We start from the raw sequence: 121,896 nt of genomic DNA on the forward strand, positions 1-121,896 counted from the left end.
CTCACCCAGCAACAACTCGGAGATTTTGTAGATAAAGGTCCAGAACCATGTCACTGTATCCGTCACTGCTGCTGCCTCCCTGGTTTAGTCTCCAACCTCCCCTGACCTTGGGTGACCTGTGACTGCTCTTTAAACTTTTTAAATTGTCACCTTCTTGCTGAACAAGGTGCTATCGGTAGGTCAGGAGCAGAAACCCATAGGAGAAGCCTGCTGGTAGAGCCAGTACCTACCACCACAATTGTTACTCAAGGCTCTGTCCTGGTGATGTAAGTCTGTGGGGCCTTGTCAGGACCTGGGCAGCTTCAGTCTTCGGTGGCCAGTCCCAGGAGGTCTGGGAGCTCCAAACTGCATCCAGATTGTGGCCTTGCTGGACTGGCTGAGGTCCGGCCTGGAGAGGCCAGACTATAGTCTGATTTCCAGTGGCTTTTCCTTCCACACCTTGGACAGGGACCAGGCAGGGGTCTGAGTTTGGGCAGGACTTGGCCCAGTGTCCTTCTGTTGTAGGCAGCAGGAATGGCACCAGGTGTCTGACCGGTGGGGTCAGACCAAACCTGGGTTCAGCAACCTTGGTACTTGGATTCTGGCTAAGAAAATAATTCAGAGCTAAGACTCAAACTCGCTAAAGAAAATTTATTTGAGCAAGCAAAGAGAAAGTACACGTGGAGAGAAATTTTGAGTGGACAGCTCAAAGAGCTGCTGTTTTCCACTTTTAAATTTATATATATTAATTGATTTTTTACAGAGAGGCGGGGAGAGGGATAGAGAGTTAGAAACATCGATGAGAGAGAAACATCAATCAGCTGCCTCCTGCACACTCCCTACTGGGGATGTGCCCACAATCAAGGTACATGCCCTTGACCGGAATCGAACCTGGGACCCTTCAGTCTGCAGGCTGACGCTCTATCCACTGAGCCAAACCAGTTCGGGCACTGTTTTCCACTTTTAAAGACTGTGATTAGATTGGACCCACTTGATTAACCCAGGATAATCTCATCTCAAGGTTCTTAACCTTGATCCCATCTGAAAGTCCCGCTTTGCTATGGAAATAGTTACAACTTCCGAGGATTGGGACATGGATATCTTTTAGGGACCATTGTTCTGCCTACCACACATGGTTTCTCCAAAGGCTTTCACATATATTGGCTTATTTAATATCAACAATATGGTGGAATAGAAAGTACACATATTAAACTGAATTTTCCAAAGAGAGACCAGCAGAAATATTGTATTTTGCCCCAAGGTCATACAGCTCGTATTAGGGCCCTTTACGAAAGGATCTTACCCTCCCTCTCCAGCTTCATTTTATACATTACCCTCCATCTAACCTCTAGCGAAAGTGATACCATTGTAATTAACCTAGTTTATATATATAAAAGTCTAGGCGACAGATCTACTGGCTGACCAGCTGACCGGCTGGTAGCTGTGATGTGCAATGACCAATGTACAGGCATGCAAACATAGAACAGACTGAATCTCAGAGGAAAAGGGGCAGGGGGAGGGGGCTGGAAGAGATTAACCAAAGATTTTATATGCATACTAGAGGCTCGGTGCACGTATTTGTGCACTGGTGGGGTCCCTTGACCTGGCCTGTGCCCTCTTGCAATCCGGGACCCCTTGGGGGATGTTGGAGAGCCAGTTGTGGCCCAATTTTCGTGCACCAGGCCTCTAGTTATTAATAACAGGAAAGGAGCACAGGGAAAGCCAAATAGTATAGACATATCATTTGTTCAACTTTGCCAAGAAACTGCAGTTTAACACTTCCCAGGGAACAACTAGTCTATACCCTACAGATAACTGGGGGAAGGGACTGAACAAGGGGGTGTATAGACACATGGTGGTAAAGTCTGGGTGACATGGGGAAGGTACTTGCTTGTTAGTCACACCTGGGACCAAGTCATTGGCCAGAGTAGGCGTGGCCACTGCAAGCCTGGGAAGATTTGAGATACTTAATCCCCTCAACATGAAGTTCTCTCTCTCGTGTTTTCGGGACTCTGGGGACTCTTGTTGCAGGGGGCACGCTCTCTTGGCTCCCCTGCATTCGCCCACATGGCTCACAGCTATGCGGACCCCACACACAATGGACTAATGGACTGCAACTAGCCTGACGCTAAGTCGGACCCAACTCCAACATGGAACAGACACTCTAGACACTGGCTTTGCTTCTGACTCTGCTGAAGCCCCAGCTGCACATGTTCCAGGACTGGATTAAGGGAAATTGGGTTTTGGAAACTCAGGGATGTAATTTCATGCAAATAAAAATCACTCATCCTTCCATGTGAGTCTCAGAACATTCTTTATCTCGAGATATCAGAAGGACTCGACCCCCGGCACTCAGTGCAGAAAAGGATACCCCAGGTCCACTGATAACAAAAGTGAACTTTTTTCTCCCTCAAAAATGTTATTCCTGCCTGTCTAGTGTGGCTCAGTGGTTGAGTGTCAACCTATGGAACCAGGAGGTCACGGTTCAATTCCTGGTCAGGGCATATGCCTGGGTTTCGGGCTTGACCCCAAGTAGGGTGTATGCAGGAGGCAGCTGATCAATGATTCTCTCTCATCATTGATGTTTCTCTCTCTCCCTCTCCCTCTCCCTTCCTCTCTGAAATTATATTCTCCCCCCCCCCGTCTGAAATTATATATATATATATATATATAATATATATATATATATATATATATATATATATATATATATATATGTCATGCCCTTTCACAACTCAGTCTTTTTTTTAAATTTTTTATTTCTTTATTGATTTCAGAGAGGAAGGGAGAAGGAGAGAGAGAGAAAACATCAATGATGAGAGAGAATCATTGATCGGCTGCCTCCTGCACACCCTCTACTGGGGATCAAGCCCTGCAACCCAGGCATGTGCCCTTGGCCAGAATTGAACCTGGGACCCTTCAGTCCGCAGGCTGATGCTCTATCCACTGAGCCAAGCCGGCTAGGCCTACAACTCAGTCTTTTGATGTGTTGTTGTATGGTAAATTGGAACCTGGGCCCCTTCCCATGCTCCAACTTCCTCTCCCACCCCGTGGGAATAATAGTGAAGGCCATCTGAATGTGAGATCTTGGGAATCTGGCCAGTAACTTGGTTTAAGAAAGGTCAAAGAGAAACTGCTTGTAAAGTGAGCCTGGATTGTAAACAGGTAGTGTTTTGATCTTACACCCCTTATACACAGATCCCCTCCCCCTGCATGCCCTGTGTTCCTCTGTTTTCTGTACTCTATAAAACCTTGTGTTGGGAAAGTCTGGGTGATGACAAAACAATAGTGCTGGCTGGCTGGCTGCCCACAGTGGGGGCCTGTCCGCAGGCCAGATGGGACTTAGGGAGACTTTACCAGTGGCAGCCAGTGCAGCAGTAAACTTCACCCTTCGGCCACCACTGGTACACCGAAGTCCTAATAAACCTGTGTCTTTCACAGCCAGTCTTCTATGTTATTTATTTGGAATCCGCAAATAATACATTGAGGATTTTTGGGACCTCAACACTTTGCATAACAGTTGTCATACCCTCTGGGAGGGAGTCCCCACCATCTTGACTTGGCAAACATTTACTCATCTTTTAATGTTCCACTTAATGTTGTCTGCCAGCTCTTCCCAGATCACCCAGGCAGCTAGTGGCTCACTGCGCTTCGTCATATCCTTGCCACACATCCTAATACATGTGCACACAGGGTGTTAGGATGGGGGTGACTCTAATTGCCTAGTTTTGATGGAGATGCTAATATGAGAAACATCAGGAGACTAAAGTCAGAATAACACACACCCCTCTAGAGAGAACTTGAAACCTGTTGCATAACTCCTGGACTCTTCAGCCAGGCCAGAGTTACAAAATAGGGCCAGAGAGAAGAAAACTTTTGCGAGGAGAATAGTGAAGAGTTTCTTTAGAAGTGGTAGCCAGGCCATGAGTCTCCACTCTGGAAAGGGGACTTGAAGTGTTTACCTTAGGAGGGAGGGAGAGAGAGAGAGAGAGAGAGAGAGAGAGAGAGAGAGAGAGAGAGAGATTATTAGTGCCTAAATCATGCCTAAGTAAGTTAAAGCTGGCTTTCATCCTGGGGCTGTCTCCTGCCCAGGGACTCCAGAGGGCAAGAAAATGCCTGACTCTTTCTTTGATGGTAAAACCAGAGAGGTGCTGCTGCACTGAGATCAGCTAGCACTTTCAGGGGTTGTCAAGGCAAAGGAATTTCCCACAGAGCATATGTAGATCACCTGGTGAAACTCTATTAAGAGGTTGTCTTGACAATAGGGCTGCCTGGGAGGTAAGAGTATCTCAGCAGAAAGAGGTGAGATGCCCAGGAGTTGAGGAAACAAGAGTGACAGATTGTTGGAATGAGGCTCCCTCTCCTCCAGAGCCTCACACCTGTCGCCTTTCTCCTTTACAATGTAATGCTACCCCTTCCATGAAGAGGCGGACTACGTTGCCTTACCCTTGGAATCTGAGTGGCCTTCTCACTTTATTGACCAATAATTGTCACAAAATGACATCATGAGACTTCTGAGCCTAAGCCTTAAGAGAGCTTGCAGCTTCTCCTTTTGCTTTCTTGGAACACTTGTGTCCTCAGGCCGTCAGGTGAAAAAGCCTACTGGAGGATGACAGACAGGTCATGCGAGAAGCCCAGCCAAGAATCAGCATCAAGTGCCACACACACAAATGAGGCATCACGACTATCCCCCAGCTTACCTGTTGACTGACTGCAAATATGAATGAGCCCAGATGGCAGGATGTAGAATAGCATTGCCCAAATGAGCCTAACAAAAGTGGTCAGCCACAAATCCTGAACAAATAAATGGTTTTGGCTTAAGTCACTAAGCTTGGTGTTATTTGCATTTATGGATAACTGATATAAGCCACTATCTGAACTAGAGATGAATATGCTGGTGTAAGAACTATAAAAGAGGGGCACACAGGAAACCTCCAAATAGCCCACAAAAGCATCCTACAAGCTGATACTAGTGTTAACCTTCTACCTACCAGACTCACCCAATAACACCAACTTTGGCCATGCCTATACAACCAAACCTATGTTTACATACCTCTCTTCCTCCTGCTTCTATCTCCACTCCTACACCTGTGTGCTGGTGTGTTCAGGCTGCTATAACAAAGTACCACAGACTGGGTGGGTGACTTACACACAACAGAAGTGTATTTCTCACAGTTCCAGAAGCTGGAAGTCCAAGATCAGGGTGCCAACAAGGTTGGGTTTTATGAGGGCCCTTCTCTGGGGTGCAGATAGCCATTTTCTAATTTCCTCGCATGGCGGAGAGGCTAAGAGCTCTTTGGAGTCTCATTTATAAGGGCACTAATCCCATTCATGAGGGTTCTACTCTCATGACCTAATCACCTCCCAAAGGCCCCATCTCCTAACACCATCACTTAGGGGTTTAGAATTTCCACATATAAATTTGGGGGGCATACAAACATTCAGTCCATAACAACTAGCATCAGCAAAACTTCAGTTTATTAACAGAGTTGCAATGCAGCATCTAGATTGGCCAAACCTGGATTAAAAAACCATCAAAGTAAGTAACATCTAAACCTGTAAAAAATTTTGTGACTTTATTTGAGCCAAACTGACAACAATTGCTGGGAAGCAAACTCTCAACAGATTAAGAAGACGCTCTAGAAAATGGCAGTTTTACCACTTATTTTATTTTATATTTTATTTATTTTTTTATTGATTTCAGAGAGGAAGGGAGAGAGAGAAAGAGATAGAAACATCAATGATGAGAGAGAATCATTGATTGGCTGTCTCCTGCACGCCCCCTACTGGAGATAGAGCCCGCAACCTGGGCATGTACCCTTGACCAGAATCGAACCAGGGACCCTTTAGTCCGCAGGCCGACGCTCTATCCACTGAGCCAAACCAGCCAGGGCTACCACTTAGTTTATACATCAGAATCAAAGGGGAAGAGGGAAGGAGGTTACATGAAATTCCCTGGATACAGATTAGAAAGGCAGGAGAAAGCAAAGCAGGGGAAATCTTTGGGATTGAATAAAAAGTGAATAGAAATACTTCTTTTACTTTTGTGGGTATAACAGTCAACAATTAACACGATAACAATAACAATGAGGGGATTTGTGGTCTCTGCCCTGGCACTGTGCTTTGAGGTGTCAGGAAAAAAGGAAGTTACCCTTGTTACCAGAGGGGAGCTTGCCTGGTCTCCCCTGGCTGCTGCTGGGGGTGGGGCCCTTACGATATCCTGAGAAAAGGAATTTTCTGAGACTCCCATGGAAGGATGCCATATGGTAAAAGGCTTTATTTCCGTGGAATGACACCCCTGGGTTTCCAAAGTCCCATTCGCCTTGAGCAGCCATAGAAGAAGTGCAGCTGGGGTTTCAGTGGAGCTAAAATCAGAGACAGCGTCCAGGAGTTTCCTTTCCACTGAAAGGGTTAGCTGGCTCGCTCAATTAGGAAGGTTTAGGGAGTTTTAGGAATGAGGAGGGTCCATGGGGGAGGAATACGTAGATGGAGACTTGAAGACTCCAGGGTGCTTATCTTACCTGTACAGAGGATGGGGAAACGCCACAGGCAGATGGAAACATTTCTGGCCTCAGCAATTAGAACAGCCATAAACCAAGGACAGAGGTATCTCTGGCCTGAGCAATTAAAGGGACCATAAGTTAGACCAAAAGTAGCCCTGACCTGAGCAGCTGGGAGAGCTATAAGATAAGACATCTCTGCCAGCACAACTGGGAGAAAACCGTAAGATAAATCAAAAGTGACTCCAACCTAAACAGATAAGGTGACCAAACGAGGAAAAGTGCAGACGTGGGGGTCCTGGGAGCTGATTACAGGGCTAAGGTCCCCCGGTAGAGAAGGAGGGTCTCCAGGCTATTTAATGCCTCAAGACAAAGAAGGCGGCGGTCACCCTTCCTAGGGGCCCTCTGTCCACCCAGGAGGGACAGAATCTTAGGCGAAGGAACTTAGAGAGTTCACCCCGAGCAAGAAGAGTCCCAGGAGTCCTGAATGTACAAGAGAATGAACTCCTGGTTAGTGGATTAAGTATTCCAAATTTTACAGTGGCCACAGCCATTCTGGCCAACCATCTCTGACCCAGGTGTGACTGACATGCAGATATCTTCCTTATGTCACCTCAACTTTACTGGGCATGCATCTATCTTCCCTATGTGGTTCCCTCCCCCAGTGATTTGCAGGGAACATGCCTATAATGTCTGGCCTTCCCTTGTTGTATCCCAAACCAGCGAGCTGGACAAGACGCCTTAATGAGCCAATTAGTTAGGACTCATCTTTATTGCACACAGGTTCAGAGCAGATTACCTCTGTCAAATTCTGAACACCCAAAGGAGGAAGCATTCTCTTTTTATATCTTTTTTAGGTCCTTGTGTAAGTTATTTTTACCGACAATTTGTAACCTTGAGTACATATCATATCTAACAAACACCTGTAACCTTGAGTACATATCATATCTAACAAACACCTGTAACCTTGAGTACATATCATATCTAACAAACACCTGTAACCTTGAGTATCATATCTATACAGGCACCTGGCATCAATATCAGCGTATCAGTTAGATGGCTAGCTTGCAAGGTCAGACAATTAAGTTTAGCTTTTCTATTCAAGCAAAAAAACAAAGTTATTTTACAGTCTAAAAATAACAGAGATGACCTACAGAATAAGAGACTAAGAGTAACAGAGTAGTTCAAACAGCAGTTTCAAACAGCAGTTTTCCAAAAGAGGGATTACTATGCTTCACTCTTTGCTCCTTTCTTGTTATTTATAACTAGTTAATTACAATGGTATCACCTAACATTCCAAAGGTATGTTATTTTAGATGCAAAAAGACAACAGAAAGGCTCAGTTAAGGTAAAGATTAACCTGTCAGGGAAAATAACAGCCCAGGACATGACTACCTGGCATGACCTGCCTTTAGTAAGAAAATTTTAATTTCAGACCAGATTGAGATTTTGCTCCAGAGGATGGCAGTTATGTGCCTTATTTTATACATTACAATCAAAGGAGGAAGTTTAATGGGGTTACATGAAATTCACTGGTGATAGATTAGGGAGGTGGGATAAAGCAAAACTGTGAAATTTCTGGGATTGGATAAAGAGTAAAATGAATAGACAAATACTTTTTTTACATTTGTGGATATAGGATAGTTAACAGTCAACAATTAATGTAATAATAATAACAATGAGGGGAATTGTGGTCTCTGCTCTAGTGCAGGTTGTGTTTTGAGGGGTGGAGATGGGGAGGGGAAAGGAAATGACTTTGCTATTCCAAAGGTTTTAGATGCAAAAAAAGAGGACAGGCTCAGTTAAGGTGAAGATTGACCTTTGTTAGGGAAAAATATCCTAGGACATGACTACCAACCAAGAGCTGCTTTTAGGTAGGACATTTTGTTTTGATTTGTTTTTTAAAAATATGTTTTTATTGATTTTAGAGAGAGAGACACAAATGGAGAAGAAAAAACATTGGCTGTATCCTACACACCCCCTACTGGGGATCGGGCCTGTGCCTCTACCGGGAATCAAACCAGTGACCTCTTGATGCTCAGAACAATGCTCAACCAACTATCCAGACCATCCTATATGTACTTTAGGTCTCTGAGTTTGTAAGTCCACCATGAAGGCCTCCCCTGAGCTTGTCAGGTTAGTAGGTGGCCCCTTTTTGTCCACACCTGGGAAGATTCTCCACCCCACAACCATCATGGTTTCCTCTGCACAAAGATAAACTTTGTAGGGGTTCAGAATGAGTCACCCTAAGATGTGCCTCTTGTGGATTATTTTGAGTTAAAGGCAACTGAGACCCTGCAGGCTCATGAGAAACTTTTACCTCTCTTCCTTAAAGAATTTAAATTAGGGGCTTTGTCCATAAGAGTTATTACCAGAAACAACTTTTTATGACCTATCTATAGGGCAGAGCAAACCTCTAATTATTGAACATCTGATCTTACTGTCCTTCAAATAATCGACCTCCCTTCTGAAGCCCCAAGTCTCCCTTTCTCATCCTTAGTTAGAATTATATATATATGTGTATATATATATATATATATATACATATATATATATATACCCTGTCTCTGAATTTCATGTATGTGTATGTGTGTGTGTGTCCGACTCATGCATATGGGGTTCCCATATGTATGTAGGTAATAAATTTGGTTATGTATTTTCTCTTGTTAATCTGCCTCATGTAGATTTAATTATTAAACCACCTAAAAGAACAGAGAAAAAAAGTTTCCCACAACTTACAAGAGAATTTAGATGCTTCCTTTTCTTCTTTTTAAAGCAGTAATAATCAAATAGAACATTCCATTTACTATACTAATCATTTCACTTTTAATTTTTTATTGAAATAATAAATGCATATAAATGTTCAGTCCAAAACATTTTCACCACTGGATACACCTGTGTAACCAGCATCCAGATCAAAAAATATTTCCAGCACCTCAGAAGTTCCTCTCGTGAAACTTCCATTCATTATTCTCAACCCTAAGGGTTACTGCTGTCCTTGAGTTTTAATAGAATAGATGACTTCTACACATTTTTGTTCTTTATATAAATGAAAACACAGTATGCACTCTTTTGTGTCTGACTTCTTTTGCTCAACATTATGTTCTGAGCCTCATCCCATAGTGAATGCTGGTGTAGGATGCTCATTCTCATTATTATATAGTATATCCATTGTGTGAATATTCTACAATGTATTTATCCAGCATATTGCTGGGTAGTTTCCAGTTTGGGGCCATTATGAAGAGAACTGGTATGAACATTTATTTCAAGTATATATCCAGGCATGGAATTAATGGGTCAAAGTATGTATATTCAACCTTAGTAGATACTGCAAAACACTTTTACAAAGTGGTTGTACCAATTTATGTTCCCTCCAACAATATAAGAGTTCTAGCTGTACATTTCCTTCAACATTTGGTATTTTGCAGCGTATTTTTTTTTCTTTAATATATTTATTTTTATTGATTTCAGAGAGGAAGGAAGAAGGAGAGATAGAAACATCAATGATGAGAATCATTGATCAGCTGCCTCCTGCACACCCCCTACTGGGGATCGAGCCCGCAACCTGGGCATATGCCCTGACCGGGAATTGAACCATGACCTCCTGATTCATAGGTTGATGCTCAACCACCCTAGGACATGACTACCTTGGCCAGGCTTGCAATGTAGTTTTAATTTGCATTTCTCTAATGACTAAAGAAGCACATTTTCGATGTTTACTGGCTATGTGCATATTCTCTTTTATAAAGTGTCAATTCAGATCTTTTACCCATTTTTCCACTAGGTTGAAGGTCTTTTTAAAATTTGATTTGCAAGTTTTTGTTTTATATTCTAAATAGGAATACTTTGTTGAATACACATGCTGCAAATCTTCTACCTACTCTGTGGGTTGCTTTTCATTCTTTTTTTTTTAAAATATATTTTATTGATTTTTTACAGAGAGGAAGAGAGAGGGATAGAGTTAGAAACATCGATGAGAGAGAAACATCGATCAGCTGCCTCCTGCACACCCCCCACTGGGGATGTGCCCGCAACCAAGGTACATGCCCTTGACCGGAATCGAGCCCGGGACCCTTGAGTCCACAGGCCGACACTCTATCCACTGAGCCAAACCAGTTTCGGCTGCTTTTCATTCTTAATAGTGTCTTTTGATAAACAGAAATTAACTTGAATATAGTCCAACTTTTTTCTTTCCGATTAACATTTTGTGTACCATTTAAGAAATCATTATCCCTACTCTAAGTACACAAAGTTGTTGTTTTCTCAAAAACGTATTGTTTAATCTTTCACATTTATATCTGTAACTAGAGGCCCGGTGCACGAAATTCGTGCACGGAGGGGGGTTGTCCCTCAGCCCAGCCTGTATCCTCTCCAATCTCGGACCCCTCAAAGGATGTCCGACTGCCCGTTTAGGCCCGATCCCTGGGATCGGGCCTAAACGGGCAGTCGGACATCCCTCTCATAATCCAGGACTGCTGGCTCCCAACTGCTTGCCTGCCTGACTTCCTGATTGCCCCTTACTGCTTCTGCCTGCCAGCCTGATCACCCCCTAATCACTCCCATGCCAGCCTGTTTGCCCCCAACTTCCCTCCTCTGCTGGCCTGGTCACCCCTAACTGCCCTCTCCTGCAAGGTTGATCACCTCCAACTGCCCTTCCTTGCAGGCCTGATCCCTCTCAACTGCCCTCCCTTGCAAGCCTGGTCCCTCTCAACTGCCCTCCCTTGCAGGCCGGGTGCCTCCCAACTGCCCTCTCCTGCTGGCCATCTTGTGGTGGCCATCTTGTGTCCACATGGGGGCAGGATCTTTGACCATATGGGGGCAGCTATATTGTGTGTTGCAGTGATGATCAATCTGCATAGTTCTCTTTTATTAGATAGGATAGAGGCCTGGTACAGGGGTGGGGGCCAGCTGGTTTGCCCTGAAGGGTGTCCCTGATCAGGGTGGGGTTTCCCTTGGGGCGTGGGGCGGCCTGAGCGAGGGGCCTGTGGTGGTTTGCAGGACGGCCATGCCCCCTGGCGACGCAAGCGGAGGCTCTGGTATCTGGAATTTATTTTCCTTCTACAATTGAAACTTTGTAGCCTGGAGCGGAGCCAAGCCTGGGGCTCTGGCAGCCATTTGTGTTGGGGTTATAATTGAAACTTTGTTGCCTTAAGCGGGTGGGCCCGGCCAGGGTGTGCGGAAAGCTTTGCTACCCCTGTTGCTGGCGGCAACCCTGGCCTGCTCTCTCAAGCTCCATTCTGCCGCCATTTGTTTGAATTTGTTTACCTTCTATAATTGAAACTTTGTAGCTTGAGTGGAGGCTTAGGCCTGCAACGGCTGGCAGAAAGCTTAGCTTCCTCTGTTACCTAGGGAACCTTGCTCTCTGTGGCTGTAGCCATCTTGGTTTGGGTTAATTTGCATACTCGCTCTGATTGGATGGTGGGCGGGGCTTGTGGGCGTGGCTTCTGGGTGTGTCGGAGGTATGGTCAATTTGCATATTTGTCTATTATTAGATTAGATTGATTTTTTTATTATTTTAATTTTAATTTTTAATGTATTTTTATTGATTTCAGAGAGGAAGGGATATATATCTTATCTAATAATAGACAAATATGCAAATTGACCATACCTCTGACACACCCACAAGCCATGCCCACCATCCAATCAGAGCAAGTATGCAAATTAACCCAAACCAAGATGGCTACAGCCACAGAGAGCAGGAGGGAGGCTTGGGTTTCCCAGGCAACAGAGGAAGCCAAGCTTTCGGGCCCTTGCCGGCCTAAGCCTCCACTCAAGGCTACAAAGTTTCAATTATAGAAGGTAAACAAATCCAAACAGAAATGGCGGCAGCCACAGGGCTGGAGAAAGCAGGCTAGGGTTGCCCCCGGCAATGGAGGAAGCCAAGCTTTCTACCTGCCCTGGCCAGCCTAGGCCTCCACTCCAGGATACAAAGTTTCAATTATAGAAGGTGAATTAACCCCAACAGAAATGGCTGCCGCCACACCACGGAGCGAGCAGAAGGCTTGGCTTCGCTCCAGGCTACAAAGTTTCAATTGTAGAAGGTAAATAAATTCCAGATACCAGGGCCTCCGCTTGGGTCGCCAGGGGGCATGGCTGGCCTGCAAACCACCACAGGCCCCTCGCTCAGGCCGCCCCATGCCCCAAGGAAACCCCCACCCTGATCCGGGACACCCTTCAGGGCAAACCAGCTGGCCCCCACCCGTGCACCAGGCCTCTATCCTATCTAATAAAAGACTAATATGCAGATTGACCATCACTCCAACACACAATATGGCTGCCCCCATGTGGTCAAAGATCCTGCCCCCATGTAGACACAAGATGGCCAGCAGGGGAGGGCAGTTGGGAGGCACCAGGCCTGCAAGGGAGGGCAGTTGAGAGGGACCAGGCCTGCAATGGAGGGCAGTTGGAGGTTATCAACCCTGCAGGGGAGGGCAGTTAGGGGTGACCAGGCCGGCAGAGGAGGGAAGTTGGGGGCAAACAGGCTGGCAGGGGAGCAGTTAGGCATCAATCAGGCTGGCAGCGGAGTGGTTAGGGGGTGATCAGGCTGGCAGACAGAAGCGGTTAGGGGCAATCTGGAAGGCAGGCAGGTGAGCAGTTGGGAGCCAGCAGTCCTGGATTGTTGAGAGGGTAGTCGAACATCCCTCGAGGGGTCCCAGATTGGAGAGGGTGCAAGCTGGGCTGAGGGACACCCTCCCCACCCCGTGCATGAATTTCATGCACCGGGCCTCTAGTATATATTTAATGAGAATCATTGATTGGCTGCCTACTGTATGCCCCCCATCGCAATCTGGGCATGTACCCTTGACCAGAATTGAGCCTGGGACCTTTCAGTTCACAGGCCGATGCTCTATCCATTGAGCCAAAGCAGCCAGGGCTGGAATTGATTTTCTAAATGATGTGCAAAAGGGGTCAAGATAGATTTTTTTCCACATATGGGTATCAAATGACCCAGTTCCATTTATTGAAAAGATAGCATGTCCCCTCTGTACTGTATAGTGATAAATCAGGTGACCACTTTCCTTCCCAGGCTCCCTTTTAACAAAAATCACTGCATTACTTAATTACAAAAACAAGAATATTAATTGTAGAATATATTAAAAATATAACTAAAGAAAATGTTAAAACTCTAATAATTCCACCTTCCAGCCTAATTAACATTAAGTGTATATTCATCCTGACCTTTTTAAAAAAATATATATTTTTATTGATTTTTGAAGAGAAAGGAAGAGAGAGGGACAGAGAGATAGAAACTCTGATGAGAGAGAAACATCATCAGTTGGATGCTTCCTGCATGCCCCCTACTGGGAATTGAGCCCAAAACCTGGGCATGTGCCCTGAATAGGAATCAAACTGGTGCAATCACTGAGCAACACCATTAGGGCCTGACCTTTTTTTAATGGCTAAATAGCTATAAATATTTTTAAAACAAAATGAAAGCATACCTGTCAATTCTGATTTTTAAACAATTTTTACTTTACCTTTGATGTCAACAAATATGCATCTATAATAATAAAAGCCTAAGTGACCATCGCAGCTGAATAGGCGACTGAACAGGCTGCCTGGGGCAACTAGGCCGGCAGGGGGGTTAGTGAGGGGCGACCAAACAACCAAACAGCAGGCTGCGTGGAGTGACCAGGCCCACTGGGGGGGGGGGGGGGGGGGGGGGAGGGAAGTTAGGGGTGACCAGGCCGGCAGTGGGGTTAGTGAGGGACAACCAAACAACTGAGCAGCAGGCTGCGTGGGGCGACCAGGGCAGCAGGGGGGCAGTGAGGGGCGACCAGGCTGGCAAGGGGGGCAGTTGGGGGTGACCGGGCTGGCAGGGGGTCTGTAAAGGGTGACCAGGCCAGCAGCGGGGCAATTAGGGGCAACCAGGCCAGCGGGGAGGGGGGGCAGTTGGGGGTAACCAGGCCAGCGGGTGGGGCAGTTAGGGGCGATCAGGCAGGCAGGCAGGTGAGCAGTTAGGAGCCAGTGGTCCCGGGTTGTGAGAGGGATGTCCGACATCCCCCGAGGGGTCCTGGATTGGAGAGGGTGCAGGCTGGGCTGAGGGGACCCCCCCTGCCCTGTGCACAAATTTTGTGCACTGGGCCTCTAGTCTAAAATACTTCTAGCCGAAACCGGTTTGGCTCAGTGTGGATAGAGCGTCGGCCTGCGGACTGAAGGGTCCCAGGTTCGATTCTGGTCAAGGGAATGTACCTTGGTTGCGGGCACATCCCCAGTAGGGGGTGTGCAAGAGGCAGCTGATCGATGTTTCTAACTCTCTGTCCCTCTCTCTTCCTCTCTGTAAAAAATCAATAAAATATATTAAAAAATTAAAAAAATAATAAAAAAACACTTCTAATAGCTAAACAGTATTCCTTCTTAAATTGTACTCGCCAAGATATAACTATTTTGACATTGCCTGGTTTTCTCATAGCCTTTCTCATTCGTAAGAGGAGAAAAACTTGCCCTGGCTGGTGTGGCTCAGGTGGTTGAGCATTGTCCCGTGCACCGAAAGGTTGCCAGTTCGATTCCTGTTCAGGGCACATACCCAGATTGTGGGTTATCTGGGAAGGGTTGGGTGTCTATGGGAGGCAACTGATTGATGTTTCTCTCTCCCTCCATCCCTCTAAAATAAAAAAAAGTAAAACAAAAAATAAAAAACATACAAAAGCAAACCTATTTTAAAAAAGAAAGAGAAAAACTTTAAATTCACAATTTTTTTTCTTTTAATCCTCACCTGAGGATAATTTTCCATTGATTTTGAGAGAGAGGGAGGGGAGGAGATAGAAACATTGATGTGAGAGAGAGATATTGATTGGTTGCCTCCCATACAGGCCCGGACCAGGACCGGGGATCAAGCCTGCAACTGAGGTTCTTGCCCTTGATCGGAATTGAACCCGGGACTCTTCAGTCACGGGCTGATGCTCTATTCACTGAGCCAAACAATCCCGGGCTCTATTCTTTTAAAAAATTTTTTTTCTTGGACGTAAGCATCCAAATTGAAACTGCAAAATGACAGTAATAAAATTTCATTGATTAAAAAGAAAATATACCCCAAACAATTACTATGTAGAAACGATTCAAAGTTCTTTGAGAAGGTGGGAGAGGGAGCGAGGTTTGTTGAGGGGAAAGTGGAGGCAAAAGATATTTTAACTTTATCTTTAATATTCTAATTATTTAAAAAGTAAATTCAGTATATTACTTAAGTAATAAATTTTATTTGTAAAAATCCAAACATAAAAAAGAGTTGTCATCACATGTAGAAAATAAATTTTGAAAGGGCAAGTTATGATAAATGAAAGAGAACATAGCTAGCTAGTCTTGGCAGGTAGAATTATTTCAGGAGACTTGCCCTGCCAAGATGGCCTAACAATAATTTTCTGACTCATTAGTTCCAAAACCATTAATATTGCATCACATGTATTAAGAAATGTTGGAATCATCACAGTCCTCAAATATTCAGGTAGCCAAACTAGTTTTTTATTTTCCTCCAGAAATATGTTCTGATTATCAACTTTCAATGACTTAAAGAAACATGTTTAGAGTCAAACAACTTAACTTAATAAACATATATTAAAGACCCATATGTTTTTAAAATGTTCAGGACCTTCTGGAGTTACTCCATTAGGAAACTGAATAGTTAAGCTGCATAATTGTGTTTACATCTTTAAAGTACGTACAATTCACCAGGGATTTGGTGGCTAAGTGCAGTTTTTTCTCAATGAGATAGCCTATTGAGAAAACAGTCTTTTCTCCTCAGGGAAAGAAAGGTATGGAAATCACATGAGAAATATTTTAAAGTACTTTTGGCAAAATAATCCACACCATATCAAAATCCTTTAGAACACAGTTAATCATAGTAAGGAACAAAATTGAAAAGTAGAATTCTCTTTTGTTGAGACTATAATGTAAAGGTGAGCACAACTTAAAAGGTATATCACAGGAAATCATAGCATCCATCTTCCAGTAAATTCTAGATTACCTAATAATTTTCCAGTGACTCTTAATTGTTTGGTATGCAAATGTAAAGCAGATTCCTATACACATTTGAAAGACAGCTAGAAAATACATTAAAAATATTAAATTTAAGATGTATAGTAAGGTGCATATTTTTTAGATACAGGGCAGCTTTCTCTTGCTTTTATTTAAAAATATTTTTTTCATGCATTTTAATGGTCATATGAAAAAGACATTTATTTTATTGTCATTACTAACCCCGAGGAAGGAAGAACAAATGTGGAATAGGCCTCACAGCCTAGGAATCAAACTACACACCTTTCACAATTGTAAATGGCAAGTAATGGAAGAAGTCCAGGATACTACACTTATTCAGACTTCCACGCACATCAGTTTAAACCACATAAAATGGATATAAAATTTGGGCAATTGGCACAGTGGCATTTCTCTGGCACAGCTGAGAACCATTTTTAAATTGTATGACTTTTAGCCCCCACACTAGTTTAATCAAACAAAACAAAATTTATACCTACCATGTAGAAACTTTCAGTTCAACAGATCAATATATGCCCGTATACAGGGGCATTGTGGTTTCATTGCTCAAGAAGCTCCATTCAGCAGAAGAAAAAAATGGTAAGTTCTATGTACTCTTGTCTTTCACTGGAACATGTTAACTGATGAGAGGAAAAATGTAGAATTGCATCACAATGGGATACGAGAGGTGCTGGCATTTCCCCTTTGCCATTACAATTATTCTTCTTAGGATGAAACTTGGGATTGCAAATTTAGCTGAATTTACCACAGTTTCAACCTTCGTAAATGAGATAAAGTTCACAACCTGGGCCAGAAACCCCAAGCAGCTGTTGGGAGCAGGAGCGCAATAAGGACAGAAGAAAACAGATTCACCGCATTGTTATCAAGAATTGGTTTCCCTGCTATGTGCTTCGCCTCATTCGTTGGGCTGTTGACCACCATGCCAGTGTTTTCATCCAAACCTAGAGTGGAAAAGAGGCCACGTGAGGTCCAAAATCCAAATGACTTGATAAAAAACACCCTTTTTCCTCCAAAGGAAATAATCTTTGAGAGATTAGCAGTCACTTATAAAATGACTTTAGTGGATAATCTATACGGTGAGAAGAGATGGAACCCTTCATTACAAAAGGCCTCTTTGAATAAATGGGTTTCAGTACCCCTCAATACTGTTTTCTCAACATTGCTGGAGTTCATTCAGAAGTAGAAAAGAGAACATGAAAAGCAGAAATAACATGAAACTGGCAGACTGGGCCTGCCTTCCCAGTGGTTCCCCTCCAAGACCAGCCTATAAGACCCCCGAGAGTAGAGATCATGTCAGCAGCCTCTGCAATGGATGCCCAGGACCCAGCATGGTGCCAGCACAAAGGAAGCACACCAAGACTTAATGAATGGATTAACCTGTCCACAGCCCACAATTGTTTTTCAACCCACTCAATACGATCAGAAACTTGTCTAGTTAGAGCCCAGTTTAGAATAAAACTCTTTAAAAAAGTTGTGTGTGTGCATGTGTGAGTACAATTATTGAGCCCTCGATGTGAATTAAAATCAGACTGATTCTTCCTTAGCATTGAGATGAGACTAAAAAAACTGAGAGCACAAACATTTTGATTGGTTGTGAGGGGAGCGCAAGGGCAAGCAGATTATATTGGAGCATGAGAATTGGGAGGACAGTACTCAGGGAAACTTTCTCTAGACTCCCAGCCTCTTAATTATATGAATCAAAGGAGAAAATGTAGTTGACTAGTATGTAGAGTAAATATACTCCTAACAAAATATGTCAGTACACTGACATGACGGAAGAGCGTCAGGACAAAGCACAGAAACCTTTTGGGAAAACTGCCTCTCCCTTGTATCTTTAGTGGGGCTAAAAACTCAGTAGGGAGGAAAGCAAGCATGATGTCACAGTAGAAAAAGTCACATGTGTATAGTTAGATTAATACAATGATTGTCTCTCAAATGGACTTGGAAAACAAGTGGAAGGACAGGGCATTAACATGATTTGATCCCCAAACCCGTTCTGCTTTCCTGGGATGAAGTGAAATCCCATTAGCAAAACCATCTGTTTCCTGCACTGTCATATCCTCCCCACACAGCTTCTACTCCTTGTTCTGCAGGACTAATTCTCTTTCAATGAGCTTAACAAAAAAGAGTAAGAAAATCAAAATCATAGAATAGACTTTGCCTTATCACTCATGGTCTCTCAACTCCTGGTGTCTTTAGGGTTGTTTTTATTGTCATATCCTTTTATTTTCCATATTTCTTTCCCATTTCTTTAACACACCAGTAAGTTGCAATAGTAAGTAATGTTCTTACCTGTAAATTGCATTGTAGCTCCTAAGTATGAGTCCATAATTGATCCTAGTAATCCAGCCAGACCCCCAAATGCAATAATTGGCCATTGGGGAGCAGAAATGTCCAAATCATTAACAAAAACCAATTGTGTGAGGAAGTAGGCAATGCCCACAAAGGTACCACCAAGGAGACTGGAAACAAGGCCCACTATCGTAACCCCTCCATTGGTTCCTGAAGAAGAAACATGGATAAAATCATCTTGTTAACAATCAGCAAACAATAGAGGCAAGGAAAGCAGAACATTTTGGTGCCTATCCCCTCAAGACTAATTTAAAGAAAGGGTTCTCTGATTTAATCCAAAGATCATGAGACCATAGCCTACTTAGGAAGCAGTCTTTTCTCCTCAATAACTGTTGACACTCGAAGCAGTGAAGTAGAATGGTTCAGTGGAGCTAGACTGCCTGGTTTCAGTCTTAGTTCAGCTGTGACTGTGACTGCAGTGAAGGTACCTGACTTCTCTATTCCTTAATTTCCTTGTTTGTAAGATAGAAATCATCAAAGAACCAACTCGTATGTTATTAAGAGTAGTTAATGGTAATTCATGTAGATCAATGCCTTGCATATAGTAGTTACTCAAATATGTTAGCTGTTCATGATGATAATGATGAAGGAAAAGAAGAAAAGGAGGCGAGAAGGAGCAGGAAAAAGAAAAGGAGGAGTTAGAAAAGGAGGAAAATAAGACAAGGGACGAAGAAGAAGGGGAGGATGAGGCAATGACAAAGATGACAAAGAAGTTGTAGTAGTTGGCAATAGTAATGGGAAACGGAGATACATGTGAAAGCACTAACCACATACTAGACGCTCAAGAAATACTTTATTGTCCTCCCCCTTTTCCTTTCTCACTGGTATGTCTGTGAATCAATCTCTGTGTTTCTGTACTGTTTTATCTAGGGCTCGCTAACTTTTTCTACATTTTAAGACTACAGCAATTTTCCAATCAAGGAGACTAACAATTACTCAAAGACTCTTAACTAAGAAACACAATAAATCAAAGTTTTTCTTTTGTTCATTTTTTTTAAGAAACTGAAATACTCACCAACTGGAACCCTCTCCCACGTTGTTATCAGCCTTGGTGGGCTTTTACTCAGAACAGGGCCAATTTCTGAAGCCCAAGTGTCACCAGCCGAGCAGGCCAGTGCTGCCAAGAGAGACAAACACATCCAGGAAGCAGTGTGCTGCTTGGAAAAGTCTATTGGGATTTCCCCGGGGCCATTTTCTATCATGTACAGCAGGGCCAGCTCTGTGGGTACAGCTCCGTTACAGAACACCTGAATCCAATTCCTCTGCCCGCCTAGCAGCAAAAAAGGAGGAAAAAGGACAAGAAATGTTTTCTTCTCAGGAGGAAAATTACGCTGATTTAGGAACTTAAATATTTTAACATTTAAGAAAAGAAAAATGACTAAAATTTTTTAAGTGGCTAAAAGTGGGATGGTACCTTTGCCCACATTCTATATTGTTTCAGAATAATGAAAGACTTTAGTGCTTCTAAAATTTTGCTCTTTGATGAACAACATAGACTGATGAACAAGAACAGACCCAGAAACAAGGAGGCATCGATCCGACTGTCGGGCCTCAGAGGGAGGGTAGGGGAGGGTGGGGTAGGGGGGAGAGATCAATCAAAGGACTTGTGTGCATGCATACGAGTCTAACCAATGGTTAAGGACAACAGGGGGGTGGGGGCATCCGTGGGGAGGGGTGGGGGATGGGAATGGGGGGATGAAGACAAATATGTGACACCTTAATCAATAAAGAAATTTAAAAAAAAATAAAAAAATAAAATTTTGCTCTTACTTGTTATTGTGGTGAAGTAATGATAAATTAAATCAGGCTACTACTTTAATTCTCATATAACATTTATCTATTTCAACAGTCTAAACATGTTTTGATTAAAAGCTTGTATGTTAGGATGAAACAAAGTTACTCTTTGAAATAACATCAAACGTTGTCCGACTGGTGTAGCTCAGAGGTTGAGCATCAACCCATGAACGAGGAGGTCACGGTTAGATTCCCGGGTCAGGGCCCATGCCCAAGTTTCATGCTCAATCCCCAGTGGGAGGCATGCAAGAGGCACCCGATTGATGATTCCTATCACTGATGTATCTCATTCCTCTCTCCCTCTCCCTTTCTCTCTCTGAAATCAATTAAAAATAAAAACATATTAAATAATGTCAAATATAACTCATATTACCTTCTTTATATTCTGAATCTAGACGCTTCTTTAATTCTCCCTTCCATTTAGTGAGTTTTGAAGAAGAAAGGAAAAACATCAGCAAAGAGGTAAAAAAGCTGAAATTGGCAATAGTTAGGATAAATCCGACTATCAGACCTGAAAGAAACACATATACACACAGAATTATACTTAATCCAAACATTAATACTGTGAAAAAAAGAATGGATTTTTCCCTGGTTATTTTCACATTATAACCTGAAATATACATATCCATTTTTACCAATTAAGATATTACCAAACAGTAAACTAAATGTCAGTTTGGTTAAATTGAGATGTATTTCTTACTATATTCTGACCTCCTTTCACACAAACTATGCTATGCAAATGTAAAATGTTATTTTAGAAACACTTTATAATGGAATTGCAGAACACAATATGATTTTATTATTAAACAATATGCATTATATATATTACCCTCCTATATAATAAAAGCCTAATATGCAAATTGTTCCCTCAGGTGGTCGTTCAACCACTCGCTATGACATACGCTGACTACCAGGGGGTAGTAACCAACTTCCCGCGGTGCCCAGGTGGGCGGCTGCGACCTCTCGCTGGCTACCTGGAGGCAGGGAGTGCGGTAGAGAATGTGGGGTGTCTGCCGAGCTCGCTCTCATTCCCCCTGCTACCCTCCCCCTACCCAGGATGCCAGGGCTCTTGTGCAGGGGAAGCCCCCACACTCAGGTGCCAGGAGCCCCCGAGGATCTCGCCCCGTACCCGCACGGCCTCTTCCGGGTGAGCCAGGCTGCAGCCATTGGGACCGCGGGGGCTGGTGGGGCTCCCTGTGGGTTCGCGCAGGAGCTGATCTGCGAGGCCGGCTGGGAGAGAGTACACTGCCCTCCGGTTTCTGTGCAGTGCTGCTGGGTGGCCCAGAGGCCCATGCTGCGCCCTTGCCCGCGGCATCCAGCCGTGCTCACCGCATCTCCATGTGGGGATGTGGGCGCCATGACTCAGATGGAGGGGGGTGCGTGGGGGTCTGGGGGCCCAGGTGCTGCCCAGGGCCCAGAGGTCAGCTGGGACCTGCCCTTCCACACCAGTGCTCACGTTTCGATTGCTGGCTAGGCCTAGGGACCGCACCCATGCATGAATTTCGTGCACCGGGCCTCTAGTATATAATATTTGGATGGCTAGTCCAAAGAATTTTCAAATTAACTGTGGTTTTCTCAGGGAGGTAAGACTATCAAGTCTTCCAGGTTTCTATTTTTTACATTTTCCTCCCATAGCCTGAGATTTGTTTTCCAATTTATAAAGAAAAAAATTTAAAATATAAGCTTTTTATTCTTTTCCAAGAAGTTTCACATGCTCTCATGTTGAGCCTCACAAAGTGAGAAGATAGAGCATTTCTTGAATAAGTTTTCCTACTTAAATCTATGAAAATAATTCTGGAATGCCTGTAGAACCAAAAATAGAATATATACTGTAAATGTGATTTTAGATTTAGATTTTGAGACCTTTCTCTTTTTTTTTTTTTTCTTTCTTTCTTTTTTCTTTTTTTTGCTTGTTTGGGCAAACAAAGAAGAAAGAGGATATTCTTCATTTTTCCATGAGTGTCCAATTTCAAGAAAAGCTTCTAAAACCTATAGTTCAATCAGGAAAACAAGCAAAAAGGAAGCTTACATTTCATGACACGGAGGAGGAAAAAAAGGAAAGAGGTGCTCTCGTCACAGCAATATGGAAGGAGGCCCTGACATCAACTGCTAAATCAATGAAACGTGCTCGAGACTTGCTGTGGGTTAAGTAAACAATTATAAAGTCTCTCCATAGGTATTTCTATAAGGAAAGTACAAGCATATATTAAAATTGGCTTTTTAAATCACATCAAAATTCCTTAAAGGCCCTTAGTTACAAAATTTGCAAGTGTTCTAGTGAGTAAAGTTTGGTGTCAAGGTAGCTAAGCACCCTCATTTCTATTATCACAATGGCTATTTAACCCTATAAAAATGAATTAGTGAGGATTCTGGGAAGATGGAGGAGTAGGAAGCACCAGGAATCTGTTCTCCCACTCAGACAAGAACTGAACTGGAAAAATCTGTCTGATAGAACTATTTTAGAACTCTAGTCTATTGAAGACTTGTAACTTCTAGTGGAAGGTCTGGGGGAAGCTGCTGTTAATTTCTGTTAATTTCAGCTCTTAGCTAGGTAGCAGCTTCCCTTCAACCACCGTCAGCAGGCAGTGCAGGAGTTGCAGGAGCAACTTGTACACAGCTTGTGGAAACCAGGTGGGCAATAAAGATCTTGTTTCCTAAATATCAGGATTTGTATTCTGATCACTGAGAGCTACTTCTGATCACAGAGCTTCAGGCACAGAGGCTGGCAGCTACCCTACACTGTTTCAAGCCCCTCCCTGTTTCACCGAGGCAACTTCCAGGGGATTTAAATGGCTGGCCCCCAACTCTCCTTCATTTTTCTGTTTTTCCTCCTTTTGGGAGCCAGACATTTTAAAGACTAGGCCATTCAAAAGCAATTGCATGTATGTGGGAAAGGCGTAGGCTCAAAAAGGACTGAGAAGACCTTAGGTTTTACACCTCAGGCTGATCCTTGACACAGAGACAACCTACAATAATCAAAAACAAAACAAAAACAAAAAAATAGCAAACCATGGGGACAAAGGAGATTCTGATTTCCAGAGTTACCACATTATTTAATTTCAACAAAAATATCACACAGCCTACAAAGAAAGAGGAAAATATGACCTATTCAAATGGGGGGAAAATAAATGAACAGAGTTCACTAAGGAAAGCCAGATGGTGGGCCTACTAAACAAAGATTTCAAAACAACTCACTTAAAGATGCTCAAAAGAATATAGATAGATGTGGTGAAAGTCAAGAAAACAATGTATGAACAATATGGAAATATAAACAAAGAGATAGAAAACCTAAAAAGAACCCAAAAAGAAATACTGGAACTCAAAAGTACAATAATAGAAATAAAAAATGCACTAGAGATTCAAGGGCACATTTGATCAGGCAGAAAAAAGAATCAGTATGCCCTGGCTAGGTAGCTAATTTGGTTTGGGTGCTGTTCTGTACACCAAAAAGGTTGCAGGTTCAATTGCTAGTCAGGGTTCAATCTCCAGGCAGGGTGCCTATAGGAGGCAACTGATCAATGTTTCTCTCTCCCCCCTCCTTCCTCTCTCTCTAAAAATCAATAAGCCCTAGCTGGTTTTGCCAAGGAGATAGAGCATTGGCCCGCAGACTGAAGGGTCCCAGGTTCGATTCCGGTCAAGGGCACATACCTTGGTTGCAGGCTCGATCCCCTGGCCCTGGGGAAGGGGGAGGCAACTAATTGATGTGTTTCTCTCTTTCTCTCCCCCTTCCTTCCACTCTCTCTAAAAGTCAATGGAAGCGTATCCTGGGGTGAGGATTAACAAAGCAAACAAACAAACAAATAAAAATAAATATAAAAACATACCCTCAGCCGAAACCGGTTTAGGGTCCCAGGTTCGATTCCGGTCAAGGGCATGTACCTTGGTTGCGGGCACATCCCCGGTGGGGGGTATGCAGGAGGCAGCTGGTCGATGTTTCTCTCTCATCGATGTTTCTAGCTCTCTGTCCCTCTCCCTTCCTCTCTGTAAAAAATCAATAAATATATTTTAAAAAAACCAAACAAACAACAAAAAAAACATACCCTCAGGTGAGGATTTAAAAAAAGAATTAGTGAACTCAAATACAGGGTAATGGAAATTAATGAATCTTAAGAACAGAAACATAATAGACTGAAGAAAACTGAAGGGAGCCTGAGGGATTTGTGGGACACCATTAAGTAGACCAACATCCAAATGTGGAAATCCCAGAAGGAGAAGAGAAAGGGAGAAGGGGGCAGAGAAATTATTTGAAGAACTATTGGCTTAAAACTTCCCAGGTTTGATGAAAGAGATGAATATAAACATGCAAAAATCTCAACAAACTCCAAATAGATGAATTCAAAGAGACCCACACTGAGACACACTATAATCAAACTTTCCAAAGACAATGAGAGAAGCTTGAAAACAATAAGAGGTAAGCAACTGGTCACAAACAAGGGATCAGAAACTTTGGAGGCCAGAAGGCCAGAAGGCACTGGGCTACTATAGTCAGTACTAAGAGAAAAGAAAAATAAACTAAGAATACTATATCTAGCCAAACATGAGGGAGAAATTAAGACAGAGCCTTAAAATGAGGTTATGCTGGCAAAAAATTCAAAGTACAATGTTATAACTTTAGGATGTTAAATGTAATTCTCTTGGTAACCAGAAAGAAAATAGTTATAAAATATACTCAAAAGGAAATAAGAATGAAAACATTACACTACAAAAAAATAATTAGCCCTCGCCAGTGTGGCTTAGTTGGATGACAGCCATCCCATGCACCCAGAGGCCACTGGTTCGCATAGGCCCGGGTTGCAGGCTTGATCCCCAGTAAGGGACGTGCAGGATGCAGCTGATTGATGTTTCTCTCATCAATATTTCACTCTCTCTCGCTCTCCCTCCCTCTTTCTCTAAAAAATCAATAAAGACATATTAAAAAACAATTAAACACAAAAAAGACCATAATGCAGGAAAAGAGGAACAAAGTCATATAGAAAACAAATGGCAAAATGACAGAAGTCTCTCCTTATGGATAATTACTTTAAATGTAAATTAAACACTCCAATCTTTTGATTGGCAAAATGAATAAGAATACATGATAAATCTATATAGTCTACTAGAGACTCACTTTAAATCCAATGACACAAATAGGTGGAAAATAAAAGGGGTTACAAAGATTTTCTATGCAAATAGTAACCCAAAGAGGGCAGGGCTGGTTATACTTACAGACAAAATCAGACTACTGTGCCCATGTGACATGACCCCATCATATATTTTTTAAAGGATTTCCTTTTTTTTTTTTTTCTGACATAACAAGATACTATAGGCTCACCCCAAATCTACTTTGCCCTAGCCCTGGAAGGAGCCATTTCTCATAAACTGCTCTGGGTCAGTTTAGTGGGGAATGGATATTACAGGTCAAGGTCTAGGCTCACACTGTGCTTGTTGCTACTGGGGTATATTTGCTTTTTGTGGGCAGGGCATACACATATATACACAAATATACACACATGCACATACATATATGCATGCATATATATGCGCACATATATATGTAAATATTCATACACATAAATATTTTAGAAATCACAAGATTACACCAATAACTCTATTTCTAATCCATCTCTACAGGCTCTCTATTGCTTTCCCCATTCCATATTTGTATGCCTCTTTCTCCTTAGTAAAAAACCTGGCTTCAAACAATGACAATGTCACTCGTTTGCACAATCCTTTATTACAAGTAAAACTGTTTTAGAATTGCTTCACCCCTACTATGACAAAAACAAACCTACCAAAAATAATTTTGGACTGGTTTGCAATTTTCCCCTCCCCCTAACCAAGACATAGTTAAAAACTGTGTTAGTAAGTTATTCATTTTCTTTTTTTTTCTCTTCAGTGTGCTTATAATATTATTTTAAAATATAACTGTGTTCACCTGTTTTAGTTTGCTTTCAGTTTTAGATTCCCCCCTCCATCTTTACTGATTTAATTTCATAAATCTGTAAAACACCGGCACGCTTTCAAAAGTCAAACTTATACAAAAAAGTATACTCAGAAAAGCCACTTCCTCCCAAATCCCTTCTGCTCCTCCCTCTATATTTTGCTCTCTCTCCATTTTCTGTAGGTAACCAACTTCACTTTTTTTCCAGTTTATTATTAAGTGTTTCTTTTGATAAAAATAAGCAGATATATGCATGTTTTGTTATTTTTTCTTATTCCTTACACAAAAGGGAGCATTCTCTATATGCTCTTTTGAATTCTCAGGCACACTTTCATACTAATTTCACAAACCTTCTTTTAGGGAGAGAATGTGCTAATCTACCATTAAGCATATCTGTGGCACCCAAGAAATTTACATTCTGCTTTATAAATTGGTCTCTCACGAGTTTGGCTGCTTCAAGTCTAAACTTGTGGGTCTGACAAAAATCCAAGTTTTAGCCTAGGGATTGATACCAGCTTCCCAGAATGTGATAACCACACCAAGGCACTATTACATTGTGTAGCTCTGTCCTGGCTCCCTGCTTGTATTTTTTTTTTCCTTTCTACTCAGTTTATTGGGGTGGTCTGCATGTTTTTTAACTACAAACTTTTCCATTTCTGACTAACTCTACGACTGACAATTCTGTTCTCTGTAACTCTTACGATAAATATAACCAATTTTGCTATATGAAGATTTTTATTAAATAACACATTAAACAAAATTATAATAAGTAATGGAATAAAAGATTAAATAAGTGTCAAATAAGTTAATATTTATTTAATAAATAAGTATTAAACTATATTTTATTAAATAATAGAATAGGAGACCAGGGTCCTATTTTTGTAGTAACTCTTTTCATTGGTTAGCTCAAGGTTCAAGTACTGCAACTGAGACATTTATTGATTGATTTACCCAGATATACTCAATTATTGGCATTTTACTTAAATTTAGTACATTTTAATTGAGAGTGCAAGAAATAGGCTAATGCTGTATGAAATACATACTAATAAAGTGCTGTAGTTCTGCAGTTGAATAGTGTGGAGTACAAATCTCAGCTCTTCCATTTGCCTCTACATGACTAGGAGAAGTTACCTAACCTAAAGCTTGGATTTCTCATCCTATATAATAAAAGGGTAATATGCAAATTGACCCTAACAGTGGACCAACTGGGAACAATCAGTTGTTATGACGTGCACTGAACACCAGGGGGGAGACGCTCAACACAGGAGCTCCGCTCAGCCACAAGCTGGGCTGATGGCTGCGAGCACAGCAGTGGTGTCAGGAGCCTCTCCCGCCTCCTTGGCAGCGCTAACGATGTCTGACTGCCGGTTTAGGCCTGTTCCTGGACTGCAAGAGGGCACAGGCCGGGCTGAGGGACCCCTCCCGAGTGCACAAATTTTTTGCACCGGGCCTCTAGTCTCTCTATATAAAAGCCTAAGCAACCATTACGACTGAACGACTGGAACAACCGGTCGACCAGTTGTTATGATGCGCACTGACTACCAGGGGGCAGATGCTCAATGTAGGAGCTGCCCCTGGTGGTCAGTCCCTCCCACAGCCAACCTCCTGCAGCCAGCCAACCTCCCATGGTCCCTGCCCCTGGCCAGTCCCTCCCCCCAGCCAGCCAGCCAACCTCCTGCGGTCCCTTCCCCTCAACTGATCCTTCCCCCTGGCCAGCTGGCCAACCTCCTGCGGTCCCTCCCCTGGCCAGCCAACCTCCTGCGGTCCCTCCCCATCCCTTCCCCTGGCCAGCAGGCCCCGATCGGCCCAGCCCCAATCGGCCCGATCTGCCCTGGGTCCTGGGTTTGATTCTGGTCGAGGGCACATGTACCTAATAGATGCCATCTGGGTAAGTAAGAACTGTCTACAAACTGTCTACAAATTAGGGTGGGAGTGAAGTTACACCCAAAATTCTAACCAAGGTGATTTAGGTATAATCTTTGGCATTATCAAAATTTTATAATTTAATAAACTCAAATATAATCAATTGTATCACATGTAATTTACCTAGAGAAAGATTATGGGAATCAAAAGAAGGCTGGTTAGCCCAAAATAAGAACATCAACAATCGAAAAATTATGAGATGCTCTAAATTAAATTACAGCGGGCTACAGAGTGGGAGAAAAAGATAAGGGTAATTATCCAGTTAATAGCTGTGGTCCAACTAACAAAAGACTGCACACATTCCTGAATGTATGTTAGAGCTTTGAATGCACTACAAGAAGCTATCTAAAAAGACATTGCCAACCTCCAGAGGCCACTGCATCCTGCTTATGAATGAACTTTCCTGACTGTTGCCCACAACCAATCAAAAGTACAAATATTTCTTCCTTAAGGACTGTGCACCTATCCTAGAATTGCCCCTGCTTCATCCCCTCCTTCTGTAGAGCCAGTGTAAATTCTTTCAAAACATCATACATCTTTAAAAGAGCCCCATCAGTTCTCCTCAACAGTAAGTCCATAATGCCTTATTTCATAAGATAAGATAAAGACATTCTTGTCTCTCCATCTGGCTTTGCTGCTGGTGTTTTGGATTGTATGTCCCAGGACCTGATCTTTTTTTCTGGCTAGCATATGACTCAATAACCCCTTCCTTTCACAAAAGCTTTCGGCCTCGCAGGCTTTTTGTTTAACAACATGAAGGCCTAAAGAACCAGAGGTTGGCAGACTGGTTGAGCACTGTACAAGGAAGGCGACCCTTTGATTTGTGGACTTGCATTACTGTTTCTCAGACTCTGTTCTTACCCAAGCAACCTTCTAATTATCTTTTGACTTCTCAAATGACCTGACTACAACAACAGGGCTTGCCTGAACAGTGATGTTTACATTCCAGTTGGTCTGGTAGTTCCATATTTTATCAGATGAATGAAGTAGCATTCTGGCTCATGTATCAGTCCCTTGCAATAATGAGCAGCATAAACCAGATTCCTAGGCTCTGATCAACTCTGGGTACCTGATAGAATGAGGTTTCCATTTCAGAAAGACTGAACACCAGACCTGAACTATCTTAAAGAAAGCTGTTAAGGCCCTAGCTGGTTTGGCTCAGTAGATAGAGTGTCAGCCTGCGGACTGAAGGGTTCCAGGCTTGATTCCGGTCAAGGGCACATGCCTGTGTTGCGGGTTTGATCTCCAGTAGGGGGTGTGCAGGAAACAGCCGATCAATGATTCTCTCATAACTGATGTTTCTCTCTCCCTCTCCCTTCCTCTCTGAAATCAATAAAAATATACAAATATATATATATATATAAATAAAAATAAAAAAGCGGTTAAGATCATCCTTGTGAGACAATCACCAGCCTTTCCTGACAACACCCCCATTTTCTGAGCACTTCCAGTACACTTACAGCATCTCCTTCAGGGGATTAAATGCCCAAAACCCATCATATTTATCATCTGTCTATCCTGACTACAAATGTAAGCTCCCCGACAGTGGATTTTTTACCCATTTTGTTCACTACTAAATCCTAAGTGCCCAGAACAGTGCCTGGCATATAGGGAACCCTCACTAAATATTTGTTGAACAATTGAATGAAAAAAATGGTAAACCATTAAGACTACTAGTCTTGGCAAGTGAAATTAAATTCAAACTTTCTAGTCAAAAGCCTGATGACATATTGTCCACACTGACATGTTCAAAGGAATACAGTGAATAACTAGACTAGACAATATTTCTTTGGAGCAAATACCTGCATAGTACTTTGCAGTTTACAAGCATTTTCCCACATATCCTCTCATGTGATTTACTCCACATTCTAGAAATACTCCTCAAGGAGACTAGAGCCCTCCACTTTTGTGTTTACTGTAAGCATTGCCTCAATCCCCCTCTCATTCTTCTATCAACATTGAGCTATATGTTCCTATGTCAATAAGGATCCTAAACACCCAGATCCTGTGGAAGTTCTGAACTCTTCTCAGTCCTAAGTACAGTAACGGCATAATATGATAAACTTTAGTAAAATTCCTTTGACTATGAATAGTAGTAGTGGAATAAAAACAATAATAGCTTACATTTGTAAAACATTATTATGCATGCCAGGTATTATGCCAAAGATTTTACATGGATAACTCCTCATGGTAAGTCAGTGCCCAAGGTACTATTATCCCCTCCTATTTTGCAGATGTGAAAATTACAACACTGAAAGTTTAAGTGACTTGTAGTCATACTCCACAACACTATTCCCAAGTACTGTGATATACTTTAAATCAGCATTACAATTTTTTTGTCCTTAAGGGGGAAAAAAGATACAAGCAAAAAAGATATCAACATGCCATAGAATGAAATGACTAGGAAAAGAGCAGAGGTTTTAAAATCAATCTACATGTTTCCTAAGCACCTATTACGTGTGTAACACTATTTAAAGAAGCATGGGACACAGAAGCATCAGATCACTCTGTCTTCAGGGACTTTATAATATGGTTGAAATAGACAATAAATCACTAAAGGTGAATGTTTGTATAGTTTTGAAAGATGTGTTGTTCCACACATTATCTTGCTTGAGCCTTACCAATAAGTCCATAGGACCTAGTTCACAAAAGATAAAGAAAAGTGAGGCTCTGTGGAGTTAGGCAAGGTGGCAAAGATCATAGAGATAGCAGTGCTAAGATTCAAATACTCATCTTCTAATTCTAAATTACCGTATTTTCCGGTGTATAAGACGACTGGGCGTATAAGATTTTCCTGGGTTAAAAATCGTCTTATATGCCGGAAAATACGGTAGTCCAATATATCTAATCCATTATATCTAATCCCATCAATATAGTCCAATATACCGTATTTTCCGGCGTATAAAACGACTTTTTAACCCAGGAAAATCTTATACGCCCAGTCGTCTTATACGCCGGAAAGTACGGTAAGCTAGGTAGAGATGAATGGAGGCCCAAGGGTGAGAAGGCAGAGAAGAAAATGGTAGCAGAAAACAAAAAACAAAAGTAGAGATCAGAAAAATAAGAGAAAGTCAATATACAACAGGGAAATCAAAGGCAGACAACTTCAAGAAGTACTTAACCCTTCTTGCTATAATCAAGAAAAATAAAAATCAAGGCAAAGATACCCGAGAAAGGATATTTTTAGCAAAACATAACTCTATTATTATATTTAAGGAGATAGTGTTCAAATTATTTGCTATAAACAGGGTACTACTTCCAAAGTGCTCACAAGAGTGCTTGATACATGGTATGTATAACATTACATTTACAAAATAAATATAACAACCATTCCAAATACATATTGATTATATGGTAAGACAAAAATCATATAAAAATATCAACATGACCCTAGTTGGTTTGGCTCAGTAGATAGAGTGTCGGCCTGCAGACTGAAGGGTCTTGGGTTCTATTCCGGTCAAGGGCACATGCCTGGGTTGCGGGCTCGATCCTCAGTAGGGGGCATGCAGGAGGCAGCCAATCGATGATTCTCTGTCATCATTGATGTTTCTCTCTTTCTCTCTCCCTTCTTCTCTGAGATCAATAAAAATATATTTAAAAAATTCTTTAGCCCTGGCTGGTTTGGCTCAATGGATAGAGTGTCGGCCTGGGGACTGAAGGGTCCCGGGTTCGATTCTGGTCGAGGGCACATGCCTGGGTTACAGGCTCGGTCTCCAGTGGGGGGTGTGCAGGAGGCAGGTGATCAATGATTCTCTCTCATCATTGATGTTTCTATCTTTCTCTCTCCCTTCCTCTCTGAAATCAATAAAAATATATTTTAAAAATTTTTTAAAAAAATCAATGTCTGTTAGCTATTTTTTCCAATGGCTCCTTTATTTTATACCTGAGGAGCATGCTCCAATGTTTCTGCTAGCAGATACTAATAGTTTAATCCAACTAAAGGAGCAGAGTAACCAAGGTCCTCCAAAGTCTATTAATTTACTTGCTATAAATTACCAAGTTAAATTTGTACATTACACTAAAAGGGTATGTTATTATCTGAAAACTTGACAGAATAGGAATGCTGAGCAATGTATAACTGTAACATTATGATTTATAGTCTTGTATATTCAGAATTTAGAAAACATGAGTTTAAATTACATAAGCATGCACTTACTATATGGTTAAACATTCAATAGCAAAACATACCTCCTAAAGCTCCACTGTGATCTAGACTTTTCTTTTTAAAGCCATTTGATGCGATCAAAACAGGAACAAAAACAGAAAACAGCCAACGCCAAGGAGAAATAGGTTGTAAGTTACCTGAAAAATTATAAAGGTAGAGTGTAAATTGTGTGAAGCTTGCATAGGTTAGTCTTGGCTGTAAACATTGATAACTACATTCTAGATTAAAATACTGTCCAATTGTTCCTCTCTCTGCCTTTCAGAGATTTTTATTTTTTAAGTAACATTCTCACATGCTGCATATCTCAGGATTTAATGATTAGCAACTGATTTTTCCAAAGATTGCAGCTCATAGACGTTTTGCTTGGCTAGCATAACATTTTTAAACAATATGAGGTACCAAAAACAAACAAACTAAAAAACAAAGAATAAACAATTTGAGTCAATATTTAAAGATTAGATTTCATATACCAATCCAGAGTCTTGGCTTCTGCCTTGTAAACTAGAAACTGAGCCATGTGGCAGAATTGACTATAGTTGAGAGGCTGCCTCTCTTATTTTTTTTAAAAAAATGTTTTTTATTGATTTGAGAGAGAGAGGAAGGGAAGGAGATAGAGAAATAGAATAATCATAGATCGTCTGCCTCCTGCACGCCTGCTACTGGGGATTGAGCTTGCTACCGAGCATGTGCCCTAACTGGGAATCGAACCGGGGACATCTTGGTTCATGGGTGGTTGTTCAGCCACTGAGCACACCAGCCCCTCTTTTAGATGAATCACTGTTTTCCCGTTGGAAGTGCCCACCATTCCTGACAGACTCCCTAACACCAAGGCTGAGTGACCACAGTAAAGGAACATGTGAACTACTGCTTGTGCCCATGTTTCTGTCAAAAATAGGAAAATGAAAGACAAAGAAGGTCAAATGTTCAACAACAACAACAACAAAGCCCCGTGAAAATCCTATTTCTGAGAGAGAAAACTATCCCCTTGTGTTTAATATACAAAGACCTGGGACAGCTTCACTCATTGACATCAAGTGCCTGGCTCCAGGGGACCTTCAATTTACAAATCCTGTTTTATTCTATTGAGTTCGTCATAGTTAATACTAGTTACTAAGGAGAATCTCCTCTCTTATCTCTCCTCCCCAACCCCTCATCCCCTACTGTGACTCATTCTGATTGTCAATCTATGAAATATTCAAACCTGTGAAGAATTTTAGTGAGTTTATTTGAGCCACAATTGTCGACAATTTCCGGGAAACAAAATCTCAACGGATTGAGATTATGCTCCAGAGAATGGCAGTTTATACATTACAATCGAAAGAGGAGACGTTAAGTGGGTTACAAGAAATCCATTGGTGATAGATTAGGGAGGCAGGAGAAAGCAAAGTGGGGAAACGTCTGGGATTGGATAAAAAGTAAAATGATAGACACATAGTTTTTTTACTTAGGTGGGTGCAGGATAGTTTAGCCAACAATTAACTAAATAACAATAAGGGATTTGTGGTCTCTGCAGAGTGGTGCCTGTGCTTTGAGGGTTCTGGAAAAAGGAAAATTACTTTGACATCCCAACAAATGTTATTGTAGATGGAAAAAGACAATAGACAGGCTCAGTTAAGGTAAAGATTGACCTTTATCAGGGAAGATGCTGGCCAAGGGCATGACTACCCACCACAAACTGCATTTAGTATAAAAAGTTTTAATTTCAGCCCGGCAGGCGTGGCTCAGTGGCTGAGCATTCACAGTGCAATTCCCGGGTCAGGGCACATGTCTGGGTTTTGGGCTCCATTCCTGGTGGGGGGTGTGCAGGAGGCAGCCAATCGATGATTCTCTCTCATCAATGATGTTTCTGTCTCTCTCTCCTTTCTGAAATCAATTATATATATATAATATTTATATATATTTATAATATATATATATAAAATTTTTTTTTTAAGTTTTAATTTCAGACCATCCTGTGTTGTTACTTTAAGGCCACCATGCAGGTCTTCCCTGAGCTAGTCAGGTAGCATGTGGCCCCTTTTCGTCCCTATGATGACCAGCCCAGAGTGTTTCTGTACCCTGGAGAACACCATTCGATTATTAACATGTCTCTGAAAGAGGATTAAGTTCTGAACTGGTAATCACAATATAATCATTATGAGTTTCTCACTCTATTTCTCACTTTTCTCCTTGAACTGAACAGTATTTTGTTTTTATTTTTTAAGTTTATTTTATTGATTTTTTACAGAGAGGAAGGGAGAGGGATAGAGAGTTAGAAACATCGATGAGAGAGAAACATCAATCAGCACACCCCTTACTGGGGATGTGCCCACAACGAAGGTACATGCCCTTGACAGGAATCGAACCTGGGACCTTTAAGTCCGCATGCCTACGCTCTATCCACCGAGCCAAACCGGCCAGGGCAGTATTTTGTTTTTATAGAAGTACCAAAGAAGTTTGTGTAAATACAAACTTATGCTCTAATGCAGATGCAAAACCTTAAAGACTTGAGTCCCGAGTACCTCCTATTTGTGCAAAGTGGCCCCAGATTTTAAAAGGACTGTTCTTTTGAAATGACCAAACAGCAAACAAATCCTCTAAATCTCCAAATATAAACACTATATATATTTTTATTTTTACAGGACAAATAAAACTGATAAACTACATTATGAATATTCTTATTAAAAGCATTACTTTATGTGCTTTACAAAAACTATGCTTTAGTTATTTCTCACCAAGATAGATGTAATAATTACATATTCTGAAATAGATGTAATGTTATCACAAGCAGCATTTATTAAAGGGTTCAGAACGTTAAAGGCACTGTTTATACTTTCTGGGAAATTAAATCCAGGCTGTGGAAGTTAAGTAAACACAATTCATAACCAACTTATATTTGGAGGATAGAAGTTTTGGGTTTCACAATGGTACAATTTTAAATTCCACCGATTAGTTTATTTAAAAAAAGAACTTGGGACATTCATACTTACCATAATAGGTGCTTGCAGTCATAGACAAAATCCAGAAAGCTAAAGAAATGCAAATGATCAGACTCAATATAACTATATTAGTTATCATCTTTATATATTTTCTGCATATACTGTCCTCAAGATCTGTCATGAAAAATAGAGATATGAGCAACTGGGGAAGAAAATATATAGCATTTCTGAGAAAAATAATCATTTAAGATGCTAGCAAAACCCTTGTGTGGAGGCGAACATAAATGCCAACATCTTCCAACGATCAAAACAGCAATACAAAGGCCAACTCTTCCTGGAAACTTGCTGGTGGAGGGGTTAACGATCCACTGACAACACCAAACGCATGCTCTCAGGGGGCCGGCTCCCGGACGGCGGTCACTCCGCACCCTCAGTCCCTGCACCTCCGAACGCCCCGGGCAGGAAGATGGAAGAACAGCGGAAGCAGCCAATCAGCGGTCGCGAGGATGGCGAGCTCCGCTCCCACCGCCCGCCCACGCGCCGACGCAGTGGGTCCGGTGCCACCAAGTGGCGGAAGTGGAGTTGGAACCCGGACAGGTCCCGGCAGCCAGCCCGACGAGACGGAGAGCGGCCACGGTCCGGCGGCCGCCCGCGCCGCCCGGGAGCCCAGATCCAGCCCGCCAGCGCCTGGGGCCTGGAGCTCAGCCCGCGGCCGCCGCGTCTCCACCTCCGGCGGCTCCCCTTCCGCGCGCAGGCGCCGTGGGCGCCCGAGGACGTCGCCGCGTTCACTTGAGCCTTTAAAAGGCGGCTCCCAGGTCGGGGGGGGCTCGGGCAGACCCACCGAGAGGGGGCTGGGGCGGCTCGGGCCTGCGGGGTGTGTCCTGCCCCTAGCTTCTGGGTGAGGACACATGGAAACGCCAAAAAGTGAAACCACCACCTGGGTAGTGACAGAATAAAGGAATGCAGGTGAATTTAGACCCCGTAAGTCCATTTCAAGCATAACATTCAAATACTTTTTCATCCATGAGGAGTTAATGGCACATTATGGACTGGGGATGGCATATAAATGTGCTGTAAAACGGAATTTTATGACGCGCAAAATAGTTTAAAACAACATTTAGTACCTATTATGTGCTGGGCACTGCTGGCTGCTGCAGATGTCAAGATAAAGCTAGACATCGTATCTGTTACTGAGCTCTCAAATTATTGTCACGTTATCCCTTTCGATGTGGAAAGCTGTCCCCACACCTCTCCTTTGAGGTGTGTGCATTCAGTCATTTCATTCTGAAAGCAGAACGTCTTGTTACCAGTAACAATCCAAACCTCGTGGCTGATTTTACGTTTTACTTGAAATAAATTTTGTTTGCCTGGGTTAACAGTAACTGATACGTTACATTTATGAACTTTTTCAGTTAATAGCTGACGATGTAAGAAGAGCAGGCAAGTCAGCTTCAGACATGGAAACCCAAATGTATTTGAACCCACTAAGTATTTTTTAAAAACACACTATTTTAAATCTAAAAATACATGCCAAGACAACTTAACACCCTGTCCTTTGTTTAGGGACCTAATGAACTAGTTAACTGAGAACCAAATCTGTGAAGCAGGACTAAACGGTAATGGCCTTCCCTTACTGTAGACTACATGCATATGCGCCCACTCTTTTTTCAGTCTGTTCTGCACAAATAATTGGATAACCTCAGAAAGCGGACTGGCCAATATCAGTGATACCAAACAATTACTATTATTAATAGTAAAAGCTAGTATCTTTTTGGTTTAGCATATTGACTTTGTTTTTGTACCTTCTTAGACAAAATTATAAGCCAGTCTTGCTTCCCCCTTCTGCCCCACACTTAATCACAAACACAGGGTAACAGTGTGTGAATTTGGTGTTCTGAGATTTTTATGTCAAACAGAAAATCATGGGCTACCTGTGCCAGGCCTCTCCTAACAACACTGCCAGCCTAGTTCCTGGGCGTCAGGGATGATTTTCTCTTTCTCATGACTCTCTGGCTAAAATTTCATATTAAATCATAAATAATAGTGCCAATGGATGACCCTTCAAATGAATATTTCACTTCATTTTTTTTTTCTCAGTGTCCAATAATTGCTGTTCTCCATAAATTAGTTATTTTAGCTTAAGGCTGAAATAGTTTGGGGGGATTAGTATAGTTAAGATATACTATTTATAACACACACACACACACACACACACAACACAAAAAAAAAACACAACCCACAATTGCTTATTATGCACAAGGCACTAAAAAAAATAAATAAATAAATAAAAAACACACACAAAAACCACCATGATTTTGTAGTGATGGCCAGAGGGAGGGAAGGGGGCTGGGTGGAGGTGAGTAAAGGAGGGAAAATGGGGGACATTTGTAATAGTGTCAACAATAAAATTTTTTAAAAACCTATTACTTTACAGTCTGATAATTTTTATAGACTTTAACAATCTTAAAAATTTCAACAGTCTTTTATTATTTACTTTAAAAAGCCATTTTCTAGCAACAGAGAATTTGTTAAGCATTTCTTAAACTATATTCCTGGAGATATTAGTAGGTATGCTACCCTCTACCTGCACTCCCCACCCAATACCTGTGATCAAATTTAAAGTGGAGATATTTTGTATACTCCTAGGACTGTGAGATGCATGGTTAAAGGCTCTGAGAAGTTAAGAAACTTGAACATCTTTGTTTAAATCTTTCCAACAGAGTTAATTCCTTTTTTACCAGATTCATTCTTTTCCCTCAGAAAACATGAGTTTAAGAATTTCTAATTAGAGCAACAGACTTTAAATTCATTATTGCATTAATAACCTTTAAATGTTACAATATAAATATTTGTTTATTCTTTTTTTAAAAATATATTTTATTGATTTTTTACAGAGAGGAAGGGAGAGGGACAGAGAGCTAGAAACATGGAGAGAGAAACACGGATCAGCTGCCCCCCGCACACCCCCCCACTGGGGACGTGCCCGCAACCAAGGTACATGCCCCTGACCGGAATCGAACCCGGGACCCTTCAGTCCGCAGGCGGACGCTCCATCCACGGAGCCAAACTAGCCAGGGCTGTTTATTCTTTGACATAAACAAGTTTGGATTTTTCTGGGAAAAACATTTGGTACTTAACACCAATTATAACAATTATCCCGATGGCAAAAAAAACACCTACCATTGCCAGGAGAGTATCAATGGATTCTATGTGCAATTCCTTTGAATCTAAGCCAAAGGAGTGGTTTAGATTTTCTGAAATCTAATATTTGAGTGCCTAATATATATGTTAGACCCAAAAAGAAAAAAACAAAACATCTACATACACTGCCTTGAAGGAACATCTATATCTGTATCTATAAATATAAAAGCCTAAGCGACCGTCTGGCCGAAACCGGTTTGGCTCAGTGGATAGAGCGTCGGCCTGCGGACGCAAGGGTCCCAGGTTCGATTCCGGTCAAGGGCATGTACCTTGGTTGCGGGCACATCCCCAGTAGGGGGTGTCCAAGAGGCAGCTGATTGATGTTTCTCTCTCATCGATGTTTCTAGCTCTCTATCCCTCTCTCTTCCTCTCTGTAAAAATATATTTAAAAAAAAAAAAAGCCTAAGCGACCATCTGACTGGTCGACCATCTGGTAGCTATGACGTGAACTGACCACCAGGGGGCAAACACTCAACACAGGAGCTGCAGAGCTCTGGTGACTTGGCAGCTGCGGAACCACAGAGGAGGGAGCCTGATTCTGGGGTGCGTCACCAGAGAACTGCCCTCTCGCAATCTGGGACCCCTCGGGGGATGCCAGAGCTGGTTTTGGCCTGATTCCCACAGGCCAGGCAGAGGGACCCCACTGGTGCACAAATCCGTGCACCGGGCCTCTAGTACCGTGGTCAGCAAACTGTGATTCACGAGCCACATGTGGCTCTTTGGCCCCTTGAGTGGGGCTCTTCCACAAAATACCACGGCCTGGGCGAGTCTATTTTGAAGAAGTGGCGTTAGAAGAAGTTTAAGTTTAAAAAATTTGGCTCTCAAAAGAAATTTCAATCGTTGTACTGTTGATATTTGGCTCTGATGACTAATGAGTTTGCCGACCACTGCTCTAGTAGAAGATAAAAATAGATATGCAATTACATTATCCAACTTATGTATAAAACAGGATTCAAGGAATAAATCACTTAGGTCACTTTGGAATGTTAAAGCAGTGATTTTCAACTGGTGTGCAGCAAGAATTTTTAAAACATACAATACCTGACCATTTTCCCGTTAGATTGTCAAATTAAAAAAAAAAATGATTATAGCCAACACAACAGCCATCTGCTGTGAATGAGTAAAAACTATACTTATTTTTTGGTGTCAGATTGACCAAAAATACATATATTTGGTGTGCTGCAGAATTTAAGTAATGAAAGTGTGCCATGAGATGAAAAAAGTTAAAAATCTATGTCAGAGAGCGAGTGTTAGAGCTAAGGCTTGAAGGATGATAAGGAGTTTGTTGTTACCAAACTAAGTGAAAGGCAATCTGTAAAGGTTTGGTGGTTAAGAAGAACATGAAAATAGGAAGTGGAAGAGTTAAAGTTTGAAATATTATCTAAATAATTACACTGACAATCTGAGAGATAGGCATATACTATCTGCTTTCTTGACATTAAACACAAAGATTTTTAAAAAGTTATTGAGCACAATTGAGGCCTAGGCAGTAAATTGAGGACTGATGTTGAATTAGAGTCAACTCATTCTAAAAGGGCATTAGGAGAAGAGGGTATGGAACAGTGAGGGCAGGAATAAACAAATGGAGTATTTTTTTCCCAGTAGCCTTGTGAACAGGGATCATGTCCGTTTAGTTCATTCTAGTTTGCTCAATGTCTCTTAGTGAATGTTAAGATAGTATGTTTTGAATTAAAGTATTAAGTAATATTTTAATCAGACAAAAATTAAGAAAAATCACATCTTATATCCCTTTTTATTAGAATAATGCTTTGATAATAGTAACTACAAAGCAAACTTTTTGTTAGCCTCAAATTATTGTCAGGATAGACAGAATTTTTAGTATATCTGGTTTAGATTGCATAACCAGTATTTAAAACAGTGCAAATAAACTATAGTGGATGCTTAGATATAAGTTAAGTAACAAAAATGATAATGATCATTCGTCTTCCAGGCTTTACATATTTTTATTTTATTTACAGTTTGCTTTAATTTAGGGAGAAGAACATCTACAGAAGTATCTCAAGGGGTCAACTTGGAGGAAGGACTTCCACTGAAATGTTCATGTACATTTTTTAGAAATAATAGGCATGATACTAATGTCCTTGGAAAAAAGGTTTTAATATCAATATACTCAGAATACAATTTCTGTGTGAATACAATATATAATTTTAAAATATAAATTATAAAATCATTAATTTTAGAAAGTTTCCAAACTACCTAAATACCAAAAGAAACCCATATTCTGGCATAAAATTGAACCATTTTCTCTATATTATACCCAAATTAAAGTTTACCCGTATTCTAACATTGAGAAATGAGATAACCAACATTAAAAAGTCTACCCAGAAAAGATCAATGATGACTTCATAGACTATTTTTAATATATATATATATATATATATATATATATATATTATAATATTTTATATTAGGTTTTTTTGGACACATGACTTGTTCTCTTTTAATAACATGATTTACATATTTAACAGAGGGTTATGTGGTGGGCGAATGGAAGACTTGAAGGCTGAAGACCAATGTTTAATCTCTAGAACTTCCTACATTCTATCCCTTGTGCCAGTTGGCACACTGTAAATGTCTGAATGAATAAATAAGTTACATCAACACTGATTTCTTCAGCTGTAAATTGGAGGTGATAACACGTATCACACAGAATATTTGTAAAGAACAACCAAGAGAACTAATGGGTGCCATAGTGCTTTGTTAACTTTAAGACTCTGAGCTAAAATATTTTAAAGATCTGAATTAGTAGGGTTTGTTGTTTTGTAAAAGCATCAAATAAACTCCTTGGCTTTGATGTAGTATTTTATTTAGTTATATTTCCTATTAACAAATATACCATTAACAACAAATTTGTACAGTGTTCATTTTAAAGGGAAAAATATCTTACAACTCATTAAAAAAACACGCCGAAAGCGGTTTGGCTCAGTGGCTAGAGCATCGGCCTGTGGACTGAAAGGTCCCAGGTTCAATTCCGGTCAAGGGCATGTACCTTGGTTGCGGGCACATCCCCAGTAGGGGGTGTGCAGGAGGCAGCTGATCGATGTTTCTCTCTCATCAATGTTTCTATCTCTCTATCCCTCTCCCTTCCTCTCAGTAAAAATCAATAAAAAATATTTAAAAACAAACAAAAAAACACCATGTAATTCAGGTCAACATTAGTGTCCTTTTACTTCCTTTGGTTAAGTCATAAGAAATCTCTTTGTTTCAAAAGAAAAGTATTTCATTATAAGAAGGTCTGAAGTTTATATTCTCATTAAATTCCAATTTACCAAAGCACTTCACACATATGTTCTTTATAGCATTTATCATATTGTATAATAAATTTTTTTTTTCTTTCAGGAGACTTTGAGCAACTTAAGGGTAAAAAATCGAGTCAGATTAATCTCATTTTTTAAAAAGCATTTTACTTATTTTTAAAATGTTTTTATTTATTTATTTTTTTAGAGGGAGAAGAAGAGGGAGAGTTAGAAACATCAATGAGATTGACTGATTCCTGCATACCACCACTGGGGACCAAGCCTGCAACCTGGGCGTGTGCCCTAACTGGGAATCAAATTGGTGACTTCTTGGTGCAAGGAATGACACTCAACCAGCTGAGCCACACCGGCCAGGCCAGATTCATCTTTATATCAAGTTACTATATAGCCTTTGGCTCGTTCTTTTTTTTTTTTTTTAACATATTTTTATTTTTATTGATTTCAGAAAGGGAGGGAGAGGGAGAGGGAGAGGTAGAAACATCAATGATGAGAGAGAATAATTGATCAGATGCCTCCTGCCTGCCCCACAGTGGGGATCAAAACCACAACCCAGGCATGTGCCCTGACCAGAAATCGAACCTTGATCTCCTGGTTCATAGACTGAGGTTCAATTTCTGAGCCATACCTGCCAGGCTTGGCTGGTTCTTTCTAAAGGTTAGTGCCTAAGTAGACATAGAATGAACAAACAGAGGATATGTGTTGTGTCCGGCAGAGGAAAAAGAGCTATTATAATTCTGATTAGTTTTATAGTATACGGTCAAAGTGATAAGAAGTTTATCAATAAGCTAAAAACAGGATTTTAAGTTTCTTTTTAGATTTTATTCTATGAATAAGGCTATTTTTAAGGTAAACAGATGTATGTTAATGAAGGAATCTGATGCAGAGTGTTTGGAACATGTTATCAGGACAGTGACATGAAAATTACATAGGGAAAACACCAAAAATTTTTTCACTTTAAAATTACTCAGTGGTAGTTTATTTAGTGGTCTCAAATAATAATGAATAGAAATTGCTGAAAGCTTATTGTATTTCATAATGTTCTATTTTTGTGATTTTTAAAATGTTATATTAAGATTCCAAGATATTATTGTAAATAGGAATCAGCCTACATTAGTGTTTTGTATTGGGGAGGGGTGGTGAATCTGTATTTGGAAAGCATAGTTTATGTTTAAATGATTATTTATCTAACTTATTTTGAGGTGTAAAGTAGATATGGTCAATAAGTGTTTGCTGATGATTCTGACTAGGTATTGTTAAAAAGATTATTTGAAACCATATTAGAAAAAAGAACATGGAGCTAAATCTAATATTTAAGATAAAATGATGAACAAGGTTTATAATATAAGGTGGAGCAAAAGTAGGTTTACAGTTGTTCATATGGAAAATAATACAATAATTAATAAATAAGAACAAATTCTGCTTCATGTACTCACAACTGTGAACCTACTTTTGCCCCACCCTGTATACACAAAAGGATTTTCATAAATATTTAAGTGCCTTACAATTAAAACAGACTTTCCTACCCTTGCCTTTGTGAAATCTAGTTGCTTGGGAGGCATTCCTTATTAAAAGAGGGTGCCAATAATATAAAAAGACTGTTGCTAGGATCCAAGCAAAACAGCAATCTGAGCCCTGGCTGGGTCGCTCAGTTGGTTCAAGTGTTGTCCCAATACACCAAGGTTGCGGGTTCAATCCCTGGTCAGGGCACATATAAGAATCAACCAATGAATGCATAAGTAAGTGGAACAACAAATCAATGGCCCTCTCTCTCACACACACATCAACAAAATAAAAAGAACCACCACCCAACAATCTAAACAGCTGGGGGAAAAGTATTTTTTTTTTTTTTAAATCATCAAGTAGCATTTACTTTATAGGAAAGATTTACAGTAATTTATGATTAGGTGTATGTTACTTTCATATGGTGGTGTCAGAAAGCTTGAATCAGGATTAAATAACTTCATGATACATTAATAATTTTTGCTGGATTTGATCAAAACTATTAGAAGTGTTCTTAATAAACATTTATCTTGTGAAGTAAGGCAAACTCTTTAATTGTTCAAGTGGCGACTATAAGAATAGTTCTGATATTCTATTTTGTAAGATAATTAGCACTTGCATAGTTTTATTCACAGACATGTGTTTTTGTAGGGAAGTACATTTTATTTCCCTTATATGGTATGGTTGTTCTATTCTACTCTTACTAAGAAAGGAGATAAAAAGCAAGCTGATGTGTAAAAAAGACTGATTCCATTTTAAGTTATAAGTTGTAAAGATATAGTAAGTACTGTTTATGATTAAATTCTGCTGTAGGTTTATGGGGGGAGGGAAAGCTTAAAAGTTTTGGTATCAACATACATGAAGGCAGAGGGAGTTTTCTAACAGGGAACTGGTAGCATATTTGCTTATTAATACATCAATTTTGAAATTAAAAAAATTTTTTTTAAGTAAAAAAGTAGTATACAGTTATCTTTTTGTTAAAGGTAAAAGTTAGATCCTGATCTCTGCATTATTTCACAACATATTTTCTTAGAAAGTTAATATAACCAGCTACCAGTTTTTATGGTACTAGTCTGAGGTACTTGAGTCCTTACTAGCTTGGATGACTCAAGGGTAATTCATATTTAAAAATATTTTCAAAATATTTTACAATCCATTTTAAAAGATAATATTCTTATGAGGGAGATTATGATTAGCTCACTTTTACTGTTAAAAAGATATAGAAAGTTTAAATAAGAACTTGCCCTGCACCTCAGGCTTTGTTCTGTAAAGTTTCCAAATCACAGTGTCAGTAATAATTTAATTAATACAAACCCCAGCAGTTTTAAAGTCATATTTAATATTGGTTAACTCCTACTTACCTTACTTAGAATGTAATGTCTCAACTTTGGTACACAAAAACATTTTTTTCTAATATAAATTAAACACACTACTTGTTATAGAGTGTTCTTTAAAAGTTGTTTAAAAAGGCAAAAACACATCTTGCAAAACTTCCTAGCAAATTTTTAATGTATGTAATTCTCATGTAAGGCACTTCCATGCTTTTTCAAATAGGTTTCATAAAGTTCTCTATTTTTGTAATCAAGTCTTCATAAGTTATACAGTAAGAATGTTACTTCAAGTAAAACTTTAATAAATACCCAATTTTGGCATTATTTCCTTAAATATCTTTACCATTGAATAGAATAAATGATGGGCATCAAGACCGATGCAAGCTAATCTTCCTTTTTTTCTTTTTGTGTGCAGGCTAATCTTAAATAAAAGCACTCTTGATCTGGTTTATATTTAGAGAACTGGTAATGTTTTATCTTGTTGGTCTTGTTCAAGAATCTTGAAATCCTCCAAAGGAAGACTGCTTAAGGCAGTTGGTAAAATGTGTTCGGATGTGCCTTTAGGTAATATGTTATTTGCTTCTAGATTCTTCACAAAGCAAGTGGCTTTGATCCATCTTCGAGTTGCTCTGCGTTCTTTTTGTAGGCAAGTTTTCATTTTCCTTCTTAAACTTGCTATTTCTTTTTCCAGTTTAATTATCCTCTTTTTTGCCTCCATAGGATTCCTAAAGGCATAACTGTGTTCAAGTAGCACTTGTTGACTATTAATGTTTGATTTTAAATTAGATGGTCCAGTTGGAGTACAACTGTTACTTTTCTTCAGAAGATTCCGTGACTTGAGTTTCTGCACCAAATAAAATTAGAGGGTTGTACATAAGTTATGCACTATCACAAATAAATTTTGTCCAATTTAAATAACAGTATTTAAATTTCTCTTTTAAAAACTGATTTTAAAAGATAGCAAACATCACCAACCCATCTCATGTAATCATAGATTCAAGTTTTTCAAGTGGTTGAATTAACTCAAGTCACCTATTTCTGTTTGTTTTCCCTCTGCAAAGAGATACTAACATTGGTTTGGAAATAGACAATGGACTTCCAAGGTCCTTCCAAATTGTTACGATTTTATGGAGACTATAAATATCTTTTGTAATTGTCTAAGGCCAATATAATGTATTTAGATATTTATGTGATACTGATTTGATCTCTTTTGTAGGTAAATATTATTTGCTCAATTAATATTTCAGACCTTGGATCCTACTTAATAAAAATATATTCCCAAGTATCAAGCCCCTGAATAGATTTAGTACTTATTGTTTAGTTATAGCTCCCATTCAAGGATTTAAAATGTGGACAGAAATTTTTGCTCAAATCAGAAACCTGAGGACCCTTTTTTCCTTTATTACTTTCATTCAATTAGTCATCAAGTCCTATTAATTCTACATCCTATATATCTCTATCATGAATCATCTCCTCTAGCATTCTTTTTAAAAATTATTAAATCTATTGGGGTGACATTGGTTAATATGATCATATAGGTTTCAGGTGTGGGATTCTATGTTACAAGATCTGTATATTGCACTGTGTGCTCACCACCCAAAGTCAAATCTTGTCCCTTCACCATATATTCGGTCCCCTTCACCCCACCCACCTCTTTAGCTTTCTTAATGCTACTCCCATCAGGCCTATATTATATCTAGCTTAAATATGTCATTACCTACCATAGACTTTATATGGGTACAAAAATCAAAAATGGTTGGAACAGCATCCATTTTAAGTCGTCGAGTTTGTCCTGTTAGGTCAAAACAGGAGGCTTCAAAGTGCTTTGAACAAAGAAAAGTGTGTTTTCCTGGCACAAAATTTTTGCGCCTAACCAGGCGAACCCATTCTTTTCTTCTTTTAGGATCCAAAGGAAACCTTAAAAAAAAAAAGGCAACTCAAATTCCAACTATCACAGTTCTGGTTGCACCTAAATGGTTAAAACAAATTTTAAGTGGTGATGATTTAAAGTGTTTTTAGCCTGGCTGGTGTGGCTCAGTGATTGAGTGTTGACCCATGAACTAAGAGGTCCCCGGTTTGATTCTCCGATCAGGGCACATGCCCATGTTGAGGGCTCAATCCCCAGTAGGGGGTGAGCAGGAGGCAACTGATCAATGTTTCTCTCTCATTGATGTTTCCATCTCTATATCCCTCTCCCTAAAATCAATAAAAACATATTTTAAAGTGTCTTCAATTTACATAAAAAATGTTATATTTCCAATATCCAGACACTGTCACAGAAACCAATTCATGCTAATTTTTATAAGTTGTAAAAAATTAATAAAAAACTGACTTGAGTGGTTTTATTTTTCAGGGTTTTAAAAAGAGATCTTTCATCCTACTCCAGTCCTTAAAACTTGGGCAGTAAAAATAAACAAGACTACAGTGATCTAGGCCCTGGCTGGGTAGCTCTCCGTTGGTTAGAGCATCGTCCCAATACACCAAGGTTGCTGGTTCCATCTCCAGTCAGGGCACAAGAATCAACCAATGAATGCATAAATAAGTGGAACAACAAATCAATTTCTCCCCCCCCTTTCCTCTCTCTGTAAAAAACAAACAAACAAACAAAAAACCCTAAACTAGATCAAGCTTATGTAGAGCCGTAGAAGCAGGAGTAATTTTACATTGTACAGATCTGCTGCTGATATTCTAGTACATGGTCAAGATAAATCAAATTAATGCTCGGGTTGTAGGCTCGATCCCCAGTAGGGGGTGTGCAGGAGGCAGCTGATCAATGATTCTCTCTCATCACTAATGCTTCTATCCCTCTCTCTCTGAAATCAATAAAAATATATTAAAAAAAGATAAATTATCTACAGATTAAATTTTATCAAGGAAAGCCTAAATAGATTCTGGTATTCCTCTGTGTTCCTTCATTATGACACTGTTTTGTTTGAAATAAAAGTAGATTATAAGTTTCCTGAGGACAGGAATCACTATCTTTTTCTATCTTTTTTGTTTTGTTAACCCTCACCCAAGGAAATTTTTTCCATTGATTTTTAAAATGTTTTTATTGACTTTAGAAACAGGGAAAGGGAGAGTTAGAAACATCAATGATGAGAATCATCGATTGCCTGCCTCCTGCATGCCCCCTACTGGGAATAGAGCCCACACCTGGGCATGTGCCCTGACCAGGATTCCAATCCTGACCTCGGGTTTATGGATTGTTGCTCAACCACTGAGCCACACCAGCTGGGCCCATTGAGAGAGAGTGGAAGGGAGGGAGGAAAGAGAATGGGGGAGAGAAAGAGAGAAACATCCATGTGAGACACATTGATTGGTTGTCTCCAGAATGCACTCTGACCCGGGCAAGGGATCAAACCTGCAACCCAGGTATGTGCTCTTGACTGAGAATCTAACCAGAGACCCTTTGGTGCTCAGGGCCTGGGCCGATGCTCTAATCCAGGCGTCCTCAAACTACGGCCCGCGGGCCACATGCGGGTGTCTTTGCCGTTTTGTTTTTTTACTTCAAAATAAGATATGTGCAGTGTGCATAGGAATTTGTTCATAGTTTTTTTTAAACTATAGTCCGCCCCTCCAACGGTCTGAGGGACAGTGAACTGGACCCCTGTTTAAAAAGTTTGAGGACCCCTGCAAGGCAGGCTAGGGCTTATCTCTTTAACACTTAGTACAGTTGCCTTGAGTAAGGACTCAACAAAAATTTGCTAAATTAAAATGAGACAGAATATGCAAATTAATAACTCACTGTATTACTTCCATGTAAACAGCATATATTTTTAAAAAAATGAAAGCTACGTAATACAGTAGAAATCTATTACAAAAAGTAAAATGCTGCTGACAAGCCCAGCAGGAATGTTTTTCCTTTCATATTTATTTCAAGTATACTAATGTGTACCCAGTTAAGGAAGAGAAAAATATAAGGGACTGTCAAAATCAGTGTTAACTGTGTTGACTGATTTGGAAACAAAACAATCAACATTCACATGTAACAACTTTGAGTTCAACTCTTCTTTAGTTTGATTACCTAATGAACTGAGTAGTGTTTAAAAAGAATCATTCATGTTAGAAGATCATGTGGCTCCCCAACTGAAGCTTCACTAGGTAACAACTTTGGCTATTATCAGATATCCAGTTTGCTTAAATGACCAGCAGTGAGGACACAGAGATGAAAGCCCAGATTTACTGATAAATACCTTTCAGTCTCCTGTCCCTGTCCCCTCAACTCCAAACATACCTTGATCTGAAGATATTAGCATTTGTCACTCTACAGTTCATGTTTTCAGAAATGTAAGTTTTTTTTTCTATTTCATTAGAACCCCCCGATTAATTTATCTACTCTGTGTACCCCTCATCTTTTAGTAAAATGTATTCTCATTTCAAAGATCTCTGTTCCAATATTTAATGGTTTGGAAATATTTCCTGTGCCCTAAGCTTGAAAATCAAGCTTTAGTTTATAAACACTAAACTTATGAACTTCTTCTTGTTGGGGGCCTCAATAAAGACTCAGAACGCATAAAATAAGTACTATCATTGGATTATCATTTGTATAAGACTCTTCAGAAATATGAAGGCTGTCTTTCAGATATTTAACCCCTTTTTCTTTAGCTTTTTAAAATGAGCTCCCTAATTATACAATCAGTACTTCCAACTGAACCTTAACCAAATTTTATTTCCATCTTTTAAGACTCAATTAAGGAATAGCATCTTCCTAAAGAAGTTTTTCATGATCAGAAGACGAGGTTAATGTTCCTATATGATAAAGAATTAATACCACTGTATTTTAATTGCTTCCTTTTCTATCTCCACCACTATATCATGTTTTTCCTGGTTAGAACTGTTTTTCACTACTTTATCATGTTAAGTAAGCACTCAGTGAGCTTTTCTGAGTGAATCAGTGAATAAATGAACTAATGGGGCTAGCCGAAACCGGTTTGGCTCAGGGGATAGAGCGTCGGCCTTCGGACTCAAGGGTCCCAGGTTCGATTCCGGTCAAGGGCATGTACCTTGGTTGCGGGCACATCCCCAGTAGGGGGTGTGCAAGAGGCAGCTGATCGATGTTTCTAACTCTCTATCCCTCTCTGTAAAAAATCAATAAAATATATTTTAAAAAAAATAATAATAATGGGGCTAGCTTAGCATTACTAAATAATCTTTAGTTATGTGTTTAAATAGAATAATAACCAACAAATTTACATATATATATATATATTTTTATTATTGATTTCAGAGAGGAAGGGAGAGGGAAAGATAGAAACATCAATGATGAGAGAGAATCATTGCTTCCTGCACACCTCACACTGGGGTTGAGCCTGCAACCTGGGCATGTGCCCTGACTGGGAATCGAATCGTGACCTCCTGTTTCATAGGTCAACACTCAACCACTGAGCCATGCTGGCTGGGTTAATCAACAATTTTATATTTGATTTTTCAATAATCATATTTTGCATGTGTTGGATTTTTCTTAGTATGTTCAAAGGGGGTAGATATAGCCCATAGTTGAATTTAAATAATAAATCATCCTGTATTTAAAAAATAACATAGTAGTAACAGATGGATATATGTTTGTCTACACCATAATAAAACTAGGCTTTCAGAAACATTAGATGTTTGGAAAAAATCAGTATTTTAAGCAATGCTATTTGACTTGTGTCTTTAATAAGTGGCTGAATTCCCTTATATTCCAAAAAATGCCCTAGGAACTGTCCTAAGTGGTAAATAAAACTGACCTACTTTTATGGTATCTACCTTCTATTAAGGGCATACTGTAATGGGGAGGGTAGAGGACTGAACAGCTTGATGCAATAGAAAAGAATGGCTAAGAACTGTTGTCTCTCAAGTCAAATCAGGGTGTCAATCCTGGTTACTTTACATAACAGCTAGGTAACTTGAGGCAAGTTATGCAACCTTTTTAGTCTTTGGTTTTATTGTCTATAAGGTACCATTTTCATGATATCTAGTGTGGTTTTAGGGATTAAATGAGACAGTTTATGGTAAATACTAGATAAATGTTATTTGTTATTATAAAAGTAATTACAAGTGTCATGGGTATTCTAAAAAAGGTTAAGTACAAGGTTGAATGGAACCATAAAGCAGGAAGAGCTAATCTAGTCAGGAGGCTTTAGGATAGTGGGAATTAGCTAGAGGAATTAGGGTGGGAATAGTGAAGAGTGTTATGACATGAAATGATGCCAGAGAACTTTCTAAGTTAAAGAGTAATTTTGAACTTTATCCAAAATGGCATCGGCAAGCCATTATAAGTCACAATTTAGAGCTGATTAAAAAAAAAAAAGTTTTTTACTGATTTCAGGAGAGAGGAGGAGAAACATCAATGAGAGAAAACCATCAATTGGCTACCTCCTGCACGGCCCCTACTGGGAATGGAGGCACGTGCTCCGACCAGGAATTGAACCAGCGGACCTCCCAGTGCATGGGATGATGCTCAACCGAGCCACACCGGCTGGGGGCATTATCTTATTCTTAAAACTATATATGTCTGTTACATCTATATGGTATAAATGCTATATAGAGTAGTGTGGTACTGCACATTTCTTCCCAACTTTATGATTAGTGATGTCAGGTTGGTAGTTTGAAACCAGATAATGTAGGGAGTATTTATATTATAGAATTAGGGCAAATACTTCGAATCAGGGCTTTCCCCCTTCCTTGGAGATTCTGTTGTTAAACATTTAGGAACAAACACTGATTACAGAAGTTAGGAGTACGTGAATGGAAGCAGTGAACCAGTTAAGAGGCTGCTGTAATTGAGTCAAAAGGGAATGGTAGGAAGGATAACCTTCTGATTTCTGGGTAGATGATGTTTTCATTTACTGAGAAAAGGCATGTGGGAAATGGAGTAGGTTTGAGGAAAGCGCAAATTCTTTAGTAGAGTTTTGATATAAATCTGAAGAACTGGAGAGGCCAGGGGAATACTGAGACACTTGGCCTATATATGTCTAGAACTCAATGAGATTTGGACTGGGGATAATTTGGGAAGCATCACCAAGTAAATGTTAACTGAGACCACAGCAACAGTTGATTTTTTTTTTTTTTTTTACAAAGAGAGGGGCTGGCAGGGGAGATAGGCTACAGAAGTAACTGAAAACCACAAAATTATAGTGTCAAATAATTCAAAAGTAGGGAGTATTTCAAGGAGGAAATGATCACATGCCATGAGAAAGGAATACAGGAGTGACAACTCATGTTAGCAAGAGCAGTATCAGAAAATTATTCGTGAGACCTAGTCCAGAGTGGGCTAAGAGATAAGAAAAATGAAGTCTACCAATGTCTTAGTAGAGGAGTTAGTTCATATTGTTTGTTTATAAAATACAAATGTATTTTTATTATTTTATGACCTACATTTTTGGGTTACACATGAAAATGTTTATTTCTAAAGAAGCAAATAGTCAAACATGGAAAGGAAGTATGCATGCTACTGTATCACTGTGTATCTCTTAAACATTCAATATTATTGGTCCTAGACTCTTTCCTATCTCTCATCTTCCAAATCAAATACAGTAGTTTCTCCTCAAATATTTCTCAACTCTGTCCACTTCTTTCCATCCTTACTGTGAGTATTACTCTAGGCCACTGGGTGGACTCTCCCTTATTTTAAGGCAGGCTCCTGTTTTTTCCTATCAACTCTCACCTCTCCTATTCTAGTGTTGGTTGTGCCAGCAAAGAAGTACATTGTGTAGTTCAGTTGACACTGTAGTGTAGATTTCCTTGTGAAACAGTGGGTAGGTGAACATTCTTTAAACAAGCTTCTTATTGAATTTCTCTTTCGATGATGCTCAACCAGCACTTTCAATAACACTATTCTCCATATTTCAGCCAGAGGACTTTTTAATATGCACATTTAATCATGCCATTTTTAAAAAACCTTCCATGGCTTCTCAAGAACTAATGGATAAAATAGAAAATCCTTAAAGGGGCATACAAGACTATGTCACCATTTGGTCCCATTTGAAATTTCACATCCTTTGAGAAGTGTTCTTTGACTTTACAAGGCTAAGTTAGTTCTCCCTGAATGTCTTTTCTGTGGCACTTAACTGCAATTATATTTGTCTTTTTATTATTATTATTATACTCTAAACTTCATGAATATAAGAATTTTCTGGATCTCTAGCACAATGTCAGGCAAATAAGAACTTGGTACACATCTGATAGATGAATAAAACACTACATTTGATGAAGTAGTTGAAAACAGAAACATCACAAAGATTTTTTTAAAGTGGCAACTTTTAATAAGGGGGTACATTTAGTCATCATGAGGAAGGGAAAAGGTCAAGGATATAATTTTCTACATCCTATGATTGTATTAAGTTGTGAGGTATATAAAATCAGAACTGTTTACACTTACTGCTTTTTAATGCTTCTTTTCTTCAGTCACATGGCAGGCACTTGCAGAGAAGGTAAACATTTATTTACGGTATTTCATGTAGTGTTCAAAGTGCTTTCAAGAGTTCTGATTTGAGAAAACTAAAGAATTTTCATTGGCCCTACCTGGTTTGGCTCAGTGGACAGAGCCTCAGCCTGTGGACTGAAGGGTCCTGGGTTCAATTCCAGTCAAGGGCACATGCCTGGGTTGCAGGCTTGATCCACAGTAGGGGGCGTGCAGGAGGCAGCCTGATCAATGATTCTCTCTCATCATTGATGTTTCTCTCTCACACTCCCTTCTTCTCTGAAATCAATAAAAATACATTAAAAAAAAAAAAGAACTTTCATTGCTCTTCCAGCAAAGGAAGGAAGAACCTAGGTTCTTTTTATTACTCTTAGTAAGAATGGAAAGCTTATCTTTTGCACTTTCATTAATATTGCTTAATTCCATAATTATCATTGATGACTCAATTCCTTTGCAGAGTTACTGTATGGGACTATTAGAGAAATCTAAATGCTTCCCATGTCAATTTAGCTAGGAAGAATTTCCTGATTTTAACGGGAACACAGTAGGCTTTAAGGTGACTGCCGACTTGAACAGGAAGATTTCTTATGGAGTCATTAATGTCAAGATCAGTCTAATACATGGGAGTAAAAGAATAGAAAATTAAGGTATCCGGCTGTCACTTTTATAAGGAGTAATCCCCATACAGAACTTGGATTTCTTTTATAAAGCAAGTACATCTTCCCCAAGGGGAGAAATATTGGACAGATTTGAGAAACACACAAAGGGAAAATACAGTGCTTCCCTGCTACCCCCTCGGTAGTGAAGTTATTAGAATGAGCAGAATCCTCGTGTTCCTTCTACACAAGCAATAGTCAATCTAACAGCTCGCGTTTCGTCTCGCCCCCACTCCCCGCCCAGGTTACCTGTGGAAGCTGATGTTAATGTGCTTGTTGTAGGTGGTAGCACAGCCCGCCGCGGCGCAATTGGTCGGCATTTCCCTTTCCCCCTCATTCGGCGCCGTCGTGAGCCAGTCCTGAGGCGCTGACTGCTACGCTGGGCAAGCGAGGCAGGGGGAAGGCCCACCGAGCAGAGTCGTGAGGCGGGGTGGGCACAAGGGGTGTGTATGTGTGTGCGTCGGGGGGTAGGGATCAACCTTCCCTCTTTATGAATATGGCCGACTTGAGCCCGCAGAGCCGTCAGTCCCGCAGCGCCAGTCGCCTTCCTTTGCCTTCACCAACATGGCGGACACACCCCGGTCCCCTCCGTGGCCCCCAAAAGGGAGAGGGACTACTGCGTCTCTTTAGGAGCTGTCCTTGGAGCAAAAAAAAAAAAAAAAGAAGAAGAAGAAGAAGAAGAAGAAGTAGAGGTACTATCCACCTCCCCGCCCCCCACTTCTACGATACACTCTCGAGGACGAGATTAAGAACAGACCCGCCCATTCCAACACGCATCCAGATATCCCAATCCAGTCCGTGGTGGGTGTGAGTTGCAGACTGGAAGGACAACCCTTAAAACAGGACAGGAAAAACTACAAGTCCCACTGAGACTCCCGTGGTCTTAATCGTTATCGCGGGAACTGAGAGCCTTGTTTCCGGCCTTGCGTAGGAAGTGACGTCGTGGGCTGAGCCACTTTCCGACCCCCTTTCTCGCGAGGCGGAAGAGCTCCATTCGCGGAGGAGCAAGGGGGCGCTAGGGTAGGGAACTGGGTTGCGACGGTCCGGCGAGAGAGAGCTCGGGTGCCGGGAAGTTGGGGAGCGCAGCCCGCTAGGTGTCCGAGTAGGGTAAGGCCGCACCGACCGGGTCCGTTAGGAAAGAAAGGGCCGAGGAGGAAGGTTGTCGGGCGGTTCCCCGGACGCAGGACTCCGGTTGTGTGGCAGGCGCTGCTCGCTCTCGGGATGGCGACCGCAGATCCTCCGGCCCCAGCCTCCAGTGGCCTCTCGCCCAAGGAAGAAGGGGAGCTAGAAGATGGGGAGATCAGCGATGACGATAATAGCCAGGTACGGAGCCGGAGCAGCAGCAGCAGCAGCGGCTGCGGGCTGTTACCGTATCCGCGGCGGAGGCCTCCTCACCCGGCCCGGGGCGGTGGATCCGGCGGAGGTGGTGGCTCCTCGTCGTCATCGTCCTCTTCGCAGCAGCAGCTGAGGAATTTCTCACGCTCGCGGCACGCGTCGGAGCGGGGCCACCTCAGGGGACACAGCAGCTACCGACCCAAAGAGTCGTTCCGTTCTCACCAGCCTTCCGTGCGGATGCCTTCGAGCTCGCTGTCCGAGAGCAGCCCCCGGCCGTCCTTCTGGGAACGCAGCCACATCGCTTTGGACCGTTTCCGCTTTCGAGGCCGGCCTTATCGGGGTGGGAGTCGCTGGAGTCGGGGTCGTGGAGGGGGTGACCGAGGAGGCAAGCCGGGGGGCAGACCACTTCTGGGTGGAGGACCGGGATCCGGATTCAACGGCAGTCAGAGCTGGCGGGAGCCCTCTCCGCCTCGGAAGAGTTGTATCCTTAACGTGGCGGTCGGCCCTGGGTGTGTCACTAAAGTTTCCCTTTAGCGTCGTTACTAGGTCTGTGAGATGAGTAACTCCACTGAACCGTCAGAGCCGCTTATTTGTTACTTCAAGTAAGTTGTTCTTTGGTAATCCCCATGTGTCATGCTATAGTGTTTTTAAAGATTGCTTTATTGGGTGTATTGCTTTTTAACATTACCGAGTCATTGTTTGGGGCCAAGCTAGTGGAATCTAACAGTCTAAAATCAGATTTGTAACAGTACCTCAGAAGCCCACGTTTTATTCGCATTTGTCTTTGCTGGTGCAGAAACTTTATACGTGAGGTTAACTTGGATTGTTAGAGGGAGAGAAAAATATATAGACAAACAATTTGGGGAATAGTGTTTTGTTTTTTTAAATCGTATTACACTTTGATATTGTAAATTATGAAGTTTTATTTTGCATAATCTTACCGTTTTTGTTTGTGATTTTGTTTTTACCTTTCTTGATTTATTCTTATATATTGGTGTCTTTTAAAGTGGGGACAAAAGACCATGTATTTTCACCAACTATGTTAATTCAGAGGATTTAAATTCCTATATCTTCTTGGAAAACTTTACCTACTTATCTATTTCTTACGTTTACTTCTTGACATTTTATAATTCCTAGTGCTGACAGATTTGGGTCAGAAAGAGAAGGATAAACTTAACAGCATTTTAATTTTAACATATGGGAAGCCATAGGGATTTATGGATGTATGGGAGGGTGGAGATGTGGAGAGGTTGAGAAGCAAAATACCTGATTTTTGTTTCCTCTAACCTTATTCTTCGTTATCTTTAACATTCCTGAGTCTACACAATATTTATACTGAGTCACCTGAAGTTTTGCTATTTTGTGATGGGTTGGTAGAACTATGTCTTGCTTATTCCATGATAACTACATAAAAGTAGTTTACTTGGCACCTTTATTATTGGTTGCAATTCCCATGGTATAATGATTTTGTTAGTATAGTTATTATATATGAAACTTACATATAATGACATTTGTTTGGAAGGCACTCAACATTATTTTTATATTAGAGCCATATGGTCTTTTTTGGATTTCAAGATACAAAGGGGACAAGAAATGTAGGTTTAGGTAAGTAGCTAGCTTCTGGTGCTAGTGCCTTGTAAAAACTTATTTTGGCAACCAAAATTTGAGTTAGGAACATTCCAGGATTATTTCAGAGAAAATCATGTAGGTATTTAACTTTTAAAGCGACAGAGGATGTTTTTCAAAAAAGTTAAAATCCCTGCCTGAGATATTTATTAACTAAGGATATGTTCATTGTCAATTCTGAATCTAAAAACAGAAAGGTATTTAAGCACATATCTGGTATGTATTTTTTAAGAATAGAAAAAATAAAATGTGTAATTTGTGTTGGAGAGACAGAGTTAAATAATTAGTTTTATATAAAAAGTTCAAATTGAGGTACATAAAAAGGGTTATGGGAACTCAAAAGTTTATTCTTAAATTATTCTGTAGAAAAGGGGGTGATGAGTGGGGTTTCCCTACCTCCTTCCTTTGCCTTTCTTCTGTCCACTCATTTAATATCAATTCGGCCTCTGCCATATACCTTTATTAATTAAGTTCATATGTTTTTATTAATAAACAGGCATATGAAGTTGTAAAAAAAAGTAGAGGAAGATAACCAGTCTGATTTCTCTATTAACTTTCTAGAAATGAGCTGTCTTGATGTTTATCTTTTCACAGATGCTGCATTTAAGAAAAGGATGCTTGTTTTGATCCTCTGCTAATTGCTTTTCTCGTGAAGTATCATTACTCTATCCTAGAGGTGATATTCTTTTAAGGATTTGTGAAGAAAAACATAGTTCCCAGCCACTTTTGTATAACATGAGCAAACAAAATTTGTAATGTGAAATTTTATTTATTCAAATTTCTTTATTTTTAAAAGAATTATCTTTATTGTTGAAAGTATTAGATGTCCCCTTTCCCCCCCAGTCATCTCCCCTTAACCCCTTCACCTCCCCCCCCCCCCATTTAGATTTCTTTAAGACCAAGATTGTACTGAGTTTAATTCATATTTCCATTGTTGGTTATAATAATGACATTTTTATTTTACAAATTTTGCATTCAGAAAGAATAAGTGTTTTTCTGTGGCTCATTTCCATAATCCAGAAGTGAAGCAGCATGAGTACAGGTGGTTGGTGGTGTTTTTTTTTTTTTTAACTTCTTTCTTTGTAATGATTAAGGTATGCTAGATGTAGCTTAAAAGAAGTAGAATAAACCAAATCCTACTGCAGTACTTACTGTCTTTTTAAAAATATTTCAAAATTGATTCTAGAGAGAGAGAGGGAGAGGGAGAGGGAGAGGGAGAGGGAGAGGAAGGGAGTGGGGACAGAGAGAAACATCAATGTGAGAAACATCATTCAGCTGCTTCCTGAACTCCTCCTACTGGGGATGGAGCTGGAAACTCAGGCATGTGCCCTGATTGGGAATGGAGCCCCACCCTTCTTGGTGCATGGGATGATGCCCAACCAACTAAGCCACACCAGCCAGGGCCAGTACTTATTTTCATTCTTAATTGATTTGAGAGATGGGGAGAGGGAGAGAGGAACATCGATGTGACGGGGAATCAAACTCGCCACCTTCCAGACTACGGGATGATGCTCCAATCAACTGAGCATCACCGGCCAGGACATTGTCATTCATTTTAAATTTTTCTTAGTGATAGACACTTAGTCAGTCTTAGCATATGTCTCCTTTGGATGACTACTGTTTAAAACCTTCAAATCTGAAGAGAGCTAAAATATTAGGCCAGTGTCTCTCATCAGTAGAAAGTCACTCTGTTTTCACATGTAGTTGTAAAGGTTGACAGGTAGCTTGTTTTTAAAACCAGGTTTCAGCTAGAAATTGCATCCTGGCCAGCTTAAAATTAAATCCTTTAAGTGTTTGTTTTTAGCTGTCCTGCATAGACAAGTAGATTTCAGCCCTGCTGGGTAGTTCAGTTGGTTAGAGCATTCTCATCAACTCCAGGGTTATGGGTTAGATCCCCAGTTAGTGCACATAAAAGAAGCAACCAATGAATGCCTACATAAGTGGAACAACAAATTAATGTTTCTTCCTCTCCCCTGACCCCCTTCCATTCTCTAAAATAAATAAAAATAAAAAAATAAGATTTCATTTAGCCTTGAGGATTAGTCAGTTAAAATCATAACTCACGTTTCCTCATTTTTCTGTCCTTTAGTTATTTTATTTCTTATTAAGTGTATTGAATCTTCCTTTTACAAATGTTTCCAACATTATGTCATTACTATTTTTTTAATTACTGGAGTTGTGCCTTTAGATAGCTCCATTGAAAAGTGAGATGTAAATGCAGTTAATTACAGAATTTATGTACAAAGAATACGTAACACATAACGGTGGGGTAGCAAATAATTTTCTGGCTTCAAATAGGTGACATTTGAATTGGGGTCAATTTGAAGAACAGAAAACCTAGACACAAAGCTATGCATAAATTGTGATGAACAGGGGAAAGATGAGATTGGAAAAGGAAGTACAGGTCAAATGAAGGCATTATATGCCATTATAAGGATTTTGGAGTCTGTTTTTGGTGAGATACAAAAAGGGAGAGATCTGACCAGATTTATATTCTAGATTAGTCTAGCAGCAGTATGGGGGATGGCTTGTGGAAGAACTACAAATATCCAGGCCAAGCTTCTCATAGTATGTTAAACTATGGGAGTGCATTAGAGTGCTCAAAATAAAAAGAGAGGCTATATAATTGAGAGCACTATTACTGGAGTTAAGAAAACAAAGGGGAAAAAATGTAGGGAAACAAGTGGAGAATGAAGTTATGGAAGCCAAGAGAGAAGTGGTTTACAGAACCACTACAGAGCGGTCAGGTAAAAAGTGTTTGAAAACATGGTGGATAAACTCAGCCAGCAGAAGCCAGATGCCATTGGGTTGAAGAGTGTATAAGACAGGTAATGAGACACTAGTGTTCTTTCAAGAAACGTGGCTCTGAAGAGGAGAGATCAGAGAACAAATATTTACCAAAACAGTTTTGCTAGAACCATTAAGATTTTCAGTTGTAATTCTTGTTTAGTTTCTAAAATATTTGGTGTTGATTCCCAGTCTTGAAGTGGTCATTAGGGAAGTTTAAAGTCTTTGCAAGTTGCTTGTCGTATAAGTTATTAAACAGAGAAGAAACATTTGGTAACTGTAATGCTATATTCTAGCCCAGGCGTCCTCAAACTACGGCCCGCGGGCCACATGCGGGTGTTTTTGCCGTTTTGTTTTTTTACTTGAAAATAAGATATGTGCAGTGTGCATAGGAATTCGTTCATAGTTTTTTTTAAACTATAGTCCGGCCCTCCAACCGTCTGAGGGACAGTGAACTGGCCCCCTCTTTAAAAAGTTTGAGGACCCCTGTTCTAGCCAATTCAAATGATCTGTAAATGACATTGTATTAAAATCACATTAAATACTTTTCTCGTTAATTTGTAGGCTAGAAAAGGGAGGTGTAACAATTCTCATGTGTATGAATTACTTTGAATAAAAATTATAGTTTGGAATTTTGTAGCCATTTCCAAGAAGTTATACTGTGTTTATCACTATGTTAGAGAAGAAAATAACTAAAATAATTGGTTTAGTTATCCTTATGTTTAGGGGAAAATGTTTAGAAGATACTTTTTGAATACTATTTAAGAGTTTTATTTTTTATCATAGAACTGCCTTCATTGTCTTAGTTTATGCATGTATTAGATGTTAGTATAGTTGATGAGCTCTAAGATTGTTATGTATTATTAGGTTTTTAAGCAAATGTTTCTTATTCATAAATCAGTCTTGTCAGTGTTCATTTTTTATCTATATTTTTTAAAAATTGAGACATGGGAAGAAACTAATTAAAAAGAAGAAACTATCCTCCTGATTATCTGAAGTGTAAATTGTCCACATCTGTGACAAACCATTCAGTTTCTCCCCTCTTGCTTCAGAAAGGAATCTTGCCGAAACCGGTTTGGCTCAGTGGATAGAGCGTCGGCCTTCGGACTGAAAGGTCCCAGGTTCGATTCCGGTCAAGGGCATGTACCTTGGTTGCGGGCACATCCCCAGTAGGGGGTGTGTAAGAGGCAGCTGATCGATGTTTCTCTCTCATCGATGTTTCTAACTCTCTATCCCTCTCTCTTCCTCTCTGTAAAGAATCAATAAAATATATCTTTAAAAAAAAAAAAAAAAAAAGAAAGGAATCTTAACATCAGCTCATTATGGGCTTTCCTGATACCTACAGAAAGGAGGATGTTATAACCCAACCAGATGGAATACCTGTGGATACTATGGGTAATAATTGACACTAGTGATTTTGTAAGTGGACTATTTATATGGATATTTGTTACATTTGAAATATGGGCACAGAATGAAGGTGGGCATTAGCAGCGTATATATTAAAGTGGAATTTAGTAATTTAAAAATATCACTTCATCTTGAAAAAGGGAGACAACTCATCTATAACTTAATGTGTTTTTGTTAAATTAACTGGAAAATTTTTGGAAACTGGTTTCCTTAATATGCTGTTCAGCCAAATGTTTTGGAAGATCTCCATCAAGAAAAAATTATTCATCAAAAAGTGAAAACTGTGGGGAAGAAACTTTTGAAGATTTACTTTTGAAGTATAAGCAAATACAGTTGGAACTAGAATGCATCAATAAGGATGAAAAACTAGCGTTGAGTAGCAAAGAAGAGAATGTGCAGGAAGATCCAAAAACATTGAACTCTGAGGACCAAACAAGCACTGAAAATGTCAGTATTATAAAGGACTCAAGTAAAGAATTAGCTCCTGAGGAGAAAACACAGGTCAAAACTTTCCAGGCATTTGAATTAAAACCACTCAGGCAAAAATTGACTTTACCAGGAGATAAGAACCGGTTGAAAAAAGTTAAAGATGGAACAAAACAACTTTCCCTGAAATCTGACGCTACTGAATCCAGTCAAGGTAATGGAATTAAACACTTATTTAAGTATAAGATTCTTCTATTTCTAAAGGGGTACCTAACTACCTATTTTGGTGCCATGCTTCATTGATATGATTCTAATAATTTATCTGTGAATTATTTTTGCACTTTCTACATAGACAGTCATATCATTGAATGATGTCGTTTATTTCATTCTAACTTTTTAAAAACTTAATTTTTAGTATAAGTAATAGTGGGCACCTTTGTTCCCAAACTTAAAGGGAATGCTTTTGACATTTGCCATTAAACATGTTTAAATTTTTGTAGGTACTATCCTTGTGGGGTAAAGGAAGTTGTTTTTTTCCCTTTCCCCTATTGCTTGTTTGAGATTTTCAGCATGAAATGGATGTTGAAGCTTATCAAATCTTTTTTCTTAATTATTGAGAAGAGCATGTATCTAATATTTCTTTAATTTATTAATGTAGTGGATTATGTTAATTGATTTTGTAGTGTTAAACTACCCTTGTGTAGTTGAGATAATCCAGCTAGTTCATTGATATATCATTTTTATACATCATGGATTTGGTTTGTTAATTTTTCTTTTTATAAATGTGTAATTTATATACAGTAAAATTTATCTTTTTTTTACGTATGTAGTTTTTTGAATGCAGGCAGTTGGGTAACCACCACCACCACCACCCTCCAGTTAGATATGGAACAGTTCCATTAACCCCTACCAATTTCTCCAAGCCACTTTGTAGTCAGTCCCTAAATTCCCAAATCCTTAGCCCACCTAGTAACTGCTGATCTCTTTACTGTCCTTATAAATGACATTCTTGTGCTTTTTCAAGAATGTCATGTAGCTCTGGTTGGGTGGCTCAGTTGGTTGAAGCGTTGTCTCATATACCAAAGGTTGAGGATTCAATTTCTGGCCAGAGTACACACCTAGGTTGCTTCTAGCTACTTTCACTCGGCATAGTGTATTTGAGATTCATCCATGTGGTTGTATATAATAGCAGTTTATTATTTTTTATTGCTGAGTGTTCTATTGTATGGCTATGCTACAGTTTGTTTATCCATTTACTAGTGAGGGGCATTTGAGTTCTTGCATTTCGGACAATTTAAAAGCTTCATAAATAAAGGTTTGCTAATGCTTTGTTTAGAATTTTTCATCTGGGTTCAAAGCCTTTAATTTTTTACCTATCTTTTGCTTGCCAAGTTTTAGTAGAAGGTTGTGATGCTCAAAATGAGTTGGGGAGTGGTTTCCTTTTTTTATTTTCTGGAATAGTTCAAGATTGGAATCATTGCTGGGATATTTGATAAATCTTGCTGGTTAAAGTGTCTGGAACTGGATGGAGTTTTTTCTGGGAAGGTTTTAAACCTCTTACTGTTCTATTTCTTTTTGTTCGTGTGTTTTTTTTGTTTTTTTGTGTGACTGTTCTATTTCTTTCTATTTCTGGTTAAGGCAGTTTACATAAACTGTTTTTCTAGTAATGTGTCCATTTCCTGTAAGTTGTAAAAGTTTATTAAAAATTATTCTTGCCCTAGCCAATTTGGCTCAATGGCTCAGTTTGGCCTGAGGACCAAAGGGTCCTGGGTTCGATTCCAGTCAAGGGCACGTACCTTGGTTGCAGGCTCCTCCCCAGCACGGGTCCTGATTGGGGTGTGTGCAAGAGGCAAACAATTGATGTGTTTCTCTCACATCAATGTTTCTCTCTATCTTTCCCTCTGCTACTCTCCCTAAAAATCAATAGAAAAATATCCTTGGATGAGGATTAACAAAACAGACAGTTTTTCTTAAGATGCCTGGCTGGTGTGGCTCAGTGGTTGAGTGTCGACCCATGAACCAGGAGTTCACAGTTAATTCCTGGTCGGGGCACTGCCCGGGTTGCAGGCTCAATCCCCAGTGTGGGGCATGCAGGAGGCAGCCAATCAATGATTCTTATAATTGACTAGAGGCCTGGTGCACGAAATTCGTGCACTAGGGAGGGTGTCCCTCAGCCCAGCTTGCACCCTCTCTAATATGGGACCCCTCGGGGGATGTCCAACTGCAGGTTTAAACCTGCAGTTGGACATCCCTCTCACAATCCGGGACCTCTGGCTCCTAACCGCTCACCTACCTGCCTGATTGCCCCCTAACTGCTCCTCTTCGGGCCTGATTGCCCCCAAATACCCTCCCCTGCTGGCCTGATCACCCCCAAGGCTTTTATTAGTATAGATATGACCCTGCACAGAAAATTTTACTAACCCTGCTTTACAATAAGGGCTTGACGATTGAATCATTAGGACCAGACACCAAGATTTCCTTTCTTTGAATAGTGGAGGGAATACTTATCTTGTCTTTAAGTTGCCCGGAAATTAAAATGAGATAATGACTTAGAAAAGTATAAAAGCACCATATAAAGACAACTGTCTTTTTAATGAAGTGGTAAAATGAAAAACACTTTTTATTCTCCCCTTCCTTCCTTTACAGCTTTTATTTAAACTTTGAAATTTATAAAAATTTCACTCCAATTTTCATTTCTTTACATTCAACATTATTTTGTATTGGTTTCAGGTTTTATATTAGTTACAGAATAGTGGTTAGACAATCATATACTTTACAAAGTGTTTCCCGATATTTCTAGTACCCACCTGGCATCATACCATCATTACAACACTATTGACTATATTCCCTATTTAAGTGACAATGGGTTTACAGGTTCCTTACAGTCTTTCTTTTGTGTTGCTCGTCCTTCCTTTTCTTTCTCACTTCTTCCCTCATTTTCTTTATATAGTATCTCAATTGGCCATCAAAGCTCAGTGAAGGCACTGGGACACGCTTAATCCGTTTTACAGACCAGGAAACTGAGGCCAATTCCAGTTGGCTGTGGAACTTGACTCAGCACACAGGAAGCCCTCAGAGCCATGCTCTTTGCGCTTCCTAAGGGGCAGCGGCCCAGCAAACAGAACAAACCTTCCAGTCAGGCTTCCGAGCCTCTTTCTCAAGCACCTCTTCATTGCGGATGCTCCACATTCTTTCCTCTCCCCCTATTCTTTACTGCCCCCCCTTTTCCGAAGCAGGTGGAAGGCTTCCCACTCACTGCCTAGGCATGCTCTGCCATGGGGCAGGGTGTCGCAAGCTTGCTTTTGGGTCAAGGCAGGAGCAGGAGTCACTGCCTCTGAAGTGTGAAGGCCGCCTGAGTGTGGCCGGTTAGCACTGGGAGCTTCTCTGAATCACATCAGTCAGTCCAGTACCCTGCAGTGCAGCACCCCTCCACTGAGGTGGCTCCACCCCTCAACCCTTGCCTCAGGGGTGAGGGTCCTTGCCCCTCTGCCAGGAGTCCTTCCTTGCCTCTTGATCCCTGGCTGGGCCCACCCACGTCTTGGGAGCACTGCAGAACCACTGTCTCTCTGCAGATGAGGCAGATCCCTGCCCTAGGTCTCCGCAAAGCTATGAATCTGTGGCCAGAGGCCTGGTCTGGGTCTCAGCAACCACATGCCTGCAATGTTCCCAGGGACCCCCGGGAGCGGCTGGGCGAGTCCCGCCTCACCTCCCCGGGGTGCCGATCTCCCCAGGGACCTCCGGGAGCGGCTGGGTGGGCCCGGCCACGCCCCGCCTGGTTGCCGATCTCCCCAGGGACCCCCTGGAGCGGCTGGGCGGGCCCGGCCACGCCCCCCCTGGTTGCCGATCTCCCCAGGGACCCCCGGGAGAGGCTGGATGGGCCCGGCCACGCCCCCCCAGGTTGACGATCTCCCCAGGGACCCCCGGGAGCAGCTGGGCAGGCCCGACCACGCCCCCCCGGGTTGCCGATCTCCCCAGGGACCCCCGGGAGAGGCTGGGCGGGCCCGGCCACACCCCCCCAGGTTGACAATCTCCGCAGGGACCCCCGGGAGCGGCTGGGCAGCCCGGCCTCATCTCCCAGGGCGGAGATCTTCCCAGCGACCCCTGGAACTAAGAGGACTGGGCGCGGCCATCTTGATCTTCTCAACGGCCAGATAGGCCACCCGGAGTCCCGCCCCCCAGCCTCCCGCCGGCCCAATCGTGGGCGTAGCGGAGGTGCGGTCAATTTGCATGTTTCTCTATTATAAGGTAGGATGTTTCTCTCTCCCCCTCTTTCTTTCTCTCTGAAATCAATTAAAAAATATTTAAAAAATTTATTCTTAAGAATCCCTTACCTTATTTATTTTAATTTCTTAATTTTTTTTTTGTTAATCCTCACCTGAGGATATTTTTTCCATTGATTTATTTTTTAGGGAGAGTGGAAGAGAGAAGGGAAGCCAGAGAGAAACATCCATGTGAGAGAAATACATCAATTGGTTGCCTCCTGAACCGGCCCTCCCAGGGCCTGGGCCCAGGCCAGAGAGGAGCCTGCAACCAAGGTACGTGCCCTTGACCAGAACCAAACCTGGGACCTTTTGGTCTGCAGGCCGATGCTCTATCCACTGAGCCAAACCATCTAGGACTTGCTTACCTTTTTTTTTTTTAAAATATATTTTTATTGATTTCAGAGAGGAAGGGAGAGGGGGAGAGAGATAGAAACATCAATGATGAGAAGCATTGATCAGCTGCCTTCTGCATGCCCCCTACTGGGGATCGAGCCCACAACCTAAGCATGTACCCTTAATTGGAATTGAACCAGGACCCTTCAGTCCACAGGACGACGCTTTATCCACTGAGCCAAACTGGCTAGGGCCGTGGTCGGCAAACTGCGGCTTGCGAACCACATGTGGCTCTTTGGCCCCTTGAGTGTGCCTCTTCCACAAAATACCACGGCCTGGGCGAGTCTATTTTGAAGAAGTGGCGTTAGAAGAAGTTTAAGTTTAAAAAATTTGGCTCTCAAAAGAAATTTCAATCGTTGTACTGTTGATATTTGGCTCTGTTGACTAATGAGTTTGCCGACCACTGGGCTAGGGCCTCTTTTACTTTTTTTTTTTTTTTTAAATATATTTTATTGATTTTTTACAGGGAGGAAGAGAGAGGGATAGAGAGTTAGAAACATCGATGAGAGAGAAACATCGATCAGCTGCCTCTTGCACACCCCCTACTAGGGATGTGCCCGCAACCAAGGTACATGCCCTTGACCGGAATCGAACCTGGGACCCTTGAGTCTGCAGGCCGACGCTCTATCCACTGAGCCAAACCGGTTTCGGCCTCTTTTACTTTTTAAAAAATTATGTATAGCAGTGATAAAATGAACTCTCCCCTTTAAAAAAATTTCCTCAGAAGTAAGTCTATAGCTTTTAAAATTTCTTAGTTTTTAGCCTCTCTCCTGTTAAGATCCTTCTGGGCTATGAAATTTCTACTTTAGTTACATCTCAGTTTGTAATGTGTAAATTTTTAAAATTCAGTTGTAAATATTAAAAAATTCTTTTTCTTTAACCTGTAGGCTATTTGGAAGTGCTTAACTTCCAAACGTAGGTTTTCTAGCTGTATTTTTGTTACTGATTTCTAAGTTAATTACATTGTCAGAGAATGAGATCTATACACTGATTGGCCAGATTATTATGATCTCTGAACGCATAATCTGGCCACTCAGTGTATATCCTACCTAATAATAGACAAATGTGCAAATTGACCATATCTTTGCTATGCCAGTGATTGGCCAGGAGGCGCGGGGGAGGGGGGCGGGACTCGGGGTGGCCGATTGGGCCGGCGGGATGCTGAGCTCGCGTTGCCAGCAGCGGCTCGAGCTCAGTGTCTGTGCCATGGCTGTGCTGTGGCACAGAAGGGGCCTCTGGGGCAGCGAGCTCATGTCCCACTGCGGACCATCAAAAGCGGGGGGAGCTGGGTGCCTGTCCACACCGGAGGCTTCTGAAAGGCCTGGTGCACCAGCGGACAGGCACCCAGCTCCCCCGTGATCGAAAGCGAAAGCGTGTAGGGGACCCTACACGTGCATGATTCAATCATGCACTGGGCCTCTAGTCCTATATAATAAAAGGCTAATATGCAAATTGTCCCCTTGACCAGGAGTTCGACCAGCAGACAGGCCAGCCAACCGCCCATGTCCCCTCCCCTGGCCAGGCTGACTGGACCCCACCCATGCACAAATTCATGCACCGGGCCTCTAATATATATATACACACACTGAGTGGCCAGATTGTTATGTGTTTAGAGATCATAATAATCTGGCCACTCAGTGTATAATACCAGTCTTTTGAAAATACTTGTATAGACTTTCTTTATTGTTTAACACAGTGATGGCGAACCTATGACACACGTGTCAGCACTGACATGCGTAGCCATTTCTGATGACACGCGGCCGCATGCCGAGGATGAAACATTTGCTGCTCCTGTGGATGAAACATTTGCGACTAGAGTCTTGGAGTTAGTTTTTTCCTCAAAGTGACACACTACCCGAGTTATGCTCAGTTTTTTGGCGACGTTTGACACACCAAGCTCAAAAGGTTGCCCAATACTGGTTTAACATATAACAGATTTTTAAAACTGTTATGTATATGTTTGAAAGAAACATATGGATTGTTAGATTAAGCTTTTTATGTTCATATCTTCCTTCATTTTCTGATCTGCTTGATCTATTACTGAGAAGTTTGTTAAAACCTGCCACTATTCTAATGTTTTTCAGTGCTTGCTTTAAGTACTTTGAGGCTGGGGAATTGACTTATTATTCTCAATATCATGTAGTGACCTTCTTTATAATGTTTTTGCCTAAAAGGCTATTTTTGTCTATATTTATAGCCACACCATCTTTCTCTTGATAATGCTTTTATAGTATTTTTCATTCTTCCAGTGTTTCTATACATCATGTCTCAGATGTCATTTGTGCATAGTATAGAGCTGGATTTCATTTGTAATTTAGTCTAACAGTCTTAGTCTTTTAACTAGAACATGTAGTTCATTCACCTTTTTTTCATGATTACTGATACTTGGATTTCCTTTGTATTTTGTTTCTTGGACTCTTGATTATTTTTTGTATAACCTTTTTTACTACTTTGAAGGTTAGTTACTAAGTTTCTGTTATCATAATGTATCCTTTAGTAGTTGTAACATGAATTCTTATCAATGTTTAAAATTAACCCTCTTCCTGATATACAAGGGCCAGTATTTGTCTAGCTTTGCCCATCTATTTAACATTTTATTTGCTCATTCTTTCTTCTATGCCTAGAGTCCCATATGTTTAAAATACATTTAAAAATTTTCATTTAGCACCGAAATGCCTCGGGTTCGATTCCCAATCAAGGGCACATACTTGGGTTGCAGGTTCTGTTTCCGCCCTAGTCTGGCAGGTGCCAGAGGCAACCAATCCATGTGCCTCTCTCACATCGATGTCCCCCCCCTCCCCGCCCCCCCCCCCCCCCCCCTCTCTCCCCTCTCTTCCCCTCCCTCCCCCCCTTCTCCCTCCCTCCTTTCCACTTTCTCTATAAATCAATGGGAAAATATTCTCAGTTGAGGATTAAAAAAAATTCCTTTAATGTGTGTTTGCTGGGTGAAAAACTTATTTCTGTTTGCCCTCTTTTAAAAATAATTTTCCTAGGTTTAGAATTCTAGGTTGGTTAATTATATTTTCAACATTTAAAAAAATATTTTTATTGATTTCAGAGATGAAGGGAGAGGGAGAGAGAAACATCAATGATGAGAGAGAATCATTGATCGGCTGCCTCCTGCATGCCCTCACTGGTGATTGAGACCACAACCCAGGCATGTGCCCCGACACGGAATCAAACTGTGACCTCCTGGTTCATAGTTTGATGCTCAGTCACTGAGCCACGCCGGCTGGGCTCAACCTATTGAAGATATTTTTTTGGCTTCCATTATTGATTTTGAAAATCCTAGTTTGAAGGTAATCGATTTTTTTCTGATTGCTTTAAAGATCCTATTTTTGTCTTAGTATTCTGTAGTTTAACACATCACAATGTGTTGATTGTAGTTTTCTTTTTATTTATCTAGTTTGGGATATGTTGTGCTTTTTGTTTTTATTGATTCTGAAAACTTGTTCTCTCTTAAAATACTGTTCCATTCTCTTTCTTTTCCAAAACTGTGTAGATGTGTATTGTATTAAATCATCTCACTTTATCTTCCTTTTCCCTTAATTTCTCTTAAGTTCCTATCTCTTTATAACTCTGCTACAGTCTCTGAAATGCCATTTTTTATATCTTTTAGTTCACTGATTATCTCTTTATCTGTGTCTGTGTCTGATCAGCCTTAAGCCTAATTATTGAGTTTTAAATTTCAGTTACAGGTTTTATTTTAGTATTTTATTTTTATTTTGTTTTCAGATCACTTGGCTCATTCTTTTTAGTTTTCTTTGCTTATTTTTTCTAATGTATCTATTTCTTTTCTTTTTAAAAAATATTTATTTATTTATTTTTACACTATACAAAATAAATCAGTCTCCGTGAGGTCTCCACTTTCAGAACTCGGGTATCAGGGTTCTCTCCTGCAAGTTTTCTGTTGATTATTCAGGAAGTTTTTCTGTATTTTACTTGTAATTCCAGTTTGTTCCTGGGAGCCTGTCCGTGCAGCATCCACTTACTCTGCTGCCATTTTTAATTCACCCCTATCTTTATTTCTTTAAACATGTTAACCATAGGTTTGTTTTGTTTTGATTCTCTCCTTTGCCTGCTAATTTCTTGTATCTGAGGTCTTTGTGGGTCTGATTTCTGATGTTTGCTGTCTCTGATGTTTCTTGTTTTTGGCACTTCCTTTTCTTGAATACTTGGTGATTCATTTTTTTTTAAACGAGTTGCTCATTTTTCTTTGAATTTTTTTGGTGGGAGTTTTTTGAGGCCTGACACAAAGTTGGATTCCCCGGAGAGGATTTGCTTTTGCTGCTGCCAGGCACTTGAGTGGACTTTTGCTCTCAGACCACTTTATATTTGAAGTTTTCAAGGCCATCCATATGGTATAAAGTTGGCTGCAAACCTGAGTGGTGACTGATTTTGTTACACATTCTTAGGGACATTCCCCCCGCCGCTCCCCCCCCCCCCTTTAATACCATGATTCCAGAAGACAGTTTTGAAAAGTATAATCCAGTGGGATAGAAAAGACACACATAAGTACCATAGAGTATAATAAAAATTTATGTATGGAAGCCTGCAGTAACATCGAGGAAGGATAAAAAATATCCTACTTGGGTTTAGGAAATTTTCATAGTTATGGAATGAGTTGGAATTTTTCCACTTGGGAAGTCAGATGAACCGAATAAGCAGATGAAGTTACAGATCTTTTAAAAGATAGTGGATTATGGGTGCAATGTGGGCTACATGGTATATTTCTAAGAGTGGTTAGATATGAATTTACAAAAGGATAGGTGAGATTGGATAATGAAGGGCCTTGAATATCTTGTGAAAGAATTTACTATTTATTTTTCTGATTTATTGATTTTAGAGAGAGAAGAAGGGAGAGAGGATAAAACACCATCAATTTGTTGTCCCACTTATGTGTGCATTCATTGGCTGATTCTCATATGTGCCCTGATTGGGAATGAGGACCAATTGAGCTATCAGGCCAGGGCTTGCTAAAGAATTTAGAGTTTCTTTAAGTATCAAGTGGGCAGTCAGATATTTTTAAACAGGAAAATAATGAGATCAGGTATCTGTTTTAGGAAAATAACTGGCAGCAGTATAAATGAGTTATTGGGTGAAAATCAAAAAGAATAAAACTTATCTGAATCAATAAGTTGCAGTATTTCTACTTAAGCATTTTCTCTTCCAATCTTCAGCAAGACTCAGCTCTGCAATCAAACCTTCAAAATTATTGGTCATCTTTTTTTCCTTTTTTTTTTTCATTTCTCTCAGCTCTTCTAAACCATCATCATTTTTCAGGCTTTTACTCAGCCTTTATCTCTATTGTCAGCCTATGAGCTTATCTCTACTTCAAGTGATCTCATTCAACTTCCAACTTCTCACTTCCTGACTGTAAACTTATATATTCATACTGATTTTCACTCCAGTTTCTCCACTCTGAAAAAGTGGTACTTCTTCTCATTTATGGCCACTTTGTTTTAACCTGTATTCCTGACTCTAACTTCTCCCACCTTCTTTGGACCTTGCTCTGTGTATTTTGATTAATCTTTAACCACTTTCTCTTAATGGGTTTTTATTATAATCATATTTTAGAGTTCCATCCCAAAATTTAAACATTTCCTCCTCCCCATCCTGCATTCTCCTTTAACTTGTCTTTTTAACCAGACTTCTGGAAAGAGCGAGCGTTTGCTGACTCTTTTCATTTTACTGCTTATGCTTTCTTAACCCAGTGCAGTCTGCTTTTCCATCCTTACTAGAATACTGAGACTACTCATGGCAAGGTTACGTTGAGCTAATTGTGGAATTCATTTTTCATTTTTATTCTTTTTTTTTTTCATTTCATTCATTCAAAAATTAATGGAGCACTTTATTCTAGGCTCTTGGAACTACATCACTGAACAAAATAGTCAATAATTTATGCCTTCATGGTCTTGCATTTTAGAAAGGGAGACAATAATAACAGTTTTAGAAAGAGAGAAACTGTAGAGGGTAAGTAGGATGGGGTAGCGGGTACAGGTTGCAGTATTTTTTTATTTTTTAATCCTCACCCAAGGATATTTTTCCATTGAGTTTTAGAGACAGTGGAAGAGAGAGGGAAAGACAGAGAGAAATATCAGTGTGAGAGAAACACACTGATTGGTTGCCTCCTGCATGAGCCCAGGGAGGAGCCTGCAACTGAGGTACTTGCCCTTGACCGTCGTCAAATCCGGGACCCTTCCGTCCATAGGCCGATGATATGTTCACGGAGCCAAATCAGCTAGGGCCAGGTTGGGGTATTAATGAGTGATTAGGAGGCCTGAATTTGAAGATGAGATTTAAACACAGAAGTTTTGAAGACGCTGAGGAAATAGCCAAATGGATATCAGGAGGAAGAGGTTTCTAGGCAAATAGAATGAATAGCTAGAGCAGTGATTTTTTTCTTTTACTGTGGTCCTTGTACCAGCATTAACTGGGAACTTTATAGAAATGCATACTCTCAGACCCTACTCCAAATACTGAATTGGAAACTCTGGAAGTGGGGCCCAGCAATCTATATTTAACAAGCCTTCCTGTTGATTCTAATACCTCCTAAAGTTTGAGAATCACTGAACTAGGACAGCGAATTTCCATCTTTTTCATCATATGACACACATAAACTAATTACTAAAATTCTGCAGCACATCAGAAAATATATTTTTTGCTGATCTGACCAAAAAATAGGTATAATTTTGATTAATTCATACAGAATGGCTGTTGTTGAGTTGGCTGTTATTATTTTTTTATTTGACAATCTAAAGGAAGAGAGGTCGGTGCCCCTGACTAAGCAATCAGGTATCACATGCTTTAAGAATTCTTGTGGTACCCCAGCTGAAAATCGCTGAACTAGAATAATGACCCTAAGGCAGAGGGTTACCTGGATTATTTGGGGAATAACAGGGAGGCCTATGCCACTAAAGGAGAGAGAGTGCCGGCTTGTGTGGCTTAGTGGTTGAATGTCTATCCATGAACCAAGAGGTCAGTAGTTTGACTTCCAGTCAGGGCATGTGCCTGTGCAGGCTTGATCACCAATAGGGGGCGTGCAGGAGACAGCCAATCAATGCTTTTCGCTCATTGATGTTTCTATCTCTCTGTCCCCCTCCCTTCCCCTCTCTGAAAATTAGTAACATATTTTTTAAAAAAAGAGAGAGTGAGGGGGATGAATAGTGGGAGAGAAGAGGTCAAAGATCATAGGGATAGATCTTGCAGAGCCTTGTAAGAACTTTGGTTTTTATTTTGAATGATTCTTGAGCAAATTCTTGGTATAATTTATTTTATACATATTCTCAAAGGATCATTATGACCTTTGAGATCTATATTCAGTGATGTTTTTCTTACTAATCTTGAAATTTTGGGGTTTCTGTGATACCATACACATCTGGAATTTCTTACAATTTTCTGAGTTTTCTTTAAAAATTTTCTTGGTAGCCGAAACCGGTTTGGCTCAGTGGATAGAGCGTCAGCCTGCAGACTCAAGGGTCCCAGGTTCGATTCCGGTCAAGGGCATGTACCGTGGTTGCGGGCACATCCCCAGTGGGGGGTGTGCAAGAGGCAACTGATCGATGTTTCTCTCTCATCGATGTTTCTGGCTCTCTATCCCTCTCTCTTCCTCCCTGTAAAATATCAATAAAATATATTTAAAAAAAATTTTCTTGGTAACTTAACTGTTGATGTCCTCCGTGTTCCATTTTTCTGGGGTGTTTTCAATTATTATGGTTTTAACTACCACCTATATCATGATGACTGTCTCTAGCTCAGTTTAGGATACCATGTAATCATTTTTAAAATACTGCATTCATTTTGGAAGTATTGAGAATTGAAATAATTTTATTGTAGAGACACATTTTATTGGTAGACACATGACACTGGTGATTAACTATATGCTTGGTTTTAAACAATAACCTGCTTTTATACTCTTTGTGTAAAGTTAAATTTATAGTGTGAAATTTATGGTTTGTATACTTGCCTCTATGCTACTTTAAAGGAGGATGCTGCCACCAGTTATAGATAAGATAGATCCTCATCAACTAATAGGCTTCTCATGTAGGAGCAAAGTTCAGTGCTTTCTACACTTATTACTGAAAGTCTGTTTATGTCTTTATTTTTTTTCATTTTAGTATTCTTTGAAGTATGTTCAATTTTGCTGTAATGTGACATGCATTCCTATAAATCACTACACTACATAATTTGCACAATAAAAACCACAGGGTTTATGAACAAAATGGAATTAGAGAAAAATTTAAAAACTGTGTCAGTGACACATGAAAAAAAATAGGAACCTCATAAAAATTGTAGTGCAGCTGTACATGTTAAAAGGGGTAAAAAAAAATGCTTCAAATAATACAATAAATGTCATTTTACTTTGAAAAAGACCTAAAATGTGTGTGGAAGATTTTCAGCTTATGAATTACTAGAGGCCCAGTGCATGATTGAATCATGCACGTGTAGGGTCCCCTACACGCTTTCGCTTTCGATCGCGGGGGAGCTGGGTGCCTGTCCGCTGGTGCCGGAGCAGACAGGCACCCAGCTCCCCTGCTTTTGATGGTCTGCGGCGGGACGTGAGCTCGCTGCCCCAGAGGCCCCTTCTGTCCCGCAGCACAGCCATGGCGCAGACGCTGAGCTCCCGCCGCTGCTGGCCCAATCGGCCACCCCGGCCACCCCGAGTCCCGCCCCCTGCGCCTCCCGCTGGCCCAATCGTGGGCGTAGCGGAGTGATGGTAATTTACATATTACCATTTTATTAGGTAGGATTATAAAGTAGAGCAAGGAAGGTTATCTGAATTTGGATAGTAAGCTGTTACACCAGATATGGATGAATGTGGCTGATAACATACACAGTGAACTGAAGTAGTTAGTAGATGCTCAAAGTTTGTGGGGTTTATGTATTCCTACATGGCTTGGATCACCAGGGGGTTAGTTTTATGCATTCTCAGTGTTTCTAGGAGACAAATCACACTTAAGCAAACATGAAATTTGTATTATGCTCAAATTATTTTCTAATGTATCAGTCATGTTGCAACAAATTCACATTTTCAAAATAAGCCTTAAATTTAGCTTATTTGGTGATTTTCCTTCTACTTACTTTGTCTAGTGTACTTGTTCAGTAATTTCTCCATTTGTTGAATAAATTGCCTGTTCTTTTACCAGTAGGTCTTAGGCAATCAAGTTAGGATGTTTGGAACACTGACAGATGAGGGGGGAAAACTAAACTTAGACTTTAGACTTCATTTGTGTTATCTTGAGGAAAGACTCTCTTTTAGCTTCAGAAGTGTATCTCAATGCTATTGTAAATATACTATAACTTCATTGTGTGTAACTTTATTGTTGAGCAGTTATAGGTTAGATAATGCATAAATAAGATTTTGTAAATAACTTTTTCAGAAATCTCGGCCCAAGGCTAGAATTCTGGAAAAATGTTGGTTGGATTTAATTTTATTGGTACTAAACCTACTTGTGCTGATGCTTTTCTAGATGGAGGACCATTTCTGTGGTGTATAAATCCAATACAATCTCTAAATGTTGAGTTCATTTCATTTAGAGGTCTGAATTAATTATATTTTATCAATGTGTATTATATATTTTATAATGAAGCTTTGCTGTCTACTTCTGTAGTTCTCATAATAATTATTTTTCGTTTAAAAATCTTTTTATCAAAATGGGCTTTTAGTTTATAATTTAATATTTTGAACCACTAGCTTTCTAACTTTTAGAAATGAGACCAATGTGAGAAGTTTTGTCAGATTTTAATTTTCTCTAACAATATTCTTTTGCTTGAGAGATTGAGAAAATGAGACCCTTTAAAATAATTAATATCAAACATTATATAGCATTTATTTTAAGTTGATTATAGTTCCTTCAAAGTATGCTGTTTTGTTTTAAAGGATTAGAAGATAAGGAACAAAATTTAGCAAGACGACTTAGTGCCTCAGATATCCTATCTGAAAAGGTAAGATACTACTTTGTGGAATTGGATAGCTCTGTAAGACTGACTGTTGTACTGCTTTACTCTGTACTTTCGAAAGGGAAATTGTCTTGCTTTCCACTAATTTACTTTCATCATTGTGATATCTTTATTTGGACATAAGCTTAAAGATAAGAAAATATGGATAGACATCTTGGAGTATTTTTCCACTGGGTTCAATTAAATTGTGTTTAATTAAAGTGTTATTTATTTCCTTAGATTGCTCTCTTTGTTTGTTGAAACTTAATTTTCATTCAGATAATTTTCTTTTTTAATTATGGGAGGCATTATCCTGTGTGGGAAAGCTTCAGAGTTAGACAAACCTTTCGGCTGCCTCCTGCAATGCAATGCCCCACACTGGGGATTGAGCCCTCAACTTGGGCATGTGCCCTGACTGGTAATCAAACTGGGACCTTCTGGTTCATTGGTCAACGCTCAACCACTGAGGCACGCTGGCTATGCAGCTGACTGATCTTGTGTAAGTCTTTGCTTGCCTCTGGTTTTCTTCTTTACAAAATGAGTTTAATGTCATCTGTTCTCTGGGTTTGTTGTGAGGTTCCACAGGATAAAATACAGAGGCATCAAACACTGTGTTTAACATTTAATAGGCAGTTAATAATCCATGCCTTTTGTTGTTGTTGTTGTTGAATTAGAGATCTGGAAATAGCTGCATTTAATATTTCAGCTAGTTTTTATGAGTAAATGGTAATGATGCAAAGAGCCTAGGAGCTTTAGGAAAGAGGTGGTCCTGAATTTAAGGATGATAATATAACAGATACACACGGAACACATGCACATTAATGCATATATATGTGTATATGTTTTTGAATATCTTCCCAGCAATTTTGTAAAGTAAGTTGACATTATACAGGTTAAGTGACTTGCTTATAGTTACATAGGACTTAAATGTCAGAGCAAAGAGTTGAATGAAGTTCATTGCCCTTCTTGCTGATCAAATAGCTCCTTTAAATAGCATATAGTTGCACGGTAGAATCAGTGGTTTCTTTTATTCTAAAAGGAGTAGTTGCAAAAAGTAATGAAAGACTTTTAAGTCTCAATGGAACAGTGATGATAGCTTTATTTTAAACTCTCCAGATCAGTACTGTCCAAAATCTAATAGAATTTTCTATAATAATGGAAATGTTCTATATCTGTAGTCTTTAATATGGTAGGTATTAACCACATGTGGCTGTTAAACACTTGAAATGATTATTATGTGGCTGAGGAACTTAATTTTGTATTCAGTTTTGGTTATTTAAATTTAAGCAGCCAGATGTGACTCATTGCTACTATATTGGACAGCATGGCTCTAGAACTTTAGTACTAAGCAGTAGAATTTGGTATGTTTAAGTGACTATAGAGTAAAAAAGAATCATAATCATTTTAAAACTCATTTTTTACATGTATTTCCAAATAGTGGGAAAGGTAACTATATATTGGTTTGTATAAACTGAAGTAATGGTAGTTCAGTTAGGGATTTATAATAGTTCATGTAAGGGTGAAACCTGTTGATATAGGAACTACTGTTTCTTTATGCTTAAGAATTAAATAATTTAATTGGGTTTTAGGAAAAAATGTAATTACAATTCACCTATAAGAAGAAGTTATTAGAACCCAGGTGGTGTGGCTCAGTGAATTGAACGTCATTTCAAAGACCAGGAGGTCCCTGGTTTGATTCCCGGTCAGGGCACATACCTGGGTTGTGGGCTTGATCCCCAGTAGGGGGCATGCAGGAGGCAGCAGATCAATGTGTCTCTCTCATAGATGTTTCTCTCTCTCTCCCTCTCCCTTTTTCTCTATCTAAAAATCAGTAAGAACATACTAGTATTTTTTTAAAAAGTTACTAGATAAGTGATCTTTGACCTTTTAAGTCTTAGACTTGTGATTTTTTTTGCCTCTTCCTCCATACAAACACATAAAGAAAAAACATATACAATTTTGCATTTAACTTTTAAGGGGTGGGGTGGCCGAAGAACCAAACCTCTTACCTTATTCCCATGCAAATTCATGCACTCCAATTAAGAACCTCTGCTTAGATTGCCTGACATTTTCAGTTATATTTTAGCTAAAATGTATAGAATTTAATTTATAAAATTGTCTCAAAAGAGGTATTTTCAATCGGAAAAAAGTTCTCAGACATTTGCTCTGAACCTGTCTTCTTGTTTTAGCTTTTCTGAAGAAAAGTCTTGGGTGTTTAAAATATCCTATATAATAAAAGGGTAATATGCAAATTGACCCTAACTGCAGAACGACTGGGAACTACTGGTCGCTATGATGCGCAGTGACCACCAGGGGGCAGACACTCAACGCAGGAGCTGCCCCTGGTGGTCAGTGTGCTTCCACAGGGGGAGCACTGCTCAGGCAGAAGCCGGCTCATGGCTGGCCAGTGCAGCAGCAGTGGCAGGAGCCTCTCCTGCCTCTGTGGCAGCAGTAAGGATATCTTACTAAAGGCTTAGGCCTGCTCCCCGTGAGTAGCGGGCCTAAGCTATTAGTCGAACATCCCCCAAAGGCTCCTGGGCTGCCAGAGGGATGTCCACCTGCCTGTTTAGACCCGATCCCTCAGGGAGCGGGCCATCCCCTGAGGAGTCCCAGACTAGAAGAAACCGCAGGCCAGGCTGAGGGATCCCCCACCCCCTGAGTGCACGACTTTTTGTGCACCGGGCCTCTAGTTTTAAATATTCAGATAAATATTTATAGGTTTAGCACATGTAATGTTCAAATATAAGCAAGTCTTTACATATTTTTTCAACACTATACAGTTATAAAGTACATATATTTTTAAAGTTTGCAACTTTGAATCTTGACTTTCAGTGTACCAGTTCTCTATATTACTCACATGATGATCACTTTATTCTTCATTCCTTATGTCTCCTGGATCCTGGATTGAAATTTTTTTTTTTTTTTAGTTCACTGGCTTCTAGATTTTTATTCTTTTTGTTTGGAAAGCCCAGTTAAATGCTAATCTCTAACCCTTAACTTTCCTTTTATATTTTAAGAATAGTTTATTGATTATTAGAGAGAAGGGGAGGGAGAGAGAGAGAGAAACATCGATTAAAGAGTTCAACGTTGATCCACTGCCTCCTGCATGCCCCCTACTGGGGATCGAGCCTGCAACCCGGGCATGTGACCTTGACCAGGAATTGAACTGGCTGCCTCCTGATGCATATGACAATACCCAACCTACTGAGCTACACGGGCAAGGCCTTCTTTTTTTTGTATTATCCTGTTTCATCAGTTGTATCCTTTCCCTCCAACACTACACATGAACATATGTACAAATTGATCTTCTGTTTGTATTATAATGACTAAATTAGGGTCTAGGACTATGGTAAGTAATCTTGTTTCCTTTATTTATATTTGCCATTTAAATATTTGCCTTAGAACCAACATTAAATTTTGATCATATAAAAGATTTGACTTGGTGAAATGTTTAAATTTAAAAGTTGCAACTTTTTTTTTTTAAAGAAACTTGGAGAAGATGAAGAGGAACTATCTGAACTACAACTTCGTCTTTTGGCTCTTCAGTCAGCCAGTAAAAAATGGCAACAAAAAGAACAGCAGGTGATGAAAGAAAGCAAAGAAAAATTGACTAAGATGAAAACCGTACCGCAAAAAGTTAAAACCAGTACAAAAACACATTCGGCCAAAAAAGTTAGCACTACAGGTGATCATTTTTGTTAAATTCTTTTAAATGATTTTGTATATCAGTATAGTGTCTAGATTTTAAGTCAGAAAGTTTTGAGTGTGGAGAATTATATGGCCTTGAATGGAGGACAATCCTATGTAAACAGAACTGAGGAATAGCTACATATATACACTGAGTGGCCAGATTATTATGATCTCTGAATGCATAATAATCTGGCCACTCAGTGTATTTGTATCTCACTACAAACACATAAATACCAAAAGTATTCTAGACTTTTGCTGGAGATCAACCACCTATTTGCCCTGAGCTTTCTATCAGCCAGTGCAAAGGGGAAAACTGATCAGGTGCACGATTTACAGTATCTTTGATATCAAATAAATGAGGTACTCAAGAGAAGTACACTGAGTGGCCAGATTATTATGCGTTCAGAGATCATAACAGATTATTATGATCTCTGAACGCATGATAATCTGGCCACTCAATGTATATCCTATATAATAAAAGGCTAATATGCAAATTGTCTCCTCGACCAGGAGTTCGACCAGCAGGCTGGCTGGCCAACCACCCATGTTTCCTCCCCCTGGCCAGGCTGGCCGGACCCCACCCATGCACGAATTCATGCACCAGGCCTCTAAAATAAATAAATATATATATATATATACACACACACACACACACATACATACATACACACACATACACATACACACACACACACATGCATACATATATATATATACATACATACACACTGAGTGGCCAGGTTATTATGCTTTCAGATCATAATCTGGCCTCTCAGTGTATATATGCATTAATGAAAATTATTTTTAAAGCTCTTGTTTTCTTTTATCAGAGAAAATTTTAACTCTGATAGAGACTGATGTTTCTACATTTTTCATTTAAAGCTAAACAAGCATTGAGGAAGCAGCAAACAAAGGCATGGAAGAAACTACAACAACAAAAAGAACAGGAAAGACTGAAAGAAGAGGAACTGCGGAAACAAGCTGAAGAAGAAGAGAGAAGGAAAAGAGAGGAAGAAATCAGAAAAATTCGAGATCTCTCAAATCAGGAAGAGCAGTACAATCGATTCATGAAATTGGTTGGTGGAAAGAGGCGTTCAAGAAGTAAAGTAAGGAGTGTAAGAATATGAAATCAAAGCACTCTTCAAATTTTAGTGTCCTTACCATTTTATTGCATAGATTCGATCAACTGAGAAACATAAAGTTCTTGTGCTTGATACAGCTTGTTATATAAATAACTGTTTTTGGTGAGAAGGAAAGGTAGGTTGTAATTGAAAATGAATCTTTTATGTTATAGGTGTTGAAAATAGAAGAAATAAAAGAAAGACTAAAATCATGGTTAGCAAATCCTACATTTAGCTTTTTTATCATTTCTAGTTAAATGAAAGTAGGATTACTAAATTGTAGTGAGGACTTATTCTAAAATGGCTGCTACCTAAGTACAGGGCAGAATTTCATTGATTTTTTATTATTTAGTAATGTAGAGTTAGAAATGTGTCATGCTTAATTGGTAGACTATTTTAAAGAAAGTTAAATCATCATATAGTAATAGCCTTAGTGGCTATTTATATATTTACTTTTATATATATTTTTATTGATTTCAGAGAGGAAGGGAGAGGGAGAAAAAGAGAGAGGGAGAAACATCAGTGATGAGAGAGAATCATTAATTGGCTGCCTTCTGCACGCCCCCTATTGGGGATTGAGCCCAAACCTAGGCATGTGCCCTGACTGAGAATTGAACCCTGTGATCTCCTGATTCATAGGTTGATGCTCAACCACTGAGCCACGCTAGCCGGGCACCTTAGTGGCTGTTTAGTTATCAAGCATTTGTGAGCCTTTAGTATATATGAATCATTGATAATGACTGAATGACTAATTCTCTTTTATGGATGGTGTCAGGAAGTATATCGGAAATTTGATATTGATCTAGTGCTATATATATATTTTTTTTTATTAAGGTATTATATTTGTACATATCTTACTATTGCGCCCCTCCCCCACCTGATCTAGTGCTATTATCAGTGATAATTTTTAGAACTCTGAGCTTTGAGACTACACTTGTGAATGTACTAAGAAGAAAAGAGGTGCTATTAAGAGGAAGAGCTCTTTAATTCTAGGGATCAGGAGTTTCATTTTCTTAAGCAAGGAATTTGTAAATTTGAACTTCTAAAAAACACTTTGATAGAATCTTCATTTAGAGAAAAATACTGTATTTGCACATTACTCCTATATCCATCTGTATAGGTTTTGCTAGTTTTTAGTTTGTTATAAACCATCTCTGTGAGTGATATTGTAAGAAGTAAAAAAGAAAATATGCAAATAGATCGACCAAAAGTTTCTAGTTTTCAGCTATTAATTTATAGCTAAAATGTAACTTTTTTGGAAATAATCTAAATACAGTTTTGATGATATTACACTTGAATTTATTTAGTTTTTTTTCCTTTTAATTCTCACCAGAGGACATGTTTTTCTTTGATTCTAGAGAGAGAGAAAAGGAGAGGGAGGAAGGGAGGGAGGGAGGGGGAGAGAGAGAGAGAAAGGAGAGGGAGGAAGGGAGGGAGGGAGAGAGGGAGAGAGAAACAGAAACAGAAACATCAATTGGTTGTCTCCCATCCTCCCTGCAACTGGGGATTGAGTCCCCAACCAAGGTATGTGCCCTGACTAGGAATTGAACCTGTGACCCTTTGGTGCATTATATGATACTCTGACCAACTGAGCTACACCAGTCAGGGCTTTTCTAGTCTAGTTTTTTATACTGGGAGAGGCCATAAGTATTAAAGATTTAGGTGTCATTTTATAGAGGAACTAGAGGCCGGTGCACAAATTTGGGTACTTGGCGGGGGGGCAGGGGGACAGTCCCTCAGCCTGGCCTCTGCCCTCTTGTAGTCTGGGAGCCCTTGGGGGATGTCTGACTAACGGGCCTAAGCCGTCAGTTGGACATCCTTAGTGCTGCCGCAGAGGTGGGAGAGCCTCCTGCCATCGCTGCTGCACTCGCCAGTCGTGAGCCCAGCTTCTGGCTGAGTGGCATGCCCCCTGTGGGAGCACACTGACCACCTGGGGGCAGCTCCTGTGTCGAGTGTCTGCCCCCTGGTGGTTAGTGCATGTCATAGTGACTGGTTGTTCCTCAGTTCGGTTGATTTGCATGTTAGCCTTTTATTATATAGGATAGGTAATTAGTAGCTCAGCTAACTATGGAGGATTTCATTTTATTAAAATGTATAGATAGTCCCTGATAGCTTCCATTTTTTATCTGACAGTTATCAACTACCTGTCATGTACAATGAATTTCCCAAATCAGATGTGATAGGAAGCTCTAACTGGAGCACCATGAGTTTTAATATTGTTTCCTAGAAAATAACTGTTAATTGTTTTATAATTTCTATTCTAATAATAGACTAAGGAAATGTTGTAAAATTAAATATCTTGTGTAATTAGTCTTCAGATCCCGACCTGAGACGATCCTTAGATAAGCAACCAACTGATAGTGGAGGAGGCATTTATCAGTATGATAACTATGAAGAAGTTGCTATGGATACAGATAGTGAAACCAGTTCTCCAGGTATGAGCTAAAACGCTTAATACATTTGCATATTCATAATTATTAAATAGAAAATGGTCCTGAAACTGCCCAAAACCTTGAAAGAAATGTAATGAACGTGAGATTTGTTAGTGGATTGTTCAACCATAGGTGTTATTGTAAATACTTTGAGAGCAAATTTCAAATGTGTAATATTAACCTTTATTTCCCATTGTTTCTTCAGTGTTTAAGCTTAACTATTTGGTCTAAAAAGTGAAGATTTTAAAAACGGATGAGAATACTGCTTTATGAAAAAAACAAACGTGAACAAACCTTTGATCTTAAGTATCTTTATGTCCAAGATATTTTGAATTTTAGTCAAAAGGATCTTACTTGCTTTTAGGCTTCCTTTTTCCTCCTTCCAGTGATGATACTTTGTAGGAATTAGGAGATGGACGGTGATACTAGTGGCATCTCAGGAAAGACTAGTTAGAACTGGTCAGGCTGTACCTCAATTAGATTACATATTCTAAGATGTGACTCTAACCTGGAGGGCTAGAGACTTGCTTTAGTTGATATTCAGGGGTGATGGGCTATGAGATAGCTATTATCACTAATTAAAACACATGAAACTGAAGCAGACAGCTGAATGCATTTGGCATTTAGAACTGGAATACTTATTTAAATAAGACCATATGATCAGTATATTTCTTCCTGTGGTTATATTTGTGAGACCAAATCAAACTAGAATCCTACTTTTAGTGTGTCTAGATCAGAGACAAGGCAAAGTCTGATTTGGGTAATGTTTATTGTTTTTAGGCTCATGTTTGATAATCTTACATGATATGTTTTGATTTTATAATTTAACTCTTCTTTGGTCAATCTTTCATTTTCTTATTTCTAGGTTCTTAGAGATAATTCATAGTAATTCCCATGTGTTGACAATATTATTAATACTGTGTATTCCTATAAAATAATAATATGATCTGTACTTTTTAAAGTACTTTGTAAAAAAGAATTATTGTACAGAGGATGTATTTTCTACTCTGTCAGATTTTAACTTTTTCAAATTCATTATAGATATTTTTAAGAAGTAAAATGTTCTAAAGGCCAGTGTATATTCCAATGGGCCACAAATCAACCCCATACAAATCATATGGGTAATGTCTATATTGACTTGTGAGACAACTGGGACAAAGAAGAAACATTAGTCTTTCTCTAAGGTTGTGTAATTATTGGGTAGCAAGAGTAGTTTGAATCTGCAATATTTTATTGAGTCTTAAGAAACCATTTCCTTATTTTTATCTGCTACTAAGAAAGAAGAAATGCTAATAATTTAACTGGGATGCATCAGTAACTATTTCAGAATTATTAAAATGTGAAAAATGTATAGTTTATTGATTAAATGCAGTAGGCAATTTATTTCTAGTCCCATTTGCTTTCTACACAACTTAGTCAATTTCTTCACTTTTTTTGATCGACATGAAGGGAAGAATGGAGTCACCACATCACTGTTTTCCTTTAGTTCGGGCACTTTGGCAATTTTGGGAATTTTTTGTTTTATTCCTTAAAAAGTATATTTGTAAAAAAAAATATGTTTTTAGCCCTTCCTGCTCTATTCCCTGTTATCATCATTAGGTGAAAATTAGAACAAAGTGAAAGGCTAACTTTTTGGTGATGTAAGAACAATTTTAAATAGGTGGAAGTGGTCTCTTGATGATTAAAGATTTTATTAGAGATTAAGAAAGTCTAATTTGTACTCTACCTAGATGCATTTGAATTTCTCCAAATGTACATAAATTTAATTTATTCATGTAGAGGTATTTCTGTTATTAAACTCTTAAAAAAATTTTTTTTTCAGCTCCTTCACCAGTGCAACAGCCATTCTTTACTGAATGTACATTGGGTTATTTTTCTTCAGCACCATCTATTTCTTTGCCTCCACCACCTCAGGTTACTGTAAGTGAGAATTGATATTAGTTCTAAAAAAATTTTGTTGCTTTGTGTAATTTCTAATTTGTTTGAAAAACTGGCATGTAATTAATGAATGATTAGGTTTGAAGAGAGCTTTAAAAAAATCAGAATTGTTTACCAAAATTAATTGCTATGAAATCTATGGACTGAGCAGTTGATTATTCATTGGCAGGCTATACATTTGGTAGATTTTTTCAAAAGAAAAAAACAGAAAGAATGTGGAGAAATCACAAAGTCAAAGTTATTTTTAGACTGAGAGATCCTAGAGACCAAACTGAATCTTTGTCAGTAGGTTAGAGGGAATCTTGCCATTTCACAGTTCCTAGGTAGACATCTGGTGTTCTAGGAAGTATAAGGTAAGGGAAATATAGAGCACAGAGAGAGAAAATATTTTTCTTTTTTCTTGAACTGTTTTAAATGCCAAGAGTAATACTGAAAGGTATTTGAAGCAAAAATATATTTAAACTCGGGAATTTGGGAAAATTAGTTTATTTTATAGATACTCTCTAACAGGCCATTTCACAAGGATTTAAGAGGATAGTGGAGAGTCTTCCTGGCACTTCTTTTCTCTCTCTCTCTCTCTCTCTCTCTCTCTCTCTCTCTCTCTCTCTCTCTCTCTCTCTTTCTCTCTCTCTCATTAATCCTCACCAAAGGATATTTTTCCCATTGATATTATTGATTTTTAGAGAGTGGAAAGGAAGGGGCAGCGGGGAGAGAAAGAGAGAGAGAGAGAAAGACATTGATGGGATGAGAGACACATCGATTGGTTGCCTCCTGCACGAGCCCTGACCGGGGCTGGGGATTGAACCTGCAACCCAGGTTGTGCCCTTGACCAGGAATAGAACCCGAGACCCTTAGGTCTGCAAGCAGATGCTCTAACCATTGAGCATTGGCCAGTGCCTGGCACTTATTTCTTAAGATACTCTGTACTATGTATTTTCCAGAATTCCTGGTTCCTAATTTTTTATTTTTATTTAAATATCATGGTTTTTCAGTATCTCTACTTGCTTTCAGGTAGTCATCTAGAGAGATAGACCTTATAAAATTTTTATTCTTTAGATTGCTAAATAAAGATAAGAATAGGAATGGAAAAGTTTGTATAATTATCTTAATGTTCAAATATTGATTTTATTTTTATTGCAAAAATTATACATTTCATGGCTGAATATTGGATTCTTGGATAGTTTTTGAGATTTACAAATACTTACACTTATAGCTAAAATAATAACCTAAAGCTTACCTTTTTCTAATTTAGTGATGCTTCACAGATAAACATTTGGAATTGGTAAAATTTGCATGGTGATTATTATTTCTTCTTTTTTTTAAAAATAACTAGTCTTTGCCACTTTTGAGCCAGCCTTATGTGGAAGGATTGTGTGTTTCTCTTGAACCTCTACCTCCTGTACCACCTTTACCACCTCTTCCACCTGAAGATCCAGAACAGCCGCCAAAACCACCCTTTGCAGATGAGGAAGAGGAGGAAGAAATGCTGCTTCGAGAAGAACTACTTAAATCTCTAGCAAATAAAAGAGCTTTTAAGCCAGAGGTAATTTAGATACCTGAACCGCTAGGTGGTGCTCATGAGCTTAAGTTTTTGGAAGCCCTACCCTTCTCTTGTTATTTGGAATTCATTGGGCTTTTATAAAGTAGGGATAAGTGTGGCACTAATTTGCTCAAGATTTTTAAAGACAACAGAAATTTCTTCTTTCTTTTTTTTTTTTTTTTTCAGTGTTTCATATCTGTCTCTTTCAAATTTAGGAAACATCCAGTAATAGTGACCCACCTTCACCTCCAGCTCTGAACAATTCACAGCCTGTGCCAAGAAGCAATCTGTCAATAGTCAGTATTAATACAGTATCTCAGCCTAGGATACAGAACCCAAAGTTTCACAGAGGACCTCGTCTTCCACGAACTGTGATCTCGGTAAAAAAACCAAACAAAATATTTAATCCTACTATTATTCAAACAGCCTTTGAGAAATTTGTATGCAGTTTCACTGTTTTGTTCCCTCCTCCTCGTTTATTTATATACACATATGAAGTCAAATGTAAATACAAATTTATTTTTTATGTATTAATAATGAAATGGGTTCATCATCTTCACTTGAAAAATGGTGGAGTTTATGATAATGTTATGGGGAAGCATTATTTTCATCAGAGTGGTATGCTTGCCTCAGTTTTTTTCCTATATACATTGGTCCATTCAGGATTTCTGTCTATTCTACAATTAATTTTTAGCAAATTGTAATTTTTATTTTTCCTGTCTTGGTTTATACTTTGTTCATATTTTTCCACTTAATGACTGTACTGTAATGTAAGAATTTATGATGTTTATTAAGGAGATGGAAATGACAATTTTTTCTGCCTTGTTTTCTAATGGCTTTTAAGTAAAATAAATGGGGCAAAGCCAAACTGCAATCTTGCCTCTGTTAGGTAAACCAACGTTAGTCTCTTACCCTCTATATTATAACTGCAAAAGCCAAAATGTTTTGAAAATAATTATTTATAATTATTAATTTTTATATCGGTTGTAAGAGTTAATTTAAAGATGGCATTATGGTTCTTTATAGAAACTGGAGAAAATAAAACTTAATGAAGAAGGTGATCATAGTAGTGTTTTTAAAGACTGAGAATATAGAATATTGTATGTTTTTGGCAGGTAACCAATATTGCTAGAGTGGGACAAAGTCAGTTTTGCAGTGTAACTAGAAGGAACCATAGACTGTCTACTTGGAGCCCATTATTTTTATGGATTGAAATTTGAAGAGGTTAAGTGACTTGTTCAAGGCCATGCAGCTAATTGTGGGTAGAGCCACGAACAGGATAGAGATACTTTTGTCATCAAGGGTAGCAAATATATTGTCTTTGCAGCTTCCAAAGCATAAATCAGTGGTTGTAACACTGAATGATTCAGATGACAGTGAATCTGATGGAGAGGCTTCCAAATCAACAAATAGTGTTTTTGGTGGATTGGAGTCCATGATCAAAGAAGCAAGACGAACTGCTGAGGTGAGTGCAATAATGAAAGATAAAAAGAAAGATAATTTATTGACAGTCATTAAAGTTTATTCTACTCCCCCTCCCCTGAAAATTAGACCTCCTAGAGGCATTGGATTTTAATATATTAACTTGTGGATATATTTTATTTGTTAGGACTTTATATAATACTAGAGGCCCAAGGCACGAAATTCATGCAAGGGGTTTGGCCCTGCAGCTCTGGCTTTATCTGGAAGGTCGTTCGGCTGTCTGGTCTGATTAGCATATTATGCCTCTATTATTATAGATAATGAAGCATGTTTACATTTAGATAGATTTAGCTATTGATCCCCTTTATTTTTATTTCTGCTTGTCCTGTTTTCAGAATAGTGGATAATTGTCTTCTGTATAAGGAAATTTACTGTTTTGAAATTGTGTTACATTACCAGAAACAGTTTTTATTGAAGTGTATAATCTAAGTGCAACTTTTATCCCTATTTTTACTGCAGCAGTTATTTAGATATGATATAGTTCAATTATTTTCAAACTGTAGGTCTTGATTACTTAGTATATTATGTAATTAGTTTGGTGGTTAACAACCAGCTAGGGGAGGGCTAAGTGAGTAAAGAGGGCCAAATATATATGATAACGGAAGGGAACTAGACTTTGGGTGATGAGCACCAAATAGAGCATGCAGATGTTGAATTTTAATGTTGTATATCTGAAAATTGTATGTTATTAACCAATGTTACCTCAATAAATTTAATTTAAAAAAGGAATATAAAATAGTGAAGTCAATTATTTCTTAATATATAAATATAAAATGCACACTAGGTTGCAATATAAAATATATATATATATCTTAGTATGAGATACGTGAAGGTTGTTGATCTGGTTGATTTCAAATGTTTTCTAGCAAGCTTCAAAACCGAAGGTACCTCCAAAATCTGAAAAAGAAAATGATCCCTTGCGAACACCTGAATCTTTGCCTGAAGAAAAGAAGATTGAATATCGATTGTTAAAGGAAGAGATTGCCAAGTAAGTGGCATTTTATGTAATTAGCTTTAAAGATATGTGCTGTTTTGCTAACTAAGTCTGCATACAGTTTATTGGCATTGGGAAATGAATAGTGCATGGTTTTATTCAAGATGCAGAGTTAATACTTTTACAACTCACACAGGAGGGGGAGCCAGATGATCATCTGTAGACTTGACTACAGTGATGCACTGAGATCAAAATAGCTTACAGAAAAAGAGAAAAGCTAATATAAAGGAGAGCTACACTCTCTGCTTTGAAAACCATCTTGAGTCATGGATATTGGTCATCATTGTTATTAGTCAATATGACTAATACTTTTTAGTTTATATTATGAAATAGAATACATCTCTAAAGAAAAATAATTTCCATTTATTCTTTGGTATAATTCACCTGTCTTTATTATTTTAGTCGGGAAAAACAGCGTTTGATTAAATCAGATCAGATGAAGACAAGTTCATCATCTCCAGCAAACTCTGATGTGGAAATTGATGGAATTGGCAGAATAGCAATGGTTACTAAGCAGGTTTCAGATGCAGAAGCAAAACTTAAAAAACATAGGTGAGCCTCATTATCTGATTAAATACCGCATGTATCTAATTCTCATATGTTAGAGGGATATCTTTTTGTGGTGTATGTTAATACTAAGTACACTATATGATTACAAATTCTTTTTTTTTAAATATATATTTTTTTATTGACTTCAGAAAGGGAGAGGGAGAGAGAGAGATAGAAACATCAGTGATGAGAGAGAATCATTGATTGGCTGCCTCCTGCACACCTCCTACTGGGGATCGAGCCCACAACCCAGGCATGTGCCCTTGACTGGAATTGAACCCGGGACCCTTCAGTTTGCAGGCTGATGCTCTATCCACTGAGCCAAACCAACTAGGGCTACAAATTCTTTTATACTTGGTAGAATTTTATAAGGTTATCATTTTGGTGAATTATACATTTAACTAAAGTAGTAGTATTAATATTTAAATAAAAATACCAAGACTTCAAAGGAGTTTGTCCTTTTCAGATTTATACATGGTTTATTTGGAATTTTCTTTAAAACTTCTGGCATGATTTTTGAAATACCTTCTTTAGAGGCATATTTTTATTGTTAAAGATGGACTTGATTGTTGGAAATAGTCATTATCTAGTTTGTTCAATAAGACACATGGTCAAATCTTGTGTTATTATAAACTGTGAATATAAAGTTAAGGATCATAAACCTCTTGCATGTTTTGTGAGGTTACTGTATCATTCAAGTGGTGTTTCAGAATTTTGAGAATATGTGTAAAACCTCACAAGTTGAATATGTTGAATGATAGAATTTTTATGTGGGTATAATTGACAGGTAACAGTTTCAAGTATACAACGTACGTAATGATTTGATATTTGTATGTATTGTGAAATGATCACCACAGTAAGTCTAGTTAACATTCATCACCATATGTAGTTACAAAACTTTTGTCTTGTGATGAGGGCCAGTAGCATATACTTGATAAAAATAATTACATCACTTTATGGATAGACATTTTTTTCCACTCCAAATACCCTGTTATCATTAACTGATGGAGAACAAAATGGTTTTAGATAACATCAACATTTCTGAGCTTTGTTCTGCTACTCAGTCCCCTTTTAGATTTAAAAATGCACGTTTAAAAATATAAGGTTCTGTGCAAAGATGGTGAGACTTTCTCTGTCCTGTTTTTATAATTTGCTAACCAGTTCTTAAAATTTAAATCTTGTTATTTTTTATTTTCATTTTTCTGAATCTTTATTGTTGAGAGAATTACAGATGTTCCCCTCTTTGTTCCCCCAACCACCTGGTTCCTGTCATGCCCCTGGTCTTAACCACCCTGTTGTCTGTGTCCATGGGTAATGCATATGTGCATATAAGTTATTTGGTTAATCTCTTTCTGCCCACCTCCCAGTCTGTTCTATATTTCCATGCCTCTGGTTCTATATTACTCATCAGTTTATTTTGTTCATTAGATTTCTTGTTTGTTTATTTTTACTTTTAGATTCAATTGTTGATAGGTGTGTATTTATTGCAATTTTATTGCTCTTTTTATTAATCTTTTTTTTTTCCTTTTTCTTCTTAAAGAAGACCCCTCAACATTTCATGTGATACTAGTTTGTTGGTGGTGAACTCCTTTAGCTTTTTTTTTTGTCTGTGAAGCTCTTTATCTGACCTTCAATTCTAAATGATAGCTTTGCTGGGTAGAGTAATCTTGGTTATAGGTCCTTGCTTTTAATAACTTTGAATATTTCTTGCCACTCCCTTCTGGCCTGCAAAGTTTCTGTTGAGAAATCAGCTGACAGTTGTATGAGCACTCCCTTGTATGTAACTGTTTTTCACTTGCTGCTTTTAAGATTCTCTCTTTGTCTTTATCCTTTGGCATTTTAATTATGATGTGACTTGGTGTGGACCTCTTTGGGTTCCTCTTGTTTGGGACTCTGTGCTTCCTGGATTTGTAAGTCTATTTCTTTTGACAGATAGGGGGACTTTTCTGTCATTATTTCTTCAAATAGGTTTTTAATTTCTTGCTCCCTCTCTTCTTCCAGCACCCCATAATACAAATGTTGGTACACTGAAGTTGTCCCAGAGGCTCCTTACACTATTTTCATGTTTTGGGATTCTTTTTTCCTTTTGCTCTTCTGATTGGGTGTTTTTTGCTTCCTTATAGTCCAAATCGCTGATTTGATTCTCAGCATTCTTTATGCTACTGTTGATTCCCTGTAAATTATTCTTCGTTTCAGTTAGTATATCCTTCATTTCTGACTGGTCCTTTTTTATGCCTTTGATATCCTCATTAAGATCTCTGAAATTCTCACTAAGTCCCTTGAAACTCTCATTCAGCTCTTTAATCATCCTTATGACCATTGTTTTGAACTCTAAATCTAGTAGTTTGCTTCCATCCATTTAATTTAGTTCTTTTTCTGGAAATTTCTTCTATTCTTTCTTTTGTGACATGTTTCTTTTTCTGCGCATTTTGGCTGCTTTCCTGTTTGTTTCTATATGTTAGGTAGAGCTGCTATGTCTCCTGGAATTGGTAGAGTGGCCTTGTGTTGTAGGTGTCCTGTCAGGCCCAGTGGCTCAGCCTCCCCAGTCACCTGAGCTGGGCACTCTAGTTGCGCCCCTGTGTGGACTTTGTGCACTGTCCTGTTGTAGTTGAGCCTTGATTGCTATTGGCATCACAGGGAGGAATATACCCCAAGGCCAACTGGCCGTGAGGACCAGATGTGATTACAGCAGAACTCCTGTTCAGGAGACACCCCTATGGAGCAGGAATTGCTTCAGTGGGGCTTTGGTGCTCATTGAGTCTGCCCCTTGAGTGTGTCACTTGTGGATGAGGTAGAGTTATAATCTGGCGTGATCTGAAGCTGTCCTCTGGGTGCACTGGCTCTGGGGCCTCCCAGCAAGAGCTATTGCGTGATCTGAAAATGGCTGCTATTTGTATTGGGCTTGGAGGTGCCTAGGAGAGGCCAAGCTATGAACCTTGGCAAGCTGCTGCTAGTGCTGGGCCTGGAGCCACTTACAGAGAGACATGGGGTACACTGAGTTCAGATGCTACTTGTGTTAGAGAGTTTAGGAAAGTCTGAGTCAGGACAGGTTATTCATATGGAAAAGCCACTGCAAACTGCTTGGGTGGGGCTGCAAATTAGGTAGGGCAGATCTTAGAGAATACCAGGGTGGGGCAAGCAGTGTGGGCCAGATTGATGGAAATTTATATATAGTGCTTGCTAGTCAGGTCTGAGGCGGGAGCTCCTAGCACTTTTGTCTAGGAGAAAGCTGCTCCCCCAGTTCTTGCCCTAATGCCAAACAATTTAGATCCTCTTCATATGTTCCTGGATCCTTTCAAAGTTGCTGCCCTAGTGGGAGTGAGTTTGAGTGAGTCCATGCATGGGCCCTTTAAGAGGAACTTCCTGGGACTCCAGCAGCCTCTGTTTCACTCAGCCACAATCCCTGCTGGTTTTTACAGCCCAAAGTTACGGGGGCTTCTCCTCCCACCTGATGGTTCTGGTGTGGGGCTGGGACCTCTTACTCCTCATGGGAGGCATCCAGAGCCAAAGTATCCCTCCCGATTAAAAAATGCCACATGTGGATGTCGACCAGCCCGTTCCTGGCCTCTGCCCCTTCTACCAGTCTCAGTGTGCTTTCTTCTTCTCTAGTTATAGGACTTCCATTCAACCTGATTTCAGGTGGTTCTGAATGATGGTAGTTTGGTATTTTTGATGTGGTAAAATTTAAATATTGATAGTAAAAAAATGATTACAGTGATGAATTAATTCTTAATGTTGAAAAATCATTAATCTACACTAATAAAACATGCTAATTGACCGTAACTTCACAATGCCCACCAGACAATCAGGAGTGAGTATGCAAATTAACCCAATAAAGATGGAGGGTTAATTTGTATACGCAGGCGCCGAGTGGCTGGGGGTGGGGTGGGACGCAGGCGTTCCACACCACCCCAGCCGCTCGGGGACTCTGGCCAGCGTGGGAAGGCAGAAAGGCAGCTCCGAGCCGGAGCAGAAAGGCGACTCCGGCCAGAGCAAAGGCGGTGTTGGTAGCCAGGGGAAGGAGGGCCCATTCTTGCACGAGTCTTCGTGCATCAGGCCTCTAGTAATATATAAACCAGTTAATGGTTTTTCAAACAAGCTTCAAAAGTTTATCTACCTAGAGTTAATTAAGGAAAAAGGGTGGAAATTTATAGCCTCCTTTCTAACATTATAGCCACTGTGGTATTCTTTATTTTTTCTTTTTTATAATAAGTCTTTATTGTTCAGATCATTACAGTTGTTCCTCTTTTTTCCCCCCCATAGCTCCCCTCCACCCGGTTCCCACCCCACCCCCTGTCCTTACCCCTCCCCCCCCACTGTCCAGTCTCTTCCCGCACCTCCCACACCCCCTTCCCCCTGAGAATTGTCAGTCCACAGCCTTTCTATACCCCTGATTCTATTATATTCACCAGTTTATTCTGTTCATAAGATTTTTTATTCACTTGATTTTTAGATTCACTTGTTGATAGATATGTATTTGTTGTCCATACTTTTTATCTTTACCTTTTTCTTCTTCTTCCTCTTCTTAAAGAATACCCTTCAACATTTCATATAATACTGGTTTGGCAGTGATGAACTCCTTTAGTTTTTTCTTATCTGTGAAGCTCTTTATCTGACCTTCAATTCTAAATGATAGCTTTGCTGGGTAGAGTAATCTTGGTTGTAGGTTCTTGCTGTTCATCGCTGAATATTTCTTGCCACTCCCTTCTGGCCTGCATAGTTTCTGTTGAGAAATCAGCTGACAGTCATATTGGTACTCCCTTGTAGGTAACTAACTGTTTTTCACTTGCTGCTTTTAATATTCTCTCTTTGTCTTTTGCCCTTGGCATTTTAATTATGACGTGTCTTGGTGTGGTCCTCTTTGGATTCCTCTTGTTTGGGGTTCTGTGCACTTCCTGGACTTGTAAGTCTATTTCTTTCACCAGGTAGGGGAAGTTTTCTGTCATTATTTCTTCAAATAGGTTTTCAGTATCTTGCTTTCTCTCTTCTGGCACCCGCATAATTCGGATGTTGGTATGCTTGAAGTTGTCCCAGAGGCTTCTTACACTATCTGAATATTTTTGGATTCTCTTGGCTTTTCCAGTTGGGTGTTTTTTTTCTTCTTCGTATTTCAAATCTTTGACTTGATTCTTGGGATCCTGTAGTCTGCTGTTGGATCTCTGTATATTCTTTATTTCAGTCAGTGTATGCTTAATTTCTAAGTGGTCCTTTTTCATATCCTTGAGGGTTTCAATTTCTCAGAGGTTTCTAGAAGATTCTTGAGTAACCTTGCAACCATGGTTTTGAACTCTATATCTAGTTGTTTGCTTTCCTCAATTTCTTTCGTTTGTGACCTGTTTCTGTGTCTCCGCATTTTGGCTGCTTCCCGGGTTTGATAGAGTGGCTTTGTGTGTTATGTGTCCTATAGGGCCCAGTGTCTCAGCCTCCCTAATTACCTGAGGTGGACACTCTTGTTGCACCCCTTTGTGGGCTGTGTGCACAGTCTTGTTGTAGTTAAGTCTTGATTGCTGTCGGTATCACTGAGAGGAATTGACCAATTGGCTGTGAGGACCAGTTGTGTCTGCAATGGGAGAACTTCTGTGCTGGAGACATCCTTATGGGGCAAGACTTGCTTCATTGGGGCTTTGGCGCTCACTGAGTCTGCCCCCTGAGTGTGTCTCTTATGGATGTGAAGAATTGTAGTCTGGATGGTCTCACTCTGACCACTGGGTACACTTGCTCTTGGATCTCCAAGGAGGTGCAAAGTCAGTCAGCCACTGTCTGAGAACACCCAGCAGGAGCTACAGAGAGATCTGCAGATTCCTCCTCTTTGTTTGGCGTTTGGAGGTGCCCAGGTGAGGCCCAGCTGTGAAGCAATGCAAGCTGCTGTTGAGCCTTGGGCCTTCTTTTGGAAGCTCTGGGGCTCTCTGACCCAGCTGCAGTTTGTTAGGTTTTAGATTGCAAAAGGCCAGGCCATTCATATGCAAAAGCCTCTGCTAACAGCTTGGGTGGGGCTGTAAATTGGGTGGGGCGGGGTCTCAGGGAATCACCAGGGCAGAGCAAACAGCAATGGCTGACTGACTGTCAGCCCCGCCCCGAAGAGGTCCCCGGGTCTCTGTGTCTTGCAGCACCGTGGGGGAACAATGATCGCTGCAAGCACCTCTAAGAGAATGCTTCCTTTGTCAGCCCCGCCCCGAAGAGGTCCCCGGGTCTCTGTGTCTTGCAGCACCGTGGGGGAACAATGATCGCTGCAAGCACCTCTAAGAGAATGCTTCCTTTGTGTTCTGGCCTGATGCCAGACAGTCCAGTTTCTCCCCATATGAGTCTGGGTCCCCAGGGTCTCGCCCGGAACTGGAGTTCACAGCAGTCGGTTGCTTGTGTCTCCCTCCTGATTGAAAAAGACAGCAGCGTACCCAGTGGCTGGCCTGTTTCCGCGCGCGCCTCCATACCTCCGCACCTCTGCACCTCCTCCCAGTCTTAGTTTACTTTTCTCTTTCCTTCTAGTTGTATAACTTCCACTCAGCCAGCCTTCCCGTGGTTCTGGATGATATCCGTTTTGTCTTTTAGTTGTAGGTTTGATGTGGTTGTGCGAGGCAGCAAGTTCAGGTGTTTACCAATGCTGCCATCTTGGTTCCTCCTCTTTATTTTTTTAATCAGAAAAAAGAATGTAATTTGGAGTGTTTTTACAAGGTAACACATATATGTCAAGGAAATAGTGACTATGTAAGTTTTTATATTAAGTATATAATAGTATGTTCTGTTTATTTTATACATTACTAAGAAAGACAACATGCTGATAGCTGAACTATGATATGCCATAATGTTGAGATATATCCTGATTTTAGAAATTTGAAATGTGCTTTATAGATGAAATAATCGTAATGACTATAATTCTATAAAATTATCAATGAGAAATTGTGTTTGTTTTAAAAGTATGAGATTAAGCTAAATTTATTTAGATTTTATTTCTTTAATAACTTTCTTAACAAATGAAAAGGTTTTTAAAAATTCTTTGTCTTTCTACTCACTATCCTTTCTATCACATTTCTGTCTTTATGATTCATTCTAGATGACAGTCATTTGTTGTGACTGTTGAAATATGGTGTCTTCTGGGAAGAATGCCTCATATTTTTTAACCATAATATTTAGTAGTTGAAAAGATGAAAGTTTATACCCATAAATTTATCTTTTGTCCTGTTTTCTTAGTTCCAAACTTTTATCAATATATTGTTTAAAAATTATACTTCCTTTTCCCCTTCATGCTTGCTTTAGATAAAATGAATTAGAGATTTGTAAGTTAAACGTGCTTGATTATATTTATTAGATGTTTGTTTGTTTATTAGCCTTATATATGAAGTTTAACAGAACATTCTGCCTAAGTCCTCATTTTTCAGAAGTTATATGGGGTCAGATTCAGCCAACATTAAACATTTACTGTTAACTTTTCAACTATAATTCACATTAACTTAGATTTAAATGATTTTTTTTAAATGATCAGACCTATAGTTACTTTTATAAAATGTAACTGCCTATTTAAATACCTGTGTGATTGATGAGTATAAAAATATTATATTAATCTTTTAAAACTCTAACCTGTATATCATAAATATATATTTAAAAATGAGCTACTGCTTTGTAATTTTTATTCTGATGGTGTTTAGTCCACTAGTTTAGAAAAATACTAATGAGCATTTTGTTACTTTTAAATTAGGATTCTCTTGATGAAAGATGAGTCTGTTTTAAAGCATCTAGTACAGCAAGAAGCTAAGAAGAAAGAATCTGTTCGAAATGCTGAAACAAAGATTGCCAAACTTACAGAACAGCTTCAAGCAACAGAGAAATTTCTCAATGTCAACAGAATGTTTTTGAAGAAGCTTCAGGAACAAGTAATGTTCTTTTTTTAAATTAAAATATTGTAGTCTCATGTTTACTACCCATTTTTTATGGGCCAAATTTTTAATTAAATAATGTTCTCCCTTGAGACATAATATTGGAATATTTATATTTTCCGTTGAATACCCTGCTGTGTTAAAAAGAAGTTATTTTCTCTTCTAAGGTTTACATTTACATTTTTAGAATTATCCTTTATTTTCAGATTCACAAAGTGCAACAACGTGTTACAGTTAAAAAAGCTTTGACTCTAAAGTATGGAGAAGAGTTTGCTCGGGCAAAGGCAGTGGCTAGTAAAGAAATAGGAAAACGAAAACTGGAACAAGATCGCTTTGGAGTAAGTTGTTTGTAGAAATATTTTGTTTTTGGAAAGCAGAAAGTTTTTATGATAGTTTTGAGGGCAAGAGATAGATAAAATAATTCATTCCTGCATATTCAAATAGAATAAGATTAAAGCTTTGTTTTCAAACGACGACATCCATGTTTTTGGAACCTTGTTTATTTATTTTGTCTTTACTTTGTTCTTTTGTTTTATAGATTAACTAGCAAAACTGTTGGAGACTTGTAAAACTGTTTTATGCTCGTTATCTAGTTTTATAATGTTGGCATTGTATTGTGGGGATAGCACAGTTACCAGAAATTGTTTATAAAATCATAGTGATATAAAATATATCATTTTTCCCCCCAGCCAAACAAAATGATGAGACTGGACAGTTCTCCAGTATCAAGTCCAAGAAAGCATTCAGCAGAACTAATTGCTATGGAAAAAAGACGATTACAAAAGCTAGAATATGAATATGCTCTGAAAATTCAAAAACTAAAAGAAGCTCGGGCCCTTAAAGCAAAGGAACAACAAAATATCGCTCCAGTTGTGGAAGAGGAACCTGAATTTTCTTTACCTCAACCCTCACTTCACGATCTGACTCAAGATAAATTGAGTTTGGACACTGAGGAAAATGATGTTGATGATGAGATTTTGTCGGGGTCAAACAGGGAACGAAGAAGATCTTTCTTAGAATCCAATTCTTTTACTAAACCTAACCTTAAGCACACTGATACACCTAACAAAGAATGCGTAAACAAAGCTAAGAACATGGTGGAAAAACCAGAACTTTTTCTAGGGCTAAAAATTGGTGAATTGCAAAAATTATATTCAAAAGCTGACAGCTTAAAACAACTGATTTTAAAAACCACAACAGGCATTACAGGAAAGGTTTTGTGTGGTCAGGTAACAGAACATTTCATATTCTTTAAAAAAAAATATAGAATTCACCCTAGCCTTATTTGCCTTATGAAATTATTGTTTTCTTTTGCAGGAGATTTCTGTGGATGTAGATTTTATGACAGCACAGAATAAAACAACAGAAGTGAAGCCTTGTCCTTTTAGTCCCTACCACAGCCCTCTTCTGGTTTTTAAGTCCTACAGGTATAAAAGAAAGATTCAGTGAACTTCAGTTTCAGGATTACTCCTGTTTTTTATATCAACTTCGAATATTCGATGATAATGAAAAAAGAAATTGAATCATGGTCCCTGAAAAATGAATTTGCTCTTTTAGGGAAAGTAAAAATTAAGTGTTTTGTCATATACAAACCATATCAGGAAGTAAGGGTTAGCTCACACTTGGGTTTATTAACTATTATCAGATTCTAATTTCTTGCTACTGTTGGAATTGTGAATTCTCGATTATTGCCTGATAGAAATTTTAGGGGAAAAAAATAACGAGTCCTACAAGAATGTTTAATTTTACTGTTACCATGTGTAAGGAATGCATTGGCCAACTCTCATAAAAGTGATTTAGGTATTCTCAGATGATTAATTTTGTGGGCGGTTGTATTTGTCTTAAAAACTTCTACAAGTTGTGAGCCTGTTAAATGGGTATGATTCAATTGTAAAATTGTAAAGCACCTACTCGGTAGTATAGACTTTTTCCCTAGTTTTTTGTTGGCTGGTGATGTGTGTAAGAAATACCAGCATTATGTAGTAGTTTATTATGTGATGTGAAAATACTACTTAAAATACAGAGTTTTTTGTTTTCTATTTCAGGTCTTTTATGTTCTGGGTATAAAAGTAGTTTGTCCCTATCACTTTATATTCTGGGGGTGGGGGGTTGCTATTAAGTAATTAAGTATAGGAATTTTAGTTGGGAAGGAAAAATGAAAAATTTTCTAGGTTATGAATGTCCATCTCTCTTCTTAGATTTAGTCCATACTATCGAACTAAGGAGAAACTTCCCCTAAGCTCAGTATCATACAGTAATATGATTGAACCGGATCAGTGTTTTTGCCGTTTTGATTTAACAGGAACCTGTAATGATGACGATTGTCAGTGGTGAGTAGTTTTAATATGTGAACATTTTATAATCTAAAAGACAATTGTGGTTATTTGGGCTTTGATGTGTACATGATTATCTTTTCTGTGTTGTCATTTTATTTTAGGCAGCATACACAAGACTATACGCTCAGCCGAAAACAGCTATTCCAGGACATTCTGTCATATAATCTGTCTTTGATTGGTTGTTCAGAGACAAGCACTGATGAAGAAATTGCTGCTGCCGCAGGTTATTAAAGACCTCTTCTTGTTCCCCAAGTGAAAATTTGAATTTAGGCAATTTAAAAATGTAATATTCAGTTTTTTTGACATCTTTTAATTGCTGTCATAATTCAGTATATTGACCTATGACACTTTATCTAGTTCTTCTCTGTCCAATACAGTAGTCACTAGCCACATGTTGCTATTGAAATCTAAATTGAAATGCACTCTATCAAATCATACTAGCCACATTTCAGTGCCCAATAGCCACTATTGAGTTCAATAGCTCAGTGGTGGTCAGTGCTTACCAGTAGGACAGTGCAAGATATAAGACCTTTCTATCATTGCAGAAAGTCATTTGGATAGAACTCATCTAAACAGTTTAGTTTATTTGGAAGAATATATAAACATTTATGTAGAAATTTTAGTAATGATTTTAAAATAAAGCTCTATTTTTATTATATTTTTCAAAAATAAAGGGGAGTTGGAAGTTAAGAAAGATATTTTTAGTTTCAGATTCTACAATGAGATAAAAAGGACTTTGTACACTTTGATATTGTCAAAAGCATAGGTTATTGTCAGACATTATGAGTAAGTGTTAAATTTTTCCCTAGATTTAGTGCCAGATATTAAGTTTATTAAATTGTTATCACAACCAAAGTGATTGTAAAGTCACTGAATCTAATTATTCCCTATTTAGGACTTTAATTTTCACTTGTTTAGTTTGTTTCAGGAAATATATATTTTTTCCAGCTCAAATTGGAATGCATAATGTGGTAAGATTTGCATAGTAGTTAAGATGTTGTGGTCCTTGCCCTCTAGAAGCTGTATGTGTTTTTGATTACTACCATATACTTCTCTTTAATTCTTAAACTGTTCTTCACTTCATACTCTTTAATTAGCCTCTTCTCTGAAATCCATGTTTTTTATACCTTTTATGACAATATCATTGGTCTAATTTCAGAAAAATATGTTGAGAAACTTTTTGGAGTAAACAAAGATCGAATGTCAATGGACCAGATGGCAGTTCTTCTTGTTAGCAATATCAATGAAAGTAAAGGCCATAGTGAGTATATATGTCTCCCCCTCTCACAAAAGGATATTATAGTATCTTTATGACAGCAAATTTTCTGGCATTATGTTCTCATTATAAAAAATTATATAAGGTGTCCCAAAAAATGCATATACACACTTTGAATAATTATAAAGGCAGTATTTTTAAAATATATTTCATTTTCAAAATTGAGCTATCAGCTGTTAATGTGTATATACATTTTTGGGGGGACACCCTGTATATATGTCATTTCTAACACAACAGAATAAATTTAGCTCTTTTTTTTTGTTATTTGGATAGCCTTCAAAGCTATAAAAACTAGATGTGTCAACTGAGTCTTTCCCTGTCTACTTTAGCACCTCCATTTACAACCTACAAAGATAAAAGAAAGTGGAAGCCAAAGTTTTGGAGAAAACCTATTTCAGAGAATAGTTTCAGTAGTGATGATGAACAGTCTACAGGACCAATTAAGTATGGTAAGAAGTAATTTAAGATCCTGAATCATTCAGTTGTGGTGTTCTACTTTACTCATCTTGCGGTGTATCTACTATTGTAGTTGTTTTTTTATTTTTTCATTTCTATTTTAAAAACCAGTTATGCCATTTGGCATTTAAGGCAGTTAGTAGTTCTTCATTGTGTAGAACTGCCCCTTGCATTGCAGGGCATTTTGTATGGTCCAGTAAATCCAGGGATGACTCTTTAGTAATGGTGACAACTTCAAACCACTGCCTGGTTGGTGTCTTTTTGAGGGCAGATGTTTTATTTTATTTAATCTTTGATTTGAGCCTGTGTTTTCTGACATGCAGTAAGTAGGCTCACGAAATGAATGAATAAATGAATGAACAGAATAATATACGAATGAGTGCCTATTGTCAAGCACATCTTGCCTTATAATCTCAAGTTTACATAATTGTTTGCTATTTGTGAATTAGCAGATACCTGATAGGTATATGCTCTCTTGTGCTTATTTACATTACTATAACACTTTTTCTCTTAATTTAGATATAGTGGAATAAATAATCTTCATAAATTATAACTTTCTCTTACAATTTCATGAATTTGAATTATCAAATGATGGCACTTACCTTAAAGTAGGCAGACCATACTTCTGTTTGGCCCAGCAGAGTCCTAGTTTAAAGATGAGACCAGTTGTTTTTTTTCTTGTGTCTGTGGGTAAGAGAAAGTATGAAACTAATGATATCTTTTTATAGCCTTTCAGCCAGAGAACCGAATAAAAGTTCCAGCTTTGGATACAGTTGTGACTCCAGATGATGTCAGATACTTTACAAATGAGACTGATGACATTGCTAATTTAGAAGCAAGTGTGCTTGAAAATCCTTCTCATGTGCAACTTTGGCTCAAACTTGCATACAAGTACTTGAGTCAAAATGAAGGGTAGGTCTACTTCTAGTCTTTGTGTAAACTGTTGCACATTTATATTTTTGTGTTTGAGGTTCATTCCTTCTGTAGTAATCATATTTCCTTCCTAGTATCAATGGAACCTTTGTTTTTTTGACAGAGCTAAAGCACTTTATTGTTTAAAAGCTATTAGAAAATGTTTAAGATTAGATCTTGAGTTGTGTGCATGTCTCAGTGTATAGGTAATAAATTAGCTATAGTTTTTAACTCTAGTGAGCTCTTATTTAAAAGTAGGATTAGTTAAAACAGTAAGTTCTCAGTGGTATAAGAATTATTTATTGGGTTTTTAAAAAAGTGGGACAGGTTAAATTTTTTTGTTAATTTTCATTTGGAGATTTAAAGCTTGTTTAAGATCCTCTAAATTCTGGTGACTTGCCTTCTTTTCTGCATGTAGTGTTATATTACATGTATGCAAATAAGGTAAATAGTAATTTATCTCACAATTGGCAGCTTCTTTTGTATAAATGTATATTCTAACTCCTACTTTTTGATAGTTTACCAGAAATAATCTTTTATTATTAGGAATAATCTTTTATTGTCTCAATTTTAAAATGATAATAATTTAGTTTTTTCTTTAAACAGGCTACTCTGATTGTCTATCTTAGAACTCAGTATAAAAGCTTTTAATAAGGCAGCACTGCAGAATGCTAATACACTTTACATACCTGAATATGGTGCTTATTTAACGTGCCCTGTGTGTCATTTCCATGTTAATGGGATAAGTTGCAGTGTTTTCTTTTCTGACTCATTTTTCTGAGTGAAGGCCAAAGAACTGTACATTATTTTATGAATAGGATCATGAGAGACAATTAGCTTCTCCAAGATATAGCAAGACCTTGACCGTTGAAAAGAACTATTATATTGAAAGCTTTGATATTTTGTACTGGCAGTAGCTGGCCTTGAGGGAGAATTGTTTAACTTTTCCCATTCCCAGATCAGTGTAAATCATAAAAAGGTATTACTGAGTATGGACATAAAGCACATTTGAAGTTGATAATTTAGTGGTTTTATAACACAGTGGTTTTATCTGGTAAATGCTAACTGAGCATCCACTTAGAAAGGAATTGTTGGGTCTATGGGAAATAGGAACAAATGTGACAGAAAATCCTAATCTACCAATTTTTGTCATATGTGACTAGTTTCTTGGTAGGTTTTAGTAGAAAATGGAATTTAAAAATTGACTCAGTAGAGTAGCCCAATTTAAAACTTTTCAAACATTAAAAAAAAAAAATCTTCCTGCTTTTCTTTTAAACATGTAGGCTATGTTCAGAGTCTTTGGATTCTGCTTTAAATGTTCTGGCGCGGGCTTTGGAAAACAACAAAGACAATCCAGAAATTTGGTGCCATTATCTCAAATTGTTTTCTAAAAGAGGAACCAAAGAGGAGGTGCAGGAAATGTGTGAAACAGCTGTTGAATATGCTCCTGATTATCAAAGTTTTTGGACTGTGAGTAGAAAAGATAACATAGTCCTGTGTGTGCACGTGTGGGTGTGTGTGTATATGTATTTATAACTCTGGGTCATCTTAAATATTGATATATAGCTTAATAGATCATATTCTTGATTTGCATATAGATATGATACCTTTACTTTTGTTGTCCAGTAACCTCAAAACCACTTCTCTGTGTCTAGATTAATTTAGACTAAACAAGAAGAAAATACTTAGTAAAGAGGTGATTTTTGTTGTAAAACTTTGTTGGTATAGAAAAAATATGAACATTTTAATACCTATTAAGCAGTTTTTTAAAAAAATTATTATTATTAATCCTTACCCCAGGATATGTTTTTATATTTAGAGAAAGAGGAAGGTGGGGAAGCGGGGGAGAGACAGAGACAGAAACATTGATCAGTTGCCTCCCATATGCTCCCTGACCGGGGGATTGAATCTGCAACCTAGGTATGTGCGATGGCTGGGAATTGAACCTGCAACCTTTTGGTGTACGGACAATGCTCCAGCCAACTGAGTCACCCTGCCAGGGCTCTTAAGCAGTTTTAGTTTGAGTGAAGTTAAGTGAATTTTGTGCAAAGCATCTGAAAAAATTTTTCTTTTGAATTCATGTAAAACATTTTCATGAATGCCAAGAAATAATATATTATCTGTCATTTTCCCCCCCAATATGTTTTTGTTGATTTTGGAGAGAAAGAAACACCAATGATGAGAGAGAATCATTGACTGGCTACCTCCTGCATGCCCCACACTGGGGATCGAGCCCACAACCCGGGTATGTGCCCTGACCGAGACTCAAACTGTGACTTTCTGGTTCATAGTTTGATGCTCAACCACTGAGCCACTCCGGCCTGGCTGTCATCATTTATATAGAAATAAATATTAATCTGTAATTCATACTAATATTGAACCTGGCCAACATATAAAGATTTGGTGGAAAATAGGTCTTCCTCATTTTCTGAGAGAATGGTCTGTTTCCTAATCAGGTTTAAACTTAAAATTTTAATGAATCCACCTGTAAAAGAAATATTTATTAGTATCTGAACTCTTACCAGCTAAACTCAGAAGCTGTTAGATTCAGATATACATTCTGATAAATCTATTACTGTCAGATCTATCATTTTCTTGCCAATTGAAATTCGGAACAAATAATTGTATAACATGGTATCCCTTAATGAATTAATTTGCCACTCTAACTAGCCTAACACAAGTACTGAATAGATGTGAACAGTGAAATATGCTTGATTTTTGACCTGGAGCCTTGTAGTACCAAATTAATGCTGTACCAAATTAATGCTGTTGATCACCACAAGATTTTTAGAGTGTGTAATATTTTTCCTTAAAATTGTTTGGTCTTAAAGGGCCTTTTAATTTCTTGATTAAATTTTTTTTAAAGTATGTTTTGTTGATTTCAGAGAGGAAGGGGGAGGGAAAGAGGGATAGAACATTAATGATAAAAGAGAATCATCAATCGGCTGCCTCCTGCATGCCTTCTACTGGGGATCAATCCCATAGCCCAGGCATGTGCCCAGACCAAGAATCGAACCGTGACCTTCTGTTCCATAGGTGGACACTCAACCACTGAGCCACACTGGCCAGGCTGATTAAGTCTTTTTAATTATTTTGCCATCTAGTTCTAATATGAATGCTATTTTTAGAATTTTTATATAGTCACACACCTAAGCAATGCAAATTGTATCTACACTAATAAAAGAGAAAGATGCAAATTGACTGTACAACCGTGACAACCACCAGCCAATTCAGGAGTGAGTATGCACATTAACCCAACAAAGATGGTGGGTTAATTTGCATACACAGGCATGGCGCGAAGACTGAAGGCTCCAGCCCGAGCTAAGACTGAAGACTGAAGATGACTGAAGACTGAAGAGGCTTGGCTTCTCTGCTGCGGCTGGAGTAAAGGCCTGTGTCCCAGGTACCGGAGGAAAACCGGTGCCGGCAGCCAGGGGAAGGAAGGCCTATTGCACGAATCTTCATGCAACGGGCCTCTAGTGTGATCATAAATGTGAATTTTTGGAGATAGATCATGGTCTTGCTGTCATTTACCTATTGATTCAAGGAAAGAAAATATGGAATTTTTTCAGTGATAATTCTGAGTACATCAGTATTATTCTAGTGTTCATCTGATTTTACTTTCCAACTTGTGGTAGAAGGGCAAATCTAGGTTATAGTACTGGAAGATGAGTTTATGTATATTTATAATGTTCCTTTTTTGTAGAAATTGAAGATTTAATATGAGACAGTTTCATAATGAGATGTGAAAAATATACATTTTACATCTTATCTTATGAAGCATGATTAATTTTATGAAATCTCTTTGGGCAGTTTCTGCACCTAGAAAGCACCTTTGAAGAAAAGGATTATGTATGTGAGAGAATGGTGGAATTTCTGATGGGAGCAGCCAAACGGGAAGCATCAGATATTCTGTCCTTTCAGCTTTTAGAGGCTCTTTTGTTTAGAGTTCAGCTGCACATATTTACTGGAAGATCCCAAAGTGCACTTGCACTTTTACAGGTAAATAGTTGTTGTAGCATTTAATTATACTTTGTAGAGAATTGGCTTTAGATTTGAATTCTTGTTTTACCACTTACTAGTAAGTTGTGTGAAGTTGAGTAAGTTTATGATTGTTTCCTCATTTACTTAGTGGGGATAATACCTTCTTTAGAGTGTTTATGAGGTTTAAATGAAACTGATGTATGTCCAATACCCACCAGAATAAATTTCAGTATTTAAACAAGAAGGTAAAAAAATTAGTTCATGTGAAAATCTGCCAAATGGATGCGGAGTTTTGTTTATTTTTACTAATTTCTCTTTATTTTATTAGATTTTTAATAACAAGACACTTAAAATGTTCAGATAAATTTAATCTTTTTCATTAAGTATATTATGAATCTTAGCATAATAAAATTTGTTAATTTGATATTGATATTTCTAAAAAGTTTTTGATTAAAAAAATTGGTGACTTTCAAAAGTTTTAACGTAGGTATTTAAGAACCACTCCAAAGAAATACAACTGTTTTATTTGTTGTTGCCTTTACATTTGAATCTCAGGAATAGGAGTCATTATTTTAAAAAAACTGAGTTATTTTTTCATTTACCTAGAATGCATTGAAATTGGTTAATGATGGAACAGTAACTGAGTACCTTAAAACAAGTGATCGATGTTTGGCATGGCTGGCCTACATACATCTTATTGAATTCAACAGTCTCCCTTCAAAATTTTATGATCCATCTAATGCCAATCCTTCAAGAATTGTTAACACAGAACCATTTATAATGCCATGGCAAACAGTTCAAGATGTAAAGACTAACCCTGATATGTTGTTAGCAGTGTTTGAAGGTAAGTATAAATGTTTATAAATTATTTAAAATATCAACTTATCCCTTTTATGGTTCTTCATAATTAAGTAGAACAGATTTATAAATTGCAAGTTGTAGTTCTATGCTATAGTTCAAGATTAAGTATTGAATCAGAAGAGATTGGCATTGGTACCTATGAAGGCTAGGAACTGTACATAATTAACACTACATAATTATTTTTTTCTGATTATAGCATAGGATATTAGCTAGATGAATAGATTTGATAGGTTTAATGAGTTGATTGAATTTTTAAAAGCAATTCATCAAGGTGAAAGTTAAAGATTATATTTTATTTTTCAAATAATATTTGATCCATCAATCAATGAATTTGATTGTTACTATATACTAAATAATTTATCTGCTCTGGGACACATAAGGTATAAAGCCTATTCCTTCCTACTAAGAGGTATATAACCTAGTCAGAAGATAAAATCTATACATTTGACATAATTATTAACAGATGAGGCCAGATAACTGTGAATTAGTATATAGTCTAAAATCTGTGCTTATAGAAGAGATTAGAATCTGTGGTTGATACAGTTATATGGTACAGGCCATAAACCCAAAGGGAAGATATTATTGTAGGTTGGCATGATCAAGGAAGTCTTCATAGACAAATTAGGACTTAAGAGCTGGATTTTGAAGCTCAACTATGATGTGACTTAATGGGCCTCTTCAAAGATAGGATCCTTGTTTTACATCTACATTTTCCAAGTGCCTACAGTGTTTGACTTGGTGCTAAGTGCTTTGTATAAATGCTTATTGAATAAACCAGCGAAGAAGGGAAGGGGAAAAAAGAACATTCCTGTTAGGGGAGCTAAGTAAATAAAAAGTAACAAGTGGATAAGAATTGGTACATTGGATTTGAAGGGAAATTAGAAGAAGGAAGAGTGCTTATTAAAGTGAGTTTTGTGCTAAAGAATAGTAGAAATTAACTTTCATAAGTGGAATGATACCTACCAAATTTTCAACTTTGTATAAGTGTGTTAGACTTGATGACAGTAGAGGTTCTTGAAGAAAGAAAAAAAAAAATGTGAAGAGAATGATACCACAGGTAGGAAAACTAACCAGAAACTCATTGCCATAACTGAGGCAAAAAAAAAAAAAAAAAGTAAACTGGGAGAGAGAGTATTTATTAGAGACATTTAAAGTTAGCACATAGAGATGCAGGGGACAGATTAAATGTCAGGGAAGGAGAGAAGACTTAGTCAAAGATGAATTCAGGGTCTTGAGACTAGCAAAAGGAAAGTGCATTAGTAGAAAACTAATAAAATGGGAAGACTGATTTTGGTAGTAGAAATAGTATTTGTGAATGGTAATTGGTCATCCAATTGGAAATGCCTGTTGGCAGAAGGAAATAAGGAAGATAAGGAAGTGGACCTAAAGTGGACAATTATGGATAGAGAAATGGATTTGGAAGTTAATTAACATAGAAGTTACTAAATTACAAAATGCTTTGCAGTTTTTAATGTACTCTCTCAGTAAATTATTTAGTAGTTGAAGCTATGAGGTATTTCCTCTGAGGACATAGACATTTAAAACTATAGTAGTTAGAGGTTATAAGGAGTATATGAGACCAAGAGAACATATAAACAATCATTTAGAAGCAGAGGCAAAAAGAAAAGAAAAAGAAGAGGAAGTACATTATCAAATGCTAATCAAATAAAATGAATGTAGAGCTAGGCTTTCAGGTTTGTTTAGTTATGATCCTGTAACTGAACTTCAAATGAACAGTTTCAGAGTGGCATTCACTTTTAAACTGCAAATCTGGGGGTCATACTACCATTGGGCAAAGAGGATATAATGACAGTTGCACAAAGTAAAACATGATACTATTCTCTTAAGAAGTAGCCTGGTTAAGTAAAATATTCTCTTTTTTTTAAAGTAAAGTATTCTTTACAAGGGGGAAGTGTATTTTGAAGGAGTAAGGAAAAGATCTAGTTTAGGGGGAGATACTTAAATGGCTGTATGTCAGCAGTCAAAGTCTCTTGAAGTGAGTCAGAGAAAGAAGAAAAGGTAATTCTTTGAATTTTTTTTTTTTAGATAAGTTTTAAGGAATTTAGGAAAATGAAGGGACATTTGTTGAAATGAAAATTTTGATAGATTCAAGATCTCATATTGGGTTGTTTTATTTTTACCAGGAAAGTGAGGGTAAGAGATTGAATTTTATGAGTTTGGAGATATCTGAAATATCTTCTTTGGGTAAATGCCAGGAGCTCAGAATAAGATGATGGTCAAGCAAAGGGCTAGACCTTCTTCTCCTATTGGTCTTTTAGAGTTGAAAGAAAAGTCAGATAACTAATTCTATGTTTGATTCATGCTATTGTGATATTTTTGGATAGATGCAGTGAAAGCTTGCACAGACGAGAACCTTCCTGTTGAGGAAAGAATAGAGGTCTGTGTTCCACTTTACACAAACATGATTGCTCTGCACCAGCTTCTAGAGAGGTAAAACTTTTAATTGGCAAACAGTTAACCTTGTGTTAAAAGTTGATTTTTAAAATATATATAGACATGTTTTTTTCTTGTTAAGGTATGAGGCTGCAGTAGAACTTTGTAAATGTTTATTGGAATCTTGTCCCATGAACTGCCAGTTGTTGGAAGCCCTTGTTGCTTTATATTTGCAAACAAATCAGCACGACAAAGCCAGGGCAGTGTGGCTTACTGCATTTGAAAAAAATCCTCAGAATGCAGAGGTTTTTTATCATACGTGCAAATTCTTCATTATGCAGGTAAAAATGAAATGACTTAGAATGTTTAAATGTGATGTATTTATGTTTCACAATTTCGTAAATTATTTCAGGCATCAGCCTCTTCAGGATGCTTTTACTGGTCCTTTTGCCCTTTGCAAATTATTGTAGATATTCCTTCTCTCTCTGCTGTAAAATACCCTGTGTATAGTTCTACCATTACGCTTATTAAATTGCTTTGTAATTTTGTTTAGAGAACTCCTTGAGGGCAAAGACCATGTCTTACTCAGATTTGGAGCCCCAACACCTAGCACAGTGCCAAACATATATTAGAAGCTTAATAGTTAATTGGTGGCTGCAACTTGAGACTGGTGTATTGGGTGTCAAGCTGTTTAATAGTTAGTTTAATTTAATTTGGAAATCAGAATATAGAAATTATCTCTATCCCACCTATTCAAGAAACCTACTCAAATAGTGAATCTTAGGGGTTTTCCTCCCTTCAAAGATTTTAATTAAACATTGTAAGCCTAATGTGTAATCCTCCTTCCTCTTTTAAAAATAGAATCGAGGGGATAATCTTCTTCCATTTTTGCGGAAATTTATTGCATCCTTCTTTAAACCTGGGTTTGAGAAGTATAATAACTTGGATCTGTTTCGGTAAGTTTGTAGAACTCTTTAATTTGCAGAGGAATGAGAGAGTAGAGAGTATAGTTCATTGGGAAGACTACAAATTTTTGTGTGTGTGGATTGACTACATTTTAAACTAATTTTAAAAAAATACTTGAGCTGAAACCGGTTTGGCTCAGTGGATAGAGCGTCGGTCTGCGGACTCAAGGGTCCCTGGTTCGGTTCCGGTCAAGGGCATGTACCTTGGTTGCGGGCACATCCCCAGTAGGGGGTGTGCAAGAGGCAGCTGATCGATGTTTCTCTCTCATCGATGTTTCTAGCTCTCTATCCCTCTCTCTTCCTCTCTGTAAGAAATCAATAAAATATATTAAAAAAAAAATACTTGAACACCCTCTTAGACCATTAGGAAGGCAATAGAATTTAATAGAAATGGAAAGATGTAAAATGCGTTATAATCTTTAAAGACACTAATGAAGGTTTATATTAACACCATGGTAACTCATGGTTATAATCTTTAAAGACACTAATGAAGGTTTATATTAACACCATGGTAACTCATTCTGCTTTTAATTTATTGTTATTGTTAATTTTAGCATACAATACCATGACAGTGAATTATCCTGAGACAATAAGTGATTTTAAAAGAAAATGAGTTTTAATTTATTTTATTGGTGATCTAAATAAAGTAGATGTAAATAATTTGCCTCATACCGTTTTGTTTCTTTTAATTTATTCTAAAGAGAACTGCTCTCACTTCTGAAATGTTGAGTAAGAAGCTTTATAGGATTCTTTTCTCAACCATCACTTTCTTAGTAACTTATATAGAGCTCTGTATTTACTGCTTTGGTTTCACTGTGAGTTTTTTTCTAACAACAAGGTCACAGCAGATCATGAAGAATGATTTTTTTTTTAAGTTCTCTTCCCTTCTTCATCCTCACCTCTCTGTAATGATCAGAACACTATTTTTATTGATTTTGGAGAGGGAGAGAGAGATAGAAACATCAATGATGGGAGAGAATCATCAATAGGCTGCCTCCTGCACGCCCCACACTGGGGATCAAGCCCACAACCCGGGCATGTGCCCTAACAGGGAATCAAACCATGAGCTCCTGGTTCATAGGTCGATGCTCAGTCACTGTGCCACACTGGCTGGGCTATATAAAAGCATTTTAAAAAACAACTCACATTTTGTTAAGTCACTGGTCCATCCACTGTAGAATATTTTGTGGGCATGGCAGTTTTATTGGAGATTTGGTAAAAAAGTTTTGGACCACTATTCTTTTCTAGACTTGGGTCTTTACATCTGTCTCTTATGGTAGTCAGTTTATTGACAGTGATTTCAGTGCTCTTTTGAAATTCTTTCTGCTGTGTTATATCTAGATTAATAGCTTAAAATAAATTATAAGAGAATAATTAAAATGCAAATTAATAGAGAATTAAACTATTCTATAAGGAATTTAGAGATTATTCAGCTTTCCCATGACTTTCTTCCTGTTTAAATTAGATTGCTAAAACATCTCAAACTCCAGCACAGGATAAATCCAAAGCTGAACCAAACTTTCTACACGCTTGCTGATTTTGGTCTCCCATTGGGCATGGAGATAATTGGTTTAGCTTAACAGATGTTAACAGTTTTTGCTGTAGTATCTAATCAAAGATCTTCAGGTTATCTTGATGTTAACTAATGAAGCAGGATAAATAACAGTGTCAAAAAAACATTTGAAAATACGTTGCCCCCAAATAATCTTCTGGTTGTTTATTAAGTCATATTACTTAATTAAATTTTTGGTGGGAATAGTCATAATTCATAATTCCTCCAGAGTTACAAGAAAAAGATATCTGGTGGTGAGTCTTTTTAGGTAAATCTGAAAACCTTATTTACACAGAGTGTGCATTTCTGTGAATTTAGGAAATCTTTTTTTGTTTGTTAATCCTCACCCGAGGATATTTTTTCCATTGTTTTTTTTAGAGAGTGGAAAGGGGGCGGGGGGAGAGACATTGATGTGTGAGAGACACATCGATTGATTGGTTGCCTCCCACATGCACCCTAAACGGGGCTGGGGATCGAGCCTGCAACCGAGGGTATGTGCCCTTGACTGGAATTGAACTCGGGACCCTTCAGTCCACTGGCTGACACTATCCACTGAACCTCACTTGCTAGGGCTGGAAATCTTTTTTGAGTCACATATTAGGAGAATGGCAGTAAGTGTAAGATAGTTTTGGGCATTGTCATATATACTGATATTGATATAAAAATTTATATATATATATATATATATTGACAAAGTTTATTAATAGACGTCTGCTGTTAATAGGTAAAAAATCTCAGGAGTAGAAATTATAAAATAAAAAACTTAGAACTCCAATATTTACTTAGACTTTGATTTTATCATTTCCTTTTCTATGTAACATTTAGTATAAAGGCAGAAAGAGCTAGATGTGGTAATTGTCATGTGTTTCAAATCAATTTGAAGATTAGTAGATAACTATAACAGTTAACCTGGAGATGTCATTCACTTTACCTAGGAATAGAATCTTACATAGATTAGATTTGAATTTACCTCTTACCTCAGTTTTCAGTTGAGAAAACGAATATCCTTAGAAGATACAGTAAGTGATTAACTCTGTGGTAATATAGCTAGTTATGGCCAAATTGGGGTAATGGCCTAACTTCTAGATATCCCATTTCTTCCCTTTCTCCCATCCTCCCCTACCCCCAAAGCCTCCATACAGCCTCTTTAATCCATTAAAACTTAGCCCCTTGAAATAATTTTAAAATCCAAGGTAAACAGTTATACTAGTGTGTCGTTGTTGAGGTCAATGTATTTCCTTTAAAAACATGATTCCTGAAGATGTTGGCAAATATTATACACACAAATTCAAATATATTGGGGAGAAACTTGAATTAGTTAAAATCAAATAGATTTCATTACTAATTGACTTTTTAGAGTCTTTAATATCCTAATATGTATGGTGGCATTTCAAGAGGGGGCTATAGTTTTCAGTATTTACCAATCTTATTTGATCTTAGACTTCTTTTGGACATGTGCCTTATGAGTCAATATGTTATAGAATACACTTTGATATCATGTCTAATATTAAATCTGTAATAGTATGTGTGTGTTTATATGGGAGAGATTGTTTTTATTTTTTTTTATTTTTTATTTTTATAAGAAAATTCTCTTTTTGTAATATATTTTATTGATTTTTTTACAGAGAGGAAGGGAGAGAGAGTTAGAAACATTGATCAGCTGCCTCCTGCATGCCTCCTACTAGGGATGTGCCCACAACCAAGGTACATGCCCTTCACTGGAATCCAACCTGGGACCCTTCAGTCTGCAGGCCGATGCTCTATCCACTGAGCCAAACCAGTTAGGGCTGTTTTTATTTTTTTAATCCTCATCCAAGGATATGTTTATTGATTTGAGAGGGAGAAAGGGGGAGGGGGAGGGGGAGGGAGAGAAGGAAGGAAGAAGGAAGGAAGGAAGAGGAAGGAAGGAAGGAAGGAAGGAAGGAAGGAAGGAAGGAAGGAAGGAAGGAAGGAAGGGAAGGAGGAAGGGGGAAGGGAATATGGATGTGAGAGAAACATCAATCGGTTGCCTCCCGTATGTGCCCTGGCCACACCCTGACGGGGATGGAATCTGAAACTCCGGTATGTGCCCTGCAACCTATTTGGCGTACAGGATGATAAAACTTTTTTTTTTTTTTTTTTTACAAGTTTCCTTGTAAAACTTTTTTTTACAAGAAAGAACTTTTTTAGAAGAAAGCACAGATTTTACCCTGGTTAGAGCATCAAACCGATAACGCCAAGATTTGTGGATTCAATCCCTTGTCAGGGCACATACAAGAGTCAACCAATGAATGCATAAATAAGTGGAACAACAAATTGATCTCTCTCAAAATCAATAAGTAAAAATTTACAAAATAAAAGATTTTTATGGGACAATTTTATATATTTGGTTGTCTCATTTGTTATTCTCTGGTTTTAATTAGGTTCAATTAAATGATTATTGTGGTTTAACTGTGGGGGTAGAATAAATCATTTTAAGAACGAGTTATTCATGCAGGTATAAAATAATAACTATGTGATGGTAGAGATGTGACCAAAGCAGAGTGGTATGCATGTAAAAATTAAAGTCATTACCTTACAAAAATATTTCAAGGAAATGTAAGTTGAAACTGAGGGGTTCTTTTTGTTTGTTTGTCTTCAAAGTATTAGTAGTTCATGTGTGCATAGGCATAATTTCAAACAGTATTTTTCCCCCCAGGTATCTCTTAAATGTCCCAGGACCACTTGACATTCCAGCCCATTTATGTAAAGGGAATTTTGATGATGAGACCTTTAACCACCAAGTTCCTTATTTGTGGCTGATTTACTGGTGAGACCTTATCAGCTGTGTAGAGAAATGTTGCATACTAGGCTAGCACTTGTTATTTATTACTGAATTACACTGTGTTAAAATTAACCTGATGTTAAACTCATTGCAGCAAAATTGAAGGGATGCTAAGGTTTATACATTCTTAAAGAAGAAAAATCAAAAGAAAGATTCCATTGTAATAATATTTGTAATGTTTAAAATATACTTTGTCATTTCTTTACCTAATAGAATTGAGCTGTAGACATACAATGTTCTCCTTCATTTTTTTTTAAATTTCTTTATTGATTAAGGTATCACATATTTGTCATCAAACACCCCCTCCCCCATTCCCTTCCCAAACCCCCCCCACACGCATGCCCCCCTCCCCCTGTTGTTCGTGATCACTGGTTAGGCTCATATGCAAGCACACAAGTCCTTTGGTTGATCTGTCTCCCTTGTCCCCACCCTCCCCTACCTTCCCTCTGAGGTCTGACAGTCTGATCAATGCTGTTCTTGTTCTTCAGTCTATGTTGTTCATCTTTTCCCCTAGATGAGTGATCTCCTTCATTTTTTTTAAACAGCCTTTGTCATCCTCTTCAATCAAGCATTAAAGAGACAGTGGAAGCATATGAGGCAGCATTAGGGGTGGCCATGAGATCTGATATAGTGCAGAAGATTTGGATGGAGTAAGTTTAGTTCCTCTTAATAAGAATGGTATTTGGAATAAGGGGATATGGTGGGTAAAGGGTGATTGGCTTTCTTTGTGAGAGAATTACTGGCCTAATTATTCTAAATTATAATATTTTTCTTTTGGCAGCTATCTTGTCTTTGCCAATAATAGAGCTGCTGGATCCAGAAACAAAATCCAAGAATTCAGATTGTTTACTGATTTAGTGAATAGATGTTTGGTTACAGTCCCTGCCCGATATCCCATTCCTTTTAGCAGTGCTGATTACTGGTCCAACTATGAATTTCATAATAGGGTAAGGACTTAAAACTTTCTTTTCTTTTTTTTTAGACGGTTACATAAAACAATGGGCCTTAAAAATGATAGCAAAACTCCTGTTTTATATCAAGAGAGCTTTTCCTAGGATCACTTTTCTAGCATTCATTCTTTCTCTTTTAAAAAAAATTAAATTTATTGGGGGTGACATTGGTTAATAAGATACAGGTTTCAAGTGTACAATTCTATGATACTGTTCTTCTTGATCATGTTTACTATGTATCTCTTCCAACCGTAGAAAGAGCACTTTAAGGTTTGATTAAGATGCATATATCAATTATGGTATATTTAAAAAAATTTAACATTGAAGCAAAATTGAAGAGATGTTAGGGTTTAATATGTAATTAAACTTATATATTAAACTTTCTAAAGAAGAAAGGTCAAAAGAAGTCATTGTAATTATATTTGTAATGTTTTGCTCAAATAGCTGAAAATTTTACTGAATGAAAAATTCTGTAACTTCACAGTAAAAATGGGCTTAATAGTGTAGCTGTTCTTTTTGTTAATATTTTGTCAAGGAAATAGAGCTGTTCATAAAGCATAAAAAAGCTGAAATCAGATGCTGTTTAGAATTTTAAGAGTAGAATTGACTAATGATAAATTTATAAAGCTATCTTCTTACAAGCAATGAAAGGTTTTTTAAAATTTTCAGAGACCCCTTTCATTCTGTGCAATGCATATACAGGTTTTCTTTTGGGGGGCAGGGTGTATTGCTAATTGGGATAACCAATTATTATGCTTTGTACTTCTATGCCATTCTTTATCCCAGGATCTCAAATCATTTTATGGACATTAAATCATTTACACACGGGCATTCCATGAGCAAGATGTGGCAGGTATTATTAGCCCCATGACTTGCCCAGCTATACAGCAAGTAAAGGTAGACTCAGGAATGAAAACCTGGACTCCTGGCTTCTTGTCAGTGTTCTCAGTCCATGGCTGTCATCACTAGACCATATTTCCTAATTCATGTTTGGAAAATTACTAATAAAATTAATAGTAGGAGCTGTAACTCATAGCATCATACATTATTATAATTTATACATTCATGTCTTAAGACCATTTTGGTTTTCTCATTAAAACAAATAGGTAATTGGATTTCACATCTTGTTGCATTTATTTTTCCTCTCCCCTCAACCTTTGCAGGTTATTTACTTTTATTTGAGCTGTGTTCCAAAGACCCAGCATTCCAAAACCTTGGAACAGTTTTGCACAATTATGCCAACTAATTCCGGGCTTGCACTGAGGTAGGAAAAAAAATTCTTTTGGTTCTCAGCCCAATAGTATAGGCTTTTCATATAAAATTATTCTTAAGCTTGATAAGAATAGTGTGTTCTTCCACTACTTCTTCATTGATGTATATGACTTCAATTTTAGAGTTGTTAAGTAATAGATAGCTACTCATGTAAAAGTCAGCATAAAAATCTCGTTACTACAGGAAACTGTGCAGATTACAAGGGCAAGGGGGCGTATAATTCAGTCAAGTTCATCTGTGTTTCCTAAGCACATACCATGTATTCTTAGCATAGGTATTGTAAGCACTAAGTGTGGTTTTACATGGCAAAGGAACATTACTTAAGAGATTTTTAAAGTGTTACAGAGATAGTAGCCAACTATATATCTGGGTTGGCAAAAGTAGGTTTATACTTGTGAGTACATGAAACACATTTTATTCTTGTATTATAATCATAATCTGCATGTCTTTTTCCATACGAACAAATGTAAACATACTTTTGCTCACCCCTGTATATATTTTGGTTACTATGACTTATTTCCAGGTAGGTCAGTTGATCTCAAATATTAGCATGCACCAGGAACCAAATGCAGATTCCTGAACTTGAGCTCTCAAATCACATTTGAGAAACATTTATCCAGGGATTTCATACATTCAATTAGAAGGAGATCTTTTGTAGTTTCTCTTCTCTGATAGAGAAAACTAATTTTTACTCTTAAGAATTTTACTTTTTTTTTATTTTTATTGATTTTTTACAGAGAGGAAGAGAGAGGGATAGAGAGTTAGAAACATCGATCAGCTGCCTCCTGCACACCCCCTACTGGGGATGTGCCCGCAACCAAGGTATATGCCCTTGACCGGAATCGAACCTGGGACCCTTGAGTCCGCAGGCCGAAGCTCTATCCACTGAGCCAAACCGGTTTCGGCAAGAATTTTACTTTTTAATTCAAAATGGTACCCTATATACTAATGCTTTGGCTTCTACTTGTGCAGTCATTCTCACTGCATCAGTTGTGTCTTCTGTTTCTAAGTTTTAGAAACAGATGGCTGGATCATAAGGTACCTAAAATATTTATCAAATATTCCTTCATGTTTCAAAGTATTTATATTCCTCTTAGCATGTACTATGTGTAGGAAAATGGGTATAAGAGATTGGAAAAAATCTCTGGCCAGTGTGGCTCAGTTGATTGGTCATTGTCCCATGCACCAAAAGGTTGCTGGTTAGATTTCAGGCCAGGGCACATGCTCAGGTTGCTGATCTATCCCTGGTAGCGGGTGTGCAGGAGGCAGCTGCTCCATGTTTACTCCCACATCATGATTCCTCTCTCTCTAAAAATCAGTTAAAAAATTAAAAAAAGAGAGAGATTGAATAACATTTAAAGGTCTAAGACTGTGACAATAATAGCCATAGCATTAAAAAAAATTATTAGAAAGCATGCTAATCTACAGAAACTAATTACAGAAATTTGTATGTGATATGCAACATCATCTTTGGTGACACTCGTGAAATAGGAAATGTGGTTGTTTTGGACTAGTTTCTGTTAGGATATCATTTTGGAATATAGGTAGTTTAATTGTTAGTTTTCCTGGTAAAGCTCCACTTCTTTGTTTTAATGCTTTTACTTTCCTTGTCTTTTTTTTTTTTTTTCCAGAATAAAGAATTTAGTAATTAGTCACTGTACTTACATTTTAGCTCAAGAAACACTCATAATTAAGTATACTCTGTTTAATAAAGAGGGAAAAATACCAGGAAATTGTTGTATCAAGTCATTATTTTAGAAAATTTGGTGGAGGGGACACATGGAGTATAATTTGGAGAGAATGCTTTAGTATTCTATAGGACTATGTGGGCTTTATTTTAGTTTGTTGAAGATGGCATAGGTCTTGACTGGACCTCTTGCTAGTTTGCATGTTCCTGTCCCAGGGTAATTTTTGTAAGAGGCATTCTATACATACTTATTGAATAGCCTTGATGGAATTTAACTGACCAGAAATTGCACCTCATCAAACATTCTGTTCATAGAGCACATTTGGGGTTTCCTACACTTGCAATGCTTTGTTCATTTTCCTGAATATACTTTACAGGCTACTTCATCATGAATGGGAAGAAAGCAATGTTCAGATCCTGAAACTTCAAGCCAAGATGTTTACATATAATATCCCAACATGCCTGGCCACCTGGAAAATGTAATGCAACAATCATGTATATGTTTTTATAGCTATTGCTTTTATTTGTAAAGTTTGCTCCAGACAGGTAAATTTTAAATGACATCTATTGTTTTCATTTTTTTTTTCCTGGACAGATTTTTAATTTACATTTGTTTTTGACACTGCTGAGATTTTATACTGAGCATATAAAGCTCATAAACAATTGCTTTAAACGCAAAATAGATAGAATTGTAATTTTCTTTGAAAGAGAACATTTAGATAACAATACTGTTATCAAATACATAAATCTATTACACACATTTTAAGACCATCCTTTTTGAAATTCGGGGATTTCACTGACTTGTAGTGTGATGTTCTCTTTCTTTTAAAGGTGATAGTGCCAGGTATTTTTTACTAGTAATTATGAATTTTTCTTGAACGTTATTTGTGTTCAAAACACTGGTCTGCTTTATTCTTGTAAAGTTGATAAAAATTGTTGAATTTTTCTTTTCACTATAGGTTACCCTCCTTGGAAGTTTAGCCTGTTACTTTCAGGAAGTTTTGTACTCAGATTCCCACAGTCAGTATTCTGCCAGTGGTAGTATCTCATTTTGTTCAAAGATATATAAATTTTTCTTTTCCCTTTTCTATATTCCTTTTTTTTTCTTAGAGCCATTGCTGCTGAGATTGTTTTAAAGGGACAAAGAGAGGTAAGCCATAATTGACTATCAGATGGGTCATGTTTTTTAAGCTATTCTGCCCCTTTTATTGACTTTTAAAAAAAAGAAAGCATAGAAGTTAACATTCTGAGAACTGTAAATGTTTGGAAATTCCCAAACCCAATGTAACCATTTTATCTTGAATAATCATAATAATTATGAATAATAATAAGTATTCAAATAGAATTATGAAGGTGTTTTTCATCATGTTTCCTGATGGAATTGTGTGTATATCTATCTTATAGGTCCACCGTTTATATCAGAGAGCCTTACAGAAGTTACCTCTTTGTGCATCACTGTGGAAAGATGTAATGCTTTTTATCTTTTATTTCACCTTGAAGTTTTCCTATAAATTTTCTGCATGTGCCATATCCATTGATGTGGTAATGCTCAGAATCTAGCTAAATCTTACTTCTATGCTTCCCTGTCTTTTACAGCAACTCTTGTTTGAAGCTTCAGAAGGAGGTAAAACTGATAACCTGAGAAAACTAGTTTCCAAGTGCCAAGAGATTGGAGTCAGCCTAAATGAGCTCTTAAATTTAAACAGTTACAAAACAGAAAGCAAGAATCACTGAACACTGGGTGCACAGTCAGTTCTAAGTCCTTATAATAATTGCCAAAATTATTTGAATGATCCTTCAAGATTAGGCTGATCCCTGGCTAAGATCTGTGTAATGCAGACAAGCATTACCGATCATATCAAGTTCCCTACAATATCCTGCCCTCAAAATCGGAAGCAATGAACATGACCCTCTTCGGTTGGATAAATGAACTTCGTGTTTGGTCTGCCTCTAGGCCCTGCCAGATTCTCATAACATCATGTACGTAAGTATAGTTCTTCAAAGTGACTGACATATATTTTAATTTTGCTTTGTTTTTGTTTTTATTTTTTACTTTCCCCTTTTATGTTGTGCTAGTCCTGATTCACTTGACACTCTGATGCCTGAGAGATTCTTGTTTGGGATTTAATTTCCAGGGCTGTGTTTACAGTAAAAAGCAGGCAGTCCCTTTTAGTTCTTCCTCTTTAAACCTTTTGAGATTCTTTATTTCAGGATTTAAACTTAAGCAGTCCATCTTAAGGAAAGTGTAACTGCCATGGCCACAAGTCTGCTAGTTGCACTTGAATGCTCTAACAGGGTTGTTTATTGCCCTTTCTACGTTCTGGACTCCTTGCCGAGACTGTTTAACTTGAAGATTAAAGAAACGATTGCAAATACCAGTGCATCAGAACCTAAGAGTGGTCAAATATTATGTGCAATTTTTTTGTAATGAAATTTTAATTTATAATAAAGTTTAACAGTTTAAAGAACAGTTAATCTTTGAACTGCTTTGTATTAAAATACGTTGTAGTATTAAAATTGTTTATAAACAAAATATTTTTAATATAAGTTAACCTTTTAAAAAATGTTGCTGTCTTTATTCACTTTTCACACCCTTGTGGGAAGGGCTGAAGGAGACAGGCATAGTCCTATAACTATATCAATATTTTCTTATTTTGAACCTGCTTTCGCATAAAACCACTTCCAGTTCTGTTCTGTTCTGGTCTTGTTCTGTTTTGAGGACAGTGAACAGATAGGTTTGCCCTATCATTA

At 38.5% G+C, this 121,896-nt stretch overlaps 3 protein-coding genes across 4 annotated transcripts; 1 reads left to right on the forward strand and 2 right to left on the reverse strand.

Moving 5' to 3' along the window:
- Positions 1-15,693: 15,693 nt before the first annotated feature.
- Positions 15,694-36,264, reverse strand: TMEM19 (transmembrane protein 19). Its single transcript, XM_008155546.3, has 6 exons — positions 35,593-36,264; positions 32,647-32,760; positions 20,989-21,126; positions 19,837-20,091; positions 18,762-18,971; positions 15,694-17,410 (listed from the first exon to the last, which is right to left on the reverse strand). Exons 1-6 carry the CDS (start codon positions 35,783-35,785, stop codon positions 17,247-17,249), a joined length of 1,074 nt encoding a protein of 357 aa, XP_008153768.2. The 5' UTR covers positions 35,786-36,264; the 3' UTR covers positions 15,694-17,246.
- Positions 36,265-44,814: 8,550 nt separating this feature from the next.
- THAP2 (THAP domain containing 2) lies at positions 44,815-54,884 on the reverse strand. The gene is made up of 3 exons (XM_008155547.3): positions 54,158-54,884; positions 46,573-46,768; positions 44,815-45,695 (listed from the first exon to the last, which is right to left on the reverse strand). Exons 1-3 carry the CDS (start codon positions 54,226-54,228, stop codon positions 45,306-45,308), a joined length of 657 nt encoding a protein of 218 aa, XP_008153769.2. The 5' UTR covers positions 54,229-54,884; the 3' UTR covers positions 44,815-45,305.
- A 245-nt stretch (positions 54,885-55,129) lies between these two features.
- Positions 55,130-121,615, forward strand: ZFC3H1 (zinc finger C3H1-type containing). Of its 2 annotated transcripts, none has more exons than XM_028131172.2 (35): positions 55,130-55,724; positions 61,290-61,703; positions 76,025-76,089; positions 79,570-79,768; positions 80,656-80,888; positions 83,206-83,329; positions 85,149-85,246; positions 86,598-86,807; positions 87,020-87,184; positions 88,132-88,269; positions 89,153-89,274; positions 89,683-89,832; positions 97,520-97,694; positions 97,904-98,035; positions 98,387-98,926; positions 99,015-99,124; positions 99,896-100,027; positions 100,135-100,256; positions 101,193-101,294; positions 101,639-101,758; positions 102,494-102,677; positions 103,961-104,147; positions 106,491-106,679; positions 107,268-107,505; positions 109,868-109,973; positions 110,059-110,257; positions 110,778-110,872; positions 115,111-115,221; positions 115,782-115,886; positions 116,018-116,183; positions 117,350-117,450; positions 119,523-119,624; positions 120,256-120,295; positions 120,550-120,612; positions 120,742-121,615. In XM_028131172.2, exons 1-35 carry the CDS (start codon positions 55,130-55,132, stop codon positions 120,877-120,879), a joined length of 5,970 nt encoding a protein of 1,989 aa, XP_027986973.2. In that variant the 3' UTR covers positions 120,880-121,615. The 2 variants fall into 2 exon arrangements, with proteins under 2 accessions (XP_027986973.2, XP_008153770.2); XM_008155548.3 differs by having other exon boundaries at positions 80,656-80,879.
- Positions 121,616-121,896: the final 281 nt, after the last annotated feature.

The sequence above is a fragment of the Eptesicus fuscus genome, chromosome 7 (genome assembly GCF_027574615.1).
Source record: "Eptesicus fuscus isolate TK198812 chromosome 7, DD_ASM_mEF_20220401, whole genome shotgun sequence".
Taxonomy (NCBI): Eukaryota; Metazoa; Chordata; class Mammalia; order Chiroptera; family Vespertilionidae; genus Eptesicus; species Eptesicus fuscus.

Bases quoted from the DNA above. Each gene is read 5' to 3' on its own strand.
- TMEM19 (XM_008155546.3), bottom strand. From the start codon at position 35,785: ATGATTATTTTTCTCAGAAATGCTATATATTTTCTTCCCCAGTTGCTC. The intron at 21,127-32,646 runs GTATGTTTTGCT...TGTTTCTTTCAG, and splicing joins TCACAGTGGAGCTTTAGGAG to GTCTGATAGTCGGATTTATC. The intron at 20,092-20,988 runs GTAATATGAGTT...TTTTGCTGCTAG, and splicing joins AGATTCAGAATATAAAGAAG to GCGGGCAGAGGAATTGGATT.
- THAP2 (XM_008155547.3), bottom strand. From the start codon at position 54,228: ATGCCGACCAATTGCGCCGCGGCGGGCTGTGCTACCACCTACAACAAG. The intron at 46,769-54,157 runs GTAACCTGGGCG...TTTTTTTTTAAG, and splicing joins ATTAACATCAGCTTCCACAG to GTTTCCTTTGGATCCTAAAA. The intron at 45,696-46,572 runs GTAGGTAATGAC...TATTTGGTGCAG, and splicing joins GTACCCATATAAAGTCTATG to AAACTCAAGTCACGGAATCT.
- ZFC3H1 (XM_028131172.2), top strand. From the start codon at position 55,130: ATGGCGACCGCAGATCCTCCGGCCCCAGCCTCCAGTGGCCTCTCGCCC. The intron at 86,808-87,019 runs GTAATTTAGATA...TTTCAAATTTAG, and splicing joins AAAGAGCTTTTAAGCCAGAG to GAAACATCCAGTAATAGTGA. The intron at 119,625-120,255 runs GTAATGCAACAA...TTTTTTTCTTAG, and splicing joins TGCCTGGCCACCTGGAAAAT to AGCCATTGCTGCTGAGATTG.